The sequence below is a fragment of the Ascaphus truei genome, chromosome 6 (genome assembly GCF_040206685.1).
Source record: "Ascaphus truei isolate aAscTru1 chromosome 6, aAscTru1.hap1, whole genome shotgun sequence".
NCBI lineage: Eukaryota > Metazoa > Chordata > Amphibia > Anura > Ascaphidae > Ascaphus > Ascaphus truei.
In genome coordinates, this window is record NC_134488.1 from 136,476,903 (window position 1) to 136,621,081 (window position 144,179).

Consider the following 144,179-nt stretch of genomic DNA (forward strand, 5'->3'; position numbering starts at 1 on the left):
AACAACGTAACCCAAGTCAAGAGTTCGTAAGAACTAATCCAGAACCAGAACCATTTCTACGACGGTAGAACGAAGTAAGCAGCTGCGGAGGAGAAACCGGGGTTGCGAGAGGCGCCACTATCCAAAGACTGCTTTCGGCTTTACTGGCGCACAACTCCCGCTCCTGAGAAATTGTGCCTAAAGACTGTTTGAAAAGATTTTGTTCTGGAAATAGAAGAATTTGTTTTATCCCGTCCCAGTAAGTGTACTTACGTAATATTTTGTAAATCAAGCTGAGTATGTTCATTGTGTAAATAAATGACAATTTATTTTACCTCTTGCTTTGCTCAATCAAACAATCCGGGTAATTGTGGTGTTAAAAGTTCTGGTTTCCTGTGACACACGCACACGCCCAGCACTGAAGATAACACGCACACACACGTACATACACGCACACACTTTCTGCCTACAGTATCTAATATGATTCAGCATTTTCATTCACATTGGGCAGTGAGACGTGACCTGTTAACCCTGTCACTGCCAGAGATCCTCAGACAGGCGGAATAAGGGCCCTATTAATCCTATCACTGCCAGAGATCCCCAGACAGCCAGAGTAAGGGCCCTATTAACCCTGTCACTGCCAGAGATCCCCAGACAGGCAGAGGAAGGGCCCCATTAACCCCATCACTGCCAGAGATCCTCAGACAGGGTGAGGAAGGGCTCCATTAACCCCGTCACTGCCATAGATGCCCAGACAGGCAGAGGAAGGGCTCCATTAACCCCGTCAGTACCAGATTACTCACAGTAACAAACTGTATATTTAATGTCTGCAAACAGAAAAAGGATAAACACATTTTATTTTCTCGATTTATTTGTCTCCTTTTCTGATATTCTCCCCGGTGTCTCCATCCTGCATCCTAGAGGTGTCTCCATCCTGCGTCCTAGAGGTGTCTCCATCCTGCATCACTGGATCTTGCTGTCCATCTAAAGAGAGAGTCCTAGAGGTGTCGCAGGATCTCGCTGTCCATCTAGAAAGAGAAGAGAGAGTCCTAGTGGTTTTGCGGGACCTCGCTGTCTTTCTAAAGAGATACGAGAGTCCTAGAGGTGCTTTTTTTACAGCAGCAGTTCCTGGAAAAGCATAGTTTATTTCCCCTCGCACTGCTCAGCGCCGGGACCTGCCGCTCACTATATAATTACCGCAGCAGGTGCCGGAAATTCAACATGGCCACCGGCATCAACCAGTGAGTGAGACCGCCTTCCAGTGTGTGAGAGACCGCCTTCCAGTGTGTGAGAGACCGCCTTCCAGTGTGTGAGACCGCCTTCCAGTGTGTGAGACCGCCTTCCAGTGTGTGAGACCGCCTTCCAGTGTGTGACACCGCCTTCCAGTGTGTGAGACCGCCTTCCAGTGTGAGAGACCGCCTTCCAGTGTGTGAGACCGCCTTCCAGTGTGTGAGACCGCCTTCCAGTGTGTGAGACCAGCTTCCAGTGTGTGAGAGACCGCCTTCCAGTGAGTGAGACCACTTTCCAGTGAGTGAAACCGCCTTCCGGTGTGAGAGACCGCCTTCCAGTGTGAGAGACCGCCTTCCAGTGTGAGAGACCGCCTTCCAGTGTGAGAGACCGACTTCCAGTGTGTGAGACCGCCTTCCAGTGTGAGAGAACGCCTTCCAGTGTGTGAGACCTTCCAGTGTGAGAGACCGCCTTCCAGTGAGTGAGACCACCTTCAAGTGTGTGAGACCGCCTTCAAGTGTGTGAGACCGCCTTCCAGTGTGTGAGACCGCCTTCCAGTGTGTGAGACCGCCTTCCAGTGTGTGAGACCGCCTTCCAGTGTGTGAGAGACCGCCTTCCAGTGTGTGAGACCGCTTTTCAGTGTGTGAGACCGCTTTCTAGTGTGAGAGACCGCCTTCCAGTGTGTGAGACCGCCTTCCAGTGTGTGAGAGACCGCCTTCCAGTGTGTGAGAGACCGCCTTCCAGTGTGTGAGACCGCTTTTCAGTGTGTGAGACCGCTTTCTAGTGTGAGAGACCGCCTTCCAGTGTGTGAGACCGCCTTCCAGTGTGTGAGACCGCTTTTCAGTGTGTGAGACCGCTTTCTAGTGTGAGAGACCGCCTTCCAGTGTGTGAGACCGCCTTCCAGTGTGTGAGAGACCGTCTTCCAGTGTGTGAGAGACCGCCTTCCAGTGTGTGAGACCGCTTTTCAGTGTGTGAGACCGCTTTCTAGTGTGAGAGACCGCCTTCCAGTGTGTGAGACCGCCTTCCAGTGTGTGAGAGACCGCCTTCCAGTGTGTGAGAGACCGCCTTCCAGTGTGTGAGAGACCGCCTTCCAGTGTGTGAGAGACCGCCTTCCAGTGTGTGAGAGACCGCCTTCCAGTGTGTGAGACCGCCTTCCAGTGTGTGAGACTGCCTTCCAGTGTGTGAGACCGCTTTCCAGTGTGAAAGACCGCCTTCCAGTGTGTGAGACCACCTTCCAGTGTGTGAGAGACCGCCTTCCAGTATGTGAGAGACCGCCTTCCAGTGTGTGAGACCGCCTTCCAGTGTGTGAGACCACCTTCCAGTGTGTGAGACCGCCTTCCAGTGTGTGAGACTGCCTTCCAGTGTGAGAGACCGCCTTCCAGTGAGTGAGACCGCCTTCCAGTGTGTGAGACTGCTAATGAGGGAGTCCGTATTCCAGTGAGTGAGACCGCATCCCATTGTGTGAGACCGCCTTCCATTGTGTGAGACCACCTTCCATTGTGTGAGACCGCCATCCAGTGAGTGAGACCACCTTTGAGTGTGTGAAACTCCCTTGCAGTGTGACTGCCTGCAAGAAAGTGAGACTGCTTTTCAATGGCAAGAATGACTTCCAAAAAAGTGAGACTGCTGTCAAATGAATGATGTTCAAATGAGTACCTTCAAGTGAGTTGTGCTCCCCTCTAATGGTTGAGAGTGCCTTCCAATGAGTGAGTGACTCCCAATGAGTGAGTGACTCCCAATGAGTGAGTGACTCCCAATGAGTGAGAGCGACTCCCAATGAGTGAGAGTGACTCCCAATGAGTGAGAGTGACTCCCAATGAGTGAGAGTGACTCCCAATGAGTGAGTGCCTTCCACTGAATGAGTACCTTCCAATGAATGAGTGCCTTCCAATGAATGAGTGACTCCCAATGAATGAGTGACTCCCAATGAATGAGTGACTCCCAATGAGTGAGTGACTCCCAATGAGTGAGAGCGACTCCCAATGAGTGAGACTACATTCCAATGAGTGAGAGTGACTCCCAATGAGTGAGTGCCTTCCAATGAATGAGTGCCTTCCAATGAATGAGTGCCTTCCAATGAATGAGTGACTCCCAATGAGTGAGTGACTCCCAATGAGTGAGTGACTCCCAATGAGTGAGAGCGACTCCCAATGAGTGAGAGCGACTCCCACTGAGTGAGACTACCTTCCAATGAGTGAGAGTGACTCCCAATGAGTGAGAATGACTCCCAATGAGTGAGAGCGACTCCCACTGAGTGAGACTACCTTCCAATGAGTGAGAGCGACTCCGAATGAATGAGTGCCTTCCAATGAATGAGTGCCTTCCAATGAATGAGTGACTCCCAATGAATGAGTGACTCCCAATGAGTGAGAGCGACTCCCACTGAGTGAGAGCGACTCCACTGAGTGAGACTACCTTCTAAAGACTAAAGTAACTCATTAGTGTACAGATCAGTGTATTGAGCGCATATTGTGACACAGCCCCAGCCTCGGACTCACCTGTAACCGGTGGTATACCCAGTCCAGCAGTGCAGTAAGGTTGGTGTAGACTCCGGGGCGGTTGGGTCTGCCGCAGCCCTCTCCCCAGCTCACAATACCGACCTGCCACCACAGCCCCCCATCCTGGCAGACCAGGGGTCCCCCACTATCTCCCTGTACAAGAAGACATAAAGGGGAGACAGTCTGTATCCATGTTTCCATCCTGTATCGCTGCACCTTCCAATCCAGTAGCGGTGCCATGTTCTGTATGTATGTATGTGTATATATGTATGTATGTATGTATGTATGTATGTATGTATGTGTATATATGTATGTATGTATGTATGTATGTATGTATGTATGTATGTATGTGTGTATGTATGTATATATATATATATATGTGTATGTATTGTGATAGCATTAGGTATCTCTAGGTGCTGGAACAGTGCAGTAAGTGTACTTTTCCAGCTCACAGAGAGTTAATCCTCCCTGGAATGGCTAATGCAGCTGCTGCCTAATTAATCAGGCTGGGCTCCTCAGTGAATAAGGAAGTGTTTAAGGCAGATACAGAGCTGCCATTCCTGAGAGATGCAATGTGTGCGAGACACATGCTGAGAGATACAGAGTGAGAGATTGCTTTCCCAGAGAGGGGGGCAGAGAAGTGCTCTCCAGCTAAAGAAGGAAGGCTGGCACAGCCCTTGACAGTGGACCTATAGAGGAGTTTCTCTGAGCCCACATTGGGCCAAGTTCCCCTAAGGAAGGAAAGGAGGAGAGACCGTGCTGAAGCGGGGATGATGGACTAACAGATAAGGAAAACCCTTTATTATTGTGTGCAGAGACTGTATACATTGTTGCATATGCCAGGGCATGCTTTAAGCTGGGAACAAGTGTAGTTGGCCAGCTGTGGTTAGAAAGGGCTGAAGCCAAGTTGAGTTATTTTCCCTAACGGGAATAGATATTTTATTTTATGATTTGTTTTGACTTAAAGAGACGGTGGGCCTGTTAGTATGATTCCTGCCTTAAATTGGGACTAAACGAGACTGCAACGTGGTGTGGGCATCACAATTGGTGGACAATGCAGGCACCGAGCAGCAGAAACTGTGGGTTTGAAGATAAATGCGGGGATTTAAAATGGCTGCCCAACTGAAGTAAAATAACAAAATTCTGCAAGCAAAGTCTGTCCTACTGTGTATGACCAGTTGTACTTACAGGATACACAGAGAAAAGTGTGGAAAATGGGGGAAATTCTGACCACGCTTCAGCACGGAAAACCAGAAAGTACTGCTGCCTTAAAGCAGAAGTTGCAGCAATGGACAAAGTCACCGGAGGGGAATACAGCGTTGTTAGTACAGCAAATGGCACCGTCCCTACCCCAGATGCCGAAGGAAAACTCCTACGGGGCCCCACGAAAAGGACAGTCTCCATTTGTAGCAGAAGCTCCAGAAAAAATTACCCCCCGGTCTGCAGGAAGGCACGGGTCAGAAAAGACCAGAGATGAGCTACAACCCAGAGCGTTTGGCGCAATAATCACGGGAATGACGACTAGCCTTGAGATGACAACGGCTACCGCTACAGCCATATACAGAGAGCCGAGCAAATCAGAGAAAACAAGTACTGACTGGAGACTATGCTGTGAGATTGTCACGGGAGACTATGCTGTGAGATTGTCGCGGGAGACTATGCTGTGAGATTGTCACGGAGACTGTGCTGTGAGATTGTCACGGGAGACTATGCTGTGAGATTGTCACAGGAGACTATGCTGTGAGATTGTCACGGGAGACTATGCTGTGAGATTGTCACGGGAGACTGCGCTGTGAAATTGTCATGGGAGACTGCGCTGTGAGATTGTCACGGGAGACTATGCTGTGAGATTGTCACGGGAGACTATGCTGTGAGATTGTCGCGGGAGACTATGCTGTGAGATTGTCACGGGAGACTATGCTGTGAGATTGTCATGGGAGACTATGCTGTGAGATTGTCACTGACTGGAGACTATGCTGTGAGATTGTCACGGGAGACTATGCTGTGAAATTGTCACTGACTGGAGACTATGCTGTGAGATTGTCGCGGGAGACTATGCTGTGAGATTGTCACGGGAGACTATGCTGTGAGTGTCACGGGAGACTATGCTGTGAGATTGTCACGGGAGACTATGCTGTGAGATTGTCACGGGAGACTATGCTGTGAGATTGTCACGGGAGACTATGCTGTGAGATTGTCACGGGAGACTATGCTGTGAGATTGTCACGGGAGACTATGCTGTGAGATTGTCACGGGAGACTATGCTGTGAGATTGTCACGGGAGACTATGCTGTGAGATTGTCACGGGAGACTATGCTGTGAGATTGTCGCGGGAGACTATGCTGTGAGATTGTCACGGGAGACTATGCTGTGAGATTGTCGCGAGAGACTGTGCTGTGAGATTGTCGCGGGAGACTATGCTGTGAGATTGTCGCGGGAGACTATGCTGTGAGATTGTCACGGGAGACTATGCTGTGAGATTGTCGCGGCAGACTGTGCTGTGAGATTGTCGCGGGAGACTATGCTGTGAGATTGTCACGGGAGACTATGCTGTGAGTGTCACGGGAGACTATGCTGTGAGATTGTCACGGGAGACTATGCTGTGAGATTGTCACGGGAGACTATGCTGTGAGATTGTCACGGGAGACTATGCTGTGAGATTGTCACGGGAGACTATGCTGTGAGATTGTCACGGGAGACTATGCTGTGAGATTGTCGCGGGAGACTATGCTGTGAGATTGTCACGGGAGACTATGCTGTGAGATTGTCGCGAGAGACTGTGCTGTGAGATTGTCGCGGGAGACTATGCTGTGAGATTGTCGCGGGAGACTATGCTGTGAGATTGTCACGGGAGACTATGCTGTGAGATTGTCGCGGGAGACTATGCTGTGAGATTGTCATGGGAGACTATGCTGTGAGATTGTCACGGGAGACTATGCTGTGAGATTGTCGCGGGAGACTATGCTGTGAGATTGTCACGGGAGACTATGCTGTGAGATTGTCGCGAGAGACTGTGCTGTGAGATTGTCGCGGGAGACTATGCTGTGAGATTGTCGCGGGAGACTATGCTGTGAGATTGTCGTGGGAGACTATGCTGTGAGATTGTCGCGGGAGACTATGCTGTGAGATTGTCGCGGGAGACTATGCTGTGAGATTGTCATGGAGACTATGCCGTGAGATTGTCACGGGAGACTATGCTGTGAGATTGTCGCGGGAGACTATGCTGTGAGATTGTCACGGGAGACTATGCTGTGAGATTGTCACGGGAGACTATGCTGTGAGATTGTCACGGGAGACTATGCTGTGAGATTGTCACGGGAGACTATGCTGTGAGATTGTCAATGACTGGAGACTATGCTGTGAGATTGTCACGGGAGACTATGCTGTGAGATTGTCACGGAGACTGTGCTGTGAGATTGTCACGGGAGACTATGCTGTGAGATTGTCACGGGAGACTATGCTGTGAGATTGTCGCGGGAGACTATGCTGTGAGATTGTCGCGGGAGACTATGCTGTGAGATTGTCGCGGGAGACTATGCTGTGAGATTGTCATGGGAGACTATGCTGTGAGATTGTCGCGGGAGACTATGCTGTGAGATTGTCGCGAGAGACTATTCTGTGAGATTGTCACGGGAGACTATGCTGTGAGATTGTCACGGGAGACTATGCTGTGAAATTGTCGCGGGAGACTATGCTGTGAGATTGTCGCGAGAGACTATGCTGTGAGATTGTCGCGGGAGACTATGCTGTGAGATTGTCACGGGAGACTATGCTGTGAGATTGTCGCGGGAGACTATGCTGTGAGATTGTCGCAGGAGACCAGGTTCTACAGCAGCTTCTTATATCGGGATCATGTGACTGAGCAAAACAAGATGGTAAAATAAATGGTAATTTATTTCTTATAAAAGAAAGACACACAAAGTTACACAATTCAAGATTAACACACTTACTGGGAATGGGGCTAATGAATAAATCCATTTCCGGAACGAAACTGAGTCCTAGAGGTGCCAAGCTATGCATCCCAACACTAAGCCGCTGAGTCCTAGAGGTACCAAGCTATGCATCCCAACACTAAGCCTCCGAGTCCTAGAGGTGTCAAGCTATGCATCCCAACACTAAGCCTCCGAGTCCTAGAGGTGCCAAGATATGCATCCCAACACTAAGCCTCTGAGTCCTAGAGGTGCCAAGCTATGCATACCAACACTAAGCCTCTGAGTCCTAGAGGTGCTAAGCTATGCATCCCAACACTAAGCCTCTGAGTCCTAGAGGTGCCAAGCTATGCATCCCAACACTAAGCCTCTGAGTCCTAGAGGTGCCAAGCTATGCATCCCAACACTAAGTCTCTGAGTCCTAGAGGTGCCAAGCTATGCATCCCAACACTAAGCCTCCGAGTCCTAGAGGTGCCAAGCTATGCATCCCAACACTAAGCCTCCGAGTCCTAGAGGTGCCAAGCTATGCATCCCAACTCTAAGCCTCCGAGTCCTAGGGGTGCCAATCTATGCATCCCAACACTAAGCCTCCGAGTCCTAGAGGTGCCAAGCTATGCATCCCAACACTAAGCCTCCGAGTCCTAGGGGTGCCAATCTATGCATCCCAACACTAAGCCTCCGAGTCCTAGAGGTGCCAAGCTATGCATCCCAACACTAAGCCTCAGAGTCCTAGAGGTGCCAAGCTATGCAACCCAACACTAAGCCTCTGAGTCCTAGAGGTGCCAAGCTATGCATCCCAACACTAAGCCTCTGAGTCCTAGAGGTGCTAAGTTCTTCATTATTTTCCTGAAACATCCAGTCCTAGAGGTGATCAGCGCTGTACCTTTTTATTTTTAATCTAAACTGTCCAGTTCTGGTGGCAACTCTCTGCCCGGCACCCATCCCCCAACTGCCCAGTCTTAGAGGTTCCGCTCTATCCCAAACTCCCTCTGCCCGGCACCCATCCCCCGACTGCCCAGCCTTAGAGGTTTCGCTCTATCCCAATCTCCCTCTGCCCGGCACCCATCCCCCGACTGCCCAGTCTTAGAGGTTCCGCTGTATCCCAAACTCCCTCTGCCCGGCACCCATCCCCCGACTGCCCAGTCTTAGAGGTTCCGCTCTATCCCAATCTCCCTCTGCCCGGCACCCATCCCCCGACTGCCCAGTCTTAGAGGTTCCGCTGTATCCCAAACTCCCTCTGCCCGGCACCCATCCCCCGACTGCCCAGTCTTAGAGGTTCCGCTCTATCCCAAACTCCCTCTGCCCGGCACCCATCCCCCAACTGCCCAGTCTTAGAGGTTCCGCTCTATCCCAATCTCCCTCTGCCCGGCACCCATCCCCCGACTGCCCAGTCTTAGAGGTTCCGCTCTATTCCAATCTCCCTCTGCCCGGCACCCATCCCCCGACTGCCCAGTCTTAGAGGTTCCGCTCTATCCCAATCTCCCTCTGCCCGGCACCCATCCCCCGACTGCCCAGTCTTAGAGGTTCCGCTCTATTCCAATCTCCCTCTGCCCGGCACCCATCCCCCGACTGCCCAGTCTTAGAGGTTCCGCTCTATCCCAAACTCCCTCTGCCCGGCACCCATCCCCCGACTGCCCAGTCCTAGAGGTTCCGCTGTATCCCAAACTCCCTCTGCCCGGCACCCATCCCCCGACTGCCCAGTCTTAGAGGTTCCGCTCTATCCCAAACTCCCTCTGCCCGGCACCCATCCCCCGACTGCCCAGTCTTAGAGGTTCCGCTGTATCCCAAACTCCCTCTGCCCGGCACCCATCCCCCGACTGCCCAGTCTTAGAGGTTCCGCTGTATCCCAAACTCCCTCTGCCCGGCACCCATCCCCCGACTGCCCAGTCTTAGAGGTTCCGCTCTATCCCAATCTCCCTCTGCCCGGCACCCATCCCCCGACTGCCCAGTCTTAGAGGTTCCGCTCTATCCCAAACTCCCTCTGCCCGGCACCCATCCCCCAACTGCCCAGTCTTAGAGGTTCCGCTCTATCCCAATCTCCCTCTGCCCGGCACCCATCCCCCGACTGCCCAGTCTTAGAGGTTCCGCTCTATCCCAAACTCCCTCTGCCCGGCACCCATCCCCCGACTGCCCAGTCCTAGAGGTTCCGCTGTATCCCAAACTCCCTCTGCCCGGCACCCATCCCCCGACTGCCCAGTCTTAGAGGTTCCGCTCTATCCCAAACTCCCTCTGCCCGGCACCCATCCCCCGACTGCCCAGTCTTAGAGGTTCCGCTGTATCCCAAACTCCCTCTGCCCGGCACCCATCCCCCGACTGCCCAGTCCTAGAGGTTCCGCTCTATCCCAAACTCCCTCTGCCCGGCACCCATCCCCCGACTGCCCAGTCTTAGAGGTTCCGCTGTATCCCAAACTCCCTCTGCCCGGCACCCATCCCCCGACTGCCCAGTCTTAGAGGTTCCGCTCTATCCCAATCTCCCTCTGCCCGGCACCCATTCCCCGACTGCCCAGTCTTAGAGGTTCCGCTCTATCCCAAACTCCCTCTGCCCGGCACCCATCCCCCAACTGCCCAGTCTTAGAGGTTCCGCTCTATCCCAATCTCCCTCTGCCCGGCACCCATCCCCCGACTGCCCAGTCTTAGAGGTTCCGCTCTATCCCAAACTCCCTCTGCCCGGCACCCATCCCCCGACTGCCCAGTCTTAGAGGTTCCGCTCTATCCCAAACTCCCTCTGCCCGGCACCCATCCCCCGACTGCCCAGTCTTAGAGGTTCCGCTCTATCCCAAACTCCCTCTGCCCGGCACCCATCCCCCGACTGCCCAGTCTTAGAGGTTCCGCTCTATCCCAAACTCCCTCTGCCCGGCACCCATCCCCCGACTGCCCAGTCTTAGAGGTTCCGCTCTATCCCAAACTCCCTCTGCCCGGCACCCATCCCCCGACTGCCCAGTCTTAGAGGTTCCGCTCTATCCCAAACTCCCTCTGCCCGGCACCCATCCCCCGACTGCCCAGTCTTAGAGGTTCCGCTCTATCCCAAACTCCCTCTGCCCGGCACCCATCCCCGACTGCCCAGTCTTAGAGGTTCCGCTCTGTCCCTGACTGCCCAGTCTTAGAGGTTCCGCTCTGTCCCTGACTGCCCAGTCTTAGAGGTTCCGCTCTGTCCCTGACTGCCCAGTCTTAGAGGTGCTGCTCTACCCCAAACTCTCTGAGTGGAAGAACGAGTGTACCCCGCTTGGCCATGGTTCTGACGCCCCATCTCCCTCCTCCAATCACAGTGCAGCGGGGAACAGGGGACTATATACTGATTGTATCACTTAACTCCTCCTACTGCCCCACGTAACCACCCAAGTGTGCTCAGGGGGCACCAGAGGGGCAGCTCGCCTACATACAGGGGTGCAAAGAGACACACGTGTCCCAATGGGTCTATTTACTAAAGTCTCTCAGCTGCACAACTGGGGCGACGCCAGTGCAAAGAAACAGCACCAGATTTATGTGTGTATATAAAGGAATCCCATGGAAATGAATAGGAGCGTCTCCTCGGTTACACCCGGTTCCTTTGCTCTGGTTTTGCAGCCATGCGGCGTTCGTGAATCGGTCCCGATGGTCGCCCCCACTTCAGAGATACCGAGCGATTCTTTTGATCTAATCCTGCGGTATAAAGCTGGTCGGCGAGACCGCGACACAAAACCAATCGCTATCTCTGCGGTGTTAGAGTAAAGTGGCTGTTATCTGCTAATGACGATACATATTCAGATAATCCCCCTTATCAGCAGCCTTTATGGCAATATTACTGCCGTTTGTCAGGTTCTCAGCGGGAATGTGACACGTGACGGAGTCAGGTTTAACAATGTGAGAGCTGGCAAGTGTACAACACACGTCAATAATATAAGGGAGGCAGAGGTACCTATTGTATGTAGGTGAAGCCACCACACTGCCTAGTAATACGAGTCCCACTATGTCAGTCCATACACCACCTTTATTGAATGAGTTTATAGGATGCTGGATACGTTCCTCCTGTCTCCCGGGAATCTGGGACTTCGGGCTTTTGTGGTTATAATCTGATGCTGAGATTTACAGCCATGTTTCCTAAACCAGGGTCCTCCATGAGACACCCCCCCATGCTGGAAGACGCCCAACAGCCAATTCCCTCGGGCCGTACAGGGTCCTCCATAAGACACCTCCCATGCTGGAAGACGCCCAATAGCCCATTCCCTCGGGCCGTATGGGGTCCTCCATAAAACACCTCCCATGCTGGAAGACGCCCAGCAGCCCAGTCCCTCGGGCCGTACGGGGTCGTATTGACCTCGTTGCGCTGGAAGCTGTTTGGAGCTCGGCGTCTCCTTGTATCAGTTCATTATCACTCGTTGCCTCTGCGTTGCCCCTTTACGAGCCCGCTGGTGACGGGGAGTGTCACCTGATGGAGTTATGGAGGAATGACTATCCTTGCATTTATCTGTCATTCTATCCTCAGAACTTCTAATCTTTCCGCTAGGACCTCCCGAAGTGTCGGCATCAAACAATCCAACCCAGGTTAATAATCCTTAATACAACAGAAGACGGGGGTGCCCAATGCTACATCACATTGACAAAACATATATGGTAATAAGTATAAAGTTTAAATACTTGAATAATAGTAATTACTTGGTTGTTAGTTAAACCCTTTGGCCAAATCATCGTAACCCTGCATACCAAACGTCAAGATAAACCAAAAATGCAGGTCCTAATTTTTGGTTGTACCTTGACGTTTGGTATGCAGGGATACGATGCTTTGGCCAAAGGGTTTAACTAACAACCAAGTACTTACTATTATTATTCAAGTATTTAAACTTTATACTTATTATCATATATGTTTTGTCAATTGGATGTAGCATTGTGCACCCCCGTCTTCTGTTGTATACATTTGCCACGCTCAGTAGCACTCATTTTGACATAAATATATATTCATGATGTGGTGGGTGTAGGAGTTTCAGCTACCTGGGAATATGTCTGTAATAATCCTTAATACACAGAATTCAAGGTGTCATCTGACGGGGAGACTTGTGAGCTCTCTATTCTGTACAAACAAACTCTCAATTTGGCCCACGGATTTCTTCACTTCCGGTGGGGGCGACACCATGTATTTCAGGTTTCTGATATTAAAAGGTATAAACGGGTCGGCAGCCGCACGGCGTCCTCGTGATCAGTAGAAAGGGAACGATAAATATAGGATGTCTCAGTCGGCTAAACGTAGCGTGGGTAGAACGTTATGGAGATACGTCTTTAACTTTATCCGCCATGTAACTACCAATATGTTTTTTCTACCGGAGGATCGTTGTGGCTGGTAAGATTCGCCACGTCCCATACACAAAGTAAGTTATGGTGGGTATAAAAGTAGCAAACCCCCCCACCCCCGACCGTACGGTGTAAAACAAATACAAATACCCCTTGTGAGCACATTGATACGTCTGCCACCCTGCCATTCCCCATCATCTCTTAGCACACAGCGCTTCCCCTGCAGCCAGGGATTCTGGGTAATGACATGCACATGAGCACAGTATTTTTTTTTGCTTCATATCTATTTTAACATGGACCTCTATAAGCGTACGCCTGCCGTATTACACCATTGTTTCAGCACAGCCTGCGTTAAAGAAGTGCAGAGCCAGTAACCTGCTCACAGACTGCTATTTCGACCTTTTGCGTCTCATCAGTGTGAGGCAGATTATACCGGCAGGTAACTGGGCACAGCCGGACACTTCTTTGCCCCACGCTGTGCTGACACCTTTGCATTGGAATTATGCGCGTGTGGGAGAAGGTGCACGGCCAATGTGTTATATCCCACGCTGGCGCGCACCCGCGGCGACGCCAACGTCCGCTCCATCTGTGCGGGTTTCATATATTTCTGTCTGTGTTAGGAAACGCAAACTCTGCGCAGCATGTTTCACACTGAATGGAGAACGGACGCTGGAATTATAACAGTGTTACAGGGATCAGGGTGGTATTGAAATGCAACGCACAATGGCGGCTATTATTCAGGAACGCAGGGACACTCCCGTGAAATACAAAACCACTGCAGAGTGGGGAAAAGGCTGTAAAAAAACTAAGGAGAGAACCAAAAAATAAATATATATATACACACACACACGTGTGAAAAAGAAAGTACACCCTCTGTGAATTCCAGGGTTTTACATATCAGGACATACCAACAATCATCTGTTCCTTAGCAGGTCTTAAAATTAGGTAAATACAACCGCAGATGAACAACAACACATGACATATTACACCGTGTCATGATGTATTTAACAAAAATAAAGCCAAAGAATTGTAAATGTAATGAAATGTATGTATATATATATATATATATAAAATGTCGAGACTCCTGATGAAGGCCCCTGGGGACGGAAACGTTGGGTGTATGGGCGGAGTATGTTCTAATAACCTCGTCTCTTTCTGCACATTTCTGCCGTTTCCTGGTGCTGGGCGGCATTTCATATGTGCGATGTCAAACGTTGTATAATACAGAGAGCGACGGCGTGTTCGTATATAGATTACGTGGCGCTGCACCTTTAAGAACAATACATTTCTTTTTAAATCAATATCTGAAATCTGCGAGATGAAACGGGCACTATTGCTGTAACCATTAATAACCCTTCCGTTCCCAGCAGCGGGTGCGATAAGGCGGCTATCGTCTGCACGGCTGAAAGTTCAATCGATTGTTATTGATCTTTTTATATACAGTGTGTCCGAGTTCAGGCGTACTGTGGTATATACTGTATATATATATATATATTTCATGTATATAGAGTTAACAGCATAAGCACAGAACTCTTTGGCCCATAGTACGTACCGATAGGTGTTTCACCGATATCTGGGGGATGTGTCACCGTGTCCCAGCCGGCAGCACACTGATATCTGGGGGATGTGTCACCGTGTCCCAGCCGGCAGCACACTGATATCTGGGGGATGTGTCACCGTGTCCCAGCCGGCAGCACACTGATATCTGGGGATGTGTCACCGTGTCCCAGCCGGCAGCACACTGATATCTGGGGGATGTGTCACCGTGTCCCAGCCGGCAGCACACTGATATCTGGGGGATGTGTCACCGTGTCCCAGCCGGCAGCACACTGATATCTGGGGATGTGTCACCGTGTCCCAGCCGGCAGCACACTGATATCTGGGGGATGTGTCACCGTGTCCCAGCCGGCAGCACACTGATATCTGGGGGATGTGTCACCGTGTCCCAGCCGGCAGCACACTGATATCTGGGGGATGTGTCACCGTGTCCCAGCCGGCAGCACACTGATATCTGGGGGATGTGTCACCGTGTCCCAGCCGGCAGCACACTGATATCTGGGGGATGTGTCACCGTGTCCCAGCCGGCAGCACACTGATATCTGGGGGATGTGTCACCGTGTCCCAGCCGGCAGCACACTGATATCTGGGGGCTATGTCACCGTGTCCCAGCCGGCAGCACACTGATATCTGGGGGATGTGTCACTGTGTCCCAGCCGGCAGCACACTGATATCTGGGGGATGTATCACCGTGTCCCAGCCGGCAGCACACTGATATCTGGGGGATGTGTCACCGTGTCCCAGCCGGCAGCACACCGATATCTGGGGGATGTGTCACCGTGTCCCAGCCGGCAGCACACTGATATCTGGGGGATGTGTCACCGTGTCCCAGCCGGCAGCACACTGATATCTGGAGGATGTGTCACCGTGTCCCAGCCGGCAGCACACTGATATCTGGGGGATGTGTCACCGTGTCCCAGCCGGCAGCACACTGATATCTGGGGGATGTGTCACCGTGTCCCAGCCGGCAGCACACTGATATCTGGGGGATGTGTCACCGTGTCCCAGCCGGCAGCACACTGATATCTGGGGGACGTGTCACCGTGTCCCAGCCGGCAGCACACTGATATCTGGGGGATGTGTCACCGTGTCCCAGCCGGCAGCACACTGATATCTGGGAGACGTGTCACCGTGTCACAGCCGGCAGCACACTGATATCTGGGGGATGTGTCACCGTGTCCCAGCCGGCAGCACACTGATATCTGGGGATGTGTCACCGTGTCCCAGCCGGCAGCACACCGATATCTGGGGGATGTGTCACCGTGTCCCAGCCGGCAGCACACCGATATCTGGGGGATGTGTCACCGTGTCCCAGCCGGCAGCACACTGATATCTGGGGGATGTGTCACCGTGTCCCAGCCGGCAGCACACTGATATCTGGAGGATGTGTCACCGTGTCCCAGCCGGCAGCACACTGATATCTGGGGGATGTGTCACCGTGTCCCAGTCGGCAGCACACTGATATCTGGGGGATGTGTCACCGTGTCCCAGCCGGCAGCACACTGATATCTGGGGGATGTGTCACCGTGTCCCAGCCGGCAGCACACTGATATCTGGGGGATGTGTCACCGTGTCCCAGCCGGCAGCACACTGATATCTGGGGAATGTGTCACCGTGTCCCAGCCGGCAGCACACTGATATCTGGGGGATGTGTCACCGTGTCCCAGCCGGCAGCACACTGATATCTGGGGGATGTGTCACCGTGTCCCAGCCGGCAGCACACTGATATCTGGGGGATGTGTCACCGTGTCCCAGCCGGCAGCACACTGATATCTGGGGGATGTATCACCGTGTCCCAGCCGGCAGCACACTGATATCTGGGGATGTGTCACCGTGTCCCAGCCGGCAGCACACTGATATCTGGGGGATGTGTCACTGTGTCCCAGCCGGCAGCACACTGATATCTGGGGGATGTGTCACCGGGTCCCAGCCGGCAGCACACTGATATCTGGGGGATGTGTCACCGTGTCCAAGCCAGCAGCACACTGATATCTGGGGGATGTGTCACCGTGTCCCAGCCGGCAGCACACTGATATCTGGGGGCCGTGTCACCGTGTCCAAGCCGGCAGCACACTGATATCTGGGGGATGTGTCACCGTGTCCCAGCCGGCAGCACACTGATATCTGGGGGATGTATCACCGTGTCCCAGCCGGCAGCACACTGATATCTGGGGGATGTATCACCGTGTCCCAGCCGGCAGCACACTGATATCTGGGGGATGTGTCACCGTGTCCCAGCCGGCAGCACACTGATATCTGGGGAATGTGTCACCGTGTCCCAGCCGGCAGCACACTGATATCTGGGGGATGTATCACCGTGTCCCAGCCGGCAGCACACTGATATCTGGGGGATGTGTCACCGTGTCCCAGCCGGCAGCACACTGATATCTGGGGGATGTGTCACCGTGTCCCAGCCGGCAGCACACTGATATCTGGGGATGTGTCACCGTGTCCCAGCCGGCAGCACACTGATATCTGGGGATGTGTCACCGTGTCCCAGCCGGCAGCACACTGATATCTGGGGGATGTGTCACCGTGTCCCAGCCGGCAGCACACTGATATCTGGGGGATGTGTCACCGTGTCCCAGCCGGCAGCACACTGATATCTGGGGGATGTGTCACCGTGTCCCAGCCGGCAGCACACTGATATCTGGGGATGTGTCACCGTGTCCCAGCCGGCAGCACACTGATATCTGGGGGATGTGTCACCGTGTCCCAGCCGGCAGCACACTGATATCTGGGGGATGTGTCACCGTGTCCCAGCCGGCAGCACACTAAGATCTGGGGGATGTGTCACCGTGTCCCAGCCGGCAGCACACTGATATCTGGGGGATGTGTCACCGTGTCCCAGCCGGCAGCACACTGATATCTGGGGGATGTGTCACCGTGTCCCAGCCGGCAGCACACTGATATCTGGGGGATGTGTCACCGTGTCCCAGCCGGCAGCACACTGATATCTGGGGGATGTGTCACCGTGTCCCAGCCGGCAGCACACTGATATCTGGGGAATGTATCACCGTGTCCCAGCCGGCAGCACACTGATATCTGGGGGATGTGTCACCGTGTCCCAGCCGGCAGCACACTGATATCTGGGGATGTGTCACCGTGTCCCAGCCGGCAGCACACTGATATCTGGGGGATGTGTCACCGTGTCCCAGCCGGCAGCACACTGATATCTGGGGGATGTGTCACCGTGTCCCAGCCGGCAGCACACTGATATCTGGGGGATGTGTCACCGTGTCCCAGCCGGCAGCACACTGATATCTGGGGGATGTGTCACCGTGTCCCAGCCGGCAGCACACTGATATCTGGGGGATGTGTCACCGTGTCCCAGCCGGCAGCACACTGATATCTGGGGATGTGTCACCGTGTCCCAGCCGGCAGCACACTGATATCTGGGGATGTGTCACCGTGTCCCAGCCGGCAGCACACTGATATCTGGGGGATGTGTCACCGTGTCCCAGCCGGCAGCACACTGATATCTGGGGGATGTGTCACCGTGTCCCAGCCGGCAGCACACTGATATCTGGGGAATGTATCACCGTGTCCCAGCCGGCAGCACACTGATATCTGGGGGATGTGTCACCGTGTCCCAGCCGGCAGCACACTGATATCTGGGGGATGTGTCACCGTGTCCCAGCCGGCAGCACACTGATATCTGGGGGATGTATCACCGTGTCCCAGCCGGCAGCACACTGATATCTGGGGGATGTGTCACCGTGTCCCAGCCGGCAGCACACTGATATCTGGGGATGTGTCACCGTGTCCCAGCCGGCAGCACACTGATATCTGGGGATGTGTCACCGTGTCCCAGCCGGCAGCACACTGATATCTGGGGATGTGTCACCGTGTCCCAGCCGGCAGCACACTGATATCTGGGGGATGTGTCACCGTGTCCCAGCCGGCAGCACACTGATATCTGGGGGATGTGTCACCGTGTCCCAGCCGGCAGCACACTGATATCTGGGGGATGTGTCACCGTGTCCCAGCCGGCAGCACACTGATATCTGGGGGATGTGTCACCGTGTCCCAGCCGGCAGCACACTGATATCTGGGGGATGTATCACCGTGTCCCAGCCGGCAGCACACTGATATCTGGGGGATGTGTCACCGTGTCCCAGCCGGCAGCACACTGATATCTGGGGGATGTATCACCGTGTCCCAGCCGGCAGCACACTGATATCTGGGGGATGTGTCACCGTGTCCCAGCCGGCAGCACACTGATATCTGGGGGATGTGTCACCGTGTCCCAGCCGGCAGCACACTGATATCTGGGGGACGTGTCACCGTGTCCCAGCCGGCAGCACACTGATATCTGGGGGATGTGTCACCGTGTCCCAGCCGGCAGCACACTGATATCTGGGGGATGTGTCACCGTGTCCCAGCCGGCAGCACATTGATATCTGGGGGATGTGTCACCGTGTCCCAGCCGGCAGCACACTGATATCTGGGGGATGTGTCACCGTGTCCCAGCCGGCAGCACACTGATATCTGGGGGATGTGTCACCGTGTCCCAGCCGGCAGCACACTGATATCTGGGGGATGTGTCACCGTGTCCCAGCCGGCAGCACACTGATATCTGGGGATGTGTCGCCGTGTCCCAGCCGGCAGCACACTGATATCTGGGGGATGTGTCACCGTGTCCCAGCCGGCAGCACACTGATATCTGGGGATGTGTCGCCGTGTCCCAGCCGGCAGCACACTGATATCTGGGGGATGTGTCACCGTGTCCCAGCCGGCAGCACACTGATATCTGGGGATGTGTCACCGTGTCCCAGCCGGCAGCACACTGATATCTGGGGATGTGTCACCGTGTCCCAGCCGGCAGCACACTGATATCTGGGGGATGTGTCACCGTGTCCCAGCCGGCAGCACACTGATATCTGGGGGATGTATCACCGTGTCCCAGGCGGCAGCACACTGATATCTGGGGGATGTGTCACCGTGTCCCAGCCGGCAGCACACTGATATCTGGGGGATGTGTCACCGTGTCCCAGCCGGCAGCACACTGATATCTGGGGGATGTGTCACCGTGTCCCAGCCGGCAGCACACTGATATCTGGGGATGTGTCACCGGGTCCCAGCCGGCAGCACACTGATATCTGGGGGATGTGTCACCGTGTCCCAGCCGGTAGCACACTGATATCTGGGGGATGTGTCACCGTGTCCCAGCCGGCAGCACACTGATATCTGGGGGATGTGTCACCGTGTCCCAGCCGGCAGCACACTGATATCTGGGGGATGTGTCACCGTGTCCCAGCCGGCAGCACACTGATATCTGGGGGATGTGTCACCGTGTCCCAGCCGGCAGCACACTGATATCTGGGGATGTGTCACCGGGTCCCAGCCGGCAGCACACTGATATCTGGGGTATTGTTGCAGGGTACATGCAACTACACACGCGGGTTCTTTGGTTAAGGCTTATTTATTTTAGCCTTAAAACATACAGCACACCAAAAACAAATAGCTTCTCATCAGCAAACAAAAGAAAAATAGCTTTTTCTTCACTAGACAAAACAGTTTCTCTTTAGCAGACAGAGTAAAAATAAGGCAGCTACATTTTCTATGCAGGAGACACACAGTTCATAAACCATGTACTTTGCAAACAGACCTTGTATCAGTAATGTCTCCAGTAACTCACTCCTCTCTCCTAACTAGCCAGCAGCATGTGTGCACATCCTGGGGGTTTTAACACACCTTGATTAGGCAGCTGGGATTCAACTAATTGCCATGAGCTTCCCAGCTTAAGTTAACCTCATCACTGCTGCACTACAGACTAAACATATGTCTGCCAGGCATATAGCTGGTGGCTTTTATTTACCCTGTCACATTCCTCCCCTGTTAGTGTGTGTTTGGGTCCACGCATGGCTGAAGCCCGATCCTGCACTCCTTCTCTAGAAAAGAAATCAGCATTTGCGTTCTCTTTTCCTGGCCTGTGCTGAATCTCAAATGAGAAGGGTTGGAGGGCCATATACCACCTAGTTAACCTAGCATTGGAGTCCTTCATACTATTTAACCACTTCAGTGGAGCATGGTCCGTCACCAAAGTAAAATGGACTCCTGCCAGGTAGTGCCTCAAAGCCTCGATTGCCCACTTTACTGCGAGGCACTCCTTCTCGATCACTGAGTAATTTTTTCCCTCGGGAACAATTTCCTACTCAGGAAAAGGATAGGGTGTTCAACTCCCTCATACTGTTGTGACAACACTGCCCCTAGCCCTATCTCTGAAGCATCTGTTTGCACTACAAAAGGCCTGTTGAAGTCTGGGCTTCTCTGGACCCTCTGATAGACACCTTTTGATGTCCTCAAAGGCTCTCTGACACTCCCTTGACCATACTACTTGTGTAGGGGCACACTTTTTTGTGAGGTCCGTTAAAGGGGCTGCCACTTCCGAGTAGTTGGGGATGAACCGCCGGTAGTATCCTGCTAAACCCAGCAGAGAGCGTACCTGCGTTTTTGTTTGGGGGGTCGGAACTTCTTTCAGGGCAACTACCTTGTCGGCTAGCGGCCTTACTTTTCCACCTCCCACTGCATACCCTAAATATTTGGTTTCTGCCTTACCCAAGGCACATTTCTTAGGGTTGGCTGTGAGCCCTGCCTCTCTTAGAGATTTGAGGACCGCTTTCAGCCTATTTAGATGGGCCCACCAGTGTTTACTATAAATGACAATGTCATCTAGGTAGGCTGCGGCATAAGCCCTATGAGGTCTCAACACCTTATCCATGAGTCTCTGAAATGTGGCTGGGGCTCCATGCAGTCCAAATGGCATTGTCACAAACTGGTATAAACCCATGGGAGTGGCAAAGGCTGTTTTGCACTTGGACTTTTCCTCTAAAGGTATTTGCCAGTACCCTTTTGTTAAATCCAGCGTGGATATATATTCCGCGTTACCAAGGGCGTCAATTAATTCGTCCACCCTTGGCATCGGATATGCGTCAAACTTGGATACCGCATTGACCTTTTGGAGGTCCACACAAAATCTTACCTTCCCATCGGGTTTAGGGACCATAACTAGTGGACTACACCACTCACTGCATGATTCCTCAATCACTCCTAAGTGTAACATTTCTTGTACCTCCTTCTCTACCAGGGCCCTACGACTTACAGGCAACCTATAAGGACGGGAACGTACTTTTACCCCAGGTGCTGTCTCGATCGCATGTGAAATTAAGTTAGTTTGCCCTGGTAAATCAGAAAAAACATCATGGAATTGTGTAATTATTGCTAACAAGTCCCCTTTTTGTTCAGAGGACAACTGTTTACCCATTGGGATTTTATCGTCACCCACGATGTTCTCCCGTGGGGGCTGAGGACCTAAGTCCATTTCCTCCTCCACCGAGTGGATGAATAGAGACCGCTGCATCTTCCAGGGTTTCAGCAAGTTCACATGGTAAATTTGTTTACCCTTCCTGGACCCTGGTTGAGCGATCTCGTAATCCACATCACCCGTGCGGCGGAGTACTTCGAATGGGCCCTGCCATTTGGCCAAGAGTTTACTCTCGCAACTGGGTAACAACAACATCACTTGATCTCCTGGGTGAAACACTCTCATACGACCATTTTGATTGTAATGTCTCTCCTGACTGTCCTGGGCTGATCTAAGATTCTCCCTAGCAAAATGGCCGACCACATCTAGGCGCTTCCTAAGGTCTAGTACATATTGCAGGGTATTCTTAGAAGGGGACCGCTGTTCCTCCCAGGACTCCTTTAGGAGGTCTAGGATACCCCGGGGTTGGCGGCCAAACAGCAGTTCAAATGGAGAGAATCCCGTGGAGGCCTGGGGAACTTCCCGCACTGCAAACAGCAGAAAAGGGAGAAGTTCATCCCAGGCTCTCTTCTCTGAATCTGCAATTTTTCTCAGCATCCCTTTTAGAGTTCGGTTAAATCTTTCCACCAATCCGTCAGTCTGTGGATGGTAGACCGACGTCCGAACAGACTTGACCTCTAGTAACTTTAAGACATCCTGCATCAGTTTAGCCATGAAATTTGTACCTTGGTCTGTCAACATAACCTGGGGAAGTCCAACCCGTGAGAACAGCTCCAACAACTTGTTGGCTACTTGCTTTGCCGTTGCTGTTCTCAGGGGGAACGCCTCAGGATATCTTGTTGCATAATCAACTATTACAAGAATAAACCTGTGTCCTTTCACAGAAGGTTCTAGAGGTCCTACCAAGTCCTACCAAGCAAAGTGTTACTTTCAGTACTGCAGGTTATAGCCTTACATCTTACAGTATGGATACTGGAGTAACAGAGGACAGAGAAGCTCTTATTGGCTTCTTCTTCATCTGACTGGAGAAGTCCTGAAACCTGATGAAGAACCCTGAGAGGTGTGAAAGCTTGTAACTTATCAACATGTGTTATCCAATAAAAAGTATCACGCTTCCTCCTCCTCCTTCTCCGTCCTTGTTACTCTAACTTGGAAGAACTGCTACAAGTACTCACCCGTCTTACTCTACAGTATGGATCCAAAAGCCATATTCTAGCAGAAAACACAAAGGAATATTTAAATGACTCTGAAATACATTCAATTAATGTTTTTTCAAACAAACCTACTAAATCCTCATCTCCACGCTGTTGCAGTTGAATATCTATCTGTTATTATGTAAAGTTTTGGGGGGTGGGGGGTTTATTTGGACTGCACTGTGGTCTTGAGGAAGATCATATTCATAGAGAAACATGGCCTAACATCATGAAAGAATTGGCTTCTGTAACGGACGTGCTCGCCACAAACCAAGACCGGACCGCAGGGCTGAGGTGGGGATGTGAATACACTGACCGTAGGTTCTGGATTGCGCAGTTCGTAGTCGCTCATAGCAGGGTCAGGGTTGGAGAAGGCAGCATCGTCGTGATTCAGGCAGGAGTTTGGCAACGGGTAGACGGGTGCTCTCTGCTTCAGCGTAGGAGCGAGAGCGCAGCAGTGGCCTCTGCGCGAGGAGTGGGCACAGCCCATGATGCCGGTCTCTGTAGGGGGAGACAGCAGGATGGCTGAAGAACACCGCAGGGCAGCGCCGGGGAAAAACCAGTGCTTCAGCACAGGAGTCCAAAACTGGTCTCTGCGTGGAGAGTAGCAGCAGACCTCGGAAAATGGAAGGTAACCTCTGCTAGGGGAGAATGCAGCAGGTAACAGGAATCAGTGCTGGAAAACCAGCGCAGGAGTCCGAAACAGGCCTCTGCATGGAGAGTAGCAGCAGACCTCAGGATACACAGGAACACCGGCCTCTGCGTGGAGAGTAGCAGCAGGTCTCAGGATACACAGGAACTAGTGATGAGAACTAGAGACTAAAGCATGGCAAAGATTAGTACACAAACTAAGCAAGCCAGGGGGCTTGTGGCAGAACACTGTAACATCCAGGTAAGGATTATGCTCGGCACTGAATCAGTGCCAGAGCCCAGCATATAAAGGGCGGCGAGCAAATCCAATGACGGAGCAAAGGGCTGAAGCTGTAGTGAGAGGCAGCACATGTGTCATTGATTGCCAGAGGGAGACTTTTTAAACTGCAGAGGACTGCAAGGCTAGAATCAAAGCCAGGAGTGGATTCCTTACAGCTTCTCAAAGCCTGAGTGAGCCATGGAGATCTGGTTAATACCTGGCATGAGTCCGCTTTGCCATCCAGGTGCCCAGCACACAGCCCTGGGTATAATACCTGTGCCCAGCACACAGCATGCGGGGGCTGATCAGTGTCACGATGGGGGTTAATCAGGCCGATAATAAAGGCAGTATGCCCGGCTGATTAACCCTAAATCGTGTTGGGACAGAAGGGGTTAATTCTATGTACACCACAAATGTCATATTTGCCCCTTCAAAACCGTATTGTCCCTAATTTGCAGGGATTACCCCTAGCTGCAGTCATAGCAATGTATGCAAATTGGGCCAATTGTATTTCAGACACAAGGAGCAAGCTAGCACTCTAATTTTCAGAGTGCAGCTAGCTAAGGATGCACTAAGCCCATACATATTGTTTGGTGTCCCCTACAGATACAGAAAGTATGTATATATACAGTGGTTGACAAATCACCAAAAAATCTACTCGCCACACAAAAAAATCTACTCGCCCCCTAGTACCAAACGTGTGGTGCTTGGGCCAATATTTACTCGCCTGGGGGTTAAATCCACTCGCCCGGGGCGAGCAAATGTATAGGTTTGTCTAACACTGTATATATATATATATATATATATATATATATATATATACAGTGTTCGACAATTATATACATTAACACGCCCGGGGCGAGTGGATTTAACCTCCGGGCGAGTAAATATTGGCCCAAGCAGCACACGTGTTTGTTTTTTTAAATTTCCCTGCTCGCGCTGAAATTTTCCCTGCTCACGCTGAAGAAAAAAAAACACCTACCTGACAGCTGATTGGCGCGCGCTCCCAGGCTTTGTGGGCGCGCGGCCAGGCTCTATATGAGCCCGCCCCCAACGAGCAGCCATTCTTTCTCTGCCAGGAGATCTGTTGGAGGGTAAGTACTCTCCAATCTCTCCATGCTGCGGTCCCTCTGCTCCTTCCCTGCCTCCTGTAAAGCAACCTGCGATCCCTCTGGTCCCCACATGGCTCGCTACTCCCCACCGCGGCCCTCTGCTCCTGCCCCCTGCGCCTCTGCGTTAGCGCTCCTGTCCCCTTCCCCTCCTCCTGTCCCCTTCCCCTCCCCTCCTCCTGTCCCTCGATCCACCGATCCCTGCCTGGGATGGGAAGTCCCCACTGCTGCAGCCCGGTTGGCGTATGCGGGGGGCCCTCACCACGTGCCTCCAACCCACCCTGCCGCCTCCCAAAAGCTTAAAATATGCCCGCAAGCTATCTTCATGACGGCGCAGCTGCCGCATGAGGTGGGGAGGGGGGGGGGGATGTCGGCCTGCAAACCTGTTTGGCCGCGCACTGCGGGACATGCCGACAAGGGGAGCAGGGCAGTGGCGGCCATGGCGGGGCTGACTGTCCCGTGGGGCGCCCGCTGGGGGACACCTCGCCACGTGACTCCTACCCGGCCTGCCCCCCCCCCCCCACGAGCGGGAGATGGGTGCGGGTGGGTGGGGGAGGAGCGTGGTGTTGGTGCTGGTCGCGGCCTTTTCTCCCTCCCCCCCCTGTGTGTGTGTGTGTGCGTGTATATATGGGAGAATGGGTGTGTGTGGGAGAATGTGTATGTGTGTATGGGAGTATGTGTGTGACACCAAAGGTACCCCCACAATCAGTCACCCCCCCAGTCAGTCACCCCCCCAGTCAGTCACCCCCCCAGTCAGTCACCCCCCCCAGTCAGTCACCCCCCCCAGTCAGTCACCCCCCCAGTCAGTCAGTCCCCCCCCCAGTCAGTCACCCCCCCCAGTCAGTAACCCCCCCGCAGAAAGTCTACCCCCCCAAGACAGTCACCCACCCCCCAGTCAGTCACCCCCCCCAGTCAGTCACCCCCCAATTAGTCACCCAGTCAGTCACCCAGTCAGTCAGTCACCCACCCACCCAGTCAGTCACCCACCCAGTCAGTCACCCACCCAGTCACCCACCCACCCAGTCAGTCACCCACCCAGTCAGTCACCCACCCAGTCAGTTACCCACCCAGTCAGTAAGTCAGTCACCCACCCAGTCAGTCAGTCACCCATCCAACCAGTCAGTCACCCACCCACCCAGTCAGTCAGTTACTCACCCACCCAGTCAGTCACCCACCCAGTCACCCACCCAGTCAGTCACCCAGTCAGTCACCCAGTCAGTCAGTCACCCACCCACCCAGTCAGTCACCCACCCAGTCAGTCAGTCACCCACCCAGTCAGTCAGTCACCCACCCTGTCAGTCAGTCACCCACCCACTCAGTCAGTCACCCACCCACCCAGTCAGTCACCCACCCAGTCAGTCACCGACCCACCCAGTCAGTCAGTCACCGACCCACCCAGTCAGTCAGTCAGTCACCCATCCACTCAGTCACCCACCCACCCAGTCACCCACCCACCCACTCACCCACCCAGTCAGTCAGTCACCCACTCAGTCAGTCAGTCACCCACTCAGTCAGTCAGTCAGTCACCCACCCAGTCAGTCAGTCACCCACCCAGTCACCCACCCACCCACTCACCCAGCCAGTCACCCACCCACCCAGTCAGTCAGTCACCCACCCAGTCAGTCAGTCACCCACCCAGTCAGTCAGTCACCCACCCACCCAGTCACCCACCCAGCCAGTCAGTCACCCAGCCAGTCAGTCACCCACCCAGCCAGTCAGTCACCCAAGCCAGTCAGTCACCCACCCAGTCAGTCACCCACCCAGCCAGTCACCCACCCAGTCAGTCACCCCCCCAGTCAGTCACCCCCCCATTAGTCACCCCCCCCCCCAGTTAGTCACCCCTGCCCCAGCCAGTCAGTCACCCCTGCCCCAGCCAATCACCCACCCAGCCAGTCACCCACCCAGTCAGTCACCCCCCCAGTCAGTCACCCCCCCATTAGTCACCCCCCCCCAGTCAGTCACCCACCCGGCCAGTCAGTCACCCACCAAGTCAGTCACCCACCCAGTCAGTCACCCACCCAGTCAGTCACCCACCCAATCAGTCACCCACCCAATCAGTCACCCACCCAATCAGTCACCCACCCAATCAGTCACCCACCCAGTCAGTCACCCACCCAGTCAGTCACCCAGTCAGTCAGTCACCCACCCACCCAGTCAGTCACCCACCCAGTCAGTCACCCACCCAGTCACCCACCCACCCAGTCAGTCAGTCACTCACCCACCCAGTCAGTCACTCACCCACCCAGTCAGTCACCCACCCAGTCAGTCACCCAGTCAGTCACCCAGTCAGTCACCCAGTCAGTCAGTCACCCACCCACCCAGTCAGTCACCCACCCAGTCAGTCAGTCACCCACCCAGTCAGTCAGTCACCCACCCTGTCAGTCAGTCACCCACCCACCCAGTCAGTCACCCACCCAGTCAGTCACCCACCCACCCAGTCACCCACCCAGTCAGTCAGTCACCGACCAACCCAGTCAGTCAGTCACCGACCCACCCAGTCAGTCAGTCAGTCAGTCACCCATCCACTCAGTCACCCACCCACCCAGTCACCCACCTAGTCAGTCAGTCACCCAGTCAGTCAGTCACCCACTCAGTCAGTCAGTCACCCACCTAGTCAGTCAGTCACCCACCCACCCAGTCACCCACCCAGTCAGTCAGTCACCCACCCACCCAGTCAGTCACCCACCCAGTCACCCACCCACCCACTCACCCACCCACTCACCCACCCACCCAGTCAGTCACCCACCCAGTCAGTCAGTCACCCACCCAGTCTGTCAGTCACCCACCCACCCAGTCACCCACCCACCCAGCCAGTCAGTCACCCACCCAGCCAGTCAGTCACCCAGCCAGTCAGTCACCCACCCAGTCAGTCACCCACCCAGCCAGTCACCCACCCAGTCAGTCACCCCCCCCAGTCAGTCACCCCCCATTAGTCACCCCCCCAGTTAGTCACCCCTGCCCCAGACAGTCAGTCACCCCTGCCCCAGTCAGTCACCCAAGCCAGTCAGTCACCCACCCAGTCAGTCACCCACCCAGCCAGTCACCCACCCAGTCAGTCACCCCCCCCAGTCAGTCACCCCCCCATTAGTCACCCCCCCCCAGTTAGTCACCCCTGCCCCAGCCAGTCAGTCACCCCTGCCCCAGCCAATCACCCACCCGGCCAGTCAGTCACCCACCCGGCCAGTCAGTCACCCACCCAGTCAGTCACCCACCCAGTCAGTCACCCACCCAATCAGTCACCCACCCAATCAGTCACCCACCCAATCAGTCACCCACCCAATCAGACCACCCACCCAATCAGTCACCCACCCAGTCAGTCACCCACCCAGTCAGTCACCCAGTCAGTCACCCAGTCAGTCAGTCACCCACCCACCCAATCAGTCACCCACCCAGTCAGTCACCCACCCAGTCAGTCACCCACCCAGTCACCCACCCAGTCAGTCACCCACCCAGTCAGTCACCCACCCAGTCAGTCACCCACCCAGTCAGTCACCCACCCACCCAGTCAGTCACCCACCCAGTCAGTAAGTCAGTCACCCACCCAGTCAGTCACCCACCCACCCAGTCAGTCAGTCACTCACCCACCCAGTCAGTCACTCACCCACCCAGTCAGTCACCCACCCAGTCAGTCAGTCACCCACCCAGTCAGTCACCCACCCTGTCAGTCAGTCACCCACCCACCCAGACAGTCACCCACCCACCCAGTCAGTCACCCACCCACCCAGTCAGTCACCCACCCAGTCAGTCAGTCACCGACCAACCCAGTCAGTCAGTCACCGACCCACCCAGTCAGTCAGTCACCCATCCACTCAGTCACCCACCCACCCAGTCACCCACCCAGTCAGTCAGTCACCCAGTCAGTCAGTGTCACCCACTCAGTCAGTCAGTCACCCACCTAGTCAGTCAGTCACCCACCCACCCAGTCACCCACCCAGTCAGTCAGTCACCCACCCACCCAGTCAGTCACCCACCCAGTCACCCACCCACCCACTCACCCAGCCAGTCACCCACCCACCCAGTCAGTCACCCACCCAGTCAGTCAGTCACCCACCCAGTCAGTCAGTCACCCACCCACCCAGTCACCCACCCACCCAGCCAGTCAGTCACCCACCCAGCCAGTCAGTCACCCAGCCAGTCAGTCACCCACCCAGCCAGTCACCCACCCAGTCAGTCACCCCCCCCCAGTCAGTCACCCCCCATTAGTCACCCCCCCCCCCCAGTTAGTCACCCCTGCCCCAGCCAGTCAATCACCCCTGCCCCAGCCAGTCACCCACCCAGTCAGTCAGTCACCCACCCACCCAGTCAGTCACCCACCCAGTCACCCAACCAGTCACCCAGCCAGTCACCCACTCACCCAGCCAGTCACCCACCCACCCAGTCAGTCACCCACCCAGTCAGTCAGTCACCCACCCAGTCAGTCAGTCACTCACCCACCCAGTCAGTCACTCACCCACCCAGTCAGTCACCCACCCAGTCACCCACCCAGTCAGTCACCCAGTCAGTCACCCAGTCAGTCACCCACCCAATCAGTCACCCACACAGTAACCCACCCAATCAGTCACCCACCCAATCAGTCACCCACCCACCCAATCAGTCACCCACCCAGTCAGTCACCCACCCACCCAGTCAGTCAAACCCAGTCAGTCACCCACCCAGTCAGTCACCCACCCAGTCAGTCACCCACCCAGTCAGTCACCAACCCAGTCACCCACCCACCCAGTCACCCACCCACCCAGTCAGTCACCCACCCAGTCAGTCACCCACCCAGTCAGTCACCCACCCAGTCAGTCACCCACCCACCCACCCACCCAGTCAGTCACCCACCCAGTCAGTAAGTCAGTCACCCACCCAGTCAGTCAGTCACCCATCCACCCAGTCAGTCACCCACCCAGTCAGTCACTCACCCACCCAGTCAGTCACCCACCCAGTCAGTCACCCACCCAGTCAGTCACCCAGTCAGTCACCCAGTCAGTCAGTCACCCACCCACCCAGTCAGTCACCCACCCACCCACCCAGTCAGTCATCCACCCAGTTAGTAAGTCAGTCACCCACCCAGTCAGTCAGTCAGTCACCCATCCACCCAGTCAGTCACCCACCCACCCAGTCAGTCAGTGACTCACCCACTGTGACGGTAGGGAGGGTTTGGCCCAGGGTTAACGGGGTTACACCCCAAGGGCCCCCTATAACCTCGCCAGGGAGACAAGGGGTTAACTGGGCTGAGGCCCAGAAATGTGATTTTACCCTTGTTATAACCTGTAAATGTATTCTCCCCCTGTTTCCCTGTCCCATTGTAATGTCTGGGTTAATCAGTGTTTGCATAACACACACACTGGATCATCAGGGGTTAATAAGCTACAGTTTAAGGAAATTCCACTGTATGGTGTCTTTTCCGGAAACCTGGACTTCAAAGGGCTTAATTGGAGTGGAAGGTGAAAAGCAGAAGGGTTTTTAAAATGTACAGGCATTCTGCCTGCCTTTGTAATGTACCAGAAACCAAATGGTTTGCCTCATCTGAGTCTAGTCACTTGCCTATGCACGCTTCCTCTCTCCCAGTGCATATCAAAAGGGAGGTGTGCATTGGGCAGATTGGAGCCTGGCTTCCCAGGGGAATTGTTTATGCAAGGAGCAATAGCCCACTTCAAAAGGTTTTATTGATGGGGCCAGGGGGGGGGGCTACCCCCAACAGGATATCAAAAGTGAGTAACTTTAATAAATATAAGAATATTATGAGATGTCCTTGGCTGAACCAGCTAAGAATTACATAAGTGTATTGGCGGGAGTCAGCCGATCTTTGGGAGTCTAAACACTGTATATGTACCTGCTGCTAAATGCCAGATATTAATATCTCTATTAATTTTCATATTACAATGTAATGATGGGTCTCTCTACGAGCGTCAGGTGTCCCAGACTGCAGTAATATATCTCACCTGACTGTGGGTATTACGGAACGGAAGTTATGCAATGATTTGCAGTAAATATGAAATTTTGGTTGAAGTTCTGAGAAACTGCAGCCCCCCTGCTATGATAATGAGCAGGAAGGCTAGAATGACAAGCCTGGTCATCAAAGGCTAAGTGGCTAATTGCTTATGCTTGGCCCAACGGACAAAAGGAATTAACCAGAGTAAGTGTAACTTTTCACACTGACCATGGAATTCCAAACCGAGCTTCAAAAGCTTGAAAGGGACGTTTGCTAGACAGCACGGAGCCGTAAACTGGGATACCAGGGTTGAAATGATATATAAGTCAGAACCACCTTTTACCCATCGTTGTTCATGCTGTTCATGCAAAGTTGTTCATGTTCATTGTTCTTCATGCAAATGATCTTCATGCATGCATGTGACCTGCCTGTTTTGCTGTGATGTCCACTGCAATATGGAAGAAGTGGCCAGTCTGTAATCCTGCTGGCTGTCTTGCCATAATCTTTACGTAAGTGTCTATATTTTGCCTGTTATTGTATAATCTGTTGTGTTCACCTTTATCAAGGAATAAATTCTATTTATCATATCTAAGTCTCGTCCCAGTTCAAACCCAGGTATATATATATTTATATATAGTTTTGGTGTAAATTACAGCCTGTCGCAAGCTCTCGTGACACCCACCCAGTTAGTCAGTCACTCACCCACCCAGTCAGTCACCCACCCAGTCACCCACCCAGTCAGTCACCCAGTCAGTCACCCAGTCAGTCAGTCACCCACCCACCCAGTCAGTCACCCACCCAGTCAGTCAGTCACCCACCCAGTCAGTCAGTCACCCACCCTGTCAGTCAGTCACCCACCCACCCAGTCAGTCACCCACCCACCCAGTCAGTCACCCGCCCACCCAGCCAGTCACCCGCCCACCCAGTCAGTCACCCACCCAGTCAGTCAGTCACCGACCCACCCAATCAGTCAATCACCGACCCACCCAGTCAGTCAGTCACCCATCCACTCAGTCACCCATCCAGTCACCCACCCACCCACTCACCCACCCAGTCACCCACCCACCCAGTCAGTCACCCACTCAGTCAGTCAGTCACCCACCCAGTCAGTCACCCACCCACCCAGTCAGTCACCCACCCACCCAGTCAGTCAGTCACCCACCCAGTCACCCACCCACTCACCCAGCCAGTCACCCACCCACCCAGTCAGTCAGTCACCCACCCAGTCAGTCAGTCACCCACCCACCCAGTCACCCACCCACCTAGCCATTCAGTCACCCAGCCAGTCAGTCACCCACCCAGTCAGTCACCCACCCAGCCAGGTACCCACCCAGCCAGTCACCCACACAGCCAGTCACCCACACAGCCAGTCACCCACACAGCCTGTCACCCACTGAGCCAGTCCCCCACCCAGCCAGTCACCCACCCAGCCAGTCACCCACCCAGCCAGTCATCCACCCAGCCAGTCACCCACCAAGCCAGTCACCCACTCACCCAGTCAGTAACCCACCCAGTCAGTAAGTCACCCACCCAGACAGTCACCCACCAGCCAGTCAGTCACCCACCAGCCAGTCAGTCACCCACCCAGCCAGTCACCCACCCAGCCAGTCACCCAGCCAGCCAGTCACTCACCCAGCCAGCCACCCAACCAGTCAACCACCCAGCCAGCCACCCACCCAGCCAGCCACCCACCCAGCCAGCCACCAACCAGCCAGTTACCCACCCAACCAGTCACCCACCCAACCAGTCACCCACCCAGCCAGTCACCAACCCAGCCAGTCAGTCACCCACCCAACCAGTCAGTCACCCAGCAGTGTCAGTCAGTCAGTCACCCAGCCAGTCAGTCAGTCACCCATCCAGTCAGTCAGTCACCCCACCCACCCACCCAGTCACCCACCCAGCCAGTCAGGTCACCCAGCCAGTCAAACACCCACCCAGCCAGTCAGTCACCCAAGCCAGTCAGTCACCCACCCAGTCAGTCACCCACCAGCCAGTCACCCACCCAGTCAGTCACCCCCCCAGTCAGTCACCCCCCCATTAGTCACCCCCCCCCAGTTAGTCACCCCTGCCCCAGCCAGTCAGTCACCCCCTGCCCCAGCCAATCACCCACCCGGCCAGTCAGTCACCACCAAGTCAGTCACCCACCCAGTCAGTCACCCACCCAGTCAGTCACCCACCCAATCAGTCACCCACCCAATCAGTCACCCACCCAATCAGTCACCCACCCAATCAGTCACCCACCCAATCAGTCACCCACCCAGTCAGTCACCCACCCAGTCAGTCACCCAGTCAGTCAGTCACCCACCCCACCCAGTCAGTCACCCACCCAGTCAGTCACCCACCCAGTCACCCACCCACCCAGTCACCCACCCAGTCAGTCCCCACCCAGTCAGTCACCCACCCAGTCAGTCACCCACCCACCCAGTCAGTCACCCACCCAGTCAGTAAGTCAGTCACCCAAGTCAGTCACCCAGCCACCCAGTCAGTCAGTCACTCACCCACCCAGTCAGTCACTCACCCACCCAGTCAGTCACCCACCCAGTCAGTCACCCAGTCAGTCACCCAGTCAGTCACCCAGTCAGTCAGTCACCCACCCACCCAGTCAGTCACCCACCCAGTCAGTCAGTCACCCACCCAGTCAGTCAGTCACCCACCCTGTCAGTCAGTCACCCACCCACCCAGTCAGTCACCCACCCAGTCAGTCACCCACCCACCCAGTCACCCACCCAGTCAGTCAGTCACCGACCAACCCAGTCAGTCAGTCACCGACCCACCCAGTCAGTCAGTCACCCATCCACTCAGTCACCCACCCACCCAGTCACCCACCCAGTCAGTCAGTCACCCAGTCAGTCAGTCACCCACTCAGTCAGTCAGTCACCCACCTAGTCAGTCAGTCACCCACCCACCCAGTCACCCACCCAGTCAGTCAGTCACCCACCCACCCAGTCAGTCACCCACCCAGTCACCCACCCACCCACTCACCCACCCACTCACCCACCCACCCAGTCAGTCACCCACCCAGTCAGTCAGTCACCCACCCAGTCTGTCAGTCACCCACCCACCCAGTCACCCACCCACCAGCCAGTCAGTCACCCACCCAGCCAGTCAGTCACCCAGCCAGTCAGTCACCCACCCAGTCAGTCACCCACACCAGCCAGTCACCCACCCAGTCAGTCACCCCCCCAGTCAGTCACCCCCCCATTAGTCACCCCCCCCAGTTAGTCACCCCTGCCCCAGACAGTCAGTCACCCCTGCCCCAGTCAGTCACCCAAGCCAGTCAGTCACCCACCCAGTCTGTCACCCACCCAGCCAGTCACCCACCCAGTCAGTCACCCCCCCCAGTCAGTCACCCCCCCATTAGTCACCCCCCCAGTTAGTCACCCCTGCCCCAGCCAGTCAGTCACCCCTGCCCCAGCAAATCACCCACCCGGCCAGTCAGTCACCCACCCGGCGAGTCAGTCACCCACCAAGTCAGTCACCCACCCAGTCAGTCACCCACCCAATCAGTCACCCACCCAATCAGTCACCACCCAATCAGTCACCCACCCAATCAGTCACCCACCCAATCAGTCACCCACCCAGTCAGTCACCCACCCAGTCAGTCACCCAGTCAGTCACCCAGTCAGTCAGTCACCCACCCACCCAGTCAGTCACCCACCCAGTCAGTCACCCACCCAGTCAGTCACCCACCCAGTCAGTCACCCCACCCAGTCAGTCACCCAACCAGTCAGTCACCCACCCACCCAGTCAGTCACCCACCCAGTCAGTAAGTCAGTCACCCACCCAGTCAGTCACCCACCCACCCAGTCAGTCAGTCAGTCACTCACCCACCCAGTCAGTCACTCACCCACCCAGTCAGTCACCCACCCAGTCAGTCAGTCACCCACCCAGTCAGTCACCCACCCTGTCAGTCAGTCACCCACCCACCCAGTCAGTCACCCACCCACCCAGTCAGTCACCCACCCACCCAGTCAGTCACCCACCCAGTCAGTCAGTCACCGACCAACCCAGTCAGTCAGTCACCGACCCACCCAGTCAGTCAGTCACCCATCCACTCAGTCACCCACCCACCCAGTCACCCACCCAGTCAGTCAGTCACCCAGTCAGTCAGTGTCACCCACTCAGTCAGTCAGTCACCCACCTAGTCAGTCAGTCACCCACCCACCCAGTCACCCACCCAGTCAGTCAGTCACCCACCCACCCAGTCAGTCACCCACCCAGTCAGTCACCCACCCACCCACTCACCCAGCCAGTCACCCACCCACCCAGTCAGTCACCCACCCAGTCAGTCAGTCACCCACCCACCCAGTCACCCACCCACCCAGCAGTCAGTCACCCACCCAGCCAGTCAGTCACCCAGCCAGTCAGTCACCCACCCAGCCAGTCACCCACCCAGTCAGTCACCCCCCCCCCCCAGTCAGTCACCCCCCATTAGTCACCCCCCCCCCAGTTAGTCACCCCTGCCCCAGCCAGTCAATCACCCCTGCCCCAGCCAGTCACCCACCCAGTCAGTCAGTCACCCACCCACCCAGTCAGTCACCCACCCAGTCACCCAACCAGTCACCCAGCCAGTCACCCACTCACCCAGCCAGTCACCCACCCACCCAGTCAGTCACCCACCCAGTCAGTCAGTCACCCACCCAGTCAGTCAGTCACTCACCCACCCAGTCAGTCACTCACCCACCCAGTCAGTCACCCACCCAGTCACCCACCCAGTCAGTCACCCAGTCAGTCACCCAGTCAGTCACCCACCCAATCAGTCACCCACACAGTCACCCACCCAATCAGTCACCCACCCAATCAGTCACCCACCCACCCAATCAGTCACCCACCCAGTCAGTCACCCACCCACCCAGTCAGTCAAACCCAGTCAGTCACCCACCCAGTCAGTCACCCACCCAGTCAGTCACCCACCCAGTCAGTCACCCACCCAGTCACCCACCCACCCAGTCACCCACCCACCCAGTCAGTCACCCACCCAGTCAGTCACCCACCCAGTCAGTCACCCACCCAGTCAGTCAACCCAGTCAGTCACCCACACAGTCAGTAAGTCAGTCACCCACCCAGTCAGTCAGTCACCCATCCACCCAGTCAGTCACCCACCCAGTCAGTCACTCACCCACCCAGTCAGTCACCCACCCAGTCAGTCACCCACCCAGTCAGTCACCCAGTCAGTCACCCAGTCAGTCAGTCACCCACCCACCCAGTCAGTCACCCACCCACCCACCCAGTCAGTCATCCACCCAGTTAGTAAGTCAGTCACCCACCCAGTCAGTCAGTCAGTCACCCATCCACCCAGTCAGTCACCCACCCACCCAGTCAGTCAGTGACTCACCCACTGTGACGGTAGGGAGGGTTTGGCCAGGGTTAACGGGGTTACACCCCAAGGGCCCCTATAACCTCGCCAGGGAGACAAGGGGTTAACTGGGCTGAGGCCCAGAAATGTGATTTTACCCTTGTTATAACCTGTAAATGTATTCTCCCCCTGTTTCCCTGTCCCATTGTAATGTCTGGTTAATCAGTGTTTGCATAACACACACACTGGATCATCAGGGGTTAATAAGCTACAGTTTAAGGAAATTCCACTGTATGGTGTCTTTTCAGGAAACCTGGACTTCAAATGGCTTAATTGGAGTGGAAGGTGAAAAGCAGAAGGGTTTTTAAAATGTACAGGCATTCTGCCTGCCTTTGTAATGTACCAGAAACCAAATGGTTTGCCTCATCTGAGTCTAGTCACTTGCCTATGCACGCTTCCTCTCTCCCAGTGCATATCAAAAGGGAGGTGTGCATTGGGCAGATTGGAGCCTGGCTTCCCAGGGGAATTGTTATGCAAGGAGCAATAGCCCACTTCAAAAGGTTTTATTGATGGGGCAGGGGGGGGGCTACCCCCAACAGGATATCAAAAGTGAGTAACTTTAATAAATATAAGAATATTATGAGATGTCCTTGGCTGAACCAGCTAAGAATTACATAAGTGTATTGGCGGGAGTCAGACGATCTTTGGGAGTCTAAACACTGTATATGTACCTGCTGCTAAATGCCAGATATTAATATCTCTATTAATTTTCATATTACAATGTAATGATGGGTCTCTCTACGAGCGTCAGGTGTCCCAGACTGCAGTAATATATCTCACCTGACTGTGGGTATTACGGAACGGAAGTTATGCAATGATTTGCAGTAAATATGAAATTTTGGTTGAAGTTCTGAGAAACTGCAGCCCCCCTGCTATGATAATGAGCAGGAAGGCTAGAATGACAAGCCTGGTCATCAAAGGCTAAGTGGCTAATTGCTTATGCTTGGCCCAACGGACAAAAGGAATTAACCAGAGTAAGTGTAACTTTTCACACTGACCATGGAATTCCAAACCGAGCTTCAAAAGCTTGAAAGGGACGTTTGCTAGACAGCACGGAGCCGTAAACTGGGATACCAGGGTTGAAATGATATATAAGTCAGAACCACCTTTTACCCATCGTTGTTCATGCTGTTCATACAAAGTTGTTCATGTTCATTGTTCTTCATGCAAATGATCTTCATGCATGCATGTGACCTGCCTGTTTTGCTGTGATGTCCACTGCAATATGGAAGAAGTGGCCAGTCTGTAATCCTGCTGGCTGTCTTGCCATAATCTTTACGTAAGTGTCTATATTTTGCCTGTTATTGTATAATCTGTTGTGTTCACCTTTATCAAGGAATAAATTCTATTTATCATATCTAAGTCTCGTCCCAGTTCAAACCCAGGTATATATATATTTATATATAGTTTTGGTGTAAATTACAGCCTGTCGCAAGCTCTCGTGACACCCACCCAGTTAGTCAGTCACTCACCCACCCAGTCAGTCACCCACCCAGTCACCCACCCAGTCAGTCACCCAGTCAGTCACCCAGTCAGTCAGTCACCCACCCACCCAGTCAGTCACCCACCCAGTCAGTCAGTCACCCACCCAGTCAGTCAGTCACCCACCCTGTCAGTCAGTCACCCACCCACCCAGTCAGTCACCCACCCACCCAGTCAGTCACCCGCCCACCCAGCCAGTCACCCGCCCACCCAGTCAGTCACCCACCCAGTCAGTCAGTCACCGACCCACCCAATCAGTCAGTCACCGACCCACCCAGTCAGTCAGTCACCCATCCACTCAGTCACCCACCCAGTCACCCACCCACCCACTCACCCACCCAGTCACCCACCCACCCAGTCAGTCACCCACTCAGTCAGTCAGTCACCCACCCAGTCAGTCACCCACCCACCCAGTCAGTCAGTCACCCACCCACCCAGTCAGTCAGTCAGTCACCCACCCAGTCACCCACCCACCCACTCACCCAGCCAGTCACCCACCCACCCAGTCAGTCAGTCACCCACCCAGTCAGTCAGTCACCCACCCACCCAGTCACCCACCCACCTAGCCATTCAGTCACCCAGCCAGTCAGTCACCCACCCAGTCAGTCACCCACCCAGCCAGGTACCCACCCAGCCAGTCACCCACACAGCCAGTCACCCACACAGCCAGTCACCCACACAGCCTGTCACCCACTGAGCCAGTCCCCCACCCAGCCAGTCACCCACCCAGCCAGTCACCCACCCAGCCAGTCACCCACCCAGCCAGTCACCCACCAAGCCAGTCACCCACTCACCCAGTCAGTAACCCACCCAGTCAGTAAGTCACCCACCCAGACAGTCACCCACCCAGCCAGTCAGTCACCCACCCAGCCAGTCAGTCACCCACCCAGCCAGTCACCCACCCAGCCAGTCACCCAGCCAGCCAGTCACTCACCCAGCCAGCCACCCAACCAGTCAACCACCCAGCCAGCCACCCACCCAGCCAGCCACCCACCCAGCCAGCCACCCACCCAGCCAGTCACCCACCCAACCAGTCACCCACCCAACCAGTCACCCACCCAGCCAGTCACCAACCCAGCCAGTCAGTCACCCACCCAGCCAGTCAGTCAGTCACCCAGCCAGTCAGTCAGTCACCCAGCAGTCAGTCAGTCACCCACCCAGCCAGTCAGTAACCCACCCAGCCACCCACCCAGCCAGTCAGTCACCCACCCAGCTAGCCATTCAGTCACCCAGCCAATCAGTCAGTCACCCAGCCAGTCAGTCAGTCACCCAGCCAGTCAGTCAGTCACCTAGCCAGTCAGTCAGTCAGACAGTCAGTCACCCACCCAGCCAATCACCCACCCAGCCAGTCAGTCACCCACCCAGCCAGTCACCCACCCAGCCAGTCACCCACCCAGCCAGTCACCCACCCAGCCAGGCAGTCACCCACCCAGCCAGTCAGTCACCCACCCACCAGTCACCCAGCCAGCCAGTCAGTCACCCAGCCAGCCAGTCACCCAGCCAGCCAGTCAGTGACCCACCCAGTCACCCACCCAGCCAGTCAGTCACCCAGCCAGCCAGTCAGTCGCCCACCCAGCAAGTCAGTCACCCACCCAGCCAGTCAGTCACCCAGCCAGCCAGTCACCAGCCAGCCAGTCACCCAGCCAGCCAGTCACCCAGCCAGCCAGTCACCCAGCCAGCCAGTCAGTCACCCAGCCAGCCAGCCAGTCACCCAGCCAGTCACCCAGCCACCCACCCTCTCTCTCTGTGTATCACCCACCCTCTGTGTGTGTCACCCACCGCTTCTCCCCTCTGTGTCTCCCCCCCCCACACTCTCTCTCTCCCCCCACACTCTCTCTCTCTCCCCCCACACTCTTTCTCCCCCCCACACTCTCTCTCTCTCTCCCCCCACTCTCTCTCTCTCTCTCCCCCCACTCTCTCTCTCCCCCCACTCTCTCTCTCCCCCCCCACACTCTCTCTCTCTCCCCCCACTCTCTCTCTCTCCCCCCACACACTCTCTCTCTCTCCCCCCACACTCTCTCTCTCCCCCCCACACTCTCTCTCCCCCCCACACTCTCTCTCTCTCCCCCCCCCCCACACTCTCTCTCTCCCCCACACTCTCTCCCCCCCACACTCTCTCTCTCCCCCCATACTCTCTCTCTCTCCCCCCCCCCACACTCTCTCTCTCCCCCCCCCACACTCTCTCTCTCTCCCCCCCACACTCTCTCTCCCCCCCACACTCTCTCTCTCTCCCCCCCCCCCAACACTCTCTCTCTCTCTCCCCCACACTCTCTCTCCCCCCCCACTCTCTGTCTCTCTCTCCCCCCCACACACTCTCTCTCTCCCCCCCACACTCTCTCTCTCTCTCTCCCACACACTCTCTCTCCCCCACACTCTCTATCTCTCTCTCCCCCCCACACTCTCTCTCCCCCCCACACTCTCTCTCTCTCTCCCCTCCCCACAATCTCTCTCTCTCTCCCCACTCACTCTCTCTCTCTCTCCCCACTCTCTCTCTCTCTCTCTCTCTCTCTCTCTCTCTCTCTCTCCCCACTCTCTCTCCCTCTCTCTCCCCCCCACACTCTGGTTCTCTTATTTACCCTATATATCTTAACTGCCCTATACTACACCGAAATAACCTATACTGCTTTCTTCCAGATCTGACTCAAGCTTCACACAGAAGACATCGGAACCCCCCCTAACCCAGAAGACAGGTAGGGAACACATCTCCTCCAATGTATAACATTGCGGGAATGAGGTACCTGGACATTGAGGGACTGCGGATCAGGTAAGATCCCAGGCGGGATTGCTGCTTTAGATATTGTGAAGCGGGGGCATCCAGACACTGGTTAAGGGGTGCAGGAATCTAGTCATTCACATCTGGCTTTTATTTCTAGATCAAACATTTACACACACACACACACACACACACACACACACACACACACACACACACACACACACACACACACACACACACACACACACACACACACACACACACACACACATTAAATCTATTTTATTTATATATTTTATTTTAAAGCGGGGTTGGGGCCGGGACTAGGGGCGGGGTTGGGGCGGGACTAGGTGGCGAGTAGATTTTTGGGTGATTTGTCGAACACTGTGTATATATATATATATATATATATATATATATATATATATATATATATGTAACGGGTTTTCCCCCACCCACTCGCAGATAATACTGTGGAGGTGTAGGAACATGCAAGGTTACTCAGGTGTGGTGCATTACCTGTTGGCTCACAGGAGGGCTGAGCTTCCGCCACGGGGAACCTGGGGTACATACATCTTATACATCTCTAGGTGCAACGCCTCCACCTGGGAGGGATCCCAACAGGAAACCACACAAAGCGAACGAATGTAAAACAGGACTGGCTTTACTGCATAACCAACTATATATATACACATTAACACAACCGTCATGCGCCACGGCGGACGCTAACCACTCTGGGCGTCACGGCGGACGCTACCACCTCTGGCGTCACGGCGGACGCTACCACCTCTGGCGTCACAGCGGACGCTAATCACACTAGGCGTCACGGCGGACGCTACCCTCCCACAGAGTGATCCCACCCCATGTCCAGTAACCCCCACCCAAATGTCTCGCACCCCCAAAGTCAAATACCACTGTGCATGTGTATGTGTGACTGCGCAGCCACTATGTCTGGTGATAGGCCTGGTTGGTGCACGTGAGTTGCAGGTTACCTGCCCGGGCTCCAGCCACGGGTACCGCGATATCACCGGAGATCCGCCCGATCCGACGTTGTCCTCCACACCGCGTTGGGTGAATTCCAGCGCGGATAATATCACCTTAGTCCCAGGGTCTTTGATGGTGTTCTGAGCCCAGAACCCACCTCGCAGGGCCGCACGGCTTTAGCACTGTGTCCCTGACTAAGCTACCAATAAATGGGGCAGTGTCCCTATCTAGGGCCTGTCCCTATACTCCACAAGCTATTAAGTGACTCAGGACCTAACTGGGGGCCTGGGGCTGCTGGCCTAATGCAGAGGGTCACTGACCCCTGCATCCACCTCTTACCCCTAGCTGGTCCGGATCCTGACTGCCTGCGTGACTGCAAAACCCAGCGAAAAGTATCTCTTCTTTCCCGGGCAAATCCCTCAGCCCTATTGGCTCCCTGGCGTCAGGTGTCTCTGCCCCTATGCACCCTGGGGGCTGGCAGTCTATTCTCGCGCATGCGCGAGCTATCTGGGGCCTCCCGCACTGTCTCCTGCATCTGCGCATGCGCAACAGCACTAGGCATGGCGGCGCCCTGCTTCCCGGCCGCCGGGGACCCCAGCAACGCGTTCGCGGCCTCGGCAACCGGCCCGATCGCGTCCCCGGCAACCGCCTGACCGCGTCATGGCAACCGGCCGCACACATCCACACCGCGCGCTACAACGGGGAAGGAGGGGGTGAGTGCGCGAGGGGGGACATGGCTACATCCTCCCCCTGGTGAAAACTCCAACGTCCTCGCTTGGACCACATAACTTCCCACCAATGTACAAAAATTATATAATAAAAATGCAATAAAATATATAACTTAGCACAGGTATAACTCTAAACGAGATTGCATAATTCGTTGAGCATCACAATCACAGACTGTATCTTACTACGAGAACACTGCTGAGTCTCATAATGGGGTGCCCCCATTTGATCGTAGGTGACCCGAGTTGGAGGGTACCGGATTCGTTGGCTCCGACGGAGTTGCTATTCTGCGACTCCCTCAGGGGAGTAGTACACATAGTCCTGAGGCTCGGCCTCTTCCCTTGAGGGGAGAATTGTCTCTGTACAGTCTCTGTTAGGCACAAAGCTTGGGCTCTGTGGATCCAAAGGCTGGCCTGTTGGTGCCACCTTAGTAGGCATTGGCCTACGGGGCCCTTTACCCGTAGCTCCTTCGGGAGATGCCCCTTCTGCGGGGTGGTCCCTTTGAGAGGTTCCTTCCATAGGGTCTTCCGGAGTTTCAGGGTGAGTCTCGTTAGTTACAGTCTCTTGACCCACCTCTGACAGATCGAACTCACCGTTGAGCGGTGTGGCCTGTAGTTCCTCCTCTTCGTCTCCCACTTGGGGAATGGGGAGAAGGTGATTACGATGCCAAACCTTTACCCTGCCATCGGTGTCTCTGATGCGATAGACCGGGAGGCCGGGCATCTGTGACTCTACCTCATATACGCCATCTCTCCACCGGTCCGCCAGTTTATGTTTTCCGGGGATTCCCAAATTACGAAGTAACACTGCATCCCCAGGACGTAACTCTTGATACTTGACTTTATTGTCATATCGTCTCTTGTTACCAGCATTCAGTTTGGCTGTAGACTTCTCAGCCTGTTGGTAAGCTTGTTGCAGACTGTCCTTTAGTCTTTGCACGTACTTGAAATGAGTGGTATTGGGTATCCCATCCGTTGATACTCGAAGACGCACATCTACTGGGAGTCTTGCCTCCCGCCCAAACATGAGGAAGTACGGGGAGAACCCAGTGGACTCATGGCGCGTTGGCAGTTGTACGCATGTATCAACGTTTCTACGTGATGACTCCATTCTGCTTTCTGCATTCCCTTCAGAGTTCCAAGCATGTCCTGTTGAATCGTTCAGGCAAGGCATCTCCTTCGTGGTGGTACGGAGTCGTCCGGGATTTGGCGATGTTCAGCATTTTAAGTAATTCTCGGATCAGAGTACTCTCAAAATCTCGCCCTTGGTCGGAGTGAAGTCGGTTTGGAAGACCGTAATGAACGAAGAACTTTTCCCACAGAACTTTCGCGACCGTGATAGCCTTCTGGTCTTTTGTCGGGAATCGATTTTGGAACTGTGCAGCACTCAGTGAGGGAACGGAGGTGCCGTGGAGACTCTCTTCATCCGGACGCGGAGAAAAGAGACCTTGTACCCACATATCACCCACTATTCCCTTTGCTGTTTTATTCTCCCTTTTCAAGAAGCATTAGTGGCTTCTTTTGTTTTTATATTTCCTACCCCCATACTGTTTTAAAGTGTTTTGTTTATTCTATGATAGTTAAAATAAAGATTTCACCTCCCATAAGTGTTCAGTGTCCCTGAGTCCACTTGAGATTGTGTGTAGACCTTAGGTGTCTACCTACCATCATTGCCGTTGGAGTAACAAAGATACCTCTATGAGTGTGTGCTCACACTTGCCCGTGTGAGTATTTTGGTATATCCCTCTATCCATCTCTCTCCAGGTTAGAGCATTTGAGCCTGGGTCTTTGGCTATATGTTATCCACCCAAGGATCTGTTTATTGCATTGGTGTTTACAAAGATACAGCTATATGAGATCGCTCACATTAGGCCTTGTGAGTGGGTTATTATCCATCAATATTTGATACTTGCAATATCATATTGTTCCACCCCCATACCGCAGCAAACTTATGTATGTATGCACCTAATTGCCTTTTCTGTTTACACTTACATCCGCACGAGAGGCGAATTACAGTCAAGAATCCACCGACCCAAAGGAGAAAAGAGGACCAGCAAGAAAGCAGTACTACCACTCAGAAGCAAGACGCGGAAAGAAGTCAAAGAAACCTTGATGGGATACAACTTACACAAGGCCGTGTAAGTTTATTTATTATTCCATCTATACCCTGTGATTACATACAATACATAAACTCCCTATTCAAGGAGTTTTTCTTTCTATGAGGGATCAATAGAGTCTAAAACACCGCATTGACCGTCAGTGAAAGATACTACATCCTCCTCACATTGTGCTCCCCCACCTTTTCTTCTGTTCCATTTATACCAAGGGTCCAGGATAGACCCTAGTGGGGTATTTTGAGTCACACGAGGACTTTCCAAGAGAACTCCAATTAAGGTTGTATTACCCCCTTTTCAATCTTTTAATACGCATCCATTAATCACGTGACGGTTAGAGCAAGCGCCCGAGTAAATCAATACAACTTTTGTGGGGAAGGCCTGTGCATAGCGGGTGTAATGGTCCGTGATGACCAGCACATTACCGATTCCTCGACTATCCGGTTCGATACACAGGAAGTCCATACACACCAGGTCCATTGGACCAGAACTCTTAAGATGGGCCATGGGAGCTGCTCGGGTAGGCAACGTCTTGCGTTGAACGCACCGGGAACAACGGCGGCAGTGTTGTTCCACCGCTTCCCGCATCTTGGGCCAGAAAAACCGGTCTCGGACTAGTCCAAAAGTCTTCTCTACACCGAGATGCCCGTGTTCGTCATGTAGAGACTTCAACACCATATATCTCAAGTTTTGGGGTAGAACTAGTTGTCGCCTATCAGGGTGGTTATGATATGGAACTACCCTATAGAGCAAACAATTATCTATCTCGAACTTGTCCACCTCACGCATGAGTAACGCGACCAGATCTCGGGGAGCACTCTTCAACAGAGCGGGGTTCTTTCGCTGAACGGCTTGTCGGATGATGCTGATTACTGGGTCTCTTAATTGATAGTCCACTAAGTCTTTCCATCTTATGACTTTGTCCTGGGTTATGTTCATCCCTGCGGGGTCGCAGTAGGCAGCAGGGATCGCCTGCGACTGGCACCCTAGCGAATCGGCAACTCTTAGTTCAGAGAATGCGACCTGATCATTGATGACGGCCGCTATACTACACATTGCTCGCATCCCAGGTCCAGGGATCTCTTCCCATTCATCATCATCAGGGGTAGCACTCAATCCTGGTCGTCGTGATAGAGCATCGGCCCCAATGTTCAGAGGCCCTGGCTTGTACTTCATGGAGAATCGGTAGTTGCATAGTGTCGCCAGCCATCGATGTCCGGCTGCATCCAATTTGGCGGAAGTATTGATGTACGTGAGGGGATTGTTATCGGTCCTTACCTCAAACGTAACACCATAGAGGTAATCATGAAGTTTCTCCGTGATCGCCCATTTAAGAGCCAGGAACTCTAACTTGTGTACTGGATATTTCTGCTCACTGGGTGTCAGACTGCGGCTGACGTAGGCTACAGGCCGAAGACCTTCGGGGTGCTTCTGATGCAGGACAGCACCCAGTCCATTGAGACTGGCATCCACATGCAGGACATACGGTTGTTCTGGGTCAGCAAATGCAAGCACTGGTGCTTCAGTCAGACTTTTCTTCAAGTTCAGGAAGGCCCGTTCACACTCAGGCGTCCACTTATCGCCAAACGGTTGACGGGCCGACGTGGCCTTTCTCCCAGTATCTTCAGGGTATATCTTCAGCAAATTGTTCAGGGGTTTAGCTCGACTAGAGTACCCTTCCACGAACCGACGGTAATACCCGCAGAAACCGAGGAAGGATCGCAGTTCCGTGACATTATCGGGACGCGGCCAGTTCACCACAGCTTCTACCTTGGCTGGATCAGTAGCAATCCCCTGAGCAGACACGATGTGTCCCACGTAGGTCACCGAGGTGTGACAAAACCTACACTTGTCGAGTGATAGCTTCAATCCTTCTTGGCCAAGACGATCTATCACCTTCAGCAGCCTCTCCTCGTGTTCTGCTAAGGTCTTCCCGAAGACAATGATGTCGTCCAGGTAAACCAGACACTCCCGAGGGTTCATGTCCCCTATTGTCCTTTCCATCAGCCGATGGAAGGTAGCAGGGGCTCCACATATACCTTGGGGCATACGCGTAAACTGGTAGAAGCCCAGGGGACAGACGAAGGCAGTCTTTTCCTGATCCTCTTCACTCATGGGCACCTGGTAGTACCCAGATCGCAAATCGAGCACACTAAACCATCGGCTCCCGTTCAGAGCATTCAGGATCTCTTCAATACGAGGGAGATTGTATTGGTCAGGTACCGTACGATTATTCAGCGTTCGATAATCGACGCACAATCTTACAGATCCATTCTTCTTCCTTACTACCACTATGGGTGATGCATAAGGACTCCGCGACTCCGTCAGTATTCCAGCGGTCTTCATCTCCTCCAGGACATCCCTTACGTCGTCCACATCCCTGGGGGTGATACGACGAGAACGTTCACGGAACGGAGTGGCATCACTCAGCCTAATAGTGTGTTGGGCGCTGCGGCTGCGGCCCACATCCATCTCACGGGTAGAAAATACTGTTCTTCTTTCCCTCAGCTTGGCCGTCAGTCGACCCTTCCACTCAGTTGGCAGAGTCGAGTCTCCGAAGTTGAAGTCCAGGTCGACTAACTGTTCACCTATGGCAGCGGCGTTCACCTGGGGCGCTGTTTCTACCGGGCTGACGGGATATATACTGGCCAGACTTTGTCCTACATCGATGTCCATTGGAAAGGGAGAGATGTTGTGAATATACACATGGGTTCGGAGAGGAATTCGGGTCGTCCACTCTCTTACTTCTGGTATTACCCTATATCCTCTCTGGATCTCTTCCTCAGGGTCACTTTCCAGAGAGAACAGATAATCGGTCTCTTCCCGATCCGGATAACAGCACCAGACGGCCAGGCGTTTCACTCCCCCTGGTGAAATGGTCGTCAGTCCGCGTTGACGATTGTAGAGGTCCCCATGACGCTCCAAGGCATATACCCGATGGCACTCCTCTCGTAAGACGGGGTCTAGGAGCGAATCGGCCAGCGGCAGCTCGTTGGTCTCTTTCAAGTAAGCTCGGATTATAGCTTGCACTATGTCCGCATTGGTTCCCAAGATGATGGGGTATTTGCAATGGTCGTGGGGCTCCGGGCATACCATGGCCGCTACCTGCATAGGGTGCTTCTTGCCGGTGTTCAGTTGGAGTATGTCCAGCTGGACCCTTGCAATCCCATCGATGGGGTAGCCTTCATTACTCAATCCCCTAACCTTCATATGTTCGGCTGGCCTCAGAGGGCAGTGTTGAAGGTGCTGGTCATAGAACTTGCGATATATTATGGTCACTTGTGACCCGGTGTCCAATAGAGCCGAGGCGTATATCCCTTCTATTACCACGGGCACGATGGCCGCAGGGCCCACTTGACTGCAAGCTTCACCGGGTGAGGCGTCCTCACTGGGGCCAGCGTCAGCAGGGGAATCCGTGGTTCCCTGAGGTGTGTTCACCTCCGGCTCGACGGTCTGGGCTCGGCATACCATCGATCGGGCTGTACTTCTTCTGTCGGGAGGTTTTTCTTCCGGTTGGTCCTCCTTCTCCGGACAATAGTACGAGATGTGGCCCTTCTTCCCGCAGTTGTAGCAAGATACCTCACGGCGGTCCGGATGACCCTTATACGTGGATGAGGACCGCTCAGAACTACGATTTTCCCGAACAGACGACTTGGGGGTCGCTTCCTCCTCTGGTGTGGAAGGTTTCTTACTCTTTGGAGCCGGGGGGACCACAGGGTCATTCTTGGAGGTAGTTTTGGGTTTCTTTGATTCATGGAAATGGCGCTGCACTTCATGGTCTCTTATGTAATCCATTAGTTCCCCGTATTTAGGGGATTCTGCCGCGACCGGGGCGGCCCGCATCATTATAGCTATGTTGTGGTCAGGCAATGACCCCTTGAGTAGCTGTTTGAACTGGTAGCGGTCCGCTTCGGCCGCGGAAATGATATGCTTGTCCAGGAGGGTGCCCAGGGACAGCTGTAGGTCACAAACGAAGGCAGATAATTCTTGTCCTTCACGTTGTCGGAGGGCTTTGAATTGAGCCAGTAGCTCATCTTCGTCGTCTTTTCTGGCAAAGGATTTAATTAGCATTTCCACTAGTTCCTGGGCAGTAACTTCTCCTTCCACGCTCCGGTGCGTCCGCACTAGCCGAGCGGCGGGGCCTCGGAGGCACTCGACCAGTATTTGTCTCTTGCTGGCTTCAGAACACGACCACTCCTCTATGATTTGAAGCGTATGGTCCCTCCATGCCTCGATCCCCTCTTCTCCCGTGGGCGTCGGCAGAATCCCAGAGAAGGCCTTGAGTTTCCGGTAGTTCTGTGCTTGGGTCGAAATGGTTACAGCTTCTACTAGTTGGGAGGCTATCGTGTTCACGGAAAGATTCCCACTAAGGGCCTGACTACTGCTCCCAGTTCCTACGCTAGGCATGGTTGGGGTCCCGCCAGGCCGTTGATCAGGGTTGGGTGGGATGAGCGGGCTCCTTGCCCAGCTGGCGGTACCTCCTAATCCGCTTGGGGTGAAAGAGACCCTAGGAGGGTCCACCCGGTGAGGCGTACTGGTCACTCGTTGGCTCGGGTGTAATCCAGTACTAGTGGACGCTTCTTCAGGAGATTGAGAGTCAGCGTAGATCATGCGGCAGTCCTCTGCGGAGGGCTCGGGTAGGTTTAATACATGGGGGGCCGTTTCTAAGCATATGTCACTCATGGTGAACAGGAGACAGGTGATACCCCGGCCAGCAACATCCAGTTTATAGTTTATCACCCGGGCGGTGGCCAACCCCGGGCAACTTCTTACTTGCGTGCGCACTGTAGATAAGTCTGTATCAAGTGCTACCCTGGTCACTGCAACCGCGCGCCTTGGGGATACTTGGTGCGCTAAGGCCCAGGCATGGACATCCTGCGGTGACGGCACGGACATGATGAAAATGAATCGGGTAATTTAGGAAAAAAACGGAACAGGGCACCCCAGGACTTGATCTCAGCAGCGCCTCCAAATGTAATGGGTTTTCCCCCACCCACTCGCAGATAATACTGTGGAGGTGTAGGAACATGCAAGGTTACTCAGGTGTGGTGCATTACCTGTTGGCTCACAGGAGGGCTGAGCTTCCGCCACGGGGAACCTGGGGTACATACATCTTATACATCTCTAGGTGCAACGCCTCCACCTGGGAGGGATCCCAACGGAGTGGGAGGAGGCCCTCACAGGAAACAACCACACAAAGCGAACGAATGTAAAACAGGACTGGCTTTACTGCATAACCAACTATATCTACATACATCAACACAACCTTCATGCGCCACGGCGGACGCTAACCACTCTGGGCGTCACGGCGGACGCTACCACCTCTGGCGTCACGGCGGACGCTAATCACACTAGGCGTCACGGCGGACGCTACCACCTCTGGCGTCACAGCGGACGCTAATCACACTAGGCGTCACGGCGGACGCTACCCTCCCACAGAGTGATCCCACCCCGTGTCCAGTAACCCCCACCCAAATGTCTCGCACCCCCAAAGTCAAATACCACTGTGCATGTGTATGTGTGACTGCGCAGCCACTATGTCTGGTGAAAGGCCTGGTTGGTGCACGTGAGTTGCAGGTTACCTGCCCGGGCTCCAGCCACGGGTACCGCGATATCACCGGAGATCCGCCCGATCCGACGTTGTCCTCCACACCGCGTTGGGTGAATTCCAGCGCTGATAATATCACCTTAGTCCCAGGGTCTTTGATGGTGTTCTGAGCCCAGAACCCACCTCGCAGGGCCGCACGGCTTTAGCACTGTGTCCCTGACTAAGCTACCAATAAATGGGGCAGTGTCCCTATCTAGGGCCTGTCCCTATACTCCACAAGCTATTAAGTGACTCAGGACCTAACTGGGGGCCTGGGGCTGCTGGCCTAATGCAGAGGGTCACTGACCCCTGCATCACCTCTTACCCCTAGCTGGTCTGGATCCTGACTGCCTGCGTGACTGCAAAACCCCGCAAAAAGTATCTCTTCTTTCCCGGGCAAATCCCTCAGCCCTATTGGCTCCCTGGCGTCAGGTGTCTCTGCCCCTATGCACCCTGGGGGCTGGCAGTCTATTCTCGCGCATGCGCGAGCTATCTGGGGCCTCCCGCGCTGTCTCCTGCATCTGCGCATGCGCAACAGCACTAGGCGTGGCGGCGCCCTGCTCACCGGCCGCCTGGGGACCCCAGCAACGCGATCGCGGCCTCGGCAACCGGCCCGATCGCGTCCCCGGCAACCGCCCGACCGCGTCATGGCAACCGGCCGCACATCCACACCGCGCGCTACAACGGGGAAGGAGGGGGTGAGTGCGCGAGGGGGGACCTGGCTACATATATATAGCAGAAAATAGCCGTGTTAGTCCAGTTGCGATAGTGCAGAATAAATGAGTTCTTCAGTATTAGGTGATACCTTTTTTATTGGACTAACAATTTATGTCATAGGACAAGCTTTCGAGAGTTATCCTCTCTTCTTTAAAAGAAATCTTTCCCAAACCTCCCATTCTTGCATTCCGGCAACCACCAAATCTCAAACAGAAATTAGTCAGCAGAAAACTTCACAATGATTTTAAAGACATGGATAATGGCACAAAACCGTGCAGCAACAAGCGCTACAAACTCTGCAAACATATTTGCCAAGATCCCACAGCCAGTCACAACCATAGAACATTCAATGTTAAAGGATCATACAGCTGCACATCCAGGCATATAGTGAATATGATTCAATGCAACAAATGTGACCAAGGTTGCTACATTGGGGAAACCAGCCAAAAACTACAAGGAAGAATGAATATGCACAGACACTCTATACTCCATCACGAAGAAGGAAGATACTGCTCACCTGTGGGACATCACTTCTCACAACCAGATCATTCCATAAATGATCTAAAAATCAAAATCCTCAATGGAATGTTTAAAAGCACCCAAGAACGGAAAACATTTGAACTCAGAATGATAAGACTCTTTGACATCAAAACCAAAGGACTTAATGCGGACATGGGTTTTCTCACACCCTATCAAAATTGCTTGTAATTATCCTGCTTGCCTCTATTTTTATCCACACTGTCTCTCCCCCCCCCCACAGTATCCCTCCCCCTCCCCACCTTCCTTTGACACTGTCCCCTGGCTTCAAACACTTAACACCCTACCTTATCTACAGTAAATATCTGTTGTGTTTTTTTTCCTCTCTCTACACTGTTTTAGCCATTGAATCCTTTGTATATCAGTATTGCTTGACCTGAAGAGAGGATAACTCTCGAAAGCTTGTCCTATGACATCAATTGTTAGTCCAATAAAAAAGGTATCACCTAATACTGAAGAACTCATTTATTCTGCACTGCACTATTCTGCACTCATTTATTCTGCTACACAGTATGGGCAGTCACACTTGGTAGCCAAATCCCAGACTTACTGTCCCCAGGTAGGAGGTTTGGCCTGGTATGCTAAAAGGCTCAGGTGTCACCTTGGCACATGCTCTGTGCAAACCATGAAGCCACTTTGCCAGTAGTTCCTAGCATGGGAAGAACAGGGATTGGTGGGTTAAATGATCCCACGGAGGGGATTGGGCTCGCATGTTAGGGATAGGACTGTACATTCTATAACCATGCTGCCGAGCTAGTCCCAGTTAGATTCATCCAAGATTCCAAGTGAAGTCATCAAGTGTCCTAGCATCAGCGGTTCCGGAGTGTGAGGGGTTAATTTAATCGCAACCAAGGATCATTCCCCTCTTCTTGAATTCGTTAGAGCTAAGGGTTCCCGAACGAACCCTGTAAGGACTGAACAAACTTTTACCTTTTGGCTGAGATACAGGTGTGGCAGCTTGCGTACCTAGCCAGGAACTGTTACACAGATCCATTTGCGCTCCCACTTGCATGCGTGCAAGGGTGCCCAGAGACTTTGTTTCATTCCAAGGACATTTGATTTTGTTCCCTGTACCCAGTAAGTGTTTTATTAAGTGTAATTGTGCAAGTATTGTGTGTTTGTCTTAAAGGGAAATAAATTACAATTTATTTTACTCATCTTGTGTGCTCAGTCAAGAATCCCGGTATTAATGTGTGTATAAATCTTGGTCTCCCGTGACAATCAGCCCGGGGTATAATACCTGTGCCCTGCACACAGCCCGGGGTATAATACCTGTGCCCAGTACACAGCATGCGAGGGCGGACCAGCCCGGGGTATAATACCTGTGCCCTGCACACAGCCCGGGGTATAATACCTGTGCCCGGCACACAGCCCGGGGTATAATACCTGTGCCCAGCACACAGCCCGGGGTATAATACCTGTGCCCAGCACACAGCCCGGGGTATAATACCTGTGCCCGGCACACAGCCCGGGGTATAATACCTGTGCCCGGCACACAGCCCGGGGTATAAAACCTGTGCCCGGCACACAGCCCGGGGTATAATACCTGTGCCCAGCACACAGCCCGGGGTATAATACCTGTGCCCAGCACACAGCCCGGGGTATAATACCTGTGCCCAGCACACAGCCCGGGGTATAATACCTGTGCCCAGCACACAGCCCGGGGTATAAAACCTGTGCCCAGCACAGAGTCCGGGGTATAAAACCTGTGCCCAGCACACAGCCCGGGGTATAATACCTGTGCCCAGCACACATCCTGGGGTATAAAACCTGTGTCCAGCACACAGCCCGGGGTATAAAACCTGTGTCCAGCACACAGCCCGGGGTATAATACCTGTGCCCAGCACACAGCCTGGGGTATAAAACCTGTGCCCAGCACACAGTCCGGGGTATAATACCTGTGCCCAGCACACAGCCCGGGGTATAATACCTGTGCCCAGCACACAGCCCGGGGTATAATACCTGTGCCCAGCACACAGTCCAGGGTATAATACCTGTGCCCAGCACACAGTCCGGGGTATAAAACCTGTGCCCAGCACACAGCCCGGGGTATAAAACCTGTGCCCAGCACAGAGTCCGGGGTATAAAACCTGTGCCCAGCACACAGCCCGGGGTATAATACCTGTGCCCAGCACACAGTCCGGGGTATAAAACCTGTGCCCAGCACACAGTCCGGGGTATAATACCTGTGCCCAGCACACAGTCCGGGGTATAATACCTGTGCCCAGCACACAGTCCGGGGTATAAAACCTGTGCCCAGCACACAGTCCGGGGTATAAAACCTGTGCCCAGCACAGAGTCCGGCGTATAAAACCTGTGCCCAGCACACAGCCCGGGGTATAATACCTGTGCCCAGCACACAGCCCGGGGTATAATACCTGTGCCCAGCACACAGCATGCGAGGGCTGACCAGCCCGGGGTATAATACCTGGCATGAGTCCGCTTTGCCATCCAGGTGCCCGGCACACAGCATGCGAGGGCTGACCAGCCCGGGGTAGTGAGACGAATGGTTACAGGTCTGGCTACTGATCAGATGCACCTTGGCCTCTCTGAGAACAGGAGACAGCTGACCTGGGAAGAGGGATAAGAGAGAAGGGGGTGAGTAAGGGGGTGGGGAGAGATGAGGATGGGAAAGAGAGAGACAGTGGGGGAGAAAGAAATGGAGAGAGAAAGATGGATATATATGTATATCTCGAGATAGAGAGGGTAAGAGGGAGAGAAAATATATATATATACTGAATAGGTAGAAAAGGAGGATGGGAGAGGGAGAGAGGAGGATGGGAGAGGGAGAGAGAGGAGGATGGGAGAGGGAGAGAGAGGAGGATGGGAGAGGGAGAGAGGAGGATGGGAGAGGGAGAGAGGAGGATGGGAGAGGGAGAGAGAGGAGGATGGGAGAGGGAGAGAGAGAGGAGGATGGGAGAGGGAGAGAGAGAGGAGGATGGGAGAGGGAGAGAGGAGGATGGGAGAGGGAGAGAGAGGAGGATGGGAGAGGGAGAGAGAGGAGGATGGGAGAGGGAGAGAGGAGGATGGGAGAGGGCGAGAGAGGAGGATGGGAGAGGGAGAGAGAGAGGAGGATGGGAGAGGGAGAGAGAGAGGAGGATGGGAGAGGGAGAGAGAGAGGAGGATGGGAGAGGGAGAGAGAGAGGAGGATGGGAGAGGGAGGGAGGAGGATGGGAGAGAGAGGAGGATGGGAGAGGTAGAGAGGAGGATGGGAGAGGGAGAGAGAGGAGGATGGGAGAGGGAGAGAGAGAGGAGGATGGGAGAGGGAGAGAGGAGGATGGGAGAGGGAGAGAGAGGAGGATGGGAGAGGGAGAGAGAGGAGGATGGGAGAGGGAGAGAGAGAGGAGGATGGGAGAGGGAGAGAGAGAGGAGGATGGGAGAGGGAGAGAGAGAGGAGGATGGGAGTGGGAGAGAGAGAGGAGGATGGGAGTGGGAGAGAGAGAGGAGGATGGGAGAGGGAGAGAGAGAGGAGGATGTGAGAGGGAGAGAGAGAGGAGGATGGGAGAGGGAGAGAGAGAGAGGAGGATGGGAGAGGGAGAGAGAGAGGAGGAAGTGAGAGGGAGAGAGAGAGGAGGATGGGAGAGGGAGAGAGAGGAGGATGGGAGAGGGAGAGAGAGAGGAGGATGGGAGAGGGAGAGAGAGAGGAGGATGGGAGAGGGAGACAGGATACGAGAAAGAGAGAAGGATGGGAGAGGGAGAGAGAGAGGAGGATGGGAGAGGGAGAGAGAGAGGAGGATGGGAGAGGGAGAGAGAGAGGAGGATGTGAGAGGGAGAGAGAGAGGAGGATGGGAGAGGGAGAGAGAGGAGGATGGGAGAAGGAGAGAGGAGGATGGGAGAGGGAGAGATGAGGATGGGAGAGGGAGAGAGAGAAGGATGGGAGAGGGAGAGAGGAGGATGCGAGAGGGAGGGAGGAGGATGGGAGAGGGAGAGAGGAGTATGGGAGAGGGAGAGTGAGGAGGATGCGAGAGGAAGAGAGAGGAGGATGGGAGAAAGAGAGAGAGGAGGATGGGAGAGGGAGAGAGAGGAGGATGGGAGAGGGAGAGAGAGAGGAGGATGGGAGAGGGAGAGAGAGAGGAGGATGGGAGAGGGACAGAGAGAGGAGGATGGGAGAGGGAGAGAGAGGAAGATGGGAGAGGGAGAGAGAGAGGAGGATGGGAGAGGGAGAGAGAGGAGGATGGGAGAGGGAGAGAGAGGAGGATGGGAGAGGGAGAGAGAGACAGGATGTGAGAGAGAGACAGGATACGAGAAAGAGAGAGAGAGAGAGAGAGAGAGAGAGGAGGATGGGAGAGGGAGAAAGAGAGGATGCGAGAGAGAGGATGCGAGAGAGAGGATGCGAGAGAAAGAGAGAGACAGGATGCGAGAGAGAAAGAGGAGGGTGGGAGAGGGAGAGGATGTAAGAGAGAGAGAGAGAGAGAGAGAGAGAGAGAGAGAGAGAGAGAGAGAGAGACAGGATGCGAGAGAGAGAGAGACAGACAGGATGCGAGAGAGAGAGACAGAGTGAGAGAGAGTCAGGATGCGAGAGAGAGAGAGAGGGGAGGATTGGAGAGGGAGAGACAGGATGCGAGAGAGAGAAAGAGGAGGATGCGAGAGAGAGGGGGGGGGGTAGGGAGGATGAGAGAAGCAGCATGGGGGAGAGAGAAGAGGGAGATGAGAAATAAGGGTGAGGGAGAGGATGAAAGGCCCCACAGCACAGATTTATTCATTCTAATTATTTTGTTAATTTACTAAATAGAAATGAGTACTTAACTCCTTGAGTGCCAGCGGCCCCAAAAATACATTCCTGAACCCTCAGGCACTCAAGGGGTTAACCCAACAGCAGTAGCTCTGAGACTCGCAATGTGTCTCTCAGGGATAGTCTCACATCCTTAGCTGCAGTATGTCTCACGTCTCTACTTTCTCCCTGATAAACGTTCCCCATGCAGACCCGCCGCTGGTTCTCACCCCCCTCGCTCACGTGGCCCCAGCCACTTATCCAGCAGTTGCCCGTGGCCTGGAACTCCTGGCGGTATCGGGGCAGACAGACGGGTCGGAGGGTATCTGTGAGAGAGGCACAGGTCAGAGAGGTACCAGACAGACAGGCCGGGGGTATCTGTGAGAGAGGCACAGAACAGAGAGAGGTACCAGACAGACAGGCCGAGGGTATCTGTGAGAGGCACAGGTCAGAGAGGTACCAGACAGACAGGCCGGGGGTATCTGTGAGAGAGGCACAGGTCAGAGAGGTACCAGACAGACAGGCCGGGGGTATCTGTGAGAGGCACAGAACAGAGAGAGGTACCAGACAGACAGGCCGAGGGTATCTGTGAGAGAGGCACAGGTCAGAGAGGTACCAGACAGACAGGCCGGGGGTATCTGTGAGAGAGGCACAGGTCAGAGAGGTACCAGACAGACAGGCCGGGGGTATCTGTGAGAGGCACAGAACAGAGAGAGGTACCAGACAGACAGGCCGGGGGTATCTGTGAGAGAGGCACAGGTCAGAGAGGTACCAGACAGACAGGCCGGGGGTATCTGTGAGAGGCACAGAACAGAGAGAGGTACCAGACAGACAGGCCGGGGGTATCTGTGAGAGAGGCACAGAACAAAGAGAGGTACCAGACAGACAGGCCGGGGTATCTGTGAGAGGCACAGGTCAGAGAGGTACCAGACAGACAGGCCGGGGGTATCTGTGAGAGAGGCACAGGTCAGAGAGGTACCAGACAGACAGGCCGGGGGTATCTGTGAGAGAGGCACAGAACAGAGAGAGGTACCAGACAGACAGGCCGAGGGTATCTGTGAGAGAGGCACAGGTCAGAGAGGTACCAGACAGACAGGCCGAGGGTATCTGTGAGAGGCACAGAACAGAGAGAGGTACCAGACAGACAGGCCGGGGGTATCTGTGAGAGAGGCACAGAACAAAGAGAGGTACCAGACAGACAGGCCGGGGTATCTGTGAGAGGCACAGGTCAGAGAGGTACCAGACAGACAGGCCGGGGGTATCTGTGAGAGAGGCACAGGTCAGAGAGGTACCAGACAGACAGGCCGGGGGTATCTGTGAGAGAGGCACAGAACAGAGAGAGGTACCAGACAGACAGGCCGAGGGTATCTGTGAGAGAGGCACAGGTCAGAGAGGTACCAGACAGACAGGCCGGGGGTATCTGTGAGAGAGGCACAGAACAGAGAGAGGTACCAGACAGACAGGCCGGGGGTATCTGTGAGAGAGGCACAGAACAGAGAGAGGTACCAGACAGACAGGCCGGGGTATCTGTGAGAGGCACAGGTCAAAGAGGTACCAGGCAGACAGGCCGGGGGTATCTGTGAGAGGCACAGAACAGAGAGAGGTACCAGACAGACAGGCCGGGGGTATCTGTGAGGGAGGCACAGGTCAGAGAGAGGTACCAGACAGACAGGCCGGGGGTATCTGTGAGAGGCACAGGTCAGAGAGGTAACAGGCAGACAGGCCTGGGGTATCTGTGAGAGAGGCACAGGTCAGAGAGGTACCAGGCAGACAGGCCGGGGGTATCTGTGAGAGAGGCACAGGTCAGAGAGGTACCAGGCAGACAGGCCGGGGGTATCTGTGAGAGGCACAGGAAAGAGAGATACCAGACAGACAGGCCGGGGGTATCTGTGAGAGAGGCACAGGTCAGAGAGGTACCAGACAGACAGGCCGAGGGTATCTGTGAGAGAGGCACAGAACAGAGAGACGTACCAGACAGACAGGCCGGGGGTATCTGTGAGAGGCACAGGTCAGAGAGGTACCAGGCAGACAGGCCGGGGGTATCTGTGAGAGAGGCACAGAACAGAGAGAGGTACCAGGCAGACAGGCCGGGGGTATCTGTGAGAGAGGCACAGAACAGAGAGAGGTACCAGGCAGACAGGCCGGGGTATCTGTGAGAGAGGCACAGGTCAGAGAGGTACCAGGCAGACAGGCCGGGGGTATCTGTGAGAGAGGCACAGGTCAGAGAGGTACCAGACAGGCCGGGGGTATCTGTGAGAGAGGCACAGGTCAGAGAGGTACCAGGCAGACAGGCCGGGGGTATCTGTGAGAGAGGCACAGGTCAGAGAGAGGTACCAGACAGACAGGCCGGGGGTATCTGTGAGAGAGGCACAGGTCAGAGAGGTACCACACAGGCCGGGGGTATCTGTGAGAGAGGCACAGGTCAGAGAGGTACCAGACAGAAAGGCCGGGGGTATCTGTGAGAAAGGCACAGGTCAGAGAGGTACCAGGCAGACAGGCCGGGGGTATCTGTGAGAGAGGCACAGGTCAGAGAGAGGTACCAGACAGACAGGCCGGGGGTATCTGTGAGAGAGGCACAGGTCAGAGAGAGGTACCAGACAGACAGGCCGGGGGTATCTGTGAGAGGCACAGGTCAGAGAGAGGTACCAGACAGACAGGCCGGGGGTATCTGTGAGAGGCACAGGTCAGAGAGAGGTACCAGACAGACAGGCCGGGGGTATCTGTGAGAGGCACAGGTCAGAGAGAGGTACCAGACAGACAGGCCGGGGGTATCTGTGAGAGAGGCACAGAATAGAGAGAGGTACCAGGCAGACAGGCCGGGGGTATCTGTGAGAGGCACAGGTCAGAGAGGTACCAGGCAGACAGGCCGGGGGTATCTGTGAGGGAGGCACAGGTCAGAGAGGTACCAGGCAGACAGGCCGGGGGTATCTGTGAGGGAGGCACAGGTCAGAGAGATACCAGACAGACAGGCCGAGGGTATCTGTGAGGGAGGCACAGGTCAGAGAGATACCAGACAGACAGGCCGGGGGTATCTGTGAGAGAGGCACAGGTCAGAGAGGTACCAGACAGACAGGCCGGGGGTATCTGTGAGAGGCACAGAACAGAGAGGTACCAGGCAGACAGGCCGGGGGTATCTGTGAGGGAGGCACAGGTCAGAGAGATACCAGACAGACAGGCCGGGGGTATCTGTGAGGGAGGCACAGGTCAGAGAGATACCAGACAGACAGGCCGGGGGTATCTGTGAGAGAGGCACAGGTCAGAGAGGTACCAGACAGACAGGCCGGGGGTATCTGTGAGAGGCACAGGTCAGAGAGGTACCAGACAGACAGGCCGGGGTATCTGTGAGAGGCACAGGTCAGAGAGAGGTACCAGACAGACAGGCCGGGGGTATCTGTGAGAGGCACAGAACAGAGAGAGGTACCAGACAGACAGGCCGGGGTATCTGTGAGAGAGGCACAGGTCAGAAAGATACCAGACAGACAGGCCGGGGGTATCTGTGAGAGAGGCACAGGTCAGAGAGGTACCAGACAGACAGGCCGAGGGTATCTGTGAGAGAGGCACAGAACAGAGAGACGTACCAGACAGACAGGCCGGGGGTATCTGTGAGAGGCACAGAACAGAGAGAGGTACCAGACAGACAGGCCGGGGGTATCTGTGAGAGAGGCACAGGTCAGAGAGAGGTACCAGACAGACAGGCCGGGGGTATCTGTGAGAGAGGCACAGGTCAGAGAGGTACCAGACAGACAGGCCGGGGGTATCTGTGAGAGAGGCACAGAACAGAGAGAGGTACCAGACAGACAGGCCGGGGGTATCTGTGAGAGAGGCACAGAACAGAGAGAGGTACCAGACAGACAGGCCGGGGGTATCTGTGAGAGGCACAGGTCAGAGAGGTACCAGACAGACAGGCCGGGGGTATCTGTGAGAGAGGCACAGGTCAGAGAGGTACCAGACAAACAGGCCGGGGGTATCTGTGAGAGAGGCACAGAACAGAGAGAGGTACCAGACAGACAGGCCGGGGGTATCTGTGAGAGACACAGGTCAGAGAGAGGTACCAGACAGACAGGCTGGGGGTATCTGTGAGAGAGGCACAGGTCAGAGAGAGGTACCAGACAGACAGGCCGGGGGTATCTGTGAGAGAGGCACAGGTCAGAGAGGTACCAGGCAGACAGGCCGGGGGTATCTGTGAGAGAGGCACAGGTCAGAGAGAGGTACCAGACAGACAGGCCGGGGGTATCTGTGAGAGGCACAGGTCAGAGAGAGGTACCAGACAGACAGGCCGGGGGTATCTGTGAGAGAGGCACAGAACAGAGAGAGGTACCAGGCAGACAGGCCGGGGGGTATCTGTGAGAGGCACAGAACAGAGAGAGGTACCAGGCAGACAGGCCGGGGGGTATCTGTGAGAGGCACAGAACAGAGAGAGGTACCAGAGAACACACTGACTGACCCAATGACTGCTCTTTTATCCCACATCCAGTCCTAGAGGTGCCCACTTCAGTTTAAGCTGATATATTCAGTCCTAGAGGTGCCTGCATCTGTTTAATCTGATATAACACTATACACCGCTAGGACTGAATGAATCTGACATCATTATCTAAAGGATCTTGGCACTAGTCCTACCCTGTACCACTCAGTCCTAGAGGTGCCTGGCTGATTCTCTGATGCACACAGTCCTAGAGGTGCTTGGTATTGTAGCCTCAGCACACTCAGTCCTAGAGGTGCCTGGCACAGTCTCCCTGCAGCACTCAGTCCTAGAGGTGCCTGGCACAGTCTCCCTGCAGCACACAGTCCTAGAGGTGCCTGGCACAGTCTCCCTGCAGCACACAGTCCTAGAGGTGCCTGGCACAGTCTCCCTGCAGCACACAGTCCTAGAGGTGCCTGGCACAGTCTCCATGCAGCACACAGTCCTAGAGGTGCCTGGCACAGTCTCCCTGCTGCACACAGTCCTAGAGGTGCCTGGCACAGTCTCCCTGCAGCACACAGTCCTAGAGGTGCCTGGCACAGTCTCCCTGCTGCACACAGTCCTAGAGGTGCCTGGCACAGTCTCCCTGCAGCACACAGTCCTAGAGGTGCCTGGCACAGTCTCCCTGCAGCACACAGTCCTAGAGGTGCCCGGCACAGTCTCCCTGCAGCACACAGTCCTAGAGGTGCCCGGCACAGTCTCCCTGCAGCACACAGTCCTAGAGGTGCCTGGCACAGTCTCCCTGCTGCACACAGTCCTAGAGGTGCCTGGCACAGTCTCCCTGCAGCACACAGTCCTAGAGGTGCCTGGCACAGTCTCCCTGCAGCACACAGTCCTAGAGGTGCCTGGCACAGTCTCCCTGCAGCACACAGTCCTAGAGGTGCCTGGCACAGTCTCCCTGCAGCACACAGTCCTAGAGGTGCCTGGCACAGTCTCCCTGCAGCACACAGTCCTAGAGGTGCCTGGCACAGTCTCCCTGCAGCACACAGTCCTAGAGGTGCCTGGCACAGTCTCCCTGTAGCTCACAGTCCTAGAGGTGCCTGGCACAGTCTCCCTGCTGCACACAGTCCTAGAGGTGCCTGGCACAGTCTCCCTGCAGCACACAGTCCTAGAGGTGCCTGGCACAGTCTCCCTGTAGCTCACAGTCCTAGAGGTGCCCGGCACAGTCTCCCTGCAGCACACAGTCCTAGAGGTGCCTGGCACAGTCTCCCTGCTGCACACAGTCCTAGAGGTGCCCGGCACAGTCTCCCTGCTGCACACAGTCCTAGAGGTGCCTGGCACAGTCTCCCTGCAGCACACAGTCCTAGAGGTGCCTCACCGGAGAAGCCCACGGGAAGGCTGGTTTTGAGCAGGGCGATGTCGTAGTCGTTGGTTTCGTGGCTGAAGAGTCCGTGGTAGTAGATGCTCTGAACGGAGTGCGAGGTTGAGGAGTGCAGCGTGGCAGACCCGGCATGGACTCTCCATCTACTGACTGCCAGATAGCTGGAGCTGGGAGGGCAGAGGCAGCGTCACGCTCAGTACTGCTCTAACCTGGCGGTAAGGCAGGCTGGTGTCACGGTACTCACAGCACGAAGCAGTGGGCAGCGGTCATCACCCACTGAGACGAGATAACGGACCCCCCACATACGTGGCGTCCGTCCCACTGCAGGCTGATCTGCCACGGCCAGCGCCCCCAGGCCGAGGGAGACCCCCCGACAATTCGATGACTCCCGGCAGCCGGGCGCCCGCAGTCTGAGAGAATATAGAAACACACCGTGGCAGTGCCAGCCTCTCCATATATACACACCCTCTTACCAAGTACCACGTGTATACGCCGTGGCAGTGCCAGCCTCTCCATATATACACACCCTCTTACCAAGTACCACATGTATACACCGTGGCAGTGCCAGCCTCTCCATATATACACACCCTCTTACCAAGTACCACGTGTATACACCGTGGCAGTGCCAGTCTCTCCATATATATACACACCCTCTTACCAAGTACCACGTGTATACGCCGTGGCAGTGCCAGCCTCTCCATATATACACACCCTCTTACCAAGTACCACATGTATACACCGTGGCAGTGCCAGCCTCTCCATATATACACACCCTCTTACCAAGTACCACATGTATACACCGTGGCAGTGCCAGCCTCTCCATATATACACACCCTCTTACCAAGTACCATGTGTATACACCGTGGCAGTGCCAGCCTCTCCATATATACACACCCTCTTACCAAGTACCACGTGTATACGCCGTGGCAGTGCCAGCCTCTCCATATATACACACCCTCTTACCAAGTACCACGTGTATACGCCGTGGCAGTGCCAGCCTCTCCATATATACACACCCTCTTACCAAGTACCACGTGTATACGCGTGGCAGTGCCAGCCTCTCCATATATACACACCCTCTTACCAAGTACCACGTGTATACGCCGTGGCAGTGCCAGCCTCTCCATATATACACACCCTCTTACCAAGTACCACATGTATACACCGTGGCAGTGCCAGCCTCTCCATATATACACACCCTCTTACCAAGTACCATGTGTATACACCGTGGCAGTGCCAGCCTCTCCATATATACACACACCCTCTTACCAAGTACCACGTGTATACACCGTGGCAGTGCCAGCCTCTCCATATATATACACACCCTCTTACCAAGTACCACGTGTATACACCGTGGCAGTGCCAGCCTCTCCATATATACACACACCCTCTTACCAAGTACCACGTGTATACACCGTGGCAGTGCCAGCCTCTCCATATATACACACACCCTCTTACCAAGTACCACGTGTATACACCGTGGCAGTGCCAGCCTCTCCATATATACCCACACCCGCTTACCAAGTACCACGTGTATACACCGTGGCAGTGCCAGCCTCTCCATATATACACACACACCCTCTTACCAAGTACCACGTGTATACACTGTGGCAGTGCCAGCCTCTCCATATATACACACACTCTTACCAAGTACCACATGTATACACCGTGGCAGTGCCAGCCTCTCCATATATACACACACACCCTCTTACCAAGTACCACGTGTATACACCGTGGCAGTGCCAGCCTCTCCATATATACACACACTCTCTTACCAAGTACCACGTGTATACACCGTGGCAGTGCCAGCCTCTCCATATATACACACACCCTCTTACCAAGTACCACGTGTATACACCGTGGCAGTGCCAGCCTCTCCATATATACATACACCCTCTTACCAAGTACCACATGTATACACCGTGGCAGTGCCAGCCTCTCCATATATACACACACCCTCTTACCAAGTACCACGTGTATACACCGTGGCAGTGCCAGTCTCTCCATATATATACACACCCTCTTACCAAGTACCACGTGTATACACCGTGGCAGTGCCAGCCTCTCCATATATACACACACCCTCTTACCAAGTACCACATGTATACACCGTGGCAGTGCCAGCCTCTCCATATATACACACACCCTCTTACCAAGTACCACGTGTATACACCGTGGCAGTGCCAGCCTCTCCATATACACACAAACCCTCTTACCAAGTACCACGTGTATACACCGTGGCAGTGCCAGCCTCTCCATATATACACACACCCTCTTACCAAGTACCACGTGTATACACCGTGGCAGTGCCAGCCTCTCCATATATACATACACCCTCTTACCAAGTACCACGTGTATACACTGTGGCAGTGCCAGTCTCTCCATATATATACACACCCTCTTACCAAGTACCATGTGTATACACCGTGGCAGTGCCAGCCTCTCCATATATACACACACCCTCTTACCAAGTACCACGTGTATACACCGTGGCAGTGCCAGCCTCTCCATATATACACACCCTCTTACCAAGTACCACGTGTATACACTGTGGCAGTGCCAGCCTCTCCATATACACACACACCCTCTTACCAAGTACCACGTGTATACACCGTGGCAGTGCCAGCCTCTCCATATATACACACACCCTCTTACCAAGTACCACGTGTATACACCGTGGCAGTGCCAGCCTCTCCATATATACACACACCCTCTTACCAAGTACCACGTGTATACACCGTGGCAGTGCCAGTCTCTCCATATATATATACAAACCCTCTTACCAAGTACCACGTGTATACACCGTGGCAGTGCCAGCCTCTCCATATACACACAAACCCTCTTACCAAGTACCACGTGTATACACCGTGGCAGTGCCAGCCTCTCCATATATACACACGCCCTCTTACTAAGTACCACGTGTATACACCGTGGCAGTGCCAGCCTCTCCATATATACACACACATCCTCTTACCAAGTACCACATGTATACACCGTGGCAGTGCCAGTCTTTCCATATATACACACACCCTCTTACCAAGTACCACGTGTATACACCGTGGCAGTGCCAGCCTCTCCATATATACACACATCCTCTTATCATGTACCACATGTATACACCGTGGCAGTGCCAGCCTCTCCATATATACACACACCCTCTTACCAAGTACCACGTGTATACACCGTGGCAGTGCCAGCCTCTCCATATATACACACACTTCCTCTTACCAAGTACCACATGTATACACAGTGGCAGTGCCAGCCTCTCCATATATACACACACACCCTCTTACCAAGTACCACGTGTATACACCGTGGCAGTGCCAGCCTCTCCATATATACACACACACCCTCTTACCAAGTACCACATGTATACACCGTGGCAGTGCCAGCCTCTCCATATATACACACACTTCCTCTTACCAAGTACCACATGTATACACCGTGGCAGTGCCAGCCTCTCCATATATACACACACTTCCTCTTACCAAGTACCACATGTATACACCGTGGCAGTGCCAGCCTCTCCATATATATACACACCCTCTTACCAAGTACCACATGTATACACTGTGGCAGTGCCAGCCTCTCCATATATACACACACCCTCTTACCAAGTACCACATGTATACACCGTGGCAGTGCCAGCCTCTCCATATATACACACACCCTCTTACCAAGTACCACATGTATACACCGTGGCAGTGCCAGCCTCTCCATACACACACACCCTCTTACCAAGTACCGCGTGTATACACCGTGGCAGTGCCAGCCTCTCCATATATACACACTCCCTCTTACCAAGTACCACGTGTATACACTGTGGCAGTGCCAGTCTCTCCATATATACACACACCCTCTTACCAAGTACCACGTGTATACACCGTGGCAGTGCCAGTTTCCCCCCTCACCTGTGCATTGGAGTGACACCCCCTCCTGGGTGGGACAGGTGACCCTGCACAGACACAGAACACACACTATGCCAGTGATACCACAATATTATTCTTTATCTCTGCAGAGAACATTTTATGGGCTCAGTATCTCAGGTGTATATTGTAGTACAGACATACAGAAAAAAGAAGGATCAATTCACTAAAGTCTCCCAGGTGCAAATCTGGGATAAACCAGTGCAAACAAACAGCACCAGATTAATCAAAGGAAAGGAGTAGGACCCGCAAGTAGTACAACCAAGGACTACCTACTACTTGAATCTCATCCTGGGAGTACCCCTATAGCCCCACCCCCTCCCAACACTGCCCACAATTTTCAATTTAGCCCAGTATCTGAAGAGGAGATTACACAAGCGCTCCTCAAACTAAAACTAAGCAGCCAATGTGGACCTGACTTACTACAATCTAGGTTCCTACGACTTGGTACCCCAGCCATTGCCAAACCAATTGCTTCCATAGTCAACTCTATCCTGTCTGCAGGCCATATCCCTAAGACCTGGAAAACTGCCAGAGTTGTCCCAATCTTCAAAAGTGGGGACAAAAACACTGTCTCAAACTACAGGCCAATCTCACTTCTCCCAATTCTATCCAAAGTTATGGAAAAATGTGTCCACTCCCAATTAAGCGATTTCTACACCAAGACAAATTTCCCTAGCCAATTCCAATCTGGGTTTCGTCCCAAACACTCCACCGTAACTACCCTGCTAAAAGTTTGCAATGAAATCCAGTGTGGAATGGAACGGGGTCAACTCACTGGTGCAGTATTCCTAGATATTGCAAAGGCTTTTGACACAGTCATGTTATCCTGCTTAACAAACTCCAGAGCTCTGGAATAGGGAAACATGCTTTAAACTGGTTTCAGTCCTACCTATCAGGAAGATCCCAACATGTGTCCATCTCAGGCTCTAACTCCAACCCCCTGGATATCACCTGTGGTGTCCCGCAAGGCTCTGTTCTGGGGCCCCTACTCTTCTCAGTGGTCATTAATGATCTCCCCACAGCTTGTCAGGAAGCCTCAATACACATGTATGCAGATGACACAATCCTATATGCACACAGCCATAGCCTCTCCGACCTTCAACACATACTTCAGTCTGACTTTTTGAGACTCGAAAACTGGATTTCCCAAAACAAACTGTTTTTAACACTGACAAGACTGTAACAATGGTATTTGGGACCAAGACTAAATTTGTAAAGCTTCCAGTGATTGGTTCTCCTAATTAGAACCAACGCTAAAACCACCCTAACACCTGTCACTAGTTTTAAATACCTGGGCTTATGGTTTGACTCCCACTTAACATTCGGGATGCACATTGATACCCTGACAACCAAGACCTATGCCAAACTAGGGGTACTTTACAGGAACAAATCCTCCCTAAGTCTCCTGGTCAGAAAGCGTATCGCACAGCAGATGCTAATGCCAATTATTGACTATGGAGACATACTGTAGTATATGGCTTGGCTCCTCAAACCCACCTTAGCAAACTTGACACCCTCTACAATTCAATTTGTCGTTTTGTTCTCCAATGCAACTACAACACACATCACTGCGAAATGCTCAAAGAACTAGATTGGTCATCACTTGAGTCTAGGCGCAAAGTTCACCTTTCCTGTCTCACTCTCAAATACTTTCTGGGCAAGCTACCCAGCTACCTGAACAAGCTCCTCACCCCTACCACATGCAGTACCTATCACCTGAGATCAGACTCCAAAAGACTATTCATGGTCCCAAGACTCAACAAAGTATCCGGACGTTCCTCCTTCTCCTTCCGTGCACCCCAAAACTGGAACAACCTACCAGAGACTCTCACATCCACCACCAGTTTAAGTTCTTTCAAATCTAAGGCTGTCTCACACTTTAATCTGGTCTGTAACTGTTTCATACGCTCATAATATATATTTTCTTTAACTGTGCATGCAATGTCTTGTATATAATGTATACCTTGTTCATTTATGTAACTGTACTTGTAACCATGTATTATTTTGTTTTACTCTGTGCCCAGGACATACTTGAAAACGAGAGGTAACTCTCAATGTATTACTTCCTGGTAAAATATTTTATAAATAAATATAAATAAATAAATAAACACGCTGAGCAATATAATTACACGCAGTGATATAATAACACGCAGAGCGATATAATAACACGCAGAGAGATATAATAACACGCAGAGAGATATAATAACACGCAGAGCGATATAATAACACGCAGAGAGATATAATAACACGCGGCGATAATAACACGCAGAGCGATATAATAACACGCAGAGAGATATAATAACACGCGGTGATAATAACACGCAGAGAGATATAATAACACGCAGAGAGATATAATAACACGCAGAGTGATATAATAACACGCAAAGAGATATAATAACACGCAAAGAGATATAATAACACGCAGAGAGATATAATAACATACAGAGAGATATAATAACACGCGGAGATATATAATAACATGCAGAGCGATATAATAACACACAGAGAGATATAATAACACGCAGAGAGATATAATAACACGCAGAGAGATATAATAACATACAGAGAGATATAATAAGACGCAGAGATATATAATAACATGCAGAGCGATATAATAACACACAGAGAGATATAATAACACACAGAGAGATATAATAACATGCAGAGGGATATAATAACACGCAGAGTGATATAATAACATGCAGTGATATAATAACACGCAGAGCAATATAATAACACGCAGAGCGATATAATAACACGCAGAGAGATATAATAAAACGCAGAGAGATATAATAACACACAGAGATATATAATAACATGCAGAGATATAATAACACGCAGAGAGATATAATAACACGCAGAGCGATATAATAACACGCAGAGAGATATAATAACACGCAGCGATAATAACACGCAGAGCGATATAATAACACGCAGAGAGATATAATAACATGCGGCGATAATAACACGCAGAGCGATATAATAACACAGAGAGATATAATAACACGCAGAGAGATATAATAACATGCAGAGCGATATAATAACACAGAGAGATATAATAACACGCAGAGAGATATAATAACATACAGAGAGATATAATAACACGCGGAGATATATAATAACATGCAGAGCGATATAATAACACGCAGAGAGATATAATAACACACAGAGAGATATAATAACACACAGAGAGATATAATAACACACAGAGAGATATAATAACACGCAGAGAGATATAATAACACGCAGAGGGATATAATAACACGCAGAGCAATATAATAACACGCATAGCGATATAATAACATGCAGAGATATAATAACACACAGAGAGATATAACACGCAGAGAGATATAATAACACACAGAGAGATATAATAACACGCAGAGATATATAATAACACGCAGAGCGATATAATAACATGCAGAGATAATAACACGCAGAGAGATATAATAACACGCAGAGAGATATAATAACACGCATAGCGATATAATAACATGCAGAGATATAATAACACGCAGAGAGATATAATAACACGCAGAGAGATATAATAACATACAGAGAGATATAATAACACGCAGAGAGATATAAAAACACGCAGAGAGATATAATAACACGCAGAGATATATAACAACATGCAGAGGGATATAATAACGCGCAGAGAGATATAATAACATGCAGAGATATATAATAACACGCAGAGGGATATAATAACACGCAGAGAGATATAATAACACGCAGAGGGATATAATAACACGCAGAGAGATATAATAACACGCAGAGCGATATAATAACACGCAGAGCGATATAATAACATGCAGAGATATAATAACACGCAGAGAGATATAATAGCACGCAGAGATATATAATAACACGCAGAGGGATATAATAACACGCAGAGAGATATAATAACACGCAGAGATATATAATAACACGCAGAGATATATAATAACACGCAGAGGGATATAATAACGCGCAGAGAGATATAATAACACGCAGAGATATATCATAACACGCAGAGAGATATAATAACACGCAGAGGGATATAATAACACGCAGAGATATATAATAACACACAGAGAGATATAATAACACGCAGTGATATAATAACACGCAGAGGGATATAATAACACACAGAGAGATATAATAACACGCAGAGCGATATAATAACACGCAGAGGGATATAATAACACACAGAGAGATATAATAACACGCAGAGTGATATAATAACACGCAGAGAGATATAATAACACGCAGAGGGATATAATAACACGCAGAGAGATATAATAACAGGCAGAGACATATAATAACACGCAGAGAGATATAATAACACGCAGAGAGATATAATAACACGCAGAGATATATAATAACATGCAGAGTGATATAATAACACGCAGAGATATATAATAACACACAGAGAGATATAATAACAGGCACAATTATATTGTAGCATGTGTGATGATGCTGTGCCGTGTCCGGGACGGAGCAGGACTCAGAGCTTACACAGGGGTCAGGACTTACACAGGGGTCAGGACTTACACAGGGGTCAGGACTTACACAGGGGTCAGGAACTTACACAGGGGTCAGGACTTACACAGGGGTCAGGACTTACACAGGGGTCAGGAACTTACACAGGGGTCAGGACTTACACAGGGGTCAGGAACTTACACAGGGGTCAGGACTTACACAGGGGTCAGGACTTACACAGGGGTCAGGAACTTACACAGGGGTCAGGACTTACACAGGGGTCAGGTCTTACACAGGGGTCAGGACTTACACAGGGGTCAGGAACTTACACAGGGGTCAGGACTTACACAGGGGTCAGGAACTTACACAGGGGTCAGAACTTACACAGGGGTCGGAACTTACACAGGGGTTAGGAACTTACACAGGGGTCAGAACTTACACAGGGGTCAGGAACTTACACAGGGGTCAGAAACTTACACAGGGGTCAGGAACTTACACAGGGGTCAGAAACTTACACAGGGGTCAGGACTTACACAGGGGTCAGGAACTTCTCCAGTACTCAGGACTTACACAGGGGTCAGGACTTACACAGGGGTCAGGAACTTCTCCAGGGGTCAGAATTTACACAGGGGTCAGGACTTACACAGGGGTCAGGAACTTCTCCAGGGGTCAGAACTTACACAGGGGTCAGGAACTTACACAGTGGTCAGGAACTTCTCCAGGACTCTGAACTTACACAGGGGTCAGAACTTACACAGGGGTCAGAACTTACACAGGGGTCAGACCTTAAACAGGGGTCAGGAACTTACACAGGGGTCAGAACTTACACAGGCGTTAGGAACTTACACAGGGGTCAGAAACTTACAAATGGGTCAGGACTTACACAGGGGTCAGGAACTTCTCCAGGACTCAGAACTTACACAGGGGTCAGAACTTACACAGGGGTCAGGACTTACACAGGGGTCAGGAACTTACACAGGGGTCAAGAACTTCTCCAGGCTTCTGGGAGAACCGCTGGTTTTATTCACCATGGCAAAAGCATCCAGGCAGCCGGGGTCAGAGGCGGCGGCAAGCTGCACCGAGGAGGACTCTGTGTGACTGCCAGAGAGAGAGAGAGAGGGGTGAGACAGAGAGAGGGAGAGACAGAGAGAGACAGAGCTCAGCATTCCCGGACTGAAATCACCCAGAGACAGAGTGAGAGAGGGGGAGACAGAGAGAGAGAGAGGGGTGAGACAGAGAGAGAGAGGGAGAGACAGACAGAGACAGAGCTCAGCTTCCCCAGACTGAAATCACCCAGAGACAGAGTGAGAGAGGGGGAGACAGAGAGAAAGAGAGAGAGGGGGAGAGAGACAGAGCTCAGCATCCCCGGACTGAAATCACCCAGTGTCATGGAACAAGAATCACATCCCTGTTTCACCCCCCTCTTTCCTTTGAAGCTTCTGCCTGTCAGTTCTTATTTCAGCTGCATGGAGTTTGCACACACACACTGTGCCTGTGTGACATGTAACAATGTTGCATTTCTTGCCTCTGGGCATGTAATCAGTGAGTTGCTACTGCAGCCTCTGAGATCCTTACCAGAATGGGCTAGTCTGCCCTCCCCCCTGTTTTGTTCACAGATAGTCTGTCCCAAAACTATTCCTTTTACCCACATTGCTCCTCACTTCCTTTCCCACCCTGCAGACAGTGAGTACAGCACCTATCTCTGTTACTCTCCTATGGCAAGGCCATCTCTTTCTACCTGCTTCTAACTACAAATCACTACTACACACCATTCACAAGAGCCTGTATTTACTGCTGCTTTTCCAATAAAGTGAAGGAAATATTATAGGACTTGGAGTGATTTGGAAAGGGGGCTGAGTTAATGCTATCGGGGGCCATTCATACATCACACGTGACCCTGGCTTCAGAATAGTAGAAAGAGGACCGTGTGCTTTGGGGACACACACAGAGGAGCTGCTACCCACAGCCTTTATGCAAAAGAAACAAGCAAGCAGCTTACACAGCAAATATACAGAATAGTCTCTGCACCCGAGGACAAGCAAGCAGCTTTACACTGCCAGACAGGGCAGCAGGCTTTATACCACAACCTTGCACACAAGGCAGCAGATTTGCAGACAGACAGTGCTTCTTACACAAAACCTGATTGCCTTTCTCTGTCTGAGTTCACCCTCTGCACAGCTCCATCGTGAGGGATTACCATCTCACCTTACCCTGCGCACGTCCCCACGGCCAGCGCCATCAAGGGCCATGCTACCGGACACCCGCCAGGACACGGGTCAGAGCCACCAGACACCTGTGACTACAGCAACCCCTATGCTGAATGCTGCAGGACACTGCTCGGCATCATCTGAGAGAGTCGCCCATCGCTGACACAGGTAAAAGACCGCATGCCACACGCACTGCCTAAAGGCCTACACACACCTACAGCATGGCAGAATTCAGAGCCTCACCAGATATCACGCAGGAGAGTGATCACTCAGACACAGAGACTGCTGCACCACTGCAACAGGCGCAGGCAGACGCAAGGCCTAAACGGACAGTCACACTGACACAAAAGGCCCGCGAAAAATACGAGACTGACATTGAAGCGCATCGCGCTAAATTAGAGTTGGCCTGGAACACTACCACACTTGGGATACGCAATGTCGCCGCCGCTGGCAATTCTGTACAACAGCTCGAGCAGGCGATAACTCAATTAAAGATAGACCACTTATGCTACCAAGGGATGTCAGAGGCATACGTCACTTACTTGGCCAGGGCTAATACCGGTGAAAGCCTGCAAGAAAGGGACTTACAGCACAATATTGACTCGACACGTGACAGCCGCGTACGAACCGCCATCGCAGACGCCCAAAGCGAGAGAAAAGAGCTCCTCCTGGAGACCGCATCGCAGCGCTCATGCACATCCAGGCATTCATCAAGGTCAGCAAGATCAGCGCAATCTAACGCGTCCAGCGCAAGCACAAACGCTACCAAGGCGCGAGCCACCGCAGAGGCCGCACGTGCCAGGGCCACATATAGTCGGAGAGAGGCAGCCGTAAGAGCACGAAGAGCGCGCATAGAAGAGGAGGAGCAGACAGCCGCCGCTAATGCCGCCGCAGCCGCCGCTAATGCCGCCGCCGCTAGTGCCGCTGCTGCCGCAGCCACTACGCGTAGGAAAGCCGAATTTGATGCGGAACTAGAGGCACTTAATCAAGAGGAGGAAGCCGCCGCCGCCATAGCCCAAGCTGAAGTCCTAGAAGCAGCCGCGCAACAGGACGGCGGGGAGCAACCGTACAGACGGATAGCCTCAGAGGATCCAATTCAACGCACTGAAGACTACGTAAGGAGCCTCTTCAGTGTAAACACCAGCGCACCATCTCAACACGGAGGGAGTGACTCACAGACACCGAAGACTTGCTAGTTCCACGAGGAGAAGACGCTGTTCCTTCAGTGGTACATGCTGCCTAGGATAGCCACAGCCGCAACAGTGATCCACACGCCAGCGCGCACACAGATGCACCACAACAGGCTCGCTATCCAGGTACACCCACACGGGAGAACACAGCCCCTCACACTGACCAGCAGTCACCACGCGTCCACGCCAAGGAAGAGGCGACCGCACGGATCCTCCCAGCAACTACCTCAGAACGGGACAAACATGCCGATGCCTCAGGCCTGACAGACATAGCCAAGTACATGATCCGGCGTGACCTGGTGCAAACAGGACTAATCAGCTTTGAAGACCGCCCTGAGAACTACCGGACGTGGAAGTTCACGTTCAAGGACGCAATCAACAGCTTGGGCTTCTCAGCAAAGGAAGAGCTCAACCTGCTATCCAAATGGCTGGGAAACGAATCCAGGGAGCATGCGAGGAGGCTTCGCACGGCAAACGCGAACCACCCCCAAGTAGGCCTTGACTTAGTGTGGGAAAGGCTAAAAGAGTGCTACAGTAGCCCCGAAGCAGTCGAGGATTCGCTCTTCAAAAGAATCGACAGCTTTCCCAAGATCACAACTAGAGACTACTTGAAGCTACGAGAGCTCGGAGACCTGCTGCAAGAGCTGGAGGTTGCAAGAAAAGACCATTCCTTAACAGGTCTCAACGTACTAGACTCAGCTCGTGGAGTGAGACCCATCCTGGAGAAGCTACTCTGGAGAAGAAAGGTGGATTTCACAAGGCTCCAAATACAAAAGGGAGAAGCAAGTCGCCTTCCCCCCATTCTCATTCTTCTTGAGCTTCATCCGCGAAACGGCTAGGACAAGGAACAATCCCAGTTTCATCTTGGGTACGCAAACCACACACAGTGCAAGCAGCCTGAGGAATGAGAGACCAGTGGCGAGATACGGTAACACCCAAACACCCATCTCGGTCCACAGAACGGACGTGCCTCCCACGATCCAAACTACTCCCGATCAGTCGGTCGCCGGAGACGAGGAACCAAGGGACCCAAACAGGGAATGTCCCATACACAAGAAGCCACACCCACTTAACAAGTGCTTTGGGTTCAGGATGAAGTCCCTAGAGGAACGCAAGAGGTTACTTGGAGAATTCAGAGTTTGCTTCAGGTGCTGCGGTTCCACGACTCACCTAGCCAGAGACTGTAAAGAAGAAATCAAATGTACAGTGTGCAAAAGTGACAAGCACGTGACATCGTTACACCCAGAGGCGCTGACACTCCACCAACTCAACAACCCATCCTCCGTAGCGGAGCATGGCGGGGAGGAAGGAGAAGGAGAGCCAACATCCGTCACATCTCAGTGCACCGAGGTTTGCGGAAAAGAAAGCTCCAAAATGTCCTGCTCCAAAATATGCCTTGTTGCAGTGCACCCCCAGGGACAAACTGAGAAGGCTATTCGGATGTATGCAATCCTCGACGACCAAAGCAACAGATCATTGGCGAAGACGGAGTTCTTCAACTTGTTCAACTTACAAGACAATGCCTCACCCTACACCCTCAGAACCTGGGCAGGGTCAACTGAGTCAACAGGGAGAAGAGCAAGCGGTTACGTCATATGTTCAGAAGATAGCTCTCTCCACACTCATCGAGTGCAACCACATGGCCACAAACAGAGACGAGATTCCCACACCAGACGTGGCACGCCATTACCCGTGTAGCCAACTACATCTGCCGGTAGAACAAGGCGCCAAGATCTTGCTGCTGCTCGGTAGGGACATCATGAGGGTACATAAAGTCCGTAAACAGCATAACGGACCCCACAACGCACCATACACCCAAAGACTTGACCTAGGATGGGTGATAGAGGGCAGTGCGTGCACTGATAAAGGGCACGGACAAGACTATGCTGACGCCCGCAGAACGGTGATAACAGAATGTGGACATACATCCCTCTCTGAACCATGTCTTGGCCATCTCCAAGTGACAGGAGGGCCAAGTGAATAGAAGAGACAAGGTCATACCCCTGAGATCAACAAAAACATCCTCACATCAGGGGGATGCGACAATGGCCTAGGATGCTTAGTGGTTCAGACAACCAAGGACGATGAATCGACTCCACTAAAGGAAGAAAGTAACCTCCCAAAGGTGACCGACAAAGGGGTCGACCAAAAGACAATAAACAATCGGACGATCCTCCCGCGAGCAATGGCACGGCTAAGACGCACAGTTGTTCCTCTCCACAGAGTATCAAGCGACAAAGCAGCCAGCTGTCACGGCTGGCATAGCCGCAAAAGATTGCGCCCTACAGGTGAAGCCACAGTGTCAAAAAGACTGTCCTCTCACACGTCTAAAAAGAGACGGTCACAGAGACATTTCATAAAGGGATTTACTAGGGCAAAAGAGACTGTTCTTCGTTACGTCCAGGGAGAAAATAACCTCCTGATGGCAGTTAACAAAGAGACACAAGAGCGTTTCACCAAACTACGTGGAGATGTTCTCGTGCAAGAGGAATGCACCGATGACCTACGGTGCACAGCGTTCCAGACAACAAGGGACGACGACAAGCAAACACCATCGAGGGAAGATAGAGGATTCCCGAGGTTAACAGTCAAGGAGCTCTCCAAAGACGGATGGGCAGTTGGGTGAACCCGCTACCATTCCGTTCACCAAAAGGACGCCTCCCGAACAATAGAGAACCTGCCATCTCTACGCTCACTTCGCTCCGCCGCAACCCACAAAGGGAGCCGGAGACCAAGAATCAAATTGTGGTCTTCACACGGAAGAGATTCCTTAGCGGACACGCAGAGCCAGCGCCTTCACTGAAGGAAGGTAAAAAATGCCGGCACCTCCCATCATCTGGTGTTCACCACCGTCAGAAACCCAGCCAGATCTGTGTAACATTCAGCTCCAATGCTCAGCAACAGGAAGCCTCTCCAAACGGGGCACTACTCACTGGACCAGACTTGACAACCGGTCTTCCAGGGGCATTGATCCGCTTCTGCAAGGAGCCAAAGGCCATCTCCTTCCGCCAAACGCCAGGTGATAGGGTGACAAACTACCACGACTGGCACATCCACGAGGTGATGCACTCTGTAGAGAAAACTACAGAGTCAAAGGGACTGTTCTCTCACAAAGTTGAAAGAAAACAGTTCAAGAGACCTTTACACAAAGACATTGTGGTGCATCAAGCTAACCTAGAGCTGTGCATCCGTCTACTTGCCTTACCGAGATGGCGAAGGACTTCTAGCTGGGGGTACCGTCCGGTATCCCATCGTTATGTGGACATCATCTTTGCATTGTTATGTTGTTATATTGCACATATGTTCCACATACACCTAGAATATAGTGGTATCTCCAGATACCAGATGGGGAGTGTCATGGAACAAGTATCACATCCCTGTTTCACGACCCTCTTTCCTTTGCAGCTTCTGCCTGTCAGTTCTTATTTCAGCTGCATGGAGTTTGCACACACACACTGTGCCTGTGTGATATGTAACAATGTTGCATTTCTTGCCTCTGGGCATGTAATCAGTGAGTTGCTACTGCAGCCTCTGAGATCCTTACCAGAATGGGCTAGTCTGCCCTCCCCCCTGTTTTGTTCACAGATAGTCTGTCCCAAGACTATTCCTTTTACCCACATTGCTCCTCACTTCCTTTTCCACCCTGCAGACAGTGAGTACAGCACCTATCTCTGTTACTCTCCTATGGCAAGGCCATCTCTTTCTACCTGCTTCTAACTACAAATCACTACTACACACCATTCACAAGAGCCTGTATTTACTGCTGCTTTTCCAATAAAGTGAAGGAAATATTTTAGGAGTTGAAGTGATTTGGAAAGGGGGCTGAGTTAATGCTATCGGGGGCCATTCACACATCACAAGTTACCCTGGCTTCAGAATACCCAGAGACAGAAGGGAGAGAGGGGGAGACAGAGAGAGAGAGGGGGAGAGACAGAGAGAGGGGGAGAGACAGAGAGAGAGGTGGAGAGACAGAGAGAGACAGCGCTCAGCATCCCCAGACTGAAATCACCCAGAGACAAAGGGAGAGAGGGGGAGACAGAGAGATGGAGAGACAGAGAGAGGGGGAGAGACAGACAGAGGGAGAGAGGGGGAGACAGAGAGATGGAGAGACAGAGAGAGGGGGAGAGACAGACAGAGGGAGAGAGGGGGAGACAGAGACAGAGGGGGAGAGACAGAGAGAGGGGGAGACAGAGATAGAGAGAGAGGGGGAGAGACAGAGAGAGGGGGGGAGACAGAGAGAGACAGAGCTCAGCGTCCCCAGACTGAAATCACCCAGAACAAAACAGGGGCATTTCAATGTAAAATTCTGACTTTATTAGTAAGCCTGGCTCCTAATCAGTGAGATTTGATATGTCGGAGGATAAACAGAGAGAGGGGGGGAGAGACAGAGAGAAGAGAGGGGTTGAGACACAGAGAGGGGGGATAGACAGATGGAGAGACAGAGAGAGAGGGGTGAGACAGAGAGAGGGGGAGAGACAGGGGGGGAGAGGGCGAGACAGAAGGGGAGAGAGACAGACAGAAGGAGAGAGAGAGAAGGGGAGAGACAGTGAGAAGGAGAGAGAGGGGGAGAGAGACAGAGAAGAGAGAGAAAATACAAGGTAAAGAAGGAAGAGAGAGGCTTAGATTTACAAACTGATACATTTTTACATTTGACACATTTTGATTTGGCCTCTCCATTAAAGCCATATAATAATAATAATAATAATAATAATAATAATAATAATAATAATAATAACAGGCATATTACTGCGGCGATATTTTGGCCATAGGGGCAAAGCAAATTGCGAATGATAAATGTAATCGCGAATGACTTATTCACGAGAACTATCGGGCGCTAAAATCCGTTATCTCGCGATAGATATCGGGCAACCCCGAAAACATCTAACAACGGTTTCATATATTAACACATTAGTGGCCAGCTAATTGTCACGGGAGACCAGGCACTTCACACATTTTACCGGGATCATTCATTGAGCAAAACAAGGTAGAGAAATAAATTGTAATTTATTCGCATAAATTCGCTTAAACACAATGATACACAAAATACAGACAAAAAGACACACTTACTTTGGGACTGGGGTCGAAAACTAGACTTTCCTAGGTGCAGGGAACCCTATGGGAGGATTTTACCCTGACCGGGACTTAGCCAAATCTCCAGGAACTCAGATCGGTATAAAATCCCCGCCGCGACCGCTATGTTAGTTTCTGAGAACTTGGCGCAAAGTCGGGACTTAGTCTCTGGCGGGCGGCTTTTCAGGCTGGATATTGAAGCCGGTTGCTTTGCTATTACAAACAGAGCATCTTTGAAAAGCCGCCCGCGCTCTTTCAGCGCAAACTCAAGAGGAACACACAATCTGATTGGCTCAGGGCTTTTTATAGTATCCCTGCTTCATTCATAAAAATAGAAGCAAAGCGGACAGCCAATCAGCGCGTGGGAACTTTCTCAAGCAGCCAATCAGAGCCAAGCCGGGTAGAAAAGCCGGGTCAGAGGGAAATTTGAAATAGCCAAGAGACATGCGCAAGCCTGCCACCTCTCTCCCTGCCACCTCTCTCCCTGCCACCTCTGTCCCTGCCACCTCTGTCCCTGCCACCTCTGTCCCTGCCACCTCTCTCCCTGCCACCTCTCTCCCTGCCACCTCTCTCCCTGCCACCTCTCTCCCTGCCACCTTTCTCCCTGCCACCTCTCTCCCTGCCACCTCTCTCCCTGCCTCCTCTCTCCCTGCCACCTCTCTCCCTGGTTATCCCAATGCCACTCACTGGGCAGGCTCCACCAGTTCTGGCAGAGCAAGTGGCATCCCGGAGAACTTCCATTTATCTCCGGACCTGGTACTCCGCCTTTCCCCGCTGACCAAACGCTGTTCACACCTCTGGCTGCTTTGAACTGCGATGTCCAGCAGACTTACCGGCGCCTATGGGTTAGCTCAGACTGCCTGCTTGGACATCAGTTCCGAATGTAAAAACCTATTAAAACTATATTCTAATACACTCTGAGTCTCTGGGTTCAGGGAACAGAAAAGGAAAAATGTCCTCTTTATTTCTGTCTGCATGATGTCCCCCCCATGCTTTCCCTTTGACTCAGGTTGGAGTCTCAGAGCCGCCCCCTCCCCCCAACCTTATGTACGGTTAGGTACCCACACACCATATATTGTTTGTGGGTCACCTGGGCACTAGCTGGGGTACCCCCCTTAACCTAGGGATTCCCTCAGCTGCAGGAATACATGTGTATCGCTCTGCCTCATTCTCCTTTCTGAGCTGTGCTGAAGCAGGGTGCCCTAGTGGTGAGTCGTGCTTACGTTTTCAAGGAGAAGTATTGCTGAGACAATGTGCCCACATGTATCCGAGAATCAGGCATGATTTCCGGGTACATTTTATAGGGGAACTCCAGACCCCAACCTCCTAGGCACATTCTGTCAAAGGTTCCTCTGCAAAAAAAACCTTGAAACTCATACCCCAGCAATCCCCGCTCGCTGGCACAAACACAAACACTGGTTTTATTACAGACAGTACATTGGAATGGTACAATTACTGGGCCCAAGAGCTGACTCTCTTGGACCCTTATACACGGAGCAGGGGTAGCCAAACGGGCTTGACCTTTATAACATAGCCTGGTTACCTCCTCCCGTCACAGTAATCAATGTCATTAGTAGTGACCAGGTGTAAAGTCACAGATTTGTAATTGCCCAGACGCCAGTACGTGTAATAGTGGGATGAGTTATGCAGGTAACCCAGATACGTGGGGTATTGTTAGGGGTAACACAGGAGGGCAGGGAGCGGGTAGGATACCTTTTATTGGACCAACAAGTTGCAATGTTACAAGCTTCCAACCTCTCAGGCTGATTATTTCACTGTCAACACAATTCTTTATGGCGACCCTGTCACGGTAGACCAGGTCTTTTAACACCATTTATATTTAAGGGATCAGTCACAGGGCAAAACAAGGCAGTGAAATAAAATGAGGTTTATTTTGGATAAGACCTCTGAAACACACAGAAATGCAAAAATATTCACACTTACGGCGGTCTGGGGAATGAGATCTACCTTTCCTAGGTGCAGGGACCCACTTCAAATGGGTTTACACTGTCTGCTTCTCTGCTCCCGGATATCAGAGTGCTGCACACAGCAGCCACAATTACATATACCGCCAGCTGGTCACAGTCCAACTCCACACTCCTTCCCAGAGTGTCTCTCAGATGGCCCTCTCCACACTCCTTCCCATAGTGGACTTCAGATGGACTGATCACCCTTGGTGGCTATCCTTTAACATTGAGCAAGGCAGCAAGCCAAGAGAAACAGTGCCTGGGGCTCAGACCTGATAACTGATTAATTTAACTAATCCCCATACCTTTGTTCTGATCTATTTCTCTTGCATGTTAATTCCATCACCGCATAATACCAGGTATCTAATCTTGGGGGAATTGCTAACACAGGCATAAATACAGACATACGGTAATTATGTAAAAGACAGGACTTACAATTACAGCTAGCCCAAATCACATCACAGGACAATGTTGATTCACTGGGGGATTGCATTTACAGGGAATACAGAATACAGGCTTTGAAATACATTCCCTGTTGTCCCCCTAGATATTAAATTACATTTGGCTGAAATAAGCCTTACATAGCTGGCCACGTTACATGGATTTAGGGGTAAATAGCTGGGATTTCTCTTTATTAGGTCCCCCAGCTACCGTCACAGACCCGTTTATAAATAAATAATTGTTAGTGAATACGGCGATACTGCTTCCATGTTACCCGCGGCCTTTTCTTTACCGGCTGGGACATTAGTTTCAATTTAACAGCTTTTTAGTATATAGTTAGGCCAGAGAATAAGGTGAGAAATGTGTGTCCCTGCAAACAGGGAGCAGGGAGTGTCAGAGCAGCACACAGGGAGCAGGGAGTCTCAGAGCAGCACACACAGGGAGTCACAGAGCAGCACACGCAGGGAGTCACAGAGCAGCACACACAGGGAGCAGGGAGTCACAGAGCAGCACACAGGGAGCAGGGAGTCACAGAGCAGCACACACAGGGAGTCACAGAGCAGCACACACAGGGAGCAGGGAGTCACAGAGCAGCACACAGGGAGCAGGGAGTCACAGAGCAGCACACACAGGGAGTCACAGAGCAGCACACACAGGGAGTCACAGAGCAGCACACACAGGGAGCCACAGAGCAGCACACACAGGGAGTCACAGAGCAGCACACACAGGGAGCCACAGAGCAGCACACACAGGGAGTCACAGAGCAGAACACACAGGGAGTCACAGAGCAGCACACGCAGGGAGCAGGGAGTCACAGAACAGCACACACAGGGAGTCACAGAGCAGCACACACAGGGAGTCACAGAGCACCACACGCAGGGAGTCACAGAGCAGCACACACAGGGAGTCACAGAGCAGCACACAGGGAGCAAGGAATCACAGAGAAGCACACGCAGGGAGTCACAGAGCAGCACACACAGGGAGTCACAGAGCAGCACGCAGGGAGTCACAGAGCAGCACACGGAGTCACAGAGCAGCACACAGGGAGTCACAGAGCAGCACACACAGGGAGTCACAGAGCAGCACACACAGGGAGTCACAGAGCAGCACACACAGGGAGCAGGGAGTCACAGAGCAGCACACAGGGAGTCACAGAGCAGCACACACAGGGAGTCACAGAGCAGCACACACAGGGAGTCACAGAGCAGCACACACAGGGAGTCTCAGAGCAGCACACACATGGAGCAGGGAGTCACAGAGCAGCACACAGGGAGCAGGGAGTCACAGAGCAGCACACAGGGAGCAGGGAGTCCCAGCACACACAGGGTACCTGTTGAACCCTAGCTCTCTGCACACTGTCCATCCGTGTGAGGTCTCCCAGCCCTGGTGACACACAGTGTAATAGCTGCCTGCGCTCACACTGTACAACCGCAGCACCGAGCTGCCTGTTACCAGCAGCACGGGGTTCCTGTACTCTGGGGGCACAATAATAGGAGAAACCCTTCAGTGACAGAGAGGGAATGAGGGAGGGAGACAGAGAGGGAGAGAGGGAGAGGGACAGAGAGACAGCGAGACAGAGGGAGAGAGGGAGAGGGAATGAGGGAGGGAGAGAGAGAGAGAGAGAGAGAGAGAGAGAGAGAGAGAGAGAGAGAGAGAGAGAGAGAGAGAGAGAGAGAGAGAGAGAGAGAGAGAGAGAGAGAAGAATTGGTGCACAGGAACAGAGAGAGAGGGGGAGAGAGGGAGAGATGTACAGAGTGTGACAGTGACAGCCAGGGATTAGTGTGACAGTGACAGACAGGGATTAGTGTGACAGTGACAGACAGGGATTAGTGTGACAGACAGGGATTCGTGTGACAGTGACAGCCAGGGATTAGTGTGACAGTGACAGACAGGGATTAGTGTGACAGTGACAGACAGGGATTAGTGCGACAGTGACAGACAGGGATTAGTGTGACAGTGACAGACAGGCATTAGTGTGACAGTGACAGACAGGGATTAGTGTGACAGTGACAGACAGGCATTAGTGTGACAGTGACAGCCAGGGATTAGTGTGACAGTGACAGACAGGGATTAGTGTGACAGTGACAGACAGGCATTAGTGTGACACTGACAGCCAGGGATTAGTGTGACAGTGACAGACAGGGATTAGTGTGACAGTGACAGACAGGCATTAGTGTGACAGTGACAGACAGGGATTCGTGTGACAGTGGCAGCCAGGGATTAGTGTGACAGTGACAGACAGGGATTAGTGTGACAGTGACAGACAGGGATTAGTGTGACAGTGACAGACAGGCATTAGTGTGACAGTGACAGACAGGGATTAGTGTGACAGTGACAGACAGGCATTAGTGTGACAGTGACAGCCAGGGATTAGTGTGACAGTGACAGACAGGCATTAGTGTGACAGTGACAGCCAGGGATTAGTGTGACAGTGACAGACAGGGATTAGTGTGACAGTGACAGACAGGGATTAGTGTGACAGTGACAGACAGGGATTAGTGTGACAGTGACAGACAGGGATTAGTGTGACAGTGACAGACAGGGATTAGTGTGACAGTGACAGACAGGGATTAGTGTGACAGTGACAGACAGGGATTAGTGTGACAGTGACAGACAGGGATTAGTGTGACAGTGACAGACAGGGATTAGTGTGACAGTGACAGAGAGGGATTAGCGTGACAGTGACAGACAGGGATTAGCGTGACAGTGACAGACAGGGATTAGTGTGACAGTGACAGACAGGGATTAGTGTGACAGTGACAGACAGGCATTAGTGTGACAGTGACAGACAGGGATTAGTGTGACAGTGACAGACAGGGATTAGTGTGACAGTGACAGACAGGGATTAGTGTGACAGTGACAGCCAGGGATTAGTGTGACAGTGACAGACAGGGATTAGTGTGACAGTGACAGACAGGGATAATACTGAAGCACCTGGTGACAGTCACTATTATTATGGGTACAAGACAGGGATTTTTTTCTGATCTGAGCCCTTCATATAGGAAGATGAAGTTCTGTCACAATGACACCTCACTGTCACATTCTCATCTGTCACCCACTGTTACACTGTCACCTCACTGTCACATTGTCACCTCACTGTCACCTCCCTATCATCACATTCTCATCTAACTGTCACAGTGTCACCTACTGTCACAGTCTCATCTGTCACCCACAGTCACACTGTCACCCACTGTCACATTCTCATCTAACTATCACATACTGTTACACTGACACCTCACTGTCACACTGTCACCTCACTGTCACCTCCCTATCATCACATTCTCATCTAACTGTCACAGTGTCACCTACTGTCACAGTCTCATCTGTCACACTGTCACCTCACTAATACATTCTCATCTATCACCCACTGTCACACTGTCACCCACTGTCACATTCTCATCTAACTGTCACATACTGTTACACTGACACCTCACTGTCACACTGTCACCTCACTGTCACACTGTCACCTCACTATCATCACATTCTCATCTAACTGTCACAGTGTCACCTCCTGTCACAGTCACATTCTCAAATGTCACCTCACTAACACATTCTCATCTGTAACCCACTGTCACACTGTCACCTTGTAGGCGGACGCTCACAGAGGTATGCAAGGGAGACTGATTATAGTGAAATTAAATAAGCCTTTTATTGCGCCTTTTCCTTAACATCAGGAAACCATCCAAACAAGGGGTAAACAAAGCTTCTATTCACTTGGGAGTATTTCTAGTGAAATACTATGCAGTTCACAACTCCCTTAGATAAGCATGTCTCCCAGCCCCAAACATATACAGTAGCATGAAATGAACAGATATAAAAAGTTTTGTATATAAAAGTCTTATCTGTTCCTTGTGGTTTGGAGGGAAAATCTTCTCTGTCCCTGCTTGCTACCTTTTCTTCAGGGTTTGTCAGCATTCAGGTTTAGAAGTTTCCCCTGTGTCTTGAAAGCAGCTCTGCTGTTTCTTCTGGCAGGGCTCAAGACAAGTGTCTCCAAGTTCAGCTCAGGTGTGAGCTAAGGAGTCTCTCTTCCTGTCTCAAAAGACAGGCTTTTCTAAGCCATCTAATCAGGCAGGTGGTGTTTTTTAATTGACTACCAGCAGTTAACCACCACACTGCTGGATTAGAGGCACATTACCTGAACAGGGATAACTCCCCTGTTACATACCTCCCCTGTTTTTGGGAAGCTCGGGCTTGCCACGGCCAAAGCTCATCCTTCCACTCTCATTCTAGATATCTCTGTGACTTGAATGAGAGTGGACGGAGGAAGAAAACCCTCAGTCCTTCTGGGATTGGAGCCCTTTCTCCAGTTTATTCGTGTCTCCTCCCGAAGGTGCTTGAAATCAGCACTCCTCAGTCGCTCGTGGAGGACTTTTTCTAAGTACAGTCTTTTTGCTACGTGCGCGGTCATGAGATTTCCCTCGCGTCGGGTGCTCGTCTTATTGTAGGCACTAAAGCAGATGACAGTCTTTCTGCAAGATATTCACACTCTTCGCGTAGAGCTGAATGCCTCACAACAGTAGGTCAACAATGTCCGGACAGAGGTGGACGTATCTCAGAAAGAGATAGGAAAGGCGGATGGTCACTACTCCTAGTAACACTACAAGCTAGTAAAATAAAATTACTTTATTAAGAAAAAAAGGTAGGACATCATAGTAGAACCACTCTAACGCGTTTCATCCCTAGCATGGGACTTTATCAAAGAGTATATGGTTCAGTACACAGACACAACTTATATACATGTGAGCCACATCTGATTGGTCAAAACCAAATTGGACACAGCAGATAGTAATAAACACATGAATGAAAACATATTAACACTGGCATGTCTGTGGTACAGCGAGAAACTTCATAACACATGATGAACTATATAATCTACTAACCAAAAAAAGGGGGGAAGGAAATAAAAATAAAAGATATATATAGAGATTAAAAACAACGAACATATTATAATGTCAAATACCCAAAAAATGGAAATTCTAAATAAGGAAAAAAGGAAAAGACTATCATGAAAGAGAAGAAGAATAAGAAAATAATCATGGGAGATAAAAATCAACTATGCATAATTGGTACCGTTAAGTATTAATGCAATGGTACAGGTAAGTACAGATAATACAGTAATACAAATAGGTATTATTCTTAATAAAATACATTTCATAACTTATTCAAGTTGTTCTGTTATTATTTCCTGGAATAGCAATAAGTAGCAGAAGGTTTTATACAGATGTCAGTAGTAAAATGATATAGACATAATACAATGTATTATAATATTCTTCATACCTCTATAAAAAATGTTTCAATTCCCAATCGGAGTTCATTCCGGAGGGATAGAGAGTATTAAGAATATAAATCCAATACATTTCTTTCTGATTTAATCTATTCTCCCTGTTGCCTCCCCTGGGGTGACGGGGTATATGTTCAATGGCTGTGAAGGAGAAATTGCCAATACCTCCCCTAGGGCATTGGGTGAAATGTCTGGAGACAGGATGGACTAAGTCTTTCCTCTTGATCAGACGGGTATGTTCAGCTATGCGTAACCTCAAAGATCTAATTGTGCGTCCCACATATCTGTGGCCGCATGCGCATAGAAGAACATATACAACGAAGGATGTATTGCAATTCAAAAAAGTCTTAATATAAAATTTCTTTGACCCATTTGAATAGGTTATAAATTTAGAAGGTAATGCGTATTGACACATTGAGCAATTTGCGCATTTATGGAAACCTTTAGGTATGGTGCTAATATTAGCAGTTTTTAATTTGGAGTCAAACAGACTAGGAGAAAGATGGGAAGCTAGGGTTTTTGCCTTACGGAAGGTAAATCTAGGGCCACTAGATAATAGAGGGCCAATATCCTCATCAAGGAGAAGAGTATGCCAATGTTTAGATATTATCTTTGAAATCAGATGAGATAGAGCACTATAAGTAGTTACAAAGAATGGAGTTTTTGTATTTTTAGAAGATATATTGTTAGAATTAGTTGATTTTAAACCGGTTCTTTGAATCAAAGTATCTCTATCCATAGAGTCAGCTTTATTGAATGTCACAAGCGGTTACTATATATATTTTTTCATTAATCTATTTTCATTAGGATATTTACAATATAATTGAATTATCATGGAAGAATCTATTGAAGATCATGCTGTTGTTTTATTAGAGGAAGAAATTGATACATATGTTCGTTCATGTGGAGATAACACTAAACGCTCCAGGAAAGCTGCGCACCTTTTTGATGGTATTTTAGATATCACTTGTGATGAACCGTCAGATTTGACACATTATTTTGTAAAATTAGAAAAATTACTTGTTATGAATATAAGACTCTGGTGGGATATTACCTCACTAGAGAATTATATTAGATCTAATAGAATTCCCAGAGGTCTACGCATTAAAAAGGTGCCCTCATTTGGCTTCACTAGTAATAAATTTGAGAAAGAATGGGTAAAAATTTTGGATACATGTTCCATACAGCTTATGGAGTTGATTATTCAACATAAAACATCAGAAAAAACTATACTTATGGAAGAAATAGCGACTCTTCAAAATAAGCTCAAACCATTTTCCAAAATGGAACAATTTATCAAGAATGATAAAACTCTTTCTTCTAATGTGGACTCTATTGAAGAGACTATTAGTGAGAAAAAACATTCTAAATTTGAGAGAGACCGCATTGATTATATCAAAAGCCAAGTATACTGTTGGCAAAAACCACAGCCTACTAAGGAATTTATAGGTTCTAGTACACCACGGGGCAAACAAAAACAATCAAAAAACTGGTCTAATAATAATCCCAACAAATCTATTTTAAAGAACACTAGAGGGGAGACGTCTAGTTTTGACTCAGATGTCTCAGATTACGAGGCAAGGTCCCAATCAGTGTCCTTTGATAGATTTACAGGACACTCTAGGGATGATCGTGGAGCAACGGGCTATGAATCTAGAGCTCAAACTACTACGTTTCAGTCCAAAGCTCCAAAATCATCTGGCCAACCCTCCTCGGCTTTTTTACAGTCAAACCCCAGAGGCCGAGGAGAACACGAAGGTCCCAGAGAAAACAACGAAAGCAGAGGCAGATCCAAGAGGAAGAAATACGAATAAATTCCCCTGATAATGTTATCAATTTGTCAGATGTAGATCTTTCTTTGGATCAGCTTAAACTTTTGAACAAGGGATTAGGGTTCGCCCCTACGCAGAACTTTCATTTATTCCAAACAGTAATTGATCTCCAAAAATTTACTCGCAAGCTCTCCTTAAAGAAACTATTTTCCACACGAAATCGTTTATTAGGCACAGATGTTGATGTGGTTCCCTCAGAATCTTCACAACTTGATAATAAAACCATAAATTTACTAAATTTTCAAGAAAATTGTGCTATCACTGACATGGAAAATTTGTTAGAGTCACAAGGAGAGCCTTTAAATACTTTTGTTCAACCATTCTTTGGGTCTGAAGACTCTGGGTATCGAAAAAAATCTTTATTTTGCCCAAACTACAACAGAGGCCCATCCATAACCACGTTTGAACATTTGGTCGAACGAGATTTAAAATTACTCTCCCAAGGCTTTTCCTATTCCAATGTTAATACTGGCAATTTGACATATACAGAGATTCAACAAATTGATTCCATTAAGAAAAATCATAACATTGTAGTAAGAAATGCAGATAAAGGGGGAGCTTTGGTTGTATTATTCTCTGACCAATACAAACAAGAAGCACTAAGACAACTATATGATGCTAAATTCTATCAACCTTTAAAAGAAGACCCTACTTCAAAATATGCCTTGGAATTTACAGAATTGTTGTCCCTCGGGAGGATTCTAAATGTTATCAGTTGCAAGGAATGTGAGTTTCTGAATTGTCCACATCCCGTGATTCCGGTATTCCACCATCTCCCAAAGATCCATAAATCGCTAGTCAACCCTCCTGGACGACCAATAGTGGCGAGCATTGGATCTTTGGGAGATGGGTTATCGCGGTATGTGGACAAATTCTTACAGCCCCTGGTTTTTCTACTTCCTTCCTATATTAGAGATACAGCAGATCTCATTGTCAAATTACAGGCTGTTACATGGCACAAGGAATACAGGTGGGTGACATTAGATGTTTCCTCCCTGTATTCCATTATTGATCACAACCACGGTCTTAAAGCGATACGATATTTTCTCGATTTATCCACATTATCAGTTTCACATTGCACTTTTTTACAAGAATCAATATTCTTTTTACTCACGCACAATTACTTTCTATTTGATTCACATTTTTATTTACAAAAATTAGGCACTGCAATGGGCACGAGTTTTGCACCTTCATATGCTAATTTGTTTATGGGTTTTTGGGAGGCACAATTTATTTATCACTCTAAAAATCTCTTTCGTCAAAATATCATCTTTTACAAGAGATATATTGACGATCTTATATTAATTTGGGATGGTGATGAGCACTCTTTATTTTCATTTATTCACTATTTAAATACTAATGATTATAATATCAAATTCACGTATGAGCACAATATTAATCACATTCATTATTTAGATCTAACCTTGTATATTGACAATGAGATGTTTATTCAAACCGATATTTATCGCAAAAAGAACTCCAGGAATATGCTTCTCAATGCGCGGAGTTGTCATCCCCGCTCATTGATAAGGAATATTCCTGGTTCTCAATTTATGAGATTAAAAAGACTCTGTTCTACCAATGACATTTTCCTGTCAAGATCAAAAGAAATGTTTGACAGATTTATAGCCAGGGGCTATTCCACACAAGACGTAGAGTCAGCATTCAATAAAGCTGACTCTATGGATAGAGATACTTTGATTCAAAGAACCGGTTTAAAATCAACTAATTCTAACAATATATCTTCTAAAAATACAAAAACTCCATTCTTTGTAACTACTTATAGTGCTCTATCTCATCTGATTTCAAAGATAATATCTAAACATTGGCATACTCTTCTCCTTGATGAGGATATTGGCCCTCTATTATCTAGTGGCCCTAGATTTACCTTCCGTAAGGCAAAAACCCTAGCTTCCCATCTTTCTCCTAGTCTGTTTGACTCCAAATTAAAAACTGCTAATATTAGCACCATACCTAAAGGTTTCCATAAATGCGCAAATTGCTCAATGTGTCAATACGCATTACCTTCTAAATTTATAACCTATTCAAATGGGTCAAAGAAATTTTATATTAAGACTTTTTTGAATTGCAATACATCCTTCGTTGTATATGTTCTTCTATGCGCATGCGGCCACAGATATGTGGGACGCACAATTAGATCTTTGAGGTTACGCATAGCTGAACATACCCGTCTGATCAAGAGGAAAGACTTAGTCCATCCTGTCTCCAGACATTTCACCCAATGCCCTAGGGGAGGTATTGGCAATTTCTCCTTCACAGCCATTGAACATATACCCCGTCACCCCAGGGGAGGCAACAGGGAGAATAGATTAAATCAGAAAGAAATGTATTGGATTTATATTCTTAATACTCTCTATCCCTCCGGAATGAACTCCGATTGGGAATTGAAACATTTTTTATAGAGGTATGAAGAATATTATAATACATTGTATTATGTCTATATCATTTTACTACTGACATCTGTATAAAACCTTCTGCTACTTATTGCTATTCCAGGAAATAATAACAGAACAACTTGAATAAGTTATGAAATGTATTTTATTAAGAATAATACCTATTTGTATTACTGTATTATCTGTACTTACCTGTACCATTGCATTAATACTTAACGGTACCAATTATGCATAGTTGATTTTTATCTCCCATGATTATTTTCTTATTCTTCTTCTCTTTCATGATAGTCTTTTCCTTTTTTCCTTATTTAGAATTTCCATTTTTTGGGTATTTGACATTATAATATGTTCGTTGTTTTTAATCTCTATATATATCTTTTATTTTTATTTTTATTTCCTTCCCCCCTTTTTTTGGTTAGTAGATTATATAGTTCATCATGTGTTATGAAGTTTCTCGCTGTACCACAGACATGCCAGTGTTAATATGTTTTCATTCATGTGTTTATTACTATCTGCTGTGTCCAATTTGGTTTTGACCAATCAGATGTGGCTCACATGTATATAAGTTGTGTCTGTGTACTGAACCATATACTCTTTGATAAAGTCCCATGCTAGGGATGAAACGCGTTAGAGTGGTTCTACTATGATGTCCTACCTTTTTTTCTTAATAAAGTAATTTTATTTTACTAGCTTGTAGTGTTACTAGGAGTAGTGACCATCCGCCTTTCCTATCTCTTATTACCTATTTGGTATGGAGCACACAGCAGTCTTTGAGGCTACAGGTGTTTACTATCAACACTGAACGGAGGCGGTATCCAGCTGATCTGCGCTACAGCAACACCCTGCATGCAATACCCCAAGTCCCGGCACGGCCGTTTCTTTCTGGAGGCAGACCCAGTGTGATCGGAGGGTTGGAGCGCTCTACCCGGGGACCCCAGTGCAACACAGCCGGCGAGCTCTGTGACACTGCCTACACGTCATCTGCCTGAGTCACAGCGCGGCTGGTTGCCTCGAGGTATGGAGCCCCAGTGTCATCCATGGGCTTGATCGCACCACCCGTGGGACCCCAGTACAGCGCGGCCGTGGCTTTCGGAGACGCAGCCCCTACGTCATCAACATCGGTGAGCTGAGGGTTTGGCATACACGCCAGGCAGCAGATGAGTTGCGGTGTCCACCGGCAGATCAGCGGAAGGAGCACCCAGGTTCTTTGATTCCTCTGCAGCTGGGATTCCCCTGCCTTATACAGGTTGGAGGAGATTTTTTGCTTCATTGCAATACACGGCTGAAAAGGTGGCAGGATTACCGGTCGGGTCAGGTTAGCATTATTGGGACTATTATTGATCAATGGTTGATGTGGCTGCGGTCTCACTGCTTTGTATCTTTGGTTCACATTTGCAAATTAACCCCCGACTGGTGTGCCCATACCTTCATAGCCATCTTGACTTTATTCCTTAATACTTATTATCTCACACCTGCCTAAAGACATTCCTAGTTACTCCTGGACAGTGATTGCATTTTTTGCTTTTTTTATATGATTGCAGCATTGGAACATTGGAGTTCACTCTCCATTTTTTCTAGTATCTCAGAAAGAGTTTCAGACACTCCGCAGAGCACTGGATGCCTCACATCATGAGACCAACAGCTGCCGCACAGATCTGGAAGTTTCCAGAAAGGAACTACACAGTCTCACTGAGGAGCTGGACATATTTAAAGAAACTATTGTCAATCTTGATACAGATCTCAAAGTCTCTCAGAAGGAGCTTCAGACCCTCAACCTAGAGAAGAAAGTCTCACGCCAGGAGACTGTCATTCTCAAAGCCGATGTGCATAAATGGAAGGAGGACTGCAAAGAGGCCCTGAATAGTACAGAGACTGAAAAATGAGAAAATTCAAGATTAAAAAGAAAAAACTTAAAACTGAAAGAAGAAAATTTTCAGTTGACAGACGAAGTCAAGGAAAAGAATGAAAAGCTACACGAGCTTAAGGAAATAAATAGACTTTTGGAAGGTGAGAAGTTTGAAGCAGAGCACCGACTGCAGAACCAACTGCAAGGTCTGCGTACGCACCTCAAGAAGGCCGAGGAGAAGCATCGAACTCTGCAGGAAGACAATCTGCAGGCTGTTAAAGAAATTCAAGTGCTGCAGGAACGTCTGATGACCCAGTATGTTCCCGCAAAGCAGCATGAGAAACTGAAGGCTACCCTGAGCGTCACCAAAGCATCTCTAGAGGCCAAGCTTAGAACCCAGGTGACCCGACACAATAGGGAGCACAAGAAGGTCCAGAAACTAAAACAAGTAACTGTGGCCCGAGCAAAGAAATTCATAGTGCTTCACAATGCAATAAAAATGTGGAAGCAAGCTCAGAGAAAGCAAAGCGTGCAGATAAATTCCCTGAGAAGAGACTTGCAAGACGCACTCAAAAAACAGGGATCTCTCGCGGATGAGATTACAGTCCTACAAGGACAAGTATTGACCCTGACTAAGCGTCAGTATCCCACTTCTGACACCATACACTACCGACACACTTTATTAAAGTGTGGCCGGTACCGCAAGCCGGGAGATTTCCCGGCTTGCTAGTGGCCGCCCCTCGGCATGCCGCGCGTCATAGACGCGCGGTCACGCGTCTTCGGGAGCGTGCGCCCCCTGCACGCGCGTCCAGGGGCTCCCCGAGGGAGCCCTGGTGTCCCGCGATCGCGGGACAGCGGCAGGGGGTTCCGGGGGACCCGGTGGACCCGGCAGTGGTAGGGAGAGCGCCCCGATCGGAGGGCGCTCTTCCGCTGCTTCGGCGCGCGCCCGTCACTCTCGGGCGCGCGCCAGGCCACTGCTGCGGCCAAGAACGGGCAAATGCTCGAATAAACTTGGCCGCAGCAGTATGTAGGCGGACGCTCACAGAGGTATGCAAGGGAGACTGATTATAGTGAAATTAAATAAGCCTTTTATTGCGCCTTTTCCTTAACATCAGGAAACCATCCAAACAAGGGGTAAACAAAGCTTCTATTCACTAGGGAGTATTTCTAGTGAAATACTATGCAGTTCACAACTCCCTTAGATAAGCATGTCTCCCAGCCCCAAACATATAGCATGAAATGAACAGATATAAAAAGTCTTGTATATAAAAGTCTTATCTGTTCCTTGTGGTTTGGAGGGAAAATCTTCTCTGTCCCTGGTTGCTACCTTTTCTTCAGGGTTTGTCAGCATTCAGGTTTAGAAGTTTCCCCTGTGTCTTGAAAGCAGCTCTGCTGTTTCTTCTGGCAGGGCTCAAGACAAATGTCTCCAAGTTCAGCTCAGGTGTGAGCTAAGGAGTCTCTCTTCCTGTCTCAAAAGACAGGCTTTTCTAAGCCATCTAATCAGGCAGGTGGTGTTTGTTAATTGACTACCAGCAGTTAACCACCACACTGCTGGCTTAGAGGCACATTACCTGAACAGGGATAACTCCCCTGTTACACACCTACTGTCACATTCTCATCTAAATGTCACCTACTGTCACCTCATTTCACATTGTCCCCTCACTGTCACCTTTCTATCACATTTTCATCTAACTGTCAGTGTCACCTACTGTCACACAGTCACATTGTCATCTGTCACCTACTGTCACACTGTCACCTCCCTAACACATTGTCATCTTACTGTCACCCACTGTCACACTGTCACCTAATGTAACATTCTCATTTAACTGTCACATACTGCCAGACTGTCACCTCACTGTCACCTAATGTTACAGTGTCACATTCTCATCTAACTGTCATACTGTCACCTAACTGTCACATTCTCATCTGTCACCTACTGTCACACTGTCACATTCTCATCTAACTGTCACCTACTGTCATACCACTGTCACATTCTCATCTAACTGTCACCTACTGTCATATCCTCATCTAACTGTCACATTCTCATCTTACTGTCACCTACTGTCACACTGTCACCTCACTATCAGATTCTCATCTAACTGTCACCTACTGTTACATTCTCATCTAACTGTCACCTACTGTTACATTCTCATCTAACTGTCACAGTGTCACCTGTCATCTCACTGCCACATTCTCATCTGACTGTCACCTACTGTCACACTGTCACCTACTGTCACCTCCTCATCTAACTGTCACAGTGTCACCTGTCACCTCACTAAAACATTATCATCTAACTGTCACCTACTGTCACCTCAATGTCACCTAGTGTCACACTGTCACCTCACTATCACATTCTCATCTGTCACCGTGTCACCTCACTATCACATTGTCATCTAACTGTCACAGTGTCGCCTACTGTCACACTGTCACCTCCTCATCTAACTGTCACAGTGTCACCTGTAACATTCTCATCTGACTGTCACCTCAATGTCACCTAGTGTCACACTGTAACCTCACTGTCACATTCTCATCTGTCAAATTGGCACCTACTGTCACATTCTCATCTGTCACCTACTGTCACATTCTCATCTAACCGTCACTTACTGTCACATTGTCCCCTTACTGTCACCTCACTATTGTATTGTATGTCTTTATTTATATAGCGCCATTAATGTACATAGCGCTTCACAGTAGTAATACATGTAGCCAGGTCCCCCCCTGCCTGTCAAGCCCCCCCCTCACCTTGCTGGCGATCGCGGGTGCCGCCGAGCCCAATGGCGGTCCTGTCGGCCGAACGCAAGAGTGGGGGCGGTCAGGATCCTGCTCGGGGGTTGCCGGGGATGCGTGCGGCCGGTTTCCAGGGCCGCGATCGCGTTGTTGGGGCTCCAGGCGCTCCCGATGCAGGGCAGCGAGGCGCCGCCATTGTCAGTGGCATTGCGCATGCGCAGTGAGAGCCAAGCGTCGGGAGGCCCACAGACAGGTCGCGCATGCGCAGCGATTAGCGCGGCAACCCGGACCAATCACAAGAGGGCTCTTGGAGGGGACTACATGACCCATGAGCCTCCGCAGCTCCACCTGACCCCAGGGAGCCAATAGGGCTAGAGTATCTCCCTGCTCAGGGATAGATACATTTCGCAGGGTTTAGGAGCACGTCAGTCGGCGTCAGGAGCAGCTAGGGGAAGGAGGTAGGGTGCAGGAGTCAGTGACTCCCTGAACTAGGCCAGCAGCCCCCTAGGCCCCAGATAGCCCTGAGTCACCAGTAGCTGAGTGTTGTAGGGACAGGCCCCAGGTTAGGGACCCTGCCCCTTACTACCCAGAGTCAGTTAGGGACACAGCGGACGCTGCGCGTCCATCCAGAGGTTTAGGCTCAGACCTCCGCTGCCGCTGCAGCAGCCATCCGGGTGGGAGCGCCCCGGACGGTAGTTCCTCTATTCGTCAGCCTTCGGATCCTTTGTGAAGCTCCTTGGCAGGCCCGGGCACCGGAGTGCTCGGCAGGTAACCATCATCAAGTGCACCAACGATCCTACATATATATTATATTCATACGGGACCAGTGGCTGCGCAGTCACACATATCCTCGCCCTTTAAGGGTGCGGGACATATTGTGTGGGGTTACTGGACACGGGGTGGGATCACCCGGTGTAGGTGGGAGCGTCCTGCGAGACGCAGTAGTTAGTGTCTTCTCTAGAGAGGGATACCTGTTGATATATGAATAAGTATATGCTATACAGTAAAGTCATTGGTTATTTTACATGCGGTGTGTGGAGTGATATATATATATTTATCCTGCGAGGAACCACTCCCCCTCTGGCGGGAGCCATCGCAGGTGGAGGCGCTGCACCACGAGATTGTGCGATATGTATGTACCCCGGGCTCCCCAAGCGGAGGCTTAGGCTCCTGAGAGCCACACAGGTATACACAGCAGTAATAGCGTCTGTATTCACAGGGAATACCCGTTACATATATATATATATACACACACACCCAGGTATACACAGCAGTAATAGCGTCTGTATTCACAGGGAATACCCGTTACATATATATATATATACACACACACCCAGGTATACACAGCAGTAATAGCGTCTGTATTCACAGGGAATACCCGTTACATACATGTGGTAATCAAATAAATAACAGATAATACAAATAACAGATCATGGGAATAAGTGCTTCAGACATAAAAGTAACATTAAGGAAGAGGAGTCCCTGCCCCGAGGAGCTTACAGTCTAATTGGTAGGTAGAGGAACGTACAGAGACAGTAGGAGGGAATTCTAGTAAGTGCGTCTGCAGGGGGCCAAGCTTTATGTATCATGTGTTCAGAATAGCCACAGTGCTATTCATATGCTTCTTTAAGCAAGTGTGTCTTAAGGTGGGTCTTAAAGGTGGATAGAGGGTGCTAGTCGGGTACTGAGGGGAAGGGCATTCCAGAGGTGTGCGGGGCAGAAAGTGAGAAAGGTTTAAGGCGGGAGAGGGCTTTAGATAAAAAGGGGGTAGAGAGAAGATCCTTCAGCAGAACGCAAGAGTCGGGATCACATTCTCATCTAACTGTCACCTATTGTCACACCCTGTCACATTCTCATCTAACTGTCACACTGTCATCTCACTGTCACAATCTCATCTAACTGTCACAGTAGCACCTACTGTCACACTGTCACCTACTCAAACTGTCACCTCACTGCCACATTTTCATCTGACTGTCACCTACTGTCACATTCTCATCTGTCACCTACTGTCAAACTGTCACCTCACTGCCACATTCTCATCTGACTGTCACCTACTGTCACAGTGTCACCTACTGTCACACTGTCCCCACACTGTCACATTCTCATTTTACTGTCACAATGTCACCTCACTGTCACATTCTCATCTAACTTCACAGTGTCAACTACTGTCACAGTGTCACCTCACTGTCACATTCTCATCTAACTGTCACAGTGTCACCAACTGTCACAGTGTCACCTCACTGTCACATTCTCATCTAACTGTCACAGTGTCACCTACTGTCACAGTGTCACCTCACTGTCACATTCTCATCTGACTGTCACACTGTCACCTCACTGTCACTCTGTCATTTTAGTGTCACTCTGTCACTCCATCCCTTTAATGCCTCAGAGTTGGCAAAACTGGCAAAATAACAGGACCGGTTTATCAAATAATAAATCCCATAAAAAGTATTTTAATTATTTTTCTTTCATAAACCTGGTTCTGAGATTTTACGGCGATTGCAGCCGGGAGACTTTGCTAAACTGACCCCGCCGTAACATTCGTGGCGCGGTAACATTCGTGGCGCGGTAACATTCGTGGCGCCGCAACATTCGTGGCGTCGTAACTTTCGCCCTGTCTCACCCCCCCGTGTCCCCGTGTCACCTTGTCCCTGTGTCACCGCGTCCCTGTATCACCGTGTCTCTGTGTCACCGTGTCCCTGTGTCCCTGTGTCACCATGTCCCCGTGTCCCCGTGTCACCGTGTCACCGTGTCCCAGTGTCACCGCGTCCCCGTGTCACCGCGTCCCCGTGTCACCGTGTCCCCGTGTCACCATGTCCCCGTGTCCCCGTGTCACCGTGTCACCGTGTCCCAGTGTCACCGCGTCCCCGTGTCACCGTGTCCCCGTGTCACCGTGTGCCAGTGTCACCGTGTCCCCGTGTCACCGTGTCACCGTGTCACCGTGTCAACGCGTCCTCGTGTCACCGTGTCCCCGTGTCACTGTGTCCCCGTGTCACCGCGTCCCCGTGTCCCCGTGTCACCGTGTCCCTGTGTCACCGTGTCCCCGTGTCACCGCGTCCTCGTGTCACCGTGTCCCCGTGTCACTGTGTCCCCGTGTCACCGCTTCCCCGTGTCCCCGTGTCACCGTGGCCTGGGGTCCCGTTGCTTGGTGGCCTGATGGCAGGGCATGGATTGGCACCTTCTGCGAGGGGGCAGCTTAAGGAAGGAGCACACGTCTCCAAATAATCAGGACAGGCTCGCTGGACCGGAGGCCGATAGAAATACTGCACTGAGAAACAGAACAGCACCCGTATTAGGGAGAACCCAGTGAGAGACAGGACGGGGGTGGGGGGGTGTGAGACAGGGCGGGGGGCAGGGGGTGTGAGGCAGGGTTGGGAGCAGGGGGTGTGAGACAGGGTGGGGGGCAGGGGGTGTGAGACAGGGTGGGGGGCAGGGGGTGTGAGACAGGGTGGGGGGCAGGGGGTGTGAGACAGGGCGGGGGGCAGGGGGTGTGAGACAGGGTGGGGACAGGACGGGGACAGGGGGTGTGAGATAGGGCGGGGGCAGGGGGTGTGAGACAGGGTGGGGGGCAGGGGGTGTGAGACAGGGTGGGGACAGGACGGGGACAGGGGGTGTGAGACAGGGTGGGGACAGGACGGGGACAGGGGGTGTGAGATAGGGCGGGGGCAGGGGGTGTGAGACAGGGTGGGGGGCAGGGGGTGTGAGACAGGGTGGGGACAGGACGGGGGCAGGGGGTGTGAGACAGGGTGGGGGCAGGGGGTGTGAGACAGGGCGGGGGGCAGGGGGTGTGAGACAGGGTGGGGACAGGACGGGGACAGGGGGTGTGAGATAGGGCGGGGGCAGGGGGTGTGAGACAGGGTGGGGGGCAGGGGGTGTGAGACAGGGCAGGGGCAGGGGGTGTGAGACAGGGCGGGGGCAGGGTGTGTGAGACAGGGCGGAGGCAGGGGGTGTGAGACAGGGTGGGGGAGGGGGGTGTGAGACAGGGCGGGGAGCAGGGGGCGTGAGACAGGGTGGGGAGCAGGGGGTGTGAGACAGGGTGGGGGGCAGGGGGTTTGAGACAGGGTGGAGGGCAGGGGGTGTGAGACAGGGTGGGGGGCAGGGGGTGTGAGACAGGGCAGGGGGCAGGGGGTGTGAGACAGGGCAGGGGCAGGGGGTGTGAGACAGGGCGGGGGGCAGGGGGTGTGAGATAGGGTGGGGGGCATGAGACAGGGCAAGGTGCAGGGGGTGTGAGACAGGGCGGGGGCAGGGGGTGTGAGACAGGGCGGGGGGCAGGGGGTGTGAGACAGGGCGGGGGGCAGGGGGTGTGAGACAGGGCGGGGGGCAGGGGGTGTGAGACAGGGTGGAGGGCAGGGGGTTTGAGACAGGGTGGAGGGCAGGGGGTGTGAGACAGGGTGGGGGGCAGGGGGTGTGAGACGGGGCGGGGGGTGTGAGACAGGGCGGGGGCAGGGGGTGTGAGACAGGGTGGGGGGCATGGGGTGTGAGACAGGGCGGGGTGCAGGGGGTGTGAGACAGGGCGGGGGGCAGGGGGTGTGAGACAGGGCGGGGGCGGGAGGTGTGAGACAGGGCGGGGGTGGGGGGGTGTGAGACAGGGCGGGGGGCAGGGGGTGTGAGACAGGGTGGGGAGCAGGGGGTGTGAGACAGGGTGGGGGGCAGGGGGTGTGAGACAGGGTGGGGACAGGACGGGGACAGGGGGTGTGAGATAGGGCGGGGGCAGGGGGTGTGAGACAGGGTGGGGGGCAGGGGGTGTGAGACAGGGTGGGGACAGGACGGGGACAGGGGGTGTGAGACAGGGTGGGGACAGGACGGGGACAGGGGGTGTGAGATAGGGCGGGGGCAGGGGGTGTGAGACAGGGTGGGGGGCAGGGGGTGTGAGACAGGGTGGGGACAGGACGGGGACAGGGGGTGTGAGATAGGGCGGGGGCAGGGGGTGTGAGACAGGGTGGGGGCAGGGGGTGTGAGACAGGGTGGGGGGCAGGGGGTGTGAGACAGGGTGGGGACAGGACGGGGACAGAGGGTGTGAGATAGGGCGGGGGCAGGGGGTGTGAGACAGGGTGGGGGGCAGGGGGTGTGAGACAGGGCAGGGGCAGGGGGTGTGAGACAGGGCGGGGGCAGGGTGTGTGAGACAGGGCGGAGGCAGGGGGTGTGAGACAGGGTGGGGGAGGGGGGTGTGAGACAGGGCGGGGAGCAGGGGGCGTGAGACAGGGTGGGGAGCAGGGGGTGTGAGACAGGGTGGGGGGCAGGGGGTTTGAGACAGGGTGGAGGGCAGGGGGTGTGAGACAGGGTGGGGGGCAGGGGGTGTGAGACAGGGCAGGGGGCAGGGGGTGTGAGACAGGGCAGGGGCAGGGGGTGTGAGACAGGGCGGGGGGCAGGGGGTGTGAGATAGGGTGGGGGGCATGGGGTGTGAGACAGGGCAAGGTGCAGGGGGTGTGAGACAGGGCGGGGGCAGGGGGTGTGAGACAGGGCGGGGGCAGGGGGTGTGAGACAGGGCGGGGGGCAGGGGGTGTGAGACAGGGCGGGGGCAGGGGGTGTGAGACAGGGTGGAGGGCAGGGGGTTTGAGACAGGGTGGAGGGCAGGGGGTGTGAGACAGGGTGGGGGGCAGGGGGTGTGAGACGGGGCGGGGGGTGTGAGACAGGGCGGGGGCAGGGGGTGTGAGACAGGGCAGGGGGTGTGAGACAGGGTGGGGGGCATGGGGTGTGAGACAGGGCGGGGTGCAGGGGGTGTGAGACAGGGCGGGGGCAGGGGGTGTGAGACAGGGTGGGGGGCAGGGGGTGTGAGACAGGGCGGGGGGCAGGGGGTGTGAGACAGGGCGGGGGGCAGGGGGTGTGAGACAGGGCGGGGGGCAGGGGGTGTGAGACAGAGTGGGGGGTGTGAGACAGGGCGGGGGGCAGGGGGTGTGAGACAGGGCGGGGGGTGTGAGACAGGGCAGGGGGTGTGAGACAGGGCGGGGGCAGGGTGTGTGAGACAGGGCGGGGGCAGGGGGTGTGAGACAGGGCAGGGGCAGGGGGTGTGAGACAGGGCGGGGGGCAGGGGGTGTGAGACAGGGTGGGGGCAGGGGGTGTGAGACAGGGTGGGAGGCAAGGGGTGTGAGAGGGCGGGGTGCAGGGGGTGTGAGACAGGACGGGGACAGGGGGTGTGAGACAGGACGGGGACAGGGGGTGTGAGACAGGACGGGGGCAGGGGCTGTGAAACAGGACGGGGGGCAGGGGGCAGGGGGCGTGAGACAGGGCGGGGTGCAGGGGGTGTGAGACAGGGTGGGGTGCAGGGGGTGTGAGACAGGGCGGGGTGCAGGGGGTGTGAGACAGGGCGGGGGGCAGGGGGTGTGAGACAGGACGGGGGGCAGGGGGTGTGAGACAGGGCGGGGGGCAGGGGGTGTGAGACAGGGCAGGGGCAGGGGGCGTGAGACAGGGCGGGGGCAGGGGGCATGAGACAGGACGGGGTACAGGGGGTGTGAGACAGGGCGGGGGCAGGGTGTGTGAGACAGGGCGGGGGGCAGGGGGTGTGAGACAGGACGGGGGCAGGGTGTGTGAGACAGGGTGGGGAGCAGGGGGTGTGAGACAGGGTGGGGGGCAGGGGGTGTGAGACAGGGCGGGGGGCAGGGGGTGTGAGACAGAACGGGGGCAGGGTGTGTGAGACAGGGTGGGGGCAGGACAGGGACAGGGGGTGTGAGACAGGGCGAGGGCAGGGTGTGTGAGACAGGGCGGGGGCAGGGGGTGTGAGACAGGACGGGGGCAGGGGGTGTGAGACAGGGCGGGGGACAGGGGGTGTGAGACAGGGCGAGGGCAGGGGGTGTGAGACAGGGCGAGGGCAGGGGGTGTGAGACAGGGCGAGGGCAGGGGGTGTGAGACAGGGCAGGGGCAGGGGGCGTGAGACAGGGCGGGGGCAGGGGGCATGAGACAGGACGGGGTACAGGGGGTGTGAGACAGGGCGAGGGCAGGGTGTGTGAGACAGGGTGGGGGGCAGGGGGTGTGAGACAGGGTGGGGGGCAGGGGGTATGAGACAGGGCGGGGTGCAGGGGGTGTGAGACAGGGCGGGGGCATGGGATGTGAGACAGGGCGGGGGCATGGGGTGTGAGACAGGGCGGGGGCAGGGTGTGTGAGAAAGGGCGGGGGCAGGGGGTGTGAGACAGGGCGGGGGGTAGGGGGTGTGAGACAGGGTGGGGGCAGGGGGTGTGAGACAGGGTGGGGGGCAAGGGGTGTGAGAGGGCGGGGTGCAGGGGGTGTGAGACAGGGTAAGGGGCAGGGGGTGTGAGACAGGGCGAGGGGCAGGGGGTGTGAGACAGGGCAGGGTGCAGGGGGTGTGAGACAGGGTAGGGGGCAGGGGGTGTGAGACAGGGCGAGGGGCAGGGGGGGGGAGACAGGGCGGGGGGCAGGGGGCGTGAGACAGGGCGGGGTGCAGAGGGTGTGAGACAGAGTGGGGGGCAGGGGGCGAGACAGGGCGGGGGGCAGGGTGTGTGAGACAGGACGGGGTGCAGGGGGTGTGAGACAGGGCGGGGTGTAAGGGGTGTGAGACAGGGCGGGGGCAGGGGGTGTGAGACAGGATGGGGGGCAGGGGGTGTGAAACAGGGCGGGGGCATGGGGTGTGAGACAGGGTGGGGGGCAGGGTGTGTGACAGGGCGGGGGGCAGGGGGTGTGAGACAGGGCGGGGGCAGGGGGCGTGAGACAGGGCGGGGTACAGGGGGTGTGAGACAGGGCGGGGGGCAGGGGGTGTGAGACAGGGCGGGGGGCAGGGTGTGTGAGACAGGACGGGGGCAGGGTGTGTGAGAAAGGGTGGGGGACAGGGGGTGTGAGACAGGACGGGGACAGGGGGTGTGAGACAGGGCAGGGGGCAGGGGGTGTGAGACAGGGTGGGGAGCAGGGGGTGTGAGACAGGGCGGGGGGTGTGAGACAGGGCGGGGTGCAGGGGGTGTGAGACAGGGTGGGGGGCAGGGGGTGTGAGACAGGGCGGAGGCAGGGGGTGTAAGACAGGGCGGGGGCAGGGGGTGTGAGACAGGGCAGCGGGCAGGGGGAGTGAGACAGGGTGGGCAGGGGGTGTGAGACAGGGCGGGGGGCAGGGGGTGTGAGACAGGGTGGGGGCAGGGGGCGTGAGACAGGGCGGGGTGCAGGGGGTGTGAAACAGGGCGGGGGGCAGGGGGTGTGAGACAGGACGGGGGGCAGGGGGTGTGAGACAGGGCGGGGAGCAGGGGGCGTAAGATAGGGCGGGGGCAGGGGGCGTGAGACAGGGCGGGGTACAGGGGGTGTGAGACAGGGCGAGGGGCAGGGGGTATGAGACAGGGCGGGGGGCAGGGGGTGTGAGACAGGACGGGGGCAGGGTGTGTGAGACAGGGTGGGGAGCAGGGGGTGTGAGACAGGGTGGGGGGCAGGGTGTGTGAGACAGGGTGGGGAGCAGGGGGTGTGAGACAGGACGGGGTGCAGGGGGTGTGAGACAGGATGGGGGCAGGACGGGGACAGGGGGTGTGAGACAGGGCGGGGGGCAGGAGACAGGGTGGGGGGCATGGGGTGTGAGACAGGGTGGGGGGCAGGGGGTGTGAGACAGGGTGGGGGGCAGGGGGTGTGAGACAGGGCAGGGGGCAGGGGGTATGAGACAGGGCGGGGTGCAGGGGGTGTGAGACAGGGCGGGGGCATGGGGTGTGAGACAGGGCGGGGGCATGGGGTGTGAGACAGGGCGGGGCAGGGGGTGTGAGAAAGGGCGGGGGCAGGGGGTGTGAGACAGGGCGGGAGGCAGGGGGGGGTGAGACAGGGTGGGGGGCAAGGGGTGTGAGAGGGCGGGGTGCAGGGGGTGTGAGACAGGACGGGGACAGGGGCTGTGAGACAGGGCGGAGGGCAGGGGGGGAGACAGGGCGGGGGGCAGGGGGCGTGAGACAGGGCGGGGTGCAGGGGGTGTTAGACAGGGTGGGGGGCAGGGGGCGTGAGACAGGGCGGGGTGCAGGGGGTGCGAGACATGGCGGGGGGCAGGGGGTGTGAGACAGGATGGGGGCAGGGGGTGTGAGACAGGGCGGGGGCAGGGAGTGTGAGACTGGGCGGGGGCAGGGGGTGTGAGACAGGGTGGGGGGCATGGGGTGTGAGACAGGGCGGGGGCAGGGGGTGTGAGACAGGGTGGGGGGCATGGGGTGTGAGACAGGGTGGGGGGCAGGGGGTGTGAGACAGGGTAGGGGTCAGGGGTGTGAGACAGGATGGGGGGCAGGGGATGTGAGACAGGATGGGGGCGGGGGGTGTGAGACAGGATGGGGAGCAGGGTGTGTGAGACAGGGTGGGGGCAGGGGGTGTGAGACAGGATGGGGGGCAGGGTGTGTGAGACAGGGTGGGGGGCAGGGGGTGTGAGACAGGATGGGGAGCAGGGGGTGTGAGACAGGATGGGGAGCAGGGGGTGTGAGACAGGATGGGGAGCAGGGGGTGTGAGACAGGATGGGGGGCAGGGGGTGTGAGACAGGGCGGGGGGCAGGGTGTGTGAGACAGGATGGGGAGCAGGGGGTGTGAGACAGGATGGGGAGCAGGGGGTGTGAGACAGGATGGGGAGCAGGGTGTGTGAGACAGGGCGGGGGCAGGGTGTGTGAGACAGGATGGGGGGCAGGGGGTGTGAGACAGGATGGGGGGCAGGGGGTGTGAGACAGGATGGGGGGCAGGGGATGTGAGACAGGATGGGGGGCACGGGATGTGAGACAGGATGGGGGCAGGGGGTGTGAGACAGGATGGGGCAGGGGGTGTGAGACAGGATGGGGGGCAGGGTGTGAGACAGGATGGGGAGCAGGGTGTGTGAGACAGGATGGGGAGCAGGGGGTGTGAGACAGGATGGGGGTCAGGGGGTGTGAGACAGGATGGGGGGCAGGGGGTGTGAGACAGGATGGGGGGCAGGGGGTGTGAGACAGGATGGGGGGCAGGGTGTTCGAGACAGGATGGGGAGCAGGGGGTGTGAGACAGAATGGGGGCAGGGGATGTGAGACAGGATAGGGAGCAGGGTGTGTGAGACAGGATGGGGAGCAGGGGGTGTGAGACAGGATGGGGAGCAGGGGGTGTGAGACAGGATGGGGGGCATGGGGTGTGAGACAGGATGGGGAGCAGGGGGTGTGAGACAGGATGGGGAGCAGGGGGTGTGAGACAGGATGGGGAGCAGGGGGTGTGAGACAGGATGGGGGGCAGGGGGTGTGAGACAGGATGGGGAGCAGGGGGTGTGAGACAGGATGGGGAGCAGGGGTTGTGAGACAGGATGGGGGGCAGGGTGTGTGAGACAGGATGGGGAGCAGGGGGTGTGAGACAGGATGGGGAGCAGGGGGTGTGAGACAGGGTGGGGGCAGGGGGTGTAAGACAGGGCGGGGCAGGGGGTGTGAGACAGGATGGGGCAGGGGTTGTGAGACAGGATGGGGGCAGGGTGTGTGAGACAGGATGGGGAGCAGTGTGTGTGAGACAGGACGGGGAGCAGAGGGTGTGAGACAGGATGGGGGTCAGGGTGTGTGAGACAGGATGGGGAGCAGGGGGTGTGAGACAGGATGGGGAGCAGGGGGTGTGAGACAGGATGGGGAGCAGGGTGTGTGAGACAGGGCGGGGGCAGGGTGTGTGAGACAGGACGGGGGCAGGGTGTGTGAGACAGGACGGGGGCAGGGTGTGTGAGACAGGGTGGGGGCAGGGGGTGTGAGACAGGATGGGGGACAGGGGGTGTGAGACAGGATGGGGGACAGGGGGTGTGAGACAGGATGGGGGACAGGGGGTGTGAGACAGGGTGGGGGCAGGGGGTGTGAGACAGGATGGGGGGCAGGGGGTGTGAGACAGGATGGGGAGCAGGGGATGTGAGACAGGATGGGGAGCAGGGTGTGTGAGACAGGATGGGGAGCAGGGGGTGTGAGACAGGGCGGGGCAGGGGGTGTGAGACATGATGGGGAGCAGGGTGTGTGAGACAGGGTGGGGGCAGGGGGTGTGAGACAGGATGGGGGCGGGGGGTGTGAGACAGGATGGGGGGCAGGGGGTATGAGACAGGGCGGGGCAGGGGGTGTGAGACAGGATGGGGAGCAGGGTGTGTGAGACAGGATGGGGAGCAGGGGGTGTGAGACATGATGGGGAGCAGGGGGTGTGAGATAGGGTGGGGGCAGGGGGTGTGAGACAGGATGGGGGGCAGGGTGTGTGAGACAGGGTGGGGGCAGGGGGTGTGAGACAGGATGGGGGGAGGGTGTGTGAAACAGGGTGGGGGGCAGGGGGTGTGAGACAGGATGGGGAGCAGGGGGTGTGAGACAGGATGGGGAGCAGGGGATGTGAGACAGGATGGGGAGCAGGGGGTGTGAGACAGGGCGGGGGGCAGGGTGTGTGAGACAGGATGGGTAGCAGGGGGTGTGAGACAGGATGGGGAGCAGGGGGTGTGAGACAGGATGGGGAGCAGGGGGTGTGAGACAGGATGGGGAGCAGGGTGTGTGAGACAGGGCGGGGGCAGGGTGTGTGAGAAAGGATGGGGGGCAGGGGGTGTGAGACAGGATGGGGGGCAGGGGGTGTGAGACAGGATGGGGGGCAGGGGATGTGAGACAGGATGGGGGGCAGGGGATGTGAGACAGGATGGGGGCAGGGGGTGTGAGACAGGATGGGGCAGGGGGTGTGAGACAGGATGGGGGGCAGGGTGTGTGAGACAGGATGGGGAGCAGGGTGTGTGAGACAGGACGGGGAGCAGGGGGTGTGAGACAGGATGGGGGTCAGGGTGTGTGAGAGGATGGGGGGCAGGGGGTGTGAGACAGGATGGGGGGCAGGGGGTGTGAGACAGGATGGGGAGCAGGGGGTGTGAGACAGAATGGGGGGCACGGGGTGTGAGACAGGATGGGGAGCAGGGTGTGTGAGACAGGATGGGGAGCAGGGGGTGTGAGACAGGATGGGGGGCAGGGTGTGTGAGACAGGATGGGGAGCAGGGTGTGTGAGACAGGATGGGGAGCAGGGGGTGTGAGACAGGACGGGGGCAGGGGGTGTGAGACAGGGTGGGGGCAGGGGGTGTGAGACAGGATGGGGAGCAGGGGGTGTGAGACAGGATGGGGGGCAGGGTGTGTGAGACAGGATGGGGAGCAGGGTGTGTGAGACAGGACGGGGGCAGGGTCTGTGAGACAGCGTGGGGGCAGGGGGTGTGAGACAGGACGGGGGACAGGGGGTGTGAGACAGGGCGGGGGCAGGGGGTGTGAGACAGGGCAGGGGGCAGGGTGTGTGAGACAGGATTGGGAGCAGGGGGTGTGAGACAGGATGGGGGGCAGGGTGTGTGAGACAGGATGGGGGGCAGGGGGTGTGAGACAGGATGGGGAGCAGGGTGTGTGAGACAGGATGGGAGCAGGGGGTGTGAGACAGGGTGGGGAGCAGGGGGTGTGAGACAGAGCGGGGGCAGGGGGTGTGAGACAGGATGGGGAGCAGGGTGTGTGAGACAGGGCGGGGGCAGAGGGTGTGAGACAGGATGGGGGGCAGAGTGTGTGAGACAGGACGGGGGGAGAGGGTGTGAGACAGGATGGGGGCAGAGGGTGTGAGACAGGATGGGGGCAGAGGGTGTGAGACAGGATGGGGGCAGAGGGTGTGAGACAGGATGGAGGGCAGGGGGTGTGAGACAGGATGGGGGCAGAGGGTGTGAGACAGGATGGGGGCAGGGGGTGTGAGACAGGATGGGGGCAGAGGGTGTGAGACAGGACGGGGGCAGGGGGTGTGAGACAGGATGGGGGCAGAGGGTGTGAGACAGGACGGGGGGAGAGGGTGTGAGACAGGATGGGGGCAGAGGGTGTGAGACAGGACGGGGGGCAGGGTGTGTGAGACAGGATGGGGGGCAGAGGGTGTGAGACAGGATGGGGGCAGGGTGTGTGAGACAGGATGGGGAGCAGGGTGTGTGAGACAGGGCGGGGGCAGAGGGTGTGAGACAGGATGGGGGCAGAGTGTGTGAGACAGGACGGGGGCAGGGGGTGTGAGACAGGGCGGGGGCAGGGGGTGTGAGACAGGATGGGGGCAGAGGGTGTGAGACAGGATGGAGGGCAGGGGGTGTGAGACAGGATGGGGAGCAGGGTGTGTGAGACAGGATGGGGGCAGGGGGTGTGAGACAGGATGGGGAGCAGGGTGTGTGAGACAGGACGGGGGGAGAGGGTGTGAGACAGGATGGGGAGCAGGGTGTGTGAGACAGGGTGGGGGGCAGAGGGTGTGAGACAGGATGGGGGCAGAGAGTGTGAGACAGGATGGAGGGCAGGGGGTGTGAGACAGGATGGGGAGCAGGGTGTGTGAGACAGGGCGGGGGCAGAGGGTGTGAGACAGGATGGGGGCAGAGTGTGTGAGACAGGATGGGGAGCAGGGGGTGTGAGACAGGATGGGGAGCAGGGGGTGTGAGACAGGATGGGGAGCAGGGTGTGTGAGACAGCGTGGGGGCAGGGGGTGTGAGAAAGGACGGGGGACAGGGGGTGTGAGACAGGGCGGGGCAGGGGGTGTGAGACAGGACAGGGGGCAGGGTGTGTGAGACAGGATTGGGAGCAGGGGGTGTGAGACAGGATGGGGGGCAGGGTGTGTGAGACAGGATGGGGAGCAGGGTGTGTGAGACAGGATGGGGAGCAGGGGGTGTGAGACAGGACGGGGGCAGGGGGTGTGAGACAGGACGGGGGCAGGGGGTGTGAGACAGGGTGGGGGCAGGGGGTGTGAGACAGGATGGGGAGCAGGGGGTGTGAGACAGGATGGGGGGCAGGGTGTGTGAGACAGGATGGGGAGCAGGGTGTGTGAGACAGGACGGGGGCAGGGTGTGTGAGACAGCGTGGGGGCAGGGGGTGTGAGACAGGACGGGGGACAGGGGGTGTGAGACAGGGCGGGGGCAGGGGGTGTGAGACAGGGCAGGGGGCAGGGTGTGTGAGACAGGATTGGAAGCAGGGGGTGTGAGACAGGATGGGGGGCAGGGAGTGTGAGACAGGATGGGGGGCAGGGGGTGTGAGACAGGATGGGGAGCAGGGTGTGTGAGACAGGATGGGAGCAGGGGGTGTGAGACAGGATGGGGAGCAGGGTGTGTGAGACAGGGCGGGGGCAGAGTGTGTGAGACAGGACGGGGGGAGAGGGTGTGAGACAGGATGGGGAGCAGGGTGTGTGAGACAGGGTGGGGGGCAGAGGGTGTGAGACAGGATGGGGGCAGAGGGTGTGAGACAGGATGGAGGGCAGGGGGTGTGAGACAGGATGGGGAGCAGGGTGTGTGAGACAGGGCGGGGGCAGGGGGTGTGAGACAGGATAGGGAGCAGGGTGTGTGAGACAGGGCGGGGGCAGAGGGTGTGAGACAGGATGGGGGCAGAGTGTGTGAGACAGGACGGGGGGAGAGGGTGTGAGACAGGATGGGGAGCAGGGTGTGTGAGACAGGGTGGGGGGCAGAGGGTGTGAGACAGGATGGGGGCACGGGGTGTGAGACAGGATGGGGGCAGAGGGTGTGAGACAGGATGGAGGGCAGGGGGTGTGAGACAGGATGGGGAGCAGGGTGTGTGAGACAGGATGGGGAGCAGAGGGTGTGAGACAGGATGGGGGCGGGGGGTGTGAGACAGGATGGGGAGCAGGGGGTGTGAGACAGGATGGGGAGCAGGGTGTGTGAGACAGGGCGGGGGCAGAGGGTGTGAGACAGGATGGGGGCAGGGGGTGTGAGACAGGATGGGGAGCAGGGTGTGTGAGACAGGATGGGGGCGGGGTGTGTGAGACAGGATGGGGGGCAGAGGGTGTGAGACAGGATGGGGGCAGGGGGTGTGAGACAGGATGGGGAGCAGGGGGTGTGAGACAGGATGGGGAGCAGGGTGTGTGAGACAGGGCGGGGGCAGAGGGTGTGAGACAGGATGGGGGCAGGGGGTGTGAGACAGGATGGGGAGCAGGGGGTGTGAGACAGGATGGGGAGCAGGGTGTGTGAGACAGGGCGGGGGCAGAGGGTGTGAGACAGGATGGGGGCAGGGGGTGTGAGACAGGATGGGGAGCAGGGTGTGTGAGACAGGGCGGGGGCAGAGGGTGTGAGACAGGATGGGGGCAGAGTGTGTGAGACAGGACGGGGGCAGGGGGTGTGAGACAGGGCGGGGGCAGGGGGTGTGAGACAGGATGGGGGGCAGGGGGTGTGAGACAGGATGGGGGCAGGGTGTGTGAGACAGGATGGGGGGCAGAGGGTGTGAGACAGGATGGGGGCAGAGGGTGTGTGAGACAGGATGGGGGGCAGAGGGTGTGAGACAGGATGGGGGCAGGGTGTGTGAGACAGGACGGGGGGAGAGGGTGTGAGACAGGATGGGGCAGAGTGTGTGAGACAGGACGGGGGGAGAGGGTGTGAGACAGGATGGGGGCAGGGTGTGTGAGACAGGATGGGAGCAGGGTGTGTGAGACAGGACGGGGGGAGAGGGTGTGAGACAGGATGGGGAGCAGGGTGTGTGAGACAGGGTGGGGGGCAGAGGGTGTGAGACAGGATGGGGGCAGAGGGTGTGAGACAGGATGGAGGGCAGGGGGTGTGAGACAGGATGGGGAGCAGGGTGTGTGAGACAGGGCGGGGGCGGGGGGTGTGAGACAGGATGGGGGGGCGGGGGGTGTGAGACAGGATGGGGGCAGGGGATGTGAGACAGGATGGGGGTGGGGGGTGTGAGACAGGATAGGGAGCAGGGTGTGTGAGACAGGGCGGGGGCAGAGGGTGTGAGACAGGATGGGGGCAGAGTGTGTGAGACAGGACGGAGTGCAGGGGGTGTGAGACAGGATGGGGAGCAGGGGGTGTGAGACAGGATGGGGAGCAGGGTGTGTGAGACAGGATGGGGAGCAGGGGGTGTGAGACAGGATGGGGGGCAGGGTGTGTGAGACAGGATGGGGAGCAGGGTGTGTGAGACAGGATGGGGAGCAGGGGGTGTGAGACAGGATGGGGGGCAGGGGGTGTGTGAGACAGGATGGGGAGCAGGGTGTGTGAGACAGGATGGGGAGCAGGGGGTGTGAGACAGGACGGGGGCAGGGGGTGTGAGACAGGGTGGGGGCAGGGGGTGTGAGACAGGATGGGGAGCAGGGGGTGTGAGACAGCGTGGGGAGCAGGGGGTGTGAGACAGGATGGGGAGCAGGGTGTGTGAGACAGGATGGGGAGCAGGGGGTGTGAGACAGGATGGGGGGCAGGGTGTGTGAGACAGGATGGGGAGCAGGGTGTGTGAGACAGGATGGGGAGCAGGGGGTGTGAGACAGGACGGGGGCAGGGGGTGTGAGACAGGGTGGGGGCAGGGAGTGTGAGACAGGATGGGGAGCAGGGGGTGTGAGACAGCGTGGGGGCAGGGGGTGTGAGAAAGGACGGGGGCAGAGTGTGTGAGACAGGACGGGGGGAGAGGGTGTGAGACAGGATGGGGAGCAGGGTGTGTGAGACAGGGTGGGGGGCAGAGGGTGTGAGACAGGATGGGGGCAGAGGGTGTGAGACAGGATGGAGGGCAGGGGGTGTGAGACAGGATGGAGGGCAGGGTGTGTGAGACAGGATGGGGAGCAGGGTGTGTGAGACAGGATGGGGAGCAGGGGGTGTGAGACAGGATGGGGGGCAGGGTGTGTGAGACAGGATGGGGAGCAGGGTGTGTGAGACAGGATGGGGAGCAGGGGGTGTGAGACAGGACGGGGGCAGGGGGTGTGAGACAGGGTGGGGGCAGGGGGTGTGAGACAGGATGGGGAGCAGGGGGTGTGAGACAGGATGGGGGGCAGGGTGTGTGAGACAGGATGGGGAACAGGGTGTGTGAGACAGGACGGGGGCAGGGTGTGTGAGACAGCGTGGGGGCAGGGGGTGTGAGACAGGACGGGGGACAGGGTGTGTGAGACAGGGCGGGGGCAGGGGGTGTGAGACAGGACAGGGGGCAGGGTGTGTGAGACAGGATTGGGAGCAGGGGGTGTGAGACAGGATGGGGGGCAGGGTGTGTGAGACAGGGTGGGGAGCAGGGTGTGTGAGACAGGATGGGGAGCAGGGGGTGTGAGACAGGATGGGGGGCAGGGTGTGTGAGACAGGATGGGGAGCAGGGTGTGTGAGACAGGATGGGGAGCAGGGGGTGTGAGACAGGACGGGGGCAGGGGGTGTGAGACAGGGTGGGGGCAGGGGGTGTGAGACAGGATGGGGAGCAGGGGGTGTGAGACAGGATGGGGGACAGGGGGTGTGAGACACGGCGGGGGCAGGGGGTGTGAGGCAGGATGGGGACAGGGGGTGTGAGACAGGATGGGGAGCAGGGTGTGTGAGACAGGGTGGGGGACAGGGGTGTGAGACAGGGTGGGGGACAGGGGGTGTGAGACAGGATGGGGAGCAGGGGGTGTGAGACAGGATGGGGAGCAGTGTGTGTGAGACAGGATGGGGGGCAGGGGGTGTGAGACAGGATGGGGAGCAGGGGATGTGAGACAGGGCGGGGGCAGGGGGTGTGAGACAGGACGCAGGCAGGGTGTATGACACAGGGTGGGGCGGGGGAAGGTGTATCAGGATGGGGGTTCCTGTTACTCACAGATCAGACAGACAGATAGAGAAGCTGTTGCTACAGACAGGATGACGGTTGTGTGGACGAGCAGATGGGAGAGACGCTGTAGGGAACACACGGCAGGTCTCTCTCCTGATCCGCAGAGCATCTCAGAGCCGGGAACATCTGTATAATAGCACATCCGTTACCCTCTTCACCCCCTCTCTGTCCTCCCCCCCCCCCTCCCTTATCCCCATGTTTCAGCCTCACTCTGGTTCTGCTGGTCTGTCACGGTGGATATAATGATGGCCGCTGCTTCCACCGGCTGTGGACTGACGCCTTCCCCAGTGATCCCGACCCCACACGCGTGTTCAGGTGACACATCAGAAGGGTTTGCTTCCTGTAGAGGTAGAAAATGGGAGTCACAGGCAGCCCGTGCACCTCTCCCCGGTGTGAGTAACATACCTTAATTCCCTGAGTGTGAGCAAGAAAACAAACAAACAATGAGAGCCCAAACTGACACTCAGAGCGGGGAGAGCAGGCAATGAACAGGAGCCCACAGTTAGCATGCACTCGCTGCTGGAATAGTGTATTCCTGGAAATACACAGCAGGTGTCAGAGTGTATGTGTGTATGTGTGTATATATGTGTATGTATTGTGGCAGGACGCACAGTAAGATCAGTAAGTGTCAGTAAGATGCTAAGACACCGTGTCAAGCTTAACTGTAGTGGTTTATTATCCACCAGACAAATAAACAGCAGGAGCACTGTCCCTTTAAGGCAAAAGAAACCATAAAATAAACACCTATTCCCGTTAGGGAAACTAACTAAACTTTACTGTGGCCCTTTCTAATGGGCAGCCAGCTAGTCTGGTTATTCACCCAAAACGTACTACACAATAAAGTTCAATAAGAAGTCTCTTATCTGTTATTATAGGGGATTATCCCAAGATCGCCTGGTAGCTCCAACAGAAATGAGGAACGCCGGTTCAGGGGAGCAGGCTGTGTCCAGTTTGTAATAGTCTTTATCCTGGGTTAGGGTCCCATCTGGTCCCAGCTGCCGAGCTTCTTGCAGGCTGGGGAACCCGAACAGCACAGGTCCTTCCTGGCTGGGAGAAGACTCTCTACCCTCCAGGGGAAAAACGAACTCAGTTTGTGTAAGCCACTTCCTGCCTTTTAAACCTGCAGTCTCTCAGTCCTTCCTGTTTAATTAGCTGCAGGTGCATGTAGTTCTCCAGCAGGAGGTTAACTGGTTGAGTCAGTGACTCTGTCACAGTATATATGTATGTTTGTATGTGTAGCCGAGTCCCCCTACCCTGCCTCTGGTGCGGGGGATCTGCTCAGCTGGTAGGCCAGAGTTCCACGCGATCGGGTGTGTGGGGGCGGCCATTTTGTTAGTTGTGCATGCGCAGTTTGGCTAGGTGCGCATGCGCAGTGTCAGGAGTGCGGCAGCCATCTTAGAATGGCTCCTCATATGCAGCAGCGGGACTACATGTCCCAGAATCCTCAGGTAGGAGGGAAGACCACATGGGACTGTCCCAGCCAATGGGATTCGAGCAGGAGAGAGGAACAGGATATCCTCCATGTGCGGGGAGCACACGCAGTCCTGACAGAGGAGCAAAGGGAGAAGGTGGTGTCCAGGGAGCAGTGCTTCCTGAACTAGGCCTAGACTTTGCCCAAAGGCCCCAGTAAGGCCCTGAGACACCTGTAGAGGAGTGTTGCAGGGAAGGCCCCAGATAAGGACTCTTCCCATTATTATTATTACAGCTCCAGTGACCGGACGGCCACGTGACGCTCTGCGGCCTGGGATTAGGTCACAGGACCCTGAGACATTGTGTGAGACACTCCGGCTGGAGCTCACACTGCGATGAGGATCAGGACCCTTAGGAGATAGGGGAATTGTGTCGGAGGTCCTGCTGCGTGGGACCTGCTCCAACACAAACCGCGCCAGCAGCGCCTGTGTACTGGAGTACCCAGCCAGGTACCCAACGCGCACCTTCATCCACAGGGGGTAGACCCACCTCACGTTTGGGTGGGATTGCTGGGACGGACACCAGGGGTTATCGGTGCCACGGCACCCTCAGTACTTTGGGGGAACCACCACGTGTTGGGGTCACTGCACTACACTGTGTCACATGGTAATGTGTTATATGTGTAGCATTGTTATAGTAAAGATCATATATATATGTAGCCCGGTCCCCTGGTCTCCCGTTTCCCCCTCCCCCTTACCTACGCTGCCACGAGGGATTTTGCGGGGAGGTATAGGAGGCGACGGGCTCGCCGACGTCTCCCTCTGCAGGGCGCCGCCATGTTTGGTTGTGCGCGCGCCCGCGAAGAGGCTCACGCATGCGCAGAAGAGTTGCGGTGTCCATGACAGTGTCGCGCATGCGCATTACAGTAGGCGCACGCGGCTGCAGTAGAATAGAGGCTCTGCAGGGACTACAAGTCCCATAATGCATAGGGGCAGGCAGTCAGCTGACTACACACAGCCAATAAGGCTGCAAGGACCTCTTGCTCCAGGGAGAGATACAGTTTGCGCACTGGGCAGTCAGAGGGGAGTTGGAATCCGGACAGAGAGGGTGCAGGTAGGGTCCATGGAGCAGTGCTCCTTTGGACTAGGCCTGGTACCCCCCCAAGGTCCCAGATAGAGCCCCTGTGCCCCAGTAGATACTGTGAACATTTCATACTGTAGGGAAAGGCCTCAGATAGGGACCCTTCCACGGTAGTAAGAGTGAGAGATATTCTGCAGGTCATCGCCTGAAGGAGAAGTGCGACCTGTTGCAAGGGAGCAGACCAAGACTCCTTGACAGAGACTATTTATAGGGGTACACTCCGGCTGGAAGCCCCTCCAGAGGAACCCGCCTAAGGATTCATCCAGGAAAGGAGCAAGGGCATATAATGCCTTGATAAAGTGCTCTGTGAAGCACGAAACATGTTGGTAGGGTAACGCCTTGCCCTTTTTCCTTCCATAGTCCTTGGAGATGGAAATCGCGCTCGTCTGGGATCCTAAGGGAGATTCCTCTGGAAGGTCTCCTCTCCCGCTGCTCCCTCTCCCTCCGGTGATCAGCCGGTCAGACACAGTCCAGAATACAAAAAAGAGATGGGAGGTGGAGCGCAGAGAAAGAAAAAACCAGGGTGAGATAGGTTCAATTTATTACAACAAACAGAAGCACAGAATTACTTACAATTAATAAAACAGCAACATGTAGATCCTCCCACAGGAATCTGGTCTGCAACTAGTTGGTTACCCCCGTCCTAACTGCACACACTGCTTCAGTCACACAGGGTCCCTGACCCGGAACCGGAAGTGTAGCGACCGAGCAAAGGGCGGGCTCTCTCTAGCCGTGGCAAGGGCTACAGCAATAGCACCAGCTACTCAGGACTCACGGGGGAGTACCAGCAAAAACCAGAATTAGGGAGATTCTACTGTGCTAAAAGATGCACTCCTACCCAGGAGTGCAACATATAAGTATTGAACCAACCCTCTACGCGTTTCGCGCAGTATAGCGCTTCGTCAGGAGGTCACCTGTGAGGGACCCTGTGTGACTGAAGCAGTGTGTGCAGTTAGGACGGGGGTAACCAACTAGTTGCAGACCAGATTCCTGTGGGAGGATCTACATGTTGCTGTTTTATTAATTGTAAGTAATTCTGTGCTTCTGTTTGTTGTAATAAATTGAACCTATCTCACCCTGGTTTTTTCTTTCTCTGCGCTCCACCTCCCATCTCTTTTTTCCTTTTTCCTTCCATGACTATTAAATATTTTTATGGATAACACACTTTCTTCCTAAATTCTCTTGTTTGGATGATTGCGGTTGTGTTCTGCCATTTCTCTCTTCTATCTGCATCCATCTCCAAGGACAGAGGCGCACCCAGAGGTCTGGCGGGATCAGCATGGACGCTGCAGCGGACTCGTGAGTTTTCCTGCTTGCTACACGGTCATATAATTATTACACAAAGGGATTAGGGTACTGTTTATTGGGGTGATCATTAGCCTTTGGGTTCCTGGATAATTTGAGTGCCATCTATGGTGGTTTACCAACTAGGATACCACACCCAGTACCCCCCTACAATCAAGATACATCCCAGACCTCATATAGGATTCATTATCTTCATAATATTATCACTATAGCTGTATACAGTTCTTAGCACCACACATTATACTTCTGTACACCCACACCCACCCAGCACCCTGCCCAGCCTGCACCTACCCAGCACGCTGCCCAGCCTGCACCTACCCAGCTCGCTGCCCAGCCTGCACCTACCCAGCTCGCTGCCCAGCCTGCACCTACCCAGCTCGCTGCCCAGCCTGCACCTACCCAGCTCGCTGCCCAGCCTGCACCTACCCAGCACGCTGCCCAGCCTGCACCTACCCAGCACCCTGCACAGCCTGCACCCACCCAGCACCCTGCCCAGCCTGCACCTACCCAGCTCGCTGCCCAGCCTGCACCTACCCAGCTCGCTGCCCAGCCTGCACCTACCCAGCACGCTGCCCAGCCTGCACCTACCCAGCACCCTGCACAGCCTGCACCCACCCAGCACCCTGCCCAGCCTGCACCTACCCAGCTCGCTGCCCAGCCTGCACCTACCCAGCACCCTGCACAGCCTGCACCCACCCAGCACCCTGCCCAGCCTGCACTTATCCCTGCCCAGCCTGCACTTATCCCTGCCCAGCCTGCATCTACCCAGCACGCTGACCAGTCTGCACCTACCCAGCACCCTGCCCAGCCTGCATCCACCCAGTACCCACGCCCTGCCTGCACCCACCCAGCACCCACGCCCAGCCCACACCCACCCAGCACTTATCCAGCACCCTGCACAGCCTGCACCCACCCAGCACCCTGCCCAGCCTACACCCACACCCAGCCAGCACCCTGCCCAGCCTGCACTTATCCCTGCCCAGCCTGCACCTACCCAGCATGCTGCCCACCCTGCACCTACCCAGCACGCTGCCCAGCCTGCATCCACCTAGTACCCACGCCCTGCCTGCACCCACCCATGCCCAGCCTGCACCCACCCACACCCAGCCAGCACCCTGCCCAGCCTGCACTTATCCCTGCCCAGCCTGCACCTACCCAGCACGCTGCCCAGCCTGCACCTACCCAGCACGCTGCCCAGCCTGCATCCACCTAGTACCCACGCCCTGCCTGCACCCACCCATGCCCAGCCTGCACCCACCCAGCACCCATACCCAGCCTACACCCACACCCAACCAGCACCCTGCCCAGCCTGCACTTATCCCTGCCCAGCCTGCACCTACCCAGCACGCTGCCCAGCCTGCACCTACCCAGCATGCTGCCCAGCCTGCACCTACCCAGCACGCTGCCCAGCCTGCATCCACCTAGTACACACGCCCAGCTTGCACCCACCCAGCACCCACACCCAGCCCACACCCACACCCAGACTGCACCCACCCAGCCTGCACTTAAACAGCACCCTGCATAGCCTGCACCTACCCAGCACACTGCCCAGTCTGCACCCACCCAGCACCCATGCCCAGCCTGCACCCACCCAGTACCCACGCCCAGCCTGCACCTACCAATGCCCAACCTGCATCCACGCCCAGCCTGCACCCACCCAGAACCCACACCAGGACAGCACCTACCCAGCATGCACACACCCAGCACCCTGCCCAGCCTGCACCCACCCAGCACCCTGCCCAACCTGCACCCACCCAGCACCCTGCCCAGGGCCCACGCCCAGCCTGCACCCACCCAACACCCACGCCCAGCCTGCACCCACCCAGCACCCTCCCCAGCCTGCACTTATCCAGCATCCTGCCCAGCCTGCACCTATTCTGCACCCTGCCCAGCCTACATCCACCCAGCACCCACGCCAAGCCTACACCCATGCCCATCCTGCGCCCACACATGCCAAGCCTGCGCCCACCCAGCACACACACCCAACCTGAGCCCACGCCCAGCCTGCACCCACCCAGAGACCCATGCCCAGCCTGCACCTACCCAGCACCTTGCCCATGCCTGCACCCATCCAGATCCCGCACTCACGCCCAGCCTGCACCTACTCAAAACCCACACCCAGCCTGCACCTACCCAAAAGCCACACCCAGCCTGCACCTACTCAAAACCCACGCCCAGCCTGCACCTACCAAGCACCCTGCCCATGCCTGCTCCCACCCAGAGCCCGCACTTACCCAGCACCCTCCCATGCCTGCTCCCACCCAGATCCCGCACCTACCCTGCACCCTGCCCATGCCTGCTCCCACCCAGATCCCGCACCTACCCAGCACCCTGCCCATGCCTGCACCCATCCAGATCCCGCACCTACCCAGCACCCTGCCCATGCCTGCTCCCACCCAGATCCCGCACCTAACCAGCACCCTGCCCATGCCTGCTCCCACCCAGATCCCGCACCTACCCAGCACCCTGCCCATGCCTGCTCCCACCCAGATCCCGCACCCACCCAGCACCCTGCCCATGCCTGCTCCCACCCAGATCACGCACCTACCCAGCACCCTGCCCATGCCTGCTCCCACCCAGATCCCGCACCCACCCAGCACCCTGCCTATGCCTGCTCCCACCCAGATCCCGCACCTACCCAGCACCCTGCCCATGCCTGCTCCCACCCAGATCCTGCACCTACCCAGCACCCTGCCCATGCCTGCTCCCACCCAGATCCCGCACCTACCCAGAACCCTGCCCATGCCTGCTCCCACCAAGATCCCGCACCCACCCAGCACCCTGCCCATGCCTGCTCCCACCCAGATCCTGCACCTACCCAGCACCCTGCCCATGCCTGCTCCTACCCAGATCCCGCACCTACCCAGCACCCTGCCCATGCCTGCTCCCACCCAGATCCCGCACCTACCCAGCACCCTGCCCATGCCTGCTCCCACCCAGATCCCGCACCCACCCAGCACCCTGCCCATGCCTGCTCCCACCCAGATCCCGCACCTACCCAGCACCCTGCCCATGCCTGCTCCCACCCAGATCCCGCACCTACCCAGCACCCTGCCCATGCCTGCTCCCACCCAGATCCCGCACCTACCCAGCACCCTGCCCATGCCTGCTCCCACCCAGATCCCGCACCTACCCAGCACCCTGCCCATGCCTGCTCCCACCCAGCAACCTGCACCTACCCAGCACCCTGCCCATGCCTGCTCCCACCCAGATCCCGCACCCACCCAGCACCCTGCCCATGCCTGAGATACTGAGCACTGCCTTGTATATAGTCCCTTTGATGTAACCGCCTCTGGAGCCGGGTGAGGAGGGTTATATACAGTAAGTGTATCGGTCTCTGTGTATTGTGTGCACACATTGTGTTTGCACGTGTACAAAGTGTGTTTGCATACGTGTGTGTGTGTTTATATGTATATAATATATGTGTATTGTGTGCACATTCACACTCACCGGTTTTCTGTGAGCTTCTGTAAAAATATCAAATAAAAAGATCCTTTTTAATGCCTAAAAAATGAAAAAGAGCATTAATTCTCTACCCAGTCTCTCTCCGAACAGCAGTATCTGCAACATATATCTGTGTCTGTCTGTCTCTGCAGCATGTACCTGTGTCTGTCTGTATCTGCAGCATATATCTGTGTCTGTATCTGCAGCATGTACCTGTGTCTGTCTGTATCTGCAGCATGTACCTGTGTCTGTCTGTATCTGCAGCATGTACCTTTGTCTGTCTGTATCTGCAGCATATACCTGTGTCTGTCTGTATCTGCAGCATGTACCTGTGTCTGTCTGTATCTGCAGCATATACCTGTGTCTGTCTGTATCTGCAGCATGTACCTGTGTCTGTCTGTATCTGCAGCATATACCTGTGTCTGTCTGTATCTGCAGCATGTACCTGTGTCTGTCTGTATCTGCAGCATGTACCTGTGTCTGTCTGTATCTGCAGCATATACCTGTGTCTGTCTGTATCTGCAGCATGTACCTGTGTCTGTCTGTATCTGCAGCATATATCTGTGTCTGTCTGTATCTGCAGCATATATCTGTGTCTGTATCTGCAGCATGTACCTGTGTCTGTCTGTATCTGCAGCATGTACCTGTGTCTGTCTGTATCTGCAGCATGTACCTGTGTCTGTCTGTATCTGCAGCATATACCTGTGTCTGTCTGTATCTGCAGCATGTACCTGTGTCTGTCTGTATCTGCAGCATATATCTGTGTCTGTCTGTATCTGCAGCATGTACCTGTGTCTGTCTGTATCTGCAGCATATATCTGTGTCTGTCTGTATCTGCAGCATATATCTGTGTCTGTCTGTCTGTATCTGCAGCATATATCTGTGTCTGTCTGTATCTGCAGCATGTACCTGTGTCTGTCTGTATCTGCAGCATATACCTGTGTCTGTCTGTATCTGCAGCATATATCTGTGTCTGTCTGTCTGTATCTGCAGCATATATCTGTGTCTGTCTGTATCTGCAGCATATATCTGTGTCTGTCTGTATCTGCAGCATATACCTGTGTCTGTCTGTATCTGCAGCATATACCTGTGTCTGTCTGTATCTGCAGCATATACCTGTGTCTGTCTGTATCTGCAGCATATACCTGTGTCTGTCTGTATCTGCAGCATATACCTGTGTCTGTCTGTATCTGCAGCATATATCTGTGTCTGTCTGTATCTGCAGCATATATCTGTGTCTGTCTGTATCTGCAGCATATACCTGTGTCTGTCTGTCTGTATCTGCAGCATGTACCTGTGTCTGTCTGTCTTTATCTGCAGCATGTACCTGTGTCTGTCTGTCTGTCTGTATCTGCAGCATATATCTGTGTCTGTCTGTATCTGCAGCATATATCTGTGTCTGTATCTGCAGCATGTACCTGTGTCTGTCTGTATCTGCAGCATGTACCTGTGTATGTCTGTATCTGCAGCATATACCTGTGTCTGTCTGTCTGTATCTGCAGCATATATCTGTGTCTGTCTGTCTGTATCTGCAGCATATATCTGTGTCTGTCTGTATCTGCAGCATGTACATGTGTCTGTCTGTATCTGCAGCATATATCTGTGTCTGTCTGTATCTGCAGCATATATCTGTGTCTGTCTGTCTGTATCTGCAGCATGTACCTGTGTCTGTCTGTCTATATCTGCAGCATTTATCTGTGTCTGTCTGTATCTGCAGCATATCTGTGTCTGTCTGTCTGTATCTGAATCATATATCTGTGTCTGTCTGTATCTGCAGCATACATCTGTGTCTGTCTGTATCTGCAGCATATATCTGTGTCTGTCTGTATCTGCAGCATATATCTGTGTCTGTCTGTATCTGCAGCATGTACCTGTGTCTGTCTGTATCTGCAGCATATACCTGTGTCTGTCTGTATCTGCAGCATTTACCTGTGTCTGTATGTCTGTATCTGCAGCATATATCTGTGTCTGTCTGTCTGTATCTGCAGCATATATCTGTGTCTGTCTGTATCTGCAGCATGTACCTGTCTGTCTGTATCTGCAGCATATATCTATGTCTGTCTGTATCTGCAGCATATACCTGTGTCTGTCTGTATCTGCAGCATATACCTGTGTCTGTCTGTATCTGCAGCATATACCTGTGTCTGTCTGTATCTGCAGCATATACCTGTGTCTGTCTGTATCTGCAGCATATATCTGTGTCTGTCTGTATCTGCAGCATATATCTGTGTCTGTCTGTATCTGCAGCATATATCTGTGTCTGTCTGTATCAGCAGCATATATCTGTGTCTGTCTGTATCTGCAGCATGTACCTGTGTCTGTCTGTATCTGCAGCATGTACCTGTGTCTGTCTGTATCTGCAGCATGTACCTGTGTCTGTCTGTATCTGCAGCATATATCTGTGTCTGTCTGTATCTGCAGCATATATCTGTGTCTGTCTGTATCTGCAGCATATATCTGTGTCTGTCTGTATCTGCAGCATGTACCTGTGTCTGTCTGTATCTGCAGCATGTACCTGTGTCTGTCTGTACCTGCAGCATATACCTGTGTCTGTCTGTGTATCTCTGCAGCATATATATATCTCTGTCTGTATCTGTAGCATATATCTGTGTCTGTCTGTATCTGCAGCATATATCTGTGTCTGTCTGTCTGTATCTGCAGCATATATCTGTGTCTGTCTGTCTGTATCTGCAGCATATATCTGTGTCTGTCTGTCTGTATCTGCAGCATATACCTGTGTCTGTCTGTCTGTATCTGCAGCATATATCTGTGTCTGTCTGTCTGTCTGTCTGTCTGTATCTGCAGCATATATCTGTGTCTGTCTGTCTGTATCTGCAGCATATAACTGTATCTGTCTGTCTGTATCTGCAGCATATATCTGTGTCTGTCTGTCTGTATCTGCAGCATATATCTGTGTCTGTCTGTCTGTCTGTATCTGCAGCATATATCTGTGTCTGTCTGTATCTGCAGCATGTACCTGTGTCTGTCTGTCTGTATCTGCAGCATATACCTGTGTCTGTCTGTATCTGCAGCATGTACCTGTGTCTGTCTGTATCTGCAGCATGTACCTGTCTGTCTGTATCTGGAGCATATATCTGTGTCTGTCTGTCTGTATCTGCAGCATATACCTGTGTCTGTCTGTATCTGCAGCATATATCTGTGTCTGTCTGTCTGTCTCTGCAGCATGTTCCAGTGTCTGTCTGTATCTGCAGCATATATCTGTGTCTGTCTGTCTGTATCTGCAGCATATATATGTGTCTGTCTGTATCTGCAGCATATATCTATGTCTGTCTGTATCTGCAGCATGTACCTGTGTCTGTCTGTATCTGCAGCATATATCTGTGTCTGTATCTGCAGCATATATCTGTGTCTGTCTGTATCTGCAGCATGTACCTGTGTCTGTCTGTATCTGCAGCATGTACCTGTGTCTGTCTGTATCTGCAGCATATATCTGTGTCTGTGTGTATCTGCAGCATATATCTGTGTCTGTGTGTATCTGCAGCATATATCTGTGTCTGTCTGTATTTGCAGCATATACCTGTGTCTGTCTGTATCTGCAGCATATACCTGTCTGTCTGTATCTGCAGCATATATCTCTGTCTGTCTGTCTGTATCTGCAGCATGTACCTGTGTCTGTCTGTCTGTATCTGCAGCATAAACCTGTGTCTGTCTTTCTGTCTGTATCTGCAGCATATACCTGTGTCTGTCTGTATCTGCAGCATATATCTGTGTCTGTCTGTCTTTATCTGCAGCATATACCTGTGTCTGTCTGTATCTGCAGCATATATCTGTGTCTGTCTGTCTGTATCTGCAGCATATATCTGTGTCTGTCTGTATCTGCAGCATATATCTGTGTCTGTCTGTATCTGCAGCATATACCTGTGTCTGTCTGTATCTGCAGCATATACCTGTGTCTGTCTGTATCTGCACCATATACCTGTGTCTGTCTGTATCTGCAGCATATACCTGTGTCTGTCTGTATCTGCAGCATATATCTGTGTCTGTCTGTATCTGCAGCATATATCTGTGTCTGTCTGTATCTGCAGCATATACCTGTGTCTGTCTGTCTGTATCTGCAGCATGTACCTGTGTCTGTCTGTCTGTATCTGCAGCATGTACCTGTGTCTGTCTGTCTGTATCTGCAGCATATATCTGTGTCTGTCTGTATCTGCAGCATATATCTGTGTCTGTATCTGCAGCATGTACCTGTGTCTGTCTGTATCTGCAGCATGTACCTGTGTATGTCTGTATCTGCAGCATATACCTGTGTCTGTCTGTCTGTATCTGCAGCATATATCTGTGTCTGTCTGTCTGTATCTGCAGCATATATCTCTGTCTGTCTGTATCTGCAGCATGTACCTGTGTCTGTATGTCTGTATCTGCAGCATATATCTGTGTCTGTCTGTATCTGCAGCATATATCTGTGTCTGTCTGTCTGTATCTGCAGCATGTACCTGTGTCTGTCTGTCTGTATCTGCAGCAAATATCTGTGTCTGTCTGTATCTGCAGCATATATCTGTGTCTGTCTGTCTGTATCTGCAGCATATATCTGTGTCTGTCTGTATCTGCAGCATACATCTGTGTCTGTCTGTATCTGCAGCATACATCTGTGTCTGTCTGTATCTGCAGCATATATCTGTGTCTGTCTGTATCTGCAGCATATATCTGTGTCTGTCTGTATCTGCAGCATGTACCTGTGTCTGTCTGTCTGTATCTGCAGCAAATATCTGTGTCTGTCTGTATCTGCAGCATATATCTGTGTCTGTCTGTCTGTATCTGCAGCATATATCTGTGTCTGTCTGTCTGTATCTGCAGCATATATCTGTGTCTGTCTGTATCTGCAGCATGTACCTGTCTGTCTGTATCTGCAGCATATATCTATGTCTGTCTGTATCTGCAGCATATACCTGTGTCTGTCTGTATCTGCAGCATATACCTGTGTCTGTCTGTATCTGCAGCATATACCTGTGTCTGTCTGTATCTGCAGCATATACCTGTGTCTGTCTGTATCTGCAGCATATATCTGTGTCTGTCTGTATCTGCAGCATATATCTGTGTCTGTCTGTATCTGCAGCATATATCTGTGTCTGTCTGTATCAGCAGCATATATCTGTGTCTGTCTGTATCTGCAGCATATATCTGTGTCTGTCTGTATCTGCAGCATATATCTGTGTCTGTATCTGCAGCATGTACCTGTGTCTGTCTGTATCTGCAGCATGTACCTGTGTATGTCTGTATCTGCAGCATATACCTGTGTCTTTCTGTATCTGCAGCATATATCTGTGTCTGTCTGTATCTGCAGCATGTACCTGTGTCTGTCTGTATCTGCAGCATGTACCTGTGTCTGTCTGTACCTGCAGCATATACATGTGTCTGTCTGTGTATCTCTGCAGCATATATATATCTCTGTCTGTATCTGTAGCATATATCTGTGTCTGTCTGTATCTGCAGCATATATCTGTGTCTGTCTGTCTGTATCTGCAGCATATATCTGTGTCTGTCTGTCTGTATCTGCAGCATATATCTGTGTCTGTCTGTCTGTATCTGCAGCATATACCTGTGTCTGTCTGTCTGTATCTGCAGCATATATCTGTGTCTGTCTGTCTGTCTGTCTGTCTGTATCTGCAGCATATATCTGTGTCTGTCTGTCTGTATCTGCAGCATATATCTGTCTGTCTGTATCTGCAGCATATATCTGTGTCTGTCTGTCTGTATCTGCAGCATATATCTGTGTCTGTCTGTCTGTCTGTATCTGCAGCATATATCTGTGTCTGTCTGTATCTGCAGCATGTACCTGTGTCTGTCTGTCTGTATCTGCAGCATATACCTGTGTCTGTCTGTATCTGCAGCATGTACCTGTGTCTGTCTGTATCTGCAGCATGTACCTGTCTGTCTGTATCTGCAGCATATATCTGTGTCTGTCTGTCTGTATCTGCAGCATATACCTGTGTCTGTCTGTATCTGCAGCATATATCTGTGTCTGTCTGTCTGTCTCTGCAGCATGTTCCAGTGTCTGTCTGTATCTGCAGCATATATCTGTGTCTGTCTGTCTGTATCTGCAGCATATATATGTGTCTGTCTGTATCTGCAGCATATATCTGTGTCTGTCTGTATCTGCAGCATGTACCTGTGTCTGTCTGTATCTGCAGCATATATCTGTGTCTGTATCTGCAGCATATATCTGTGTCTGTCTGTATCTGCAGCATGTACCTGTGTCTGTCTGTATCTGCAGCATGTACCTGTGTCTGTCTGTATCTGCAGCATATATCTGTGTCTGTGTGTATCTGCAGCATATATCTGTGTCTGTGTGTATCTGCAGCATATATCTGTGTCTGTCTGTATTTGCAGCATATACCTGTGTCTGTCTGTATCTGCAGCATATACCTGTCTGTCTGTATCTGCAGCATATATCTCTGTCTGTCTGTATCTGCAGCATATATCTGTGTCTGTCTGTCTGTATCTGCAGCATATATCTCTGTCTGTCTGTATTTGCAGCATATACCTGTGTCTGTCTGTATCTGCAGCATGTACCTGTGTCTGTCTGTCTGTATCTGCAGCATATATCTGTCTGTCTGTGTCTGCAGCATATATCTGTGTCTTTCTGTCTGTCTGCATCTGCAGCATATACCTGTGTCTGTCTGTATCTGCAGCATGTACCCGTGTATGTCTGTATCTGCAGCATGTACCTGTGTCTGTCTGTATCTGCAGCATATATCTGTGTCTGTCTGTATGTATCTGCAGCATATATCTGTGTCTGTCTGTATGTATCTGCAGCATATATCTGTGTCTGTCTGTCTGTCTGTATCTGCAGCATGTACCTGTGTCTGTCTGTATCTGCAGCATATACCTGTGTCTGTCTGTATCTGCAGCATGTACCTTTGTCTGTCTGTCTGTATCTGCAGCATGTACCTGTGTCTGTCTGTCTGTATCTGCAGCATGTACCTGTGTCTGTCTGTCTGTATCTGCAGCATGTACCTGTGTCTGTCTGTCTGTATCTTCAGCATATACCTGTGTCTGTCTGTCTGTATCTGCAGCATATACCTGTGTCTGTCTGTCTGTATCTGCAGCATATACCTGTGTCTGTCTGTCTATATCTGCAGCATATATCTGTGTCTGTCTGTATCTGCAGCATGTACCTGTGTCTGTCTGTATCTGCAGCATATATCTGTGTCTGTCTGTATCTGCAGCATGTACCTGTGTCTGTCTGTATCTGCAGCATGTACCTGTGTCTGTCTGTATCTGCAGCATGTACCTGTGTCTGTCTGTATCTGCACCATGTACCTGGCTGTCTGTATCTGCAGCATGTACCTGTGTCTGTCTGTATCTGCAGCATATATCTGTGTCTGTCTGTCTGTATCTGCAGCATATATCTGTGTCTGTCTATATCTGCAGCATTTATCTGTGTCTGTCTGTATCTGCAGCATATATCTGTGTCTGTCTGTATCTGCAGCATGTACCTGTGTCTGTCTGTATCTGCAGCATGTACCTGTGTCTGTCTGTATCTGCAGCATGTACCTGTGTCTGTCTGTATCTGCAGCATATATCTCTGTCTGTCTGTCTGTATCTGCAGCATATATCTGTGTCTGTGTGTATCTGCAGCATGTACCTGTGTCTGTCTCTACCTGCAGCATATACCTGTGTCTGTCTGTGTGTCTCTGCAGCATATATATCTCTCTGTCTGTATCTGCAGCATATATCTGTGTCTGTCTGTCTGTATCTGCAGCAAATATCTGTGTCTGTCTGTCTGTATCTGCAGCATATATCTGTCTGTCTGTATCTGCAGCATATACCTGTGTCTTTCTGTCTGTCTGCATCTGCAGCACATATCTGTGTCTGTCTGTATCTGCAGCATATATCTGTGTCTTTCTGTCTGTCTGCATCTGCAGCATATATCTGTGTCTGTCTGTATCTGCAGCATATATCTGTGTCTGTCTGTATCTGCAGCATGTACCTGTGTCTGTCTGTATCTGCAGCATATACCTGTGTCTGTCTATATCTGCAGCATATATCTGTGTGTGTCTGTCTGTATCTGCAGCATGTACATGTGTCTGTCTGTATCTGCAGCATATATCTGTGTCTGTCTGTATCTGCAGCATATATCTGTGTCTGTCTGTATCTGCAGCATGTACCTGTGTCTGTCTGTCTGTATCTGCAGCATATATCTGTCTGTCTGTGTCTGCAGCATATATCTGTGTCTTTCTGTCTGTCTGCATCTGCAGCATATACCTGTGTCTGTCTGTATCTGCAGCATGTACCTGTGTATGTCTGTATCTGCAGCATGTACCTGTGTCTGTCTGTATCTGCAGCATATATCTGTGTCTGTCTGTATGTATCTGCAGCATATATCTGTGTCTGTCTGTATGTATCTGCAGAATATATCTGTGTCTGTCTGTCTGTCTGTATCTGCAGCATGTACCTGTGTCTGTCTGTATCTGCAGCATATACCTGTGTCTGTCTGTATCTGCAGCATGTACCTTTGTCTGTCTGTCTGTATCTGCAGCATGTACCTGTGTCTGTCTGTCTGTATCTGCAGCATGTACCTGTGTCTGTCTGTCTGTATCTTCAGCATATACCTGTGTCTGTCTGTCTGTATCTGCAGCATATACCTGTGTCTGTCTGTCTGTATCTGCAGCATATACCTGTGTCTGTCTGTCTATATCTGCAGCATATATCTGTGTCTGTCTGTATCTGCAGCATGTACCTGTGTCTGTCTGTATCTGCAGCATATATCTGTGTCTGTCTGTATCTGCAGCATGTACCTGTGTCTGTCTGTATCTGCAGCATGTACCTGTGTCTGTCTGTATCTGCAGCATGTACCTGTGTCTGTCTGTATCTGCACCATGTACCTGGCTGTCTGTATCTGCAGCATGTACCTGTGTCTGTCTGTATCTGCAGCATATATCTGTTTCTGTCTGTCTGTATCTGCAGCATATATCTGTGTCTGTCTATATCTGCAGCATTTATCTGTGTCTGTCTGTATCTGCAGCATATATCTGTGTCTGTCTGTATCTGCAGCATGTACCTGTGTCTGTCTGTATCTGCAGCATGTACCTGTGTCTGTCTGTATCTGCAGCATGTACCTGTGTCTGTCTGTATCTGCAGCATATATCTCTGTCTGTCTGTCTGTATCTGCAGCATATATCTGTGTCTGTGTGTATCTGCAGCATGTACCTGTGTCTGTCTCTACCTGCAGCATATACCTGTGTCTGTCTGTGTGTCTCTGCAGCATATATATCTCTCTGTCTGTATCTGCAGCATATATCTGTGTCTGTCTGTCTGTATCTGCAGCAAATATCTGTGTCTGTCTGTCTGTATCTGCAGCATATATCTGTCTGTCTGTATCTGCAGCATATATCTGTGTCTTTCTGTCTGTCTGCATCTGCAGCATATATCTGTGTCTGTCTGTATCTGCAGCATATATCTGTGTCTGTCTGTATCTGCAGCATGTACCTGTGTCTGTCTGTATCTGCAGCATATACCCGTGTCTGTCTATATCTGCAGCATATATCTGTGTGTGTCTGTCTGTATCTGCAGCATGTACATGTGTCTGTCTGTATCTGCAGCATATATCTGTGTCTGTCTGTATCTGCAGCATATATCTGTGTCTGTCTGTATCTGCAGCATGTACCTGTGTCTGTCTGTCTGTATCTGCAGCATATATCTGTGTCTGTCTGTCTCTGCAGCATATACCTGTGTCTGTCTGTCTGTATCTGCAGCATGTAGCTGTGTCTGTCTGTATCTGCATTATGTACCTGTGTCTGTCTGTATCTGCAGCATGTACCTGTGTCTGTCTGTATCTGCAGCATATACCTGTGTCTGTCTGTCTGTATCTGCAGCATGTACCTGTGTCTGTCTGTCTGTATCTTCAGCATATACCTGTGTCTGTCTGTCTGTATCTGCAGCATATATCTGTGTCTGTCTGTCTGTATCTGCAGCATATACCTGTGTCTGTCTGTCTATATCTGCAGCATATATCTGTGTCTGTCTGTATCTGCAGCATGTACCTGTGTCTGTCTGTATCTGCAGCATATATCTGTGTCTGTCTGTATCTGCAGCATGTACCTGTGTCTGTCTGTATCTGCAGCATGTACCTGTGTCTGTCTGTATCTGCAGCATGTACCTGTGTCTGTCTGTATCTGCAGCATGTACCTGGCTGTCTGTATCTGCAGCATGTACCTGTGTCTGTCTGTATCTGCAGCATATATCTGTGTCTGTCTGTCTGTATCTGCAGCATATATCTGTGTCTGTCTATATCTGCAGCATATATCTGTGTCTGTCTGTATCTGCAGCATATATCTGTGTCTGTCTGTATCTGCAGCATGTACCTGTGTCTGTCTGTATCTGCAGCATGTACCTGTGTCTGTCTGTATCTGCAGCATGTACCTGTGTCTGTCTGTATCTGCAGCATATATCTCTGTCTGTCTGTCTGTATCTGCAGCATATATCTGTGTCTGTGTGTATCTGCAGCATGTACCTGTGTCTGGCTCTACCTGCAGCATATACCTGTGTCTGTCTGTGTGTCTCTGCAGCATATATATATCTCTGTCTGTATCTGCAGCATATATCTGTGTCTGTCTGTCTGTATCTGCAGCAAATATCTGTGTCTGTCTGTCTGTATCTGCAGCATATATCTGTCTGTCTGTATCTGCAGCATATATCTGTGTCTTTCTGTCTGTCTGCATCTGCAGCATATATCTGTGTCTGTCTGTATCTGCAGCATATATCTGTGTCTGTCTGTATCTGCAGCATGTACCTGTGTCTGTCTGTATCTGCAGCATATACCTGTGTCTGTCTATATCTGCAGCATATATCTGTGTGTGTCTGTCTGTATCTGCAGCATGTACATGTGTCTGTCTGTATCTGCAGCATATATCTGTGTCTGTCTGTATCTGCAGCATATATCTGTGTCTGTCTGTATCTGCAGCATGTACCTGTGTCTGTCTGTCTGTATCTGCAGCATATACCTGTGTCTGTCTGTCTGTATCTGCAGCATATACCTGTGTCTGTCTGTCTGTATCTGCAGCATATACCTGTGTCTGTCTGTCTGTATCTGCAGCATATACTGTATCTGTGTCTGTCTGTCTGTATCTGCAGCATATATCTGTGTCTGTCTGTCTGTATCTGCAGCATATATCTGTGTCTGTCTGTATCTGCAGCATATATCTATGTCTGTCTGTATCTGCAGCATGTACCTGTGTCTGTCTGTATCTGCAGCATATACCTGTGTCTGTCTGTATCTGCAGCATGTACCTGTGTCTGTCTGTATCTGCAGCATGTACCTGTGTCTGTCTGTATCTGCAGCATATATCTGTGTCTGTCTGTATCTGCAGCATATATCTGTGTCTGTCTGTATCTGCAGCATATACCTGTGTCTGTCTGTCTCTGCAGCATGTACCCGTGTCTGTCTGTCTGTATCTGCAGCATGTACCTGTGTCTGTCTGTATCTGCAGCATATACCAGTGTCTGTCTGTCTGTATCTGCAGCATATACCTGTGTCTGTCTGTCTGTATCTGCAGCATGTACCTGTGTCTGTCTGTATCTGCAGCATGTACCTGTGTCTGTCTGTATCTGCAGCATGTACCTGTGTCTGTCTGTATCTGCAGCATGTACCTGTGTCTGTCTGTATCTGCAGCATATACCTGTGTCTGTCTGTATCTGCAGCATATACCTGTGTCTGTCTGTCTGTATCTGCAGCATGTACCTGTGTTTGTCTGTATCTGCAGCATATACCAGTGTCCGTCTGTCTGTATCTGCAGCATATATCTGTGTCTGTCTGTCTCTGCAGCATGTACCTGTGTCTGTCTGTATATGCAGCATATACCAGTGTCCGTCTGTCTGTATCTGCAGCATATATCTGTGTCTGTCTGTATCTGCAGCATGTACCTGTGTCTGTCTGTATCTGCAGCATATACCAGTGTCTGTCTGTCTGTATCTGCAGCATATATCTGTGTCTGTCTGTATCTGCAGCATATACCTGTGTATGTCTGTATCTGCAGCATATACCTGTGTCTTTCTGGGTGTAACTACAGCATATATCTGTGTCTGTCTGTCTGTATCTGCAGCATGTAGCTGTGTCTGTCTGTATCTGCAGCATGTACCTGTGTCTGTCTGTATCTGCAGCATGTACCTGTGTCTGTCTGTATCTGCAGCATGTACCTGGCTGTCTGTATCTGCAGCATGTACCTGTGTCTGTCTGTATCTGCAGCATATATCTGTGTCTGTCTGTCTGTATCTGCAGCATATATCTGTGTCTGTCTATATCTGCAGCATATATCTGTGTCTGTCTGTATCTGCAGCATATATCTGTGTCTGTCTGTATCTGCAGCATGTACCTGTGTCTGTCTGTATCTGCAGCATGTACCTGTGTCTGTCTGTATCTGCAGCATGTACCTGTGTCTGTCTGTATCTGCAGCATATATCTCTGTATGTCTGTCTGTATCTGCAGCATATATCTGTGTCTGTGTGTATCTGCAGCATGTACCTGTGTCTGTCTCTACCTGCAGCATATACCTGTGTCTGTCTGTGTGTCTCTGCAGCATATATATCTCTCTGTCTGTATCTGCAGCATATATCTGTGTCTGTCTGTCTGTATCTGCAGCAAATATCTGTGTCTGTCTGTCTGTATCTGCAGCATATATCTGTCTGTCTGTATCTGCAGCATATATCTGTGTCTTTCTGTCTGTCTGCATCTGCAGCATATATCTGTGTCTGTCTGTATCTGCAGCATATATCTGTGTCTGTCTGTATCTGCAGCATGTACCTGTGTCTGTCTGTATCTGCAGCATATACCTGTGTCTGTCTATATCTGCAGCATATATCTGTGTGTGTCTGTCTGTATCTGCAGCATGTACATGTGTCTGTCTGTATCTGCAGCATATATCTGTGTCTGTCTGTATCTGCAGCATATATCTGTGTCTGTCTGTATCTGCAGCATGTACCTGTGTCTGTCTGTCTGTATCTGCAGCATATATCTGTGTCTGTCTGTCTCTGCAGCATATACCTGTGTCTGTCTGTCTGTATCTGCAGCATGTAGCTGTGTCTGTCTGTATCTGCATTATGTACCTGTGTCTGTCTGTATCTGCAGCATGTACCTGTGTCTGTCTGTATCTGCAGCATGTACCTGTGTCTGTCTGTCTGTATCTGCAGCATGTACCTGAGTCTGTCTGGCTGTATCTGCAGCATATATCTGTGTCTGTCTGTCGGTATCTGCAGCATGTACTTGTGTCTGTCTGTATCTGCAGCATTTACCTGTGTCTGTCTGTATCTGCAGCATATACCTGTGTCTGTCTGTCTGTATCTGCAGCATGTACCTGTGTCTGTCTGTCTGTATCTTCAGCATATACCTGTGTCTGTCTGTCTGTATCTGCAGCATATACCTGTGTCTGTCTGTCTGTATCTGCAGCATATACCTGTGTCTGTCTGTCTATATCTGCAGCATATATCTGTGTCTGTCTGTATCTGCAGCATGTACCTGTGTCTGTCTGTATCTGCAGCATATATCTGTGTCTGTCTGTATCTGCAGCATGTACCTGTGTCTGTCTGTATCTGCAGCATGTACCTGTGTCTGTCTGTATCTGCAGCATGTACCTGTGTCTGTCTGTATCTGCAGCATGTACCTGGCTGTCTGTATCTGCAGCATGTACCTGTGTCTGTCTGTATCTGCAGCATATATCTGTGTCTGTCTGTCTGTATCTGCAGCATATATCTGTGTCTGTCTATATCTGCAGCATATATCTGTGTCTGTCTGTATCTGCAGCATATATCTGTGTCTGTCTGTATCTGCAGCATGTACCTGTGTCTGTCTGTATCTGCAGCATGTACCTGTGTCTGTCTGTATCTGCAGCATGTACCTGTGTCTGTCTGTATCTGCAGCATATATCTCTGTCTGTCTGTCTGTATCTGCAGCATATATCTGTGTCTGTGTGTATCTGCAGCATGTACCTGTGTCTGTCTCTACCTGCAGCTTATACCTGTGTCTGTCTGTGTGTCTCTGCAGCATATATATATCTCTGTCTGTATCTGCAGCATATATCTGTGTCTGTCTGTCTGTATCTGCAGCAAATATCTGTGTCTGTCTGTCTGTATCTGCAGCATATATCTGTCTGTCTGTATCTGCAGCATATATCTGTGTCTTTCTGTCTGTCTGCATCTGCAGCATATATCTGTGTCTGTCTGTATCTGCAGCATATATCTGTGTCTGTCTGTATCTGCAGCATGTACCTGTGTCTGTCTGTATCTGCAGCATATACCTGTGTCTGTCTATATCTGCAGCATATATCTGTGTGTGTCTGTCTGTATCTGCAGCATGTACATGTGTCTGTCTGTATCTGCAGCATATATCTGTGTCTGTCTGTATCTGCAGCATATATCTGTGTCTGTCTGTATCTGCAGCATGTACCTGTGTCTGTCTGTCTGTATCTGCAGCATATACCTGTGTCTGTCTGTCTGTATCTGCAGCATATACCTGTGTCTGTCTGTCTGTATCTGCAGCATATACCTGTGTCTGTCTGTCTGTATCTGCAGCATATACTGTATCTGTGTCTGTCTGTCTGTATCTGCAGCATATATCTGTGTCTGTCTGTCTGTATCTGCAGCATATATCTGTGTCTGTCTGTATCTGCAGCATATATCTATGTCTGTCTGTATCTGCAGCATGTACCTGTGTCTGTCTGTATCTGCAGCATATACCTGTGTCTGTCTGTATCTGCAGCATGTACCTGTGTCTGTCTGTATCTGCAGCATGTACCTGTGTCTGTCTGTATCTGCAGCATATATCTGTGTCTGTCTGTATCTGCAGCATATATCTGTGTCTGTCTGTATCTGCAGCATATACCTGTGTCTGTCTGTCTCTGCAGCATGTACCCGTGTCTGTCTGTCTGTATCTGCAGCATGTACCTGTGTCTGTCTGTATCTGCAGCATATACCAGTGTCTGTCTGTCTGTATCTGCAGCATATACCTGTGTCTGTCTGTCTGTATCTGCAGCATGTACCTGTGTCTGTCTGTATCTGCAGCATGTACCTGTGTCTGTCTGTATCTGCAGCATGTACCTGTGTCTGTCTGTATCTGCAGCATGTACCTGTGTCTGTCTGTATCTGCAGCATATACCTGTGTCTGTCTGTATCTGCAGCATATACCTGTGTCTGTCTGTCTGTATCTGCAGCATGTACCTGTGTTTGTCTGTATCTGCAGCATATACCAGTGTCCGTCTGTCTGTATCTGCAGCATATATCTGTGTCTGTCTGTCTCTGCAGCATATACCTGTGTCTGTCTGTCTGTATCTGCAGCATGTAGCTGTGTCTGTCTGTATCTGCATTATGTACCTGTGTCTGTCTGTATCTGCAGCATGTACCTGTGTCTGTCTGTATCTGCAGCATGTACCTGTGTCTGTCTGTCTGTATCTGCAGCATGTACCTGAGTCTGTCTGGCTGTATCTGCAGCATATATCTGTGTCTGTCTGTCGGTATCTGCAGCATGTACCTGTGTCTGTCTGTATCTGCAGCATGTACCTGTGTCTGTCTGTATCTGCAGCATATACCTGTGTCTGTCTGTCTGTATCTGCAGCATGTACCTGTGTCTGTCTGTCTGTATCTTCAGCATATACCTGTGTCTGTCTGTCTGTATCTGCAGCATATACCTGTGTCTGTCTGTCTGTATCTGCAGCATATACCTGTGTCTGTCTGTCTATATCTGCAGCATATATCTGTGTCTGTCTGTATCTGCAGCATGTACCTGTGTCTGTCTGTATCTGCAGCATATATCTGTGTCTGTCTGTATCTGCAGCATGTACCTGTGTCTGTCTGTATCTGCAGCATGTACCTGTGTCTGTCTGTATCTGCAGCATGTACCTGTGTCTGTCTGTATCTGCAGCATGTACCTGGCTGTCTGTATCTGCAGCATGTACCTGTGTCTGTCTGTATCTGCAGCATATATCTGTGTCTGTCTGTCTGTATCTGCAGCATATATCTGTGTCTGTCTATATCTGCAGCATATATCTGTGTCTGTCTGTATCTGCAGCATATATCTGTGTCTGTCTGTATCTGCAGCATGTACCTGTGTCTGTCTGTATCTGCAGCATGTACCTGTGTCTGTCTGTATCTGCAGCATGTACCTGTGTCTGTCTGCATCTGCAGCATATATCTCTGTCTGTCTGTCTGTATCTGCAGCATATATCTGTGTCTGTGTGTATCTGCAGCATGTACCTGTGTCTGTCTCTACCTGCAGCATATACCTGTGTCTGTCTGTGTGTCTCTGCAGCATATATATATCTCTGTCTGTATCTGCAGCATATATCTGTGTCTGTCTGTCTGTATCTGCAGCAAATATCTGTGTCTGTCTGTCTTTATCTGCAGCATATATCTGTCTGTCTGTATCTGCAGCATATATCTGTGTCTTTCTGTCTGTCTGCATCTGCAGCATATATCTGTGTCTGTCTGTATCTGCAGCATATATCTGTGTCTGTCTGTATCTGCAGCATGTACCTGTGTCTGTCTGTATCTGCAGCATATACCTGTGTCTGTCTATATCTGCAGCATATATCTGTGTGTGTCTGTCTGTATCTGCAGCATGTACATGTGTCTGTCTGTATCTGCAGCATATATCTGTGTCTGTCTGTATCTGCAGCATATATCTGTGTCTGTCTGTATCTGCAGCATGTACCTGTGTCTGTCTGTCTGTATCTGCAGCATATACCTGTGTCTGTCTGTCTGTATCTGCAGCATATACCTGTGTCTGTCTGTCTGTATCTGCAGCATATACCTGTGTCTGTCTGTCTGTATCTGCAGCATATACTGTATCTGTGTCTGTCTGTCTGTATCTGCAGCATATATCTGTGTCTGTCTGTCTGTATCTGCAGCATATATCTGTGTCTGTCTGTATCTGCAGCATATATCTATGTCTGTCTGTATCTGCAGCATGTACCTGTGTCTGTCTGTATCTGCAGCATATACCTGTGTCTGTCTGTATCTGCAGCATGTACCTGTGTCTGTCTGTATCTGCAGCATGTACCTGTGTCTGTCTGTATCTGCAGCATGTACCTGTGTCTGTCTGTATCTGCAGCATGTACCTGTGTCTGTCTGTATCTGCAGCATGTACCTGTGTCTGTCTGTATCTGCAGCATGTACCTGGCTGTCTGTATCTGCAGCATGTACCTGTGTCTGTCTGTATCTGCAGCATATATCTGTGTCTGTCTGTCTGTATCTGCAGCATATATCTGTGTCTGTCTATATCTGCAGCATATATCTGTGTCTGTCTGTATCTGCAGCATATATCTGTGTCTGTCTGTATCTGCAGCATGTACCTGTGTCTGTCTGTATCTGCAGCATGTACCTGTGTCTGTCTGTATCTGCAGCATGTACCTGTGTCTGTCTGCATCTGCAGCATATATCTCTGTCTGTCTGTCTGTATCTGCAGCATATATCTGTGTCTGTGTGTATCTGCAGCATGTACCTGTGTCTGTCTCTACCTGCAGCATATACCTGTGTCTGTCTGTGTGTCTCTGCAGCATATATATATCTCTGTCTGTATCTGCAGCATATATCTGTGTCTGTCTGTCTGTATCTGCAGCAAATATCTGTGTCTGTCTGTCTTTATCTGCAGCATATATCTGTCTGTCTGTATCTGCAGCATATATCTGTGTCTTTCTGTCTGTCTGCATCTGCAGCATATATCTGTGTCTGTCTGTATCTGCAGCATATATCTGTGTCTGTCTGTATCTGCAGCATGTACCTGTGTCTGTCTGTATCTGCAGCATATACCTGTGTCTGTCTATATCTGCAGCATATATCTGTGTGTGTCTGTCTGTATCTGCAGCATGTACATGTGTCTGTCTGTATCTGCAGCATATATCTGTGTCTGTCTGTATCTGCAGCATATATCTGTGTCTGTCTGTATCTGCAGCATGTACCTGTGTCTGTCTGTCTGTATCTGCAGCATATACCTGTGTCTGTCTGTCTGTATCTGCAGCATATACCTGTGTCTGTCTGTCTGTATCTGCAGCATATACCTGTGTCTGTCTGTCTGTATCTGCAGCATATACTGTATCTGTGTCTGTCTGTCTGTATCTGCAGCATATATCTGTGTCTGTCTGTCTGTATCTGCAGCATATATCTCTGTCTGTCTGTATCTGCAGCATGTACCTGTGTCTGTATGTCTGTATCTGCAGCATATATCTGTGTCTGTCTGTATCTGCAGCATATATCTGTGTCTGTCTGTCTGTATCTGCAGCATGTACATGTGTCTGTCTGTCTGTATCTGCAGCAAATATCTGTGTCTGTCTGTATCTGCAGCATATATCTGTGTCTGTCTGTCTGTATCTGCAGCATATATCTGTGTCTGTCTGTATCTGCAGCATACATCTGTGTCTGTCTGTATCTGCAGCATACATCTGTGTCTGTCTGTATCTGCAGCATATATCTGTGTCTGTCTGTATCTGCAGCATATATCTGTGTCTGTCTGTATCTGCAGCATGTACCTGTGTCTGTCTGTCTGTATCTGCAGCAAATATCTGTGTCTGTCTGTATCTGCAGCATATATCTGTGTCTGTCTGTCTGTATCTGCAGCATATATCTGTGTCTGTCTGTCTGTATCTGCAGCATATATCTGTGTCTGTCTGTATCTGCAGCATGTACCTGTCTGTCTGTATCTGCAGCATATATCTATGTCTGTCTGTATCTGCAGCATATACCTGTGTCTGTCTGTATCTGCAGCATATACCTGTGTCTGTCTGTATCTGCAGCATATACCTGTGTCTGTCTGTATCTGCAGCATATACCTGTGTCTGTCTGTATCTGCAGCATATATCTGTGTCTGTCTGTATCTGCAGCATATATCTGTGTCTGTCTGTATCTGCAGCATATATCTGTGTCTGTCTGTATCAGCAGCATATATCTGTGTCTGTCTGTATCTGCAGCATATATCTGTGTCTGTCTGTATCTGCAGCATATATCTGTGTCTGTATCTGCAGCATGTACCTGTGTCTGTCTGTATCTGCAGCATGTACCTGTGTATGTCTGTATCTGCAGCATATACCTGTGTCTTTCTGTATCTGCAGCATATATCTGTGTCTGTCTGTATCTGCAGCATGTACCTGTGTCTGTCTGTATCTGCAGCATGTACCTGTGTCTGTCTGTACCTGCAGCATATACATGTGTCTGTCTGTGTATCTCTGCAGCATATATATATCTCTGTCTGTATCTGTAGCATATATCTGTGTCTGTCTGTATCTGCAGCATATATCTGTGTCTGTCTGTCTGTATCTGCAGCATATATCTGTGTCTGTCTGTCTGTATCTGCAGCATATATCTGTGTCTGTCTGTCTGTATCTGCAGCATATACCTGTGTCTGTCTGTCTGTATCTGCAGCATATATCTGTGTCTGTCTGTCTGTCTGTCTGTCTGTATCTGCAGCATATATCTGTGTCTGTCTGTCTGTATCTGCAGCATATATCTGTCTGTCTGTATCTGCAGCATATATCTGTGTCTGTCTGTCTGTATCTGCAGCATATATCTGTGTCTGTCTGTCTGTCTGTATCTGCAGCATATATCTGTGTCTGTCTGTATCTGCAGCATGTACCTGTGTCTGTCTGTCTGTATCTGCAGCATATACCTGTGTCTGTCTGTATCTGCAGCATGTACCTGTGTCTGTCTGTATCTGCAGCATGTACCTGTCTGTCTGTATCTGCAGCATATATCTGTGTCTGTCTGTCTGTATCTGCAGCATATACCTGTGTCTGTCTGTATCTGCAGCATATATCTGTGTCTGTCTGTCTGTCTCTGCAGCATGTTCCAGTGTCTGTCTGTATCTGCAGCATATATCTGTGTCTGTCTGTCTGTATCTGCAGCATATATATGTGTCTGTCTGTATCTGCAGCATATATCTGTGTCTGTCTGTATCTGCAGCATGTACCTGTGTCTGTCTGTATCTGCAGCATATATCTGTGTCTGTATCTGCAGCATATATCTGTGTCTGTCTGTATCTGCAGCATGTACCTGTGTCTGTCTGTATCTGCAGCATGTACCTGTGTCTGTCTGTATCTGCAGCATATATCTGTGTCTGTGTGTATCTGCAGCATATATCTGTGTCTGTGTGTATCTGCAGCATATATCTGTGTCTGTCTGTATTTGCAGCATATACCTGTGTCTGTCTGTATCTGCAGCATATACCTGTCTGTCTGTATCTGCAGCATATATCTCTGTCTGTCTGTATCTGCAGCATATATCTGTGTCTGTCTGTCTGTATCTGCAGCATATATCTCTGTCTGTCTGTATTTGCAGCATATACCTGTGTCTGTCTGTATCTGCAGCATGTACCTGTGTCTGTCTGTCTGTATCTGCAGCATATATCTGTCTGTCTGTGTCTGCAGCATATATCTGTGTCTTTCTGTCTGTCTGCATCTGCAGCATATACCTGTGTCTGTCTGTATCTGCAGCATGTACCCGTGTATGTCTGTATCTGCAGCATGTACCTGTGTCTGTCTGTATCTGCAGCATATATCTGTGTCTGTCTGTATGTATCTGCAGCATATATCTGTGTCTGTCTGTATGTATCTGCAGCATATATCTGTGTCTGTCTGTCTGTCTGTATCTGCAGCATGTACCTGTGTCTGTCTGTATCTGCAGCATATACCTGTGTCTGTCTGTATCTGCAGCATGTACCTTTGTCTGTCTGTCTGTATCTGCAGCATGTACCTGTGTCTGTCTGTCTGTATCTGCAGCATGTACCTGTGTCTGTCTGTCTGTATCTGCAGCATGTACCTGTGTCTGTCTGTCTGTATCTTCAGCATATACCTGTGTCTGTCTGTCTGTATCTGCAGCATATACCTGTGTCTGTCTGTCTGTATCTGCAGCATATACCTGTGTCTGTCTGTCTATATCTGCAGCATATATCTGTGTCTGTCTGTATCTGCAGCATGTACCTGTGTCTGTCTGTATCTGCAGCATATATCTGTGTCTGTCTGTATCTGCAGCATGTACCTGTGTCTGTCTGTATCTGCAGCATGTACCTGTGTCTGTCTGTATCTGCAGCATGTACCTGTGTCTGTCTGTATCTGCACCATGTACCTGGCTGTCTGTATCTGCAGCATGTACCTGTGTCTGTCTGTATCTGCAGCATATATCTGTGTCTGTCTGTCTGTATCTGCAGCATATATCTGTGTCTGTCTATATCTGCAGCATTTATCTGTGTCTGTCTGTATCTGCAGCATATATCTGTGTCTGTCTGTATCTGCAGCATGTACCTGTGTCTGTCTGTATCTGCAGCATGTACCTGTGTCTGTCTGTATCTGCAGCATGTACCTGTGTCTGTCTGTATCTGCAGCATATATCTCTGTCTGTCTGTCTGTATCTGCAGCATATATCTGTGTCTGTGTGTATCTGCAGCATGTACCTGTGTCTGTCTCTACCTGCAGCATATACCTGTGTCTGTCTGTGTGTCTCTGCAGCATATATATCTCTCTGTCTGTATCTGCAGCATATATCTGTGTCTGTCTGTCTGTATCTGCAGCAAATATCTGTGTCTGTCTGTCTGTATCTGCAGCATATATCTGTCTGTCTGTATCTGCAGCATATACCTGTGTCTTTCTGTCTGTCTGCATCTGCAGCACATATCTGTGTCTGTCTGTATCTGCAGCATATATCTGTGTCTTTCTGTCTGTCTGCATCTGCAGCATATATCTGTGTCTGTCTGTATCTGCAGCATATATCTGTGTCTGTCTGTATCTGCAGCATGTACCTGTGTCTGTCTGTATCTGCAGCATATACCTGTGTCTGTCTATATCTGCAGCATATATCTGTGTGTGTCTGTCTGTATCTGCAGCATGTACATGTGTCTGTCTGTATCTGCAGCATATATCTGTGTCTGTCTGTATCTGCAGCATATATCTGTGTCTGTCTGTATCTGCAGCATGTACCTGTGTCTGTCTGTCTGTATCTGCAGCATATATCTGTCTGTCTGTGTCTGCAGCATATATCTGTGTCTTTCTGTCTGTCTGCATCTGCAGCATATACCTGTGTCTGTCTGTATCTGCAGCATGTACCTGTGTATGTCTGTATCTGCAGCATGTACCTGTGTCTGTCTGTATCTGCAGCATATATCTGTGTCTGTCTGTATGTATCTGCAGCATATATCTGTGTCTGTCTGTATGTATCTGCAGCATATATCTGTGTCTGTCTGTCTGTCTGTATCTGCAGCATGTACCTGTGTCTGTCTGTATCTGCAGCATATACCTGTGTCTGTCTGTATCTGCAGCATGTACCTTTGTCTGTCTGTCTGTATCTGCAGCATGTACCTGTGTCTGTCTGTCTGTATCTGCAGCATGTACCTGTGTCTGTCTGTCTGTATCTGCAGCATGTACCTGTGTCTGTCTGTCTGTATCTTCAGCATATACCTGTGTCTGTCTGTCTGTATCTGCAGCATATACCTGTGTCTGTCTGTCTGTATCTGCAGCATATACCTGTGTCTGTCTGTCTATATCTGCAGCATATATCTGTGTCTGTCTGTATCTGCAGCATGTACCTGTGTCTGTCTGTATCTGCAGCATATATCTGTGTCTGTCTGTATCTGCAGCATGTACCTGTGTCTGTCTGTATCTGCAGCATGTACCTGTGTCTGTCTGTATCTGCAGCATGTACCTGTGTCTGTCTGTATCTGCACCATGTACCTGGCTGTCTGTATCTGCAGCATGTACCTGTGTCTGTCTGTATCTGCAGCATATATCTGTGTCTGTCTGTCTGTATCTGCAGCATATATCTGTGTCTGTCTATATCTGCAGCATTTATCTGTGTCTGTCTGTATCTGCAGCATATATCTGTGTCTGTCTGTATCTGCAGCATGTACCTGTGTCTGTCTGTATCTGCAGCATGTACCTGTGTCTGTCTGTATCTGCAGCATGTACCTGTGTCTGTCTGTATCTGCAGCATATATCTCTGTCTGTCTGTCTGTATCTGCAGCATATATCTGTGTCTGTGTGTATCTGCAGCATGTACCTGTGTCTGTCTCTACCTGCAGCATATACCTGTGTCTGTCTGTGTGTCTCTGCAGCATATATATCTCTCTGTCTGTATCTGCAGCATATATCTGTGTCTGTCTGTCTGTATCTGCAGCAAATATCTGTGTCTGTCTGTCTGTATCTGCAGCATATATCTGTCTGTCTGTATCTGCAGCATATATCTGTGTCTTTCTGTCTGTCTGCATCTGCAGCATATATCTGTGTCTGTCTGTATCTGCAGCATATATCTGTGTCTGTCTGTATCTGCAGCATGTACCTGTGTCTGTCTGTATCTGCAGCATATACCCGTGTCTGTCTATATCTGCAGCATATATCTGTGTGTGTCTGTCTGTATCTGCAGCATGTACATGTGTCTGTCTGTATCTGCAGCATATATCTGTGTCTGTCTGTATCTGCAGCATATATCTGTGTCTGTCTGTATCTGCAGCATGTACCTGTGTCTGTCTGTCTGTATCTGCAGCATATATCTGTGTCTGTCTGTCTCTGCAGCATATACCTGTGTCTGTCTGTCTGTATCTGCAGCATGTAGCTGTGTCTGTCTGTATCTGCATTATGTACCTGTGTCTGTCTGTATCTGCAGCATGTACCTGTGTCTGTCTGTATCTGCAGCATATACCTGTGTCTGTCTGTCTGTATCTGCAGCATGTACCTGTGTCTGTCTGTCTGTATCTTCAGCATATACCTGTGTCTGTCTGTCTGTATCTGCAGCATATATCTGTGTCTGTCTGTCTGTATCTGCAGCATATACCTGTGTCTGTCTGTCTATATCTGCAGCATATATCTGTGTCTGTCTGTATCTGCAGCATGTACCTGTGTCTGTCTGTATCTGCAGCATATATCTGTGTCTGTCTGTATCTGCAGCATGTACCTGTGTCTGTCTGTATCTGCAGCATGTACCTGTGTCTGTCTGTATCTGCAGCATGTACCTGTGTCTGTCTGTATCTGCAGCATGTACCTGGCTGTCTGTATCTGCAGCATGTACCTGTGTCTGTCTGTATCTGCAGCATATATCTGTGTCTGTCTGTCTGTATCTGCAGCATATATCTGTGTCTGTCTATATCTGCAGCATATATCTGTGTCTGTCTGTATCTGCAGCATATATCTGTGTCTGTCTGTATCTGCAGCATGTACCTGTGTCTGTCTGTATCTGCAGCATGTACCTGTGTCTGTCTGTATCTGCAGCATGTACCTGTGTCTGTCTGTATCTGCAGCATATATCTCTGTCTGTCTGTCTGTATCTGCAGCATATATCTGTGTCTGTGTGTATCTGCAGCATGTACCTGTGTCTGGCTCTACCTGCAGCATATACCTGTGTCTGTCTGTGTGTCTCTGCAGCATATATATATCTCTGTCTGTATCTGCAGCATATATCTGTGTCTGTCTGTCTGTATCTGCAGCAAATATCTGTGTCTGTCTGTCTGTATCTGCAGCATATATCTGTCTGTCTGTATCTGCAGCATATATCTGTGTCTTTCTGTCTGTCTGCATCTGCAGCATATATCTGTGTCTGTCTGTATCTGCAGCATATATCT

At 52.4% G+C, this 144,179-nt stretch overlaps 1 protein-coding gene across 1 annotated transcript; it reads right to left on the reverse strand.

Moving 5' to 3' along the window:
* Window positions 1-846: 846 nt before the first annotated feature.
* On the reverse strand, window positions 847-113,673 carry LOC142498176 (transmembrane protease serine 5-like). Its single transcript, XM_075606687.1, has 14 exons — window positions 113,599-113,673; window positions 113,254-113,412; window positions 112,556-112,685; window positions 112,334-112,471; window positions 98,050-98,193; window positions 82,156-82,300; window positions 70,926-71,048; window positions 65,469-65,512; window positions 61,802-61,967; window positions 61,555-61,724; window positions 56,008-56,103; window positions 53,495-53,637; window positions 3,705-3,857; window positions 847-1,007 (listed from the first exon to the last, which is right to left on the reverse strand). The coding sequence occupies exons 1-14, from the start codon at window positions 113,671-113,673 to the stop codon at window positions 978-980; spliced, it is 1,716 nt and encodes a 571-aa protein (XP_075462802.1). The 3' UTR covers window positions 847-977.
* Window positions 113,674-144,179: the final 30,506 nt, after the last annotated feature.

Coding starts and splice junctions, on each gene's coding strand:
- LOC142498176 (XM_075606687.1), bottom strand. CDS start 113,673: ATGGCCGCCCCCACACACCCGATCGCGTGGAACTCTGGCCTACCAGCT. Junction 98,194..112,333: donor TCTATCTGTCTGTCTGATCT/GTGAGTAACAGG, acceptor TCTGTTTCTCAG/TGCAGTATTTCTATCGGCCT. Junction 1,008..3,704: donor GGGTATACCACCGGTTACAG/GTGAGTCCGAGG, acceptor TTCTCTTTCTAG/ATGGACAGCGAGATCCTGCG.